General features: G+C 42.5%; 2 protein-coding genes and 1 pseudogene across 7 annotated transcripts; 1 reads left to right on the forward strand and 2 right to left on the reverse strand.

The window, feature by feature from the left end:
- Positions 1-17002: 17002 nt before the first annotated feature.
- POLG (DNA polymerase gamma, catalytic subunit) lies at positions 17003-34537 on the forward strand. 3 transcript variants are annotated; one of them, XM_082619819.1, is made up of 23 exons: positions 17003-17174; positions 17955-18736; positions 21634-21829; positions 22749-22913; positions 23007-23153; positions 23303-23382; positions 24202-24384; positions 24490-24644; positions 24810-24936; positions 25894-26130; positions 27078-27198; positions 27406-27492; positions 27804-27911; positions 28250-28410; positions 29132-29185; positions 29276-29393; positions 29829-29964; positions 30066-30312; positions 31719-31841; positions 31969-32137; positions 32265-32473; positions 33663-33823; positions 34397-34537. In XM_082619819.1, exons 2-23 carry the CDS (start codon positions 18114-18116, stop codon positions 34453-34455), a joined length of 3666 nt encoding a protein of 1221 aa, XP_082475945.1. In that variant the 5' UTR covers positions 17003-17174; positions 17955-18113; the 3' UTR covers positions 34456-34537. The 3 variants fall into 3 exon arrangements, with proteins under 3 accessions (XP_082475945.1, XP_082475946.1, XP_082475947.1); XM_082619820.1 differs by lacking the exon at positions 33663-33823 and having other exon boundaries at positions 34397-34480; XM_082619821.1 differs by lacking the exons at positions 17003-17174; positions 17955-18736; positions 21634-21829; positions 22749-22913; positions 23303-23382 and having other exon boundaries at positions 23026-23153.
- A 159-nt stretch (positions 34538-34696) lies between these two features.
- Positions 34697-114771, reverse strand: FANCI (FA complementation group I). 3 transcript variants are annotated; one of them, XM_082619817.1, is made up of 38 exons: positions 114689-114771; positions 111819-111921; positions 104139-104211; positions 93413-93543; positions 92812-92968; positions 92675-92732; positions 90959-91000; positions 90282-90405; positions 89526-89611; positions 87816-87942; positions 83817-83909; positions 83036-83172; positions 79568-79748; positions 78068-78155; positions 68759-68889; positions 68227-68297; positions 67049-67163; positions 65394-65516; positions 59792-59860; positions 55832-55933; positions 54733-54903; positions 54536-54657; positions 53846-54010; positions 53061-53240; positions 48529-48695; positions 48117-48193; positions 46587-46703; positions 44372-44423; positions 43413-43540; positions 43245-43313; positions 42966-43059; positions 42500-42684; positions 41370-41423; positions 41228-41287; positions 38177-38248; positions 36136-36231; positions 35786-35884; positions 34697-34820 (listed from the first exon to the last, which is right to left on the reverse strand). In XM_082619817.1, exons 1-38 carry the CDS (start codon positions 114697-114699, stop codon positions 34758-34760), a joined length of 3993 nt encoding a protein of 1330 aa, XP_082475943.1. In that variant the 5' UTR covers positions 114700-114771; the 3' UTR covers positions 34697-34757. The 3 variants fall into 3 exon arrangements, with proteins under 3 accessions (XP_082475943.1, XP_082475942.1, XP_082475944.1); XM_082619816.1 differs by having other exon boundaries at positions 42500-42687; XM_082619818.1 differs by lacking the exon at positions 114689-114771 and adding an exon at positions 114294-114345 and having other exon boundaries at positions 42500-42687.
- On the reverse strand, positions 60388-61462 carry LOC309803285 (YEATS domain-containing protein 4-like; annotated as a pseudogene). Its single transcript has 2 exons — positions 61045-61462; positions 60388-60744 (listed from the first exon to the last, which is right to left on the reverse strand). The product of its transcript is annotated as a YEATS domain-containing protein 4-like (transcript).
- Positions 114772-126831: the final 12060 nt, after the last annotated feature.

The following is a 126831-nucleotide window of genomic DNA, read 5'->3' on the forward strand; positions in this document are numbered from 1 at the left end:
GGGACTTTTGGCAACTGATAACTTTTTTTAATTTTAATTTTTATTTATTTTTATTTTTTTTTGCGGTACGCGGGCCTCTCACTGATGTGGCCTCTCCTGTTGTGGAGCACAGGCTCCGGACACACAGGCTCAGTGGCCATGGCTCACGGGCCCAGCTGCTCCGCGGCATGTGGGATCTTCCCGGACCGGGGCACGAACCCGTGTCCCCTGCATCGGCAGGCAGACTCTCAACCACTGCGCCACCAGAGAAGCTCAACTGATAACTTTTTTGCACCTGAATCTTTTCTATCTGTAAAATGGGGCTAGTGGTGTTCCCTCCTCATGGGGGTTATTGAAAGGATTGAATGGGACAATTGTTAGATAGCGCTGAGGATAATGCTTGAACGTAAGTGATCAGTCCATGTCAGCAGCCAGCTTTTACTATAGCAACGGCCCCACTCTCCTTCGGAGTGTGTTCTGAGATACTAGGGTTACACAAGTCAGAGATTTCAGTAACTTGATCTGCCCAGACAAGAAATGGGCTTCCTGCTTGAGGTAGTGAGCTCCCTGTTGTTGGAGGTATGTAAACAGAGCCAAGAGGATGGGTGAACCAGAGAGGGATGCCCTCAGGCTACAGTTCATCTGGGGATTCAGGAACTGTGTTAAAGCTTGTGTGTTATGTGTCCAGACTGTGAAGACTCCTCCTGATTTTAGCCTTTAGTGGGTTGCTGGTTCCCATCTCCTTGCTTTCATGCCCTGATTTTCTCTCTGCCAAGCCCTTGTGATTTGGCTGCTTCTCCGTCCCTTTTGGTGATTGAAGTCACCCTCCCAGCTAAGGCCAAGGGATGCCAGCCAAGGCCTGAATACCTTCCTCAGGCCTGAAACAAGGAGTTTCAGGTCCCTGCTCTGGCTTCAGAAGGAGCCAGGCAGGCACTCTCTCTCCTTCTCTGCAGGCATCTCTGCCTGTCTTGGTGACTGCAGTCCCCGCACCATGACAGTCCAGTTTTGACAGCTTGTAGAGCAACCTTGTTCAGCTAGGATTGCCTGCTGAGCCGGGGCCACCATGCACAGTTGTGCAGGTTGGGTACTGCGTTACTCCAGGGGGTGCCCTGGTCCTTCCTCCCAGGGTTGTGTATTGCAGGGGGAAGGGAAGCATATCAGAACCTTTAGGTGAGGAGGAATGTCATCCTAAAAAATATATCCATCATTGGATATATTTTTATATATCCAATATATAAAAATAATTTCCTTTTGAGAAAATGAAATCCTGCATTGTTTAGGCAAGACAACCATAGAAAGTAAAGGTGGACTAAATCTTCTTTTCTGATGGGGCCTGTGGAGAAGATCTTGATTCTCAATGGTGTGTGCAGCTGGTGGGGGAAAGCAGGAGATATTTATGTCTGTTAAAAGGCGATCAGAGAAAAACATTGAGAAATCTCGTTGTCCCAAAGAGTGGGCGAGCTCCTGGCTGCCACCTCTGGTGTTCAACAGGGGGTGAATGTACGGTGGAGGGCACTGGACAGGCTGGGGGAGGGCCAAACGGGATAAAAAGGCAGGGGGCCCGGCACCAGCAGGAGGGGTCGGCCAAGGGGTGGCTTCAGGCCCCGCTTAACCTCCAACAGCCTTCTATAGCCACCCCAAAGAATACCAACCATCACGATCCTATCCTGTGTAAAGAAGGGGAAGGAAACAAAGTGGCCCAGCTCTTTGTGCTGTAGAGGTCACCTGAGCATGCGCTCTAAGTACAAGCAGTGGATTCCCTGTCAGGGACCGCGTGCCTCACACCGTTCCAGGCATGGAGTTGGCACTTAGTAAATCAGGGTTCGTTTCCCCTGAGGCCCCCCTCCTTGTAGATGGCTGTCTTCTCCCCTCTGTGTCTTCACATGGTCTTTCCTCTGTGCTGGCTGTGTCCTAATCCCCTCTTCCTATCCGAACACCAGTCAAATTGGATTAGAGCCCACTCTAATGACCTCATTTTTACTTTATTACTTCTTTAAAGACCCTGTCTCCAAATACAGACACATTCTGAGGTACTGGGGGTTAGGACTTTAACCTATGAATTTGTGGGGGACACAGTTTAACCCATAATAGATGAGCTGCATCCCACCCCCATTTCCCATCTTGGCTGGTGAACTCCAGCTTGCTGGGGCCAGTGTGGGTTTGGGACAGAGGGGTCGTCACGATGCAAAGACCCTGCCCATCCATGTCCTAAGGTATGCGGTCCAGGTCCACGGGTCTTACTTGGTCACCAGGCCACTGGACTCTCTTGCTCCCCGCCCCCTTCCGTCCCTGAAGCCTAGTGTGGCTTCCTGAGGGACCCGCTGTAATTCCCTGATCCACACTCACCTGTTCCCACCTCACACATGCTCAGAAATCTGCCATCGGCTCCCTTTAGCCATCAAGTCCCAGATTCACCCTGGAAACTCAGACTATTCCAGACTGATGCTGTCCCCAATTTCTGCCTGGCTGGGCAGAGAGGCTCTGTTCTTTTGCATTTCTCCTGTCCTGTCCCTGCTCTGTGGCCAACCAGGGACAGCAGTGGGCATCATCTCACTCCAAGCTAGAGCAGGTCATAAGACGTATCTCCCCAAAGGCCTATTTTCATCTATTCAAAGCCTTTTTTGTTCTAGATATACGCTGGTTCTAGATCAGGAGAGATTTTGTGGCATATATCAGGGCCATGTTCCCAGCAGCCTGTGCTGGTGGCGTCTGTGGGTGTTTGCATCTCAGCTAAATTGAAACGCAGCGATGCCACCCTTCTGTGCCACAGGGTCACCTCCCGGCCCTGTTGACCAGTTAGTCATCACCTTGGCAGAGCCCACAGATCCACATAAACCATCTGGAGTGAGGAAATCCAAGTGAAGCGAGAAATCAGTGGAAAACAGCCAGTGTCCAGGCAGTCACCATATATTCTTGTGTAAATGATTACCTGCGGGCACAGAAAAATAATCACTCTGTAGTGTCAGGTGAAAGCCACGGGTGTAGGTCCGCTGCATGTAGTGAAAAGTACAAATAGACCAACTTCATGAAGTGCACTCACCAAAGCGTCAGCAATGATTATCTCTGGGTGATGGGCTTGGGGAAGCCCTTTGAATTCTCTTCTTTTTGTTTGTCAGAATTGGGGTGGTGGTGAGGGGCAGCTTGGGTCTAAATGGGATTCATACAGTCTGGGCTGGCCTTGTGGACTACCAGGACTTACAGCCAGAAGGCTATTTTCATGTGACCTTTGGGAACTACAATTCTAGTTCCACAATCCCACCAACCAGGATTCTGATCACCGAGTCTAATGTGTGTAGTGGTTTCCCCACATCAGCACACAATTGTTGGACACCAGCTGGGAGTCCTGCTATTGAACTCAATCTGACACTGTGGAGATAGCATCAGACTCCACAGGTTAAGGGCTCAATCCCACAAGACCACCCTCCACTGCAGATGTCCGTTGCAAGTCCATCTTGTCACCTAGGCTTCTGACCAACTGGAAATAAATCAGAGGTTCCACAACCCCTTCCTTGGGTTTCATTAATTTGCTAGAGTGGCTCACAGAACTCAGGAAACTCATTTACTCACTAGATTACTGGTATATTACAAAGGATATTAAAGGATGTGAATCAACAACCAGATGAAGAGTTACACAGGACTGAGGTCCTGAATAAAGGAGCCTCTGTCCCTGTGAAGTTTGGGGAGTTTGGGGGCTGGCAGGGTAGCATGTGGAAGGGTTATGGGTCACCAGCCTGGAAGCTCCCTGAACCCTCTCCTTTTGGGTTTTTATGGCGGCTTCATGACATAGGCATGATTGATAAATTCATTGACCATTGGTGATTGCTTCCACCTCCAGCCTCTGTCTCCTCCCTGGAAATTGACGGTGAGACTGAAAGTTCCACCCCTCTATTCAGGGCTGCTTCCTCTGGCGACCAGCTCCCCGTCTTTAGAGGATTTCCCCAAGTAGCCTCATAAACATAAAGCCAGTTGTGGTGGAAAGGGGCTTCTGAATGATCAGACACCCATTTCACTTTTATAGCTCTGAAGTGATTTTAGGAACTGAGGAAAGGAGACCAAGTATTATAGCAAAAGATGTTCCCGTTGCTTTTATTGCTCAGGAAATTCCAAGGGCTTTGGGAGCTGTGAGCCAGGAAGCATGGATAAGGACCAAATGTTCATTTCTTATAAATCACAACATCACAGGAATCTTCTGAAAGTTTATAAATTCTGTAATAACAATAATAATAGCTAGCTTTCATGGTCTTTACAAGGGGCCAGGTATTTGCCAAGCAGTTTGCTTTGATTTTGATGCATAGGTACCCCTGGCATCCCTATTTTACAGACGAGGAAACTGAGGCCAAGAGAGGTTGAGTAACTCATCAAAGGTCACACAGTGCCAAGAACCCAGCTTTTAACCACTCACGCTGACCACCCTTCAAAGTTCCCTGTGGTTTTGGGAATGACCGCCCTCCATCTTCCCATCAGAGGAGCCAGGCTCTCAGGGTGCCGTGCTGGGGGCCAGCTGGCATGCATAGAGGCCTCGATGGGTTGACAAACTGTGCGACTTGTCCCTGAACTCATGTGAGATGTCCCCAGAGGCTCTGAGGAGCACCTGGGGCTGAGGGCTGGGGTCCCGGCTGACACCTGTCAGCGAGAATCACTAATGTCAGTAATTCCAGCTGTACCCACAAGGTGGCGCCACCAGGAGAAAGGGATACTGATTTTTTCTGTTGTGTGAAACTTTTAAAAATTACGAAAGTGGGGCTTCCCTGGTGGCGCAGTGGTTGGGAGGCCGCCTGCCGATGCAGGGGACACGGATTCGTGCCCCGGTCCGGGAAGATCCCACGTGCCGCGGAGCGGCTGGGCCCGTGGGCCATGGCCGCTGGGCCTGCGCGTCCGGAGCCTGTGCTCCGCAACGGGAGAGGCCACAGCAGTGAGAGGCCCGCGTACCGCAAAAAAAAAAAAAAAAAAAAAAAAAAATTACGAAACTGACACACGCGTCTCATAACAAGGCAGAGGTGCATAAAGAAAAGACTTCATCATCCCCCCCCCACACCTTGTTCTCCCTCCACCCAGGAAAGTCAGGTTGAACCTCTCCACTCTTTTCTCCAAGTTCCAGCAAACATCAGACACACAGGTGAAGGACTTTTTGTTTGTTTGTTTTAACTTTGCTTTATTTATTTTACTTTTTACAATATGGGATCATCCTATACTCAGTACTGTGCAACCTTCAGTCTTCATTGAACTGAATATCACGCCCTCCCTCTAGATTAGTGAACAGGCGATTCTCATTATTCAGTAGTCAAGCTCTGTAAAGTCCTGCGAAAATAGGGAAGAAGCGAAGGCTGAACCAGTGCTCCTAGGGCAATACGGGGTTGGGTTCCTGCCAGCCTCAGGTCACCGCATTTTTCTCAGTGGATCAACAGGTAGCTGTATAACCTTGTTTGGGGGATGTTTCTACCTAAAGACATTTTATTTAATATATATTGTTGGTTCATTAACGTTGCCCTTAGGGTCAACAGCGCTATAACTCATGCCTGAGCAAAGCTAATTGAATGGCCGTATTTTCTCCTTAAGGCCCATCTTTTCTTTTCTTTCTTTTTTTTTTTTTTTTTTGCGGTATGCGGGCCTCTCACTGTTGTGGCCTCTCCCGTTGCGGAGCACAGGCTCTGGACGCGCAGGCTCAGCGGCCATGGTTCACGGGCCCAGCCGCTCTGCGGCATGTGGGATCCTCCCGGACCGGGGCTCAAACCCGTGTCTCCTGCATCGGCAGGTGGACTCTCAACCACTGCGCCACCAGGGAAGCCCAATTTAATATATGATGTTGGTTCATTAACGTTGCACTTAGGGTCAACAGCACTATAACTCATGCCTGAACAAAGCTAACTGAATGGCCGTATTTTCTCCTTAAGGCCCATCTTATCCTGCTTCCACTTGGGAACACCAGACGGCACTTCATTCACCACTAGGCTTGGGGGTCATTTCAAAGAGCAAAATCACCCACAAAAAGCGTATAGATGTGAAAAAAAAAAAAGTGGCCCTGCATAAACTGCCAAAAGGACACTTGTTTGGCATCTGAGACCTGAAACAAGAAGGCAGAATGCTGCCTTGCTGGACCTCAGCTGGAAACGCCAGCGCTCCACCACTCAAAATTTTCCCGGCTCTGCCCATGTTGGAGAATGACTGTGCAAATCCCAGCGTGTATTGGTTTTGGGGTTACAAATAAATTTTAGAGAATAGGTGAATTCACAAAGACAGAATCCATGAATAATGAGTGTCGACTGTATATTGATTAAGATATATTTTCTAAAATTTCTATGATTAGTCTGTGGGGTGTTTTTGGTGTAGGGGGGTGGTAAACAGAAAAAAATATGAGTTGCTTTAAAAAAAAAAGGCAGGGGTTGGGGGGAGCGGTTGAGCTTCCACCTCCCCTGTTAACTCCATTTGCCGCCCTGTTCCCTCATGCAGAGATAAAGTGGAAGCAGCCTAGCTGGTCCCAGGAGGTGGCCCTTGGCATGGGCTGTGGCCAGGGGATGTGGGAAGCCACAGCTCCCCACAAGGCACACAGAACTCTGACGAGGGCAGGGAGCGGAACAGTGTCCTGAGGCTTCCACACCTGAGGGCTCACCCGATCGTGAGGGAGGCAAAGGAGGCATTTTCTTCCCATTTTACAGATGAGCGGTGGCCGTTCTCAGAGGTCCCCTGCTGAGGCCACATAGTGCTGGACGTGACCTACACTGGCTCAGGCCTCTCACCTTGACACTTCCTGCTGACATCCATGGAGTCAGTGCTGCTTCGGGGCCCCTTAGGGGCCAAGCCCCTGGAAAAGAGTGGATTTTCTCTTCCCTTCCAGGTGGGTCTGGCTAGAGGACCTGGAAGGCCTGTGGCAATGCCAAGTAGAGGTCTATGAAAAAAATGAGTTTGAATCCTGACTCTACCTGTCTAAGCTATGTGACCTCGAGCAAATTATGCTGGATCTCCCTGGGCCTCAGTGTCCTCATCTCTAGAAAGGGAAAGTCATGGCTTTAGAGGGAGCTTGTGAGGTTTATCTGCGGTAACATGCGCTGATTCCCTATTCGGAGAGGCTTTGGTTGTGTGTCCACTTCCCCCAAGCTGGCTGGCCCAGCAACAGGGTAGCTAATGGCAGGATAGGGCCAGAGAAAGTGGCCAAATGCCTTTTCTTCATTTGGCCCATCCTCCTGAATGCAGTGTCCCAAGAATGAACCATTCTGCCTGACGTGGAGGGGAATGGTCTATGTCACATCCAGGCCAGACCCCGGCTCACTCCAGGGCACAGGGACCCCAGATGCCAAAGCCACCAGGAACCCCAGAGACCAGCCTGTCTAGCCCCTTTATTTTACAAAGGGGAAGGCCAGTCACTTAGGATTCTTCTGGCTACAAGCACCAAGCACCAGAAACCTGATTCAAACCAGTTTTGGCAGACAAAGGGGGAATTTTTTGGCTCACACAGCCAAACTGCAGAAAGGGAAGGGATGACAGGAATCTGATGTCACTGGGGTCTCATCCGGCTCTCCTCTCCTCTCCCCGCGGGTCAGACCAGCTTTCTACACACCACAGGTGCATGGCTGCAGCAGATTTGAGACCTGACCCTCTCTTCTAGCTACCGTTTAAAAAAATCCCAGGCAAAGAGCCTGATGGGCCACCTTTGGCTCACCTGCCACCTTTAGATCTGTCCCTGTGGCCAAGGTGGTGCCTGCACCTCTTTACAGACCACCTGTGGGAGGCAGGGTGTGTGCACGGGCTGGGTGGGGAGCAGTAACACCGAGGGTCCTGCCCGAGGAACCGTAGTGATTTGACTGTCCCCTGCGGTCAAGGTGAATGTGTGTTAAACATGGAAGTAGATAATGTATGGAGGGAGAAAAATGAGTTCTTTTTCTTTGTAAAGTTTAGTGTAATGTATGATTTTTGACCAATAACAAGTCCACCATTCCAAATTCAAAAGCTACCGCAGGACTGAAGTGAAAAGTTTCCCCGTGTCCCCGACCCCTGGAGGTGGTCATCGATGGTGTCAGTTTCTTGCATTCTGGAGAGGGCAAAGAGCCTTTGGAGCTCCCCTCAGGACTTCCAGGGTGGAGGGGAGTCACGGAGAGGACCAAGAGCCAGTGTTTACTGCTCCCATCTGGTCCTCGGGGCGTGCCTGCCTCTCGGTGGGCCCGTCCTCCCCTGCCCTTCTGTCCTCCCAAGCTGAGCCCCGGGAGAGGCGCGGGTGACCCTGGGGCTGGAGTGTGTCAGCAGCTTCCACGATGCCCTCGCCTTCCCACCCTGCCCCGCTGGGGCTTGGCTTCCAATCTGGAGGACTGGCCTCATCGTGGCCTCCCCCACCCCCAGGTCTCCTCCTAGCCTATCAGACCCAGGACTGGCAGGAGGCTAGGGCACCTGGACTGGGTGGTCAGAGTCTGCTCTCTGCCAGGCGTGGGTTGCTGAAGGAACCAGACACACACCAACCCACTCTGGTTTGGAGGTGCCGAATCAGAACAGCCAAATCCCACCCACCTCGATAGCTGAGGGGTGTGGAGCCCCATGCCGGTGGGTCAGAGCAGCCACCTTTGCTCTCTGACCCTTGCAGTGGGGGCACAGTTATCCCCTGGGGTCCTGCCTCTCGGAGCCAGTCACACTTCAGTGGCCTTTGCTTCCAGCTGGGAGTCACTGAGTCTCCCTGCAAACCCAAGGAGGGGCAGCTGATCCCTGTCTTCTCTTGCTGTGGATTCCTGGGGTTACACACCTTGCCCAGGGCCCTCACACTGGGCATCCCCCTTGTCTGGAGCCAGCAGGCTTCCTCAGCAAGGTCCCCAGGGTTCCTCTGTTTGCCTGGTCCAGGCCTGCCCTCCTACCAGCTTGTGTCCTCTGCTTTCCAAGATGCTGCCGGTCCCTGAGTTGAGGTGCCTCAGGCCCCAGGCCCAGGCATTCAGCCGCTCTTCCCTGTGGCCTCTCCCTTCCTGTGAGTAGGGGTCAGGGAGTGCTGGTGGTTTGCTGGCAGTTTTTAAGGGTAGCCCGGAAGTCCCTCTCCTAGATCCCCATTCTTGGGAACCCACAGAAATTGGCGGAGAGCTTGGCCAGAAACATGGATGGAGCACTTGTCCTCTGAACATGAGCCAGGCCCAGGGTAATGAAGAAACAACCCCTGCCCTCAGTGGTGGGAGCCAGTGTGCATTTCCCAGATGCCCTTGCAGCTATGGTTCTGGGTGTGATATATATTCTGCCTGTGAGATACACTCATGAGAGATTTGAGAGGCCAAAGAGAGGCAGGGGCCGTCTTCTTGTGGCCCTGGCACAGACCAGCTCTGGCGGACAAGACTGTTGTCGCAGCCCAACTCGGTGTGCCACTCTCTAGTCACTGAATTTGCATTGTGGTGGCAGCAATGGTGGTAGCCGTGGCAACAGTGGCCTCCTGTCCTCTAGAATCTGGCTCCAGACCCCAGCTCCAGTGGCGTGACCTTGAAGCAAGTCACGTTCTAACACCCACTATGCCAGCCTTTCCAGCCATCTTTATTCTTGCTGGTGAAGTTCTGTACCACATCTCATTTTGCTTGAAATAACCAGAGTGTTTCCTAGTTCCTACTCTGAATGATATGGGTATGAAGGTGAGAAGGAATTTGTTCTCACTGGGGAGAGTCATTGGTTCGTGCAACATATATGGATTGGGCACCTCCTTCCTGCAGGCTCTGTGCTGGGTGCTGGGGATACAAGAGAAACCAGACACGGCTCTCAGCGAGCTCACAGCTGGGTAGGTGTGTGGGCGAGGGCGGGGGGAAAGCTAAGTGAGGGCGGGGGGAAAGCTAAGCCACCATGGCCATGTGATCCACACCACAGGGTCCGCTGGGAGCCCAGAGGAGGGTCCTGGCATCAGTCAGGTTCAGTTTCAGGAAACAGACCTTTCCAGATATTTTAATACAAAAGGCACTTAGTACAGGGAATTAGGTGCTTACTGATTTTTGGAAGGGCTGGGGGGTAGGCTCTCAGCTGGGCCTCCAGAATGACTTCCAGAACTGGGCCTCTAGCAAAGCGACCATCCTGCCACAATGACAGCCATGCCTTCAACTTTGCATCAGTGTGGCACTCCAACGTCATGGGGAGAGCTGCCTGAGCTTCCCAGGCTGGGATGGCCTTCCAGGCTCATCACCATGTGCGTGCAGCAGTAGCTCTGGTGACCTTGGGCATCTTGTGTTCTCAGATGAGAATGTTCATGGCCCCTTCACGCTTCCTGAAAGAGGATGCAATCAGGTCATGCTTGGTCACTGTCTGGTTTGGATCACCCCCATGGGCTAAGCGGCACCTCATCGACGTTTAGTCTCTTTCAGACCTGGTTGGTCCACAGCTACCTTGACTCAGGTACCTGCCTGAGTCCAGCCAGTTGTGGCCAGGGGAGCACAGCTGGTTTGTTGGGGAGTGGGGCCTTGGGCATGGCAGGCCTTTGTGAGCCTCCTGGCAGGAACCCCCCATGGCCACTGACCCCACCAGATGCCAACCTGAGCTGCTTCCCAGCTTTATGCTCTGACGGTAATGATTATGTGATTGAAACTAACCTCTGCCACCTGAAAGTGTTTCTGGAACAAAGCAGGGAGGGACTAAATAAATAAATAACCAGACCAATCTAAACTGAATGGCACATTACAATTACCAGACATTACAATTTCCCCTGAAGGACAGCAGACAGAATCTTGTCTCGAAACCCTGACAATTAAATGCCAAGGCAAGATGACCATTTTCTTCCAGAAGCAGGATACCTGAGATGTTCCCCTACATGTAAACACCTGATCTCAGAGAGTCTTGCTCTCATTTATCCCCCAATGAATGAATGACTTAAACCTTTTTTTGTACCTGGGATGGGATGAGGTCTGTCCCCTTTTAACAGGAGAGCAAGACAATCTCTACAAAAGTTCTAGGTGCTTAGACTTTAGCCCAACTTAAGGAAATGTCTCTGCAAGAGAGAAATATGCATTTCTTTTAATCCCACAGCCTATATTTTGAGCTTAAAATCTCTAGTGACAAACAAATGGCAAGAAACCCATTTACCATCTCTGGCGGGTGTGCGGAGTAGTCACTGCAGGTCAAGGCTCCGTGGGTGCTGCTGTGCTCATCCCACAGGGGGCACTGCTCGCCAAGCCGGGCCTGGCCGGGATCTAATAGATTAGGACATGGGATTCGCAATTTTGCAGCTGGCAAAACAGGCCACAGGGGCCTGGCCAGGGCTTGGAGCCTGTGGATATTTCAATCATTCAGGAACTGAAGGTTCTGCCCTTCTCTGGAAGGACACACTGCACTGATGCCATGGCCCCCAGGATGGATCCTTGTGAGGACTATTTTTTTTTTCAGTGATTTGTAGAAATGTCACTTCCAGAAGTTGGCCTCTGTTTAGTATGTGAAGTATGTACAAGTATGCAAATGTATATCAGAGAAGGCAGTTCAGTTGCCTTTCTTGTGGCATGCACGTGTGGATTGAGATGCTTGGGGCTGATAAACATCAACATTTAAAAAATGAAATTGTCTTATTGACCGAGAACCTCATCTTTATCTTAAACTAAGATACGTTAACTGAGTGTCTCCTTACTACATAGTGTTCATGATGTTTCATTCTTCTGAGGGAGGAACTTATTTTCAGGTGTGGATTTTTGTAAACTGGCTGAATTTCTTGCTGGTGTCTGTTATTTTTAAATTTTATATGTTGAATTATACATTCAGTGTATATTTAATATATAAATTAGGTATTCTATAGCTGTATATATTAAAATTATATTTATGATGTGATAGTTTTCAATTTATGGTAGAAATAAATCAAGTTTTCTTTTTAAATACTTCTCTGTATCAGAGATATCTCCAGTATCATAAATTGTTGTGGAGAATCTTGTGTATGGCCTGGTCTTATCTTGGTGAAATTTACTTTGGTGAAATTTAGCTAAAGAGATAAAAAAGCAAAGCTCGATCATTTATTCAGCAAATATTTAATGAGTACTTAATCCGTGAGAGTTCTTTCCATCGCAAGCAACAGGAAATCAACCCAAATGAGCTAAAGCAAAAAGGGGCTCTTGGCACTGGAAATTTCAACATTGATGGGCTATTTGATGGTAAGGAAATACTGTTCACTTTTTGGTGGAATGCCTGCTTGGCTTGGCTTCATTAATAAGCCCAGTCCCTGGCTGTGGGGACTGAGTCAGCTCCTCAGCCCTGGCCAGGAGTCAGGAAGGGACTATTGGTGTTGGCCGGGGGTTGGGTGGGCTGGAGGGAGACAATAAACGTCCACCTCTATGTGCCAGGCTCCATGCTAGGGACACACAAATGGACGGGGCACGGTCTCTTCTGGTCAGGAAGCTTCTCATCCACAAAACCAATGATTTGCATTTCCATTAATTCCCTTTTCCCCCTTAAACTACACAGGTTTGACATCAACAATTACCCCTCTGAAATATGAAGCACATTTTGAAAATAGTCCACACCTCTCATCCCCAGTTTTACACACATGCCAACTTGATCCCACAGGTGGTAGATGGAGACCTGGCACGGCAGGAGCTGACCCCAAACGAGCCCTCCCCTTCCCATGTGTTTTTGCTAGAAACAGCTCAGAAGAGATGGTCGCCTTCTGCTTTCTGAAGGCCGGTAGCGCAGGTCTGGTTATTTCAGGGACAACGCCCTGGAGGTGCTCATGGCGCTGGCACAGCTTTTATGGAGGTGCTGACATAAGAATAATCACACCTGACATTTTGTGAGCGATTACTCTGGGCCGGGCACTGTTCTCAATGCTTTACACATAGAGCTCATTTGACCCTTGCAGCAACTCCATGGTGCTGGTGCTATAACTGTCCCCATTTTACAGATAAGGAGACTTATGAACCGCATGGTAAATAATATTTGGTTAAAAGACCCCTCCCCCCTTCTTCATCCTGTTCCTCTTGTTCAACTCCCTTGGGGGTCCCACTGGTCAAGCACGAAGGAGGAAGACTCATGAAAAATAATAATAAACTCACATGTTGTACACACTGCTATATTTAAAATGGATAACCAACAAGGACCTACTGTACAGCACAGGGAACTCTGCTCAATATTATGTAACAACGTAAATGGGAAAAGAATTGGAAAAAGAATAGATAAATGTATATGCATAAGTGAATCACTTTGCTGTACACCTGAAACTATCACAACATTGCTGGTCAACTATAGTCCAATATAAAAGAAAAAGTTAAAAAGAAAGACCTGTATCACTCAGATACAAATATAAAGTGTTAAAAAAAATAATAAAAATAAACTCATGTTGCCTTCTGACAAATATTGGGGCAGCTATTAGCATGACCTGGGATCTTACGCCAGTCACTCTGGTGTGAGCCGGTAGCAAACCCAGGATCAGGGTTGGCTTTCTGTCTTCTCAGACTCCCTTTCTCACATGGGGTGTTTAGTGGGCTCGCAGAAATGCCTGGTGGGTTTCGAATCATACAGTGCTTGGGTCCTATTCCAGGCCCTGCGCTCACTGTGTAATTTTTGGATAAGTGAGTCAACCTCATACTTGTTACCGGAGACTTTTTCTTTTTTCCTCTGTAAAATGGAATAAATAATAGTACCTACGTACCAATAGTACCAAAGGGGTTATTGAGAGGATTAAAGCAGATGGTACCCTAAAATGTTTAGCCTGTTTCATTTGGCAGTGGTAGCTTTTGATAGAGGTAGAACAGTGATATTTTCTCTCTGAGGCAGAAACTGCTGAAGCTGGGCTTGGCAAACACAACAGAAAACGGTCACCAGGAAGTAAGCTCACTAGAGGGACCCTGGAGGAGCAGGCCGTGACCGAAGAGTCCCTTAGTCAGCAGCAGTGATGCAGAGTCTGCACCAGCCTGCATCTCCAGCAGCAGCCCATGTCTGGCACGTAACCTTGGAGCTGGGGTCCTCAGCTTTCAGGGTGAGCGGGTGTTTACTGTGTAACGCAGTTATTGAAATCCTTGCCCCTAGAGCACGTCTCCCTGGGTTCAAATCTTGGGGAAGCTCTACCACTTACCTGCTGTAGGGCTTTAAGTACCCTACTCTACCTCTCTGTGCCTCAGTTTCCTCATCAGTAAAAGGGGATAATAATAGTACCTCTATCCTAGGGGTCAATGCGAGGATTAATTAATTAGATGCCAGAACCTGACATCTAATAAGTGCTGGTTGTTATTACCAAGCTCCAGCCAGGGCCTGGGGCGGAGCATCCAGTGAGACACCAGGTCAGTCTTCCTGGGAATTTACAACGGCAGAGGGGAGAGTTTAAAAAAACCAGCTTTTGTTACAACTGAGGTACATGCTTTCCACAAAAGTACAGTGTTTCAATTTGGACAGGGGGTTCCTAATAAATTTGTCTCTTGCTATGTGGGAGGAGAGGTCCAGGGAATTGTAGGGAAATGTGCGTGGCTTCTCAGGTATTACTAGTAAAAATAGACTTTTCTAGAAGGACACACTCTCACAGGAGCTCCCAGAAAAGACGGGAGGGAAGGTTGGGGAGCTGGGCTCAGAACACTGGAAACAGTGCAGCTGGGCAGGAAGCGCTCATGCCTCCGGGTACCCTCCCTCAGCAGGAATCAGTGTCAATCAGTTTTATCCTTGCGGAAGATTCTAATTCCAGGGCCAGGGTATCAGACTGGCCTGAAGTACCTTCTGGGAGGGGCAGGCATCCTTCTGGAGATTTCCTGACACTGAACCTATGGGGAGGGCTGTTCTCTTAATGGATATCAGGCAGGTCCAGCAACACCATCCCCGGAAGTGACATTCAGTTAGGGCAAGAGAGCTTAGCTTTTTTGTATCATAGACACCTTCTAAGAATAATGTTTTTTAAATGCATAAAACACATAGGGTTACAAAGGAAAACAAAGATAATGAAATATTAGAAAAAACAAATAGATGATATAATATGTAATTTTTTGGTTAACTCAATGAAAAGGAGATCAGGGCAGTGGCCTACCACACTGTTATTCTGAAGTACAGATGAGTGTATATTAGCCATAAAAAGGAATGAAATTGGGTCATTTGTAGAGACATGGAGGAACCTAGAGACTGTCATACAAAGTGAAGTAAGTCAGAAAGAGAAAAACAAATACTGTATATTAATGCATATATGTGGAATCTAGAAAAATGGTACAGATGAACCTGTCTGCAAGGCAGAAATAGAGACACAGATGTAGAGAACAAACGTATGGACACCAAGGGGAGAAATGGGGGGGGGGTGGGATGAATTGGGAGATTGGGATTGACATATATATACACTAACATGTATAAAATAGATAACTAATGAGAATCTGTATAGCACAGGGAACTCTACTTAGTGCTTTGTAGTGACCTAAATGGGAAGGAAATCCAAAAAAGAGGGGATACTTATCGCTGTACAGTAGAAACTAACACGATATTGTAAAACAACTATACCCCAATTAAAAAAAAGGAAGAAATGAAGTACAGATGAGTGTAAACAATATTTTGAAAAATCTGCAGCAACTGTAATGTGTCATGGACATATCTGTGATTGCTACTGGGGACAAAGCCCCAGGTGCTGCTGATACTACTGTGGCTGGTAGCCTAACCTCATAATGGAAGGAAATGCTAAATTGCAGTAGGAGATTAGAAGAAATAATGAAAATGTTTTCCCCATTTAGGGAGTCCCTGATTTAAGCTGAGAACCTCTTCTCTCGGCATTTTGTTAAATATCAGTGGTATAAGGTTACGTGAAAAAGCCCAGATTTTAAGACGCTGAATTTTCATTTGCTTGTATTTTTTGCCAAAAGAAAGAAACAATAATACATTTGTGTGTATATTAAGTACATCTAGAACAATGTATAAGCAATATTTCATACTTAAAAATAAAGAAAAGGGAAATGTATGGAAGGATCTAGGTTCAATGCCAGTGCAACCTTCACAAGCCTTGATCTGGGCTTCTCTCCGCCTCTCTGGGCGGGATCAGTCCGCTGGACAGGCGGAGGAGTGTGTTTCCCTGGGTATCCCCAAACCACGCCCCTGAAAAATACCGAGGTCGGTTTCTCAAGTCAGTTCACGGTGTCCTGGCACACGCACGGCCTGGGAGGTGGGCGCCCACTTTTTGTGAGGCCTGAGTTTTGTCCCTAGTCAGCTGTGTGTCCTCAGGTCTGTCTCAAATCTCTCTGAGCCTCCCTTTCCTGGGTCTCCAGGATCCAACTCCCAGGCTCTCGTTATCCACGTGGGCCTCCTTCTGCGGCGCTTTGCAGTTTATCGGAGGTACCTGGAGCCACAGGAGGTGGATGCAGAGACAGGATCCCGCAAAGACTAGAAAGCAACCTCTGGTAGCTCCTCAGGCGCGGGGGAACCGGACGCACCGGGGCGAGGGCTTACTCTATCGGGCGGCAGATTCGGGTTCAACGAAAGGCAGTATTTTTACCCATCAGAACTGCCCAGGATGAAGAGGGAGGGGGTTCCCTTCAAACGTGAATCTCTGTTATTCCCACTTATCAGTTGATTTAAAATCGGGGTTTCGGCGTAGGATGCCCCCCCCCCCCCACTCTACCAGCGTCGGGGTATGAGCCCGGAAGGTACATTTTAGAAAAGTACCACCACTCCCGCCCCCAGGGGAAGTAAGGGAGCAATATCAGTTGGACATACTGGGTGTCGAGTGTGGGGGAAGTTACTTCGGCATATCTTGGTGTTCTCAGACTTCCACGTGGGGTGGTAATCGGCGACAGCGTTTCGTAGTGTTCCAGTATTTAATTCCCAAGAATGAATTAAGCCAAAAATTGTAAGTAACCCCTATCGACCGCGGCAGGACTCGAACCTGCAATCTTCTGATCCGAAGTCAGACGCCTTATCCATTAGGCCACGCGGCCGCCTGACACATTGGGCTCTTTGGACAATCTAAAAAGTATTATTACCGCCCACCGGCTTGCCCAGGACGAATCCACCTGCTTCTTGAGCAGGGGAGGTTGGACCTTGGTTCCCAGAGTTCCACAGGGAAGGCCCACCCGGAAGTCCTTCCTCCCCACCCCGCGGGCGGACCGGTCCACTTTTGGCTCTCCTATTGGTCGCGCTGGGAGTCTCCCTCTTGCCTCTCGGGTAGCCGCGGGAGTGAGTGGGGCGCAGACGGGAAGTTGCGGCTGCCAGCGAGGCGGACTGCTCCGGTGCAGGCCACACGCCACCCCGAGGCTGCATAGGCCGCGCGGAGGGAGACGCCGCGTCGCCGGCCTGGGGTCGGGAGCCGCAGACCAGGAAGCACCGGGCGGACTGAGGTTTCCGGCGGGTTCGGCGTTGGGGGGAGGCCGAGTCCCTTGAGCGGCGGCGCGGCCCCTCCCTCTCCAGTCAGGGAGCGAGGCCCTGAGCTGGGCGGAGGCTGGTCCCAGGGCGCACCGCGGCGCGGCCGCCGGGCTCAGGCTAGCGGTCGGGCGTGCCGGCGGCCGGGAGCGCGGGGGCCGCTGCCGACGCCCCCTGCAGGGCGCCCTGGGCCTGCTGGGCCCGGGCTCAGGCGTGTGTGGGGGCCCCGCGGGACGGCGGCCCACCTGGCGGGTTCGAATCCGGGCGCTGTCTCCTAAAGGCGCTAGGCCCTCGGGCTGCGGCGGTCGCGATAACGGCAGCCACCATTTGCCGAGGACTTGAAGAGGGCCGGGCTGCGCGGCGTGTTCGCCCTGTGTCACCCAAACAGCAGCCCTGTATGACAGGTAGAATCCGTAACCCCATTTTACAGAGTAGGAAATTGGGGCCTAAGGAGCTTACCCAAGGTCACACGTCTCGTAAGAGCCAGAGCCGGCATTCAAAGCCGCGTCCTCCTATCCAGAGTCTGCCCTCTTAACCACGGCCGTCACCTTCCCTGATGAACTTACGTGAACCTCAGTTTTCCTCAGGAAGGGTATTGCTATTTCCCAAGGTTGTTTGATGATTCACTGAGAAAATGTACCTAAAGGCGCCTGGCACACTGCCTGGGCCGCAGAAAATGCTCAAGGAATGATGGCTCTTAATAATCACACATGTTACGTGTGTCATTAGTAACACTGTATATCATCTGTCTCCTTTAGGATTTGTGGTGGAAGGCAGGCATGGTCAGAACCATTTCACTGACAGGAAAACAGAGACAGGACGTGTCTCTCTCCACGTCTCTCAGCCAGTAGAAGCTGCCAAGCTGGAGCCCAAAGCCAGGTGTGCTGACTCCCAGCGGGGGGCTCCCTGCACCAACCATGAGCCGCCTGCTCTGGAGGAAGGTGGCCGGCGCCACCGTCGGGCCAGGGCCGGTTCCAGCTCCGGGGCGTTGGGTCTCCAGCTCCGCCTCCGGCCCCGTCCCCAGCGACGGGCAGCCGCAGCCTCCGCCGCCGCCGCCGCCGGTGCCGTCCTCGGAGGGCGGGCAGCTGCGGCACAACCCATTGCACATCCAGATGCTCTCGAGAGGGCTTCACGAGCAAATCTTCGGGCACGGCGGGGAGATGCCCGGCGAGGCCGCGGTGCGCCGCAGCGTCGAGCACCTGCAGAAGCACGGGCTCTGGGGGCAGCCGGCCGCGCCCTTGCCCGACGTGGAGCTGCGCCTGCCGCCCCTCTACGGGGGCAGCCTGGACCAGCACTTCCGCCTCCTGGCCCAGAAGCAGAGCCTGCCCTACCTGGAGGCGGCCAACTTGTTATTGCAGGCCCAGCTGGCCCCCCGGCCCCCGAGCTGGGCCTGGGCGGAGGGCTGGACCCGGTACGGCCCCGCGGGGGAGGCCGAACCCGTGGCCATCCCCGAGGAGCGGGCCCTGGTGTTCGACGTGGAGGTCTGCTTGGCAGAGGGAACTTGCCCCACATTGGCGGTGGCCATATCCCCCTCGGCCTGGTGAGTACGGACGGGCAGGGGTCAGGGGACTTGAGCACACGTGGGGGGCCCAGCTTAATAGTTTGGTGAGCTCCCACTATGTGTTTGGTGGGTGGATTTCCAGGGACTGTGGTCTCAGTGGTGAACTAAAACAAGCCTTGACCCCAGCTTTTACAGACCTTACTTTCTGGTAGGAAGGTATGGGTAGTAAACAACACCCAAGCAAATGTCACGTGGTGATAGGGGCTGTGCAGAGAATCACGTGTGTTGAACTTGAGACTGACTGGGAGACCACTTGAGATCACCTTGATTTGGTGCCTTCCCCCTTGCCCTAGTAGCTTCCTGAGAAGTTAGTCCAAGACATTTGAACAGTGTTTCCATCTGGGGATGCTATTGGTAATTTTGGGCAGGAGAAACCTCCCTTTTGCGGGAATGTCCCAGGCGGTATAGCACACTCAGCATCCCCAGCTGCTCCCTTAAATGCAGACCAAATCCCGCCCCCCCCCCCCCCCCCGCCGCCCCGACCCATCTCAGTGTTTCCAAATATCCACTCCCCTCAGGTAACCCCACCCCGCCTCATGACCACCCCCAGCTGAGAAACTGCTTCCTTCCCCCAGCCTTCCAAGCAGGCTTGCAGGCATTTTTGTCCCCAAAAGGTATATTCAATCTCTCTTTTCTTTTTAAATAACTTTCTAAGTGCTACCCAAGTTTCTTTTTCAAACAATGATGGCAGTACTGTTTCTCCCCTTTTTTATTCTTCATTCCAGGATTAAAATACTATTTACAACCTTAATGCTTTCAGGCATGGCCAGCAAAAAAAGTTGGCAGTTTCTTTATTCCTATTGGAAGCTACATCTTTGTAAAGAAAGCTGCGAAATGTTAAATATGCAGTTGAAAATGGTGAAAGCATGGCTAAATAGATAAGGTAGGCATTAACGGCTGAAAAGAGCAAAACTAGATGATTCCTCAGTGATGTAGTTCCAGTTAAGATGAGAATCTCAGTGCTTACTGTGTAACTTGATGGTCAAAATAGAGGGAATACTGTCCATCATTTGAGAAAGTAAAGTAGACTGTGGTGGCTGAAAGAAAATTAGGAAACCAGTGATAAGAAGGACTTGTTTTTTGATCTTTTGGTCATTCTTGGCCAATTTCCCTGAAGTCCCCCTTTTCTTTCCTCCTTCCTCTCCTAATTTTTCATCTCTTTCTCTCCCTGTCCTTCCCATCCTCCTCTCATTCTCATTCCATTCTTGCCGGTGCTACTGGGGGCACTGTGCAGTTTGACTGGCGGCAGAAGTCATTGCTGAGGACTGGGCTCATGCTGGGGCCTTCCTTCTGGGAGCCTGACTATGGTGGGGGGCGGGAGGTGCCAGACGGGGCCCTGACAGCAGTCCACTTTTAACCTGGGCACATCCCTGCCGTGTGGCTGTGTAACATCAGCTTCCTGAGCAGCCCCGCCGTTTCCAGTGGGAGGGAAGAGCCTTAAACGGCCCAGAGGGCAGCTTCCCGAAGGCTGCTGGTAAGGGCTTTGGTCGTCAGGCCAGAGGGACATTACACAGGCTGTCAACACCGATCTAAGATTCACAGGAAAAGTGTAGTGTTAAGGGCATTGGTCCTGACTCATCTTAAATTTGCCAGAGGTGTTTGCATTTTGGCGTTCTTTTTTTATCACAAATAAATTTAACAAGATGGTTCTCATGTACAGCTGCAGACCCGGATCTTGACACCAGTCTGGCTTTTTATTGCAACTAAAGTCCCCGTCATCACCACAGCCTCAAATATTTGACATCCTTCAGCCTTTTCTTCTGTGTTGTGTTTGAGGGCTTTGACATGTTGAATTGAAAGGGGAGGAGGTTTCAACTTGAGCGTTTTGCCATCATTTGGAGTGTGAGTTAGATTTGACCAGGTTTAACACTAGGAACCTCTTTTTGCTGGTAACCCCTTCCCCCAAAGAAACTAGTTTTATGTTTGTTGTATCTGTTGCGGCAGATAACCCCTCCTCGCCACTGTAAGGGAAACAGGCAGCTTGTTCGCAGCTGTGGTGGCCACACGTGGCCTCGTCACTCACTTTGATGCTGAGTGGCCTTGACCCTTTGGCGTAATCTGTGGTTCACAAAAGGCTTTTGCTCAGCGGCCATTTCCCCACACTTAGTCTTGTGAATCTTGAGCAAACTCCAGCCTTTTCCTGAAACAGTGTCCGGCCCCCAGCAGGCAGCACTCATCCCCTGCCCCTCCCACCCCAACCCTAGCACGTATTTCCTAGCACATGTGCATACATTTCCTCCATTCTGACACTTTCCCTGGTCTCTCACTGAGGGTGGTTGCTCAGAGACACAGCACCTTCTACAAGGTGCGTGATTCGCTCTTTGTCCTTCAGAATCTTTCCAGCCGTCAGATGATTCATCCTGTACACGTGTGCAGCATTTGTCTTTTTTTTTTTTTTTGCCACTTTCAATTAAAAAGAAATTCCACTTTGGGTTTTATTATAATTGTCTCTCTTCTTCACTAGCACTTTGAACATTAGCCGTTTTGTGCTTATAGAGGTGAGGGGTTGATAACGGTCATTAAGACACCTCAGAGCCAAGCACAGACTTGGTGAGCCCTGGGCATAACAGACACCTTGATGGCCCAGGCTGAATGCCCATCCGGGACCCCCGGGACTGTGGCACTTAGCTCCCTTTCTCTCTGTGGAGGTAGAAAAGTAAAGAGGCTTTTGTAATTCCTCCGCACTCCCAACACATACCTGGGCAGCACCCCGCCCGACCTCCGGCTCTGTGAGCACTAGGAGCACCCCGTGGTCTCCCTTGTACCCCTAGCTGCTAGTGTAGGGCCTGGCATGTGGTGGTAGGTGTGCAGTGGGGATTGTGGGGCGGAACTTGAATGCCTCCATGCTGAACCTGCCTGCCTCTCACCTCCCTCAGGTATTCCTGGTGCAGCCGGCGGCTGGTGGAAGAGCGTTACTCTTGGACCAGCCAGCTGTCGCCGGCTGACCTCATTCCCCTGGAGGTCCCTGCCAGTGCCGGCGGCCCCACCCAGCGAGACTGGCAGGAGCAGTTAGTGGTGGGGCACAACGTGTGCTTCGACCGGGCCCACATCAGGGAGCAGTACCTGATCCGGGTATGGTTCATGGGGCCAAATGCAGGCTCTGGCACCGGGTGGGCTAAGAGCCCTGCTCTCAGTGGCTAGGGAAGGCATTTCTTTTCCTGGCCAGTGCCTCCATCGCCTTTGTAGAAGCTACAGGGCCTCCTGTTGACCAGCCCTGCCCGTGGTCCCTGTAACCAGCTGTTCTGTCCCTAGGGTCTGCCTGGCACAGGACCTGAGTTGTCACAGGGTACTAATGGCCCTGATCTCTGTGCAGCATTTTAGAGCTTAGCGTGGGTCTTTGGAGGCTGTGGGCCCCACGGCCTGGGCTCCCATCCTGCCTCGGCCACTGGTGAGCAGCATGAGCCTCTTAACGTCCCTTTACAACTAAGGAAACTGAGCCTCAGTTTCCTTAGCTGTAAAGAGAGGGAGATGGCAGAAGCTACCTCATAGGATTGTTGAGAGGGTTTGAACAGTGCACACATCAAACACTCAGAACCATAGTGTGGCAATTCTTAATTCTGTAAAAAGTGCCCTAGTAGAAAGGCAGGGCAGGTGAGAGTAGCCTTAGCCTCTAGCTGAGTGTGCTGAGGCTCAGACAGCCTTGTTGACTTGCCCAGGGCCACAGAGCTTCTGAGCGGCAGGGCTGTGGGCCGAGCCTGATAGCTTGGAAGGCCTCGTTTTGGCCACTCTGTTGCCAGGGTGCCCCTGGAGCTGCTGCTGGATGCTGGGAAGGCCTGTGTGTTGGGATTCAACCAGGCCTGCGCTTTCAAGGGTGGCTAGGGTTTGAGAAGGCAGGCCCCTCACAGGTGGAGGGACAAGCGTGAGCAAGCATGAAGACACTCTTTAGCGCTGGGAGGCTGTGGGCTGGGAGGGGAGGCTGAGGTGGGGCTGGTGGGCTGAAGTACCGAAGCAGGGGTAGGCTGGCCCCTCAGCTGCAGCCTCTCCTCCTCAGGGCTCCCGCATGCGCTTCCTGGACACCATGAGCATGCACATGGCCATCTCAGGGCTAAGCAGCTTCCAGCGCAGTCTGTGGATGGCAGCCAAGCAGGGCAAGCACAAGGCCCGGCACCCCACACGGCGAGGCCAGAAATCCCAGAGCAAAGCTAACGGCCCAGCGGTGAGAGCACACTGGGTGGGGGGGCCCCTCCCAGGCCGGCCTGTCTGGCTTGAGACCGAGCTGATCTGCTGTGTCCCTTGCTCTGGCCTCCAGATCTCATCCTGGGACTGGCTGGACATCAGCAGTGTCAATAATCTGGCAGACGTGCACAGCCTCTACGTGGGGGGGCCTCGCTTAGAGAAGGAGCCCCGCGAGCTGTTTGTCAAGGGTAGCATGAAGGACATCCGTGAGAACTTCCAGGTATGGTGGTGGAGAGGGGCTCTGGGGACATGGGCTGTGGCAGACCCCTAGTGACCCTGGGGAGTGTAGCTGCCAGACCTGAGCCTGAGAGGCCCGGTGGTGGTAGTGGGATGGCTGCCCACCCAGCGCCTTCCTGTCGCCTGTGCCAGGACCTGATGCAGTACTGTGCCCAGGACGTGTGGGCCACCTATGAGGTTTTCCAGCAGCAGCTACCGCTCTTCTTGGAGAGGTGAGGGAGAGCCCCTCTGGGAACCCATGGGGGTCAGTGGGTTCCTGGCACCCGGGCCCACCGTAACCAGGTGGTGCTGGGCCTTTCTCAGGCTGGGGGCCTTAGCCTTTCTGGGCTGAGAGCATGGAGCCACTCTGTCCAGTGGTGGCCACCTGGGCCTTGGACTCTGGGGTTTCTACAGAGGCCCTGGAGGGGGGCGCTGAGGCTGTGCTTGTTTCATGTGTGTGGTCCTGGTTTGCTAAGCACCATCTCTGAACCCAGATCCTGAGCCAAGGACTTCACATCCGTCTTGGTTATGTTTGCTAGTGAGTCAGTTTTATGATGTGGTCAGAGTCATAAGCGTCAGCCAGACCTGGTTCTAATCTTGATTATCCTATCCAACTCATTTGACCTTGGGCAAGTTCCTGGGTTTCCCTGAGCCTCAGTGCTCTTATCTGTGAAACGTACACAAATATACTTGACTACAGTTGTGAGGTTCTTGTATGATCTTTCGTGTGTGTGGGGCTGTAGCACAGTGCCTGGCACTTAGTCATCACTCAGCAAACGACAGCCATTTTCATGTTTGTGATCTGTCATTCCCCCCATTACCCCTGCGGATGGGATGATATTATTCCCATTTTATAGATGAAGGAACTTAGGCTCAGAGAGATGAAGTGACTTACCCAGGGTCTCATGGCTGGGAGACGGTAGAGCTGGGGTTTAAACCCCTGTCTCTCTGACGTGGGTGGTTGGGTTGAGGATCGCCAGGCTGGCCCAGGGATTGGGCCAAAGCCTTGCCTCCTGTGGTCATTTATGGCAGCCCTGGTGTTTGTCCTCAAGGTGTCCCCACCCGGTGACTCTGGCTGGCATGTTGGAGATGGGTGTCTCCTACCTGCCTGTCAACCAGAACTGGGAGCGTTACTTGGCGGAGGCACAGAGCACCTATGAGGAGCTCCAGTGGGAGATGAAGAAGTCGCTGATGGACCTGGCCAACGATGCCTGCCAGCTGCTCTCAGGAGAGAGGTAGCCAGGCCTTGGGCGGGCTGGATCCCCCTGCAGGGGATGGGCAGGTGGGAGGGCTGGCCTTCGGCTTGGCCTTAGCCCTCCCCTGGTGGACTGGCTGTGCAGGTACAAAGAAGATCCCTGGCTCTGGGACCTAGAGTGGGACCTACAGGAATTTAAGCAGAAGAAGGCAAAGAAGGTGAAGACGAAGGAGCCGGCCGCAGCCAGCAAGTTGCCTGTCGAGGGGCCCAAGGCTCCTGGGGATCCCAGGGATCAGGAAGGTGGGGAACATGGGCGGGAGGTGGGGCAGGGATGGACCCTGGGAAGGTCCTGGGACCGAGGGGTTCCTTGGAAGGGGTTGCTCCGGCCTTGCGGAGATGAGTAGGCTGGGCAGGTCTTTGTGAGACACTTCTCTGGTCCTGATTGTCCTCCCCGACCCTGTGCAGACCCTGGCCCCCCCAGTGAGGAGGAGGAGTTTCAGCGAGATGTCATGGCCCGCGCCTTCTTGGAGCAGCTGAGGGGGACCACAGAGCTCCTGCCCAAGCGGCCCCAGCACCTTCCTGGGCACCCAGGGTGAGCCCTGTCTCCCTAACATGTCCAGCGGCCATCCTTACCCCTCCCTCCACCCTGGGACACCCCTATTCTGGGCCCCAGCACGGGGTGGTGTGCATATGGGCCCTTACTAACCTGCTGCCATTTGTTCCTGCCATCTTCCAGTCCTGCTCACTAGTTTGCTCTGACCCCTGGGTCACTGGACTAAAGCAGTACAAGTGCACTAAGCACCTGCTGTGTGCTGGGCCTCACAGTAGCCTCTGAGAGTACAAATAGGAACATAACTCCTTCTTTCTAGTAGCTTCTCCCTGGGAGGAGCCAGTTGTGCAGACCAGCCAGCGCAGCTGGAGTTTATATCCATGATGAGACAGAAGAGTCATCAGTGTTGAGGCAGTGCCTGACTCTGCTTGGGGAAATCAAGGAAGGCTTCCTAGAGGAGGTGACCCTTCATTCACACCCCATGGAGTGGCAGAGATGAGAAAATAGGGGCAGCCAGGGTGAACAGCAGAGTGCCAACTTTACATTTGCCTGAGATGAGGCCGCCGTAAATTTTGTGCCCTGAGTGCCTCACTTGCCTCACCTTTGCGTTGGCTCCGGTGAACAGCACGTGAGGGATGGAGCTCTGAAGGCCCTGGTGTGCCTCTAGAGCAGCGGTGGGAGGGCAGATCTACTTGCTCCTCTGGGCAGTTTCCCTGCGTGAAATGGAGCTGGGGAAGGAGTCCAGCCCTAGGCTATGCATGTGGGTCCTGGCTTCTGAGTAGTACAGGGGGGCTGACATAGGTTCTTTCCTTCTGGGATATTCGAATTATTCTAGGGGACTCCGTGGGGGTCCTGGCTGTATCCCAGAGGGAAGGGATGGTGACTGTAGGCTGAGGTCACCAGAAAGCCTTGGGGTCTTGGAGAGTGGGTGGGGCCCTTGCCGTCACACACTGTCCTCCCCCGACTACCATGACACTGCTCTCTTCTGACGGGGCATAGGTGGTATCGGAAGCTTTGTCCCCGGCTAGATGACCCTGCGTGGACCCCAGGCCCCAGTCTCCTCAGTCTCCAGATGCGGGTCACACCTAAACTCATGGCGCTGACCTGGGACGGCTTTCCTCTGCACTACTCGGAGCGGCATGGCTGGGGATACCTGGTGCCCGGGCGGCGGGACAACCTGGCTAAGGTGCTGCCAGGCAGCAGCCTAACGTCGGCTGGGGTGGCCTGCCCCTACATGTAAGGCTCTGGCTCAGGGAGGAAGGGGCTGGAGGCTAGGCACCCCTTCCCCTTGCTGGAGAGACCAAACCCAGCTCAGGCTAGTGGAAAGAGCTCGGGTCTGAGAGTCTGGGTTCTAGTTCTTTGTTTGGTGGCTGCCTTTTCTGTCTGGGCCTCAGAGCCCTGTGGGGCTGAGGGCGTGGTGCTTGGAGTGGGTGGGACTGAGGCCCTGCTCCTGGGCCCGGCAGCCCAGCTGCCCTCACATGAGGAGTGTGCAGAGGGAGGGCCGTTGGAAGTGACGGGGGGGATGAGCTTTGTCCCCCTTTTTTGAGTATAATTTATTGAGCACTGATTATATTCTGTGTTAATAAACATTTTACAGTGCTTCCCTCGTTTGTTCTCCAGGCAGTCCTGTGGTTATCTTCATTTTAGAGTTGGCAAAACAAAGGCCTAGGGAAGTCAGGTTCTTGTCTGAGCTCACAAACCCTTGAGCTTTTGACAGGCAGGTGTTAGGGAGAAGCCATAGCACTTGAAGTGCCCCAGAATTGAGAGTCCTGGCTCTGCGGGGCAGCCTGAACCACCCGTGGGGCCTTAGGACAGAGAGGCAGGGATCAGCCTGCTCCCTTGGAGCTGAAGGATGGATGAGCGGGCAGGAGCCAGCCTGGGGCAGGGCCTGGCCCTGACTTCCCACTGCTGAGCTCCCAGACCTTTTCCCGGGGAGGTGGCGGCTCTGGGGAGAAGCGCTTAGATTTGAGTCAGCCCAGGCCTCGAAACCCAGCCTGCCACCATTGTGCTGTCGTTTTCAATTTGTCACTCCCTGTCTGTGAACCAGGGGAAGTGCTGTCCACTTCTGCCTCAGAGCTGATTCTGAGGCTAAACGGAGGGAATCGCGGAAGGCCCCCAGCGAGCTGCCTGGCCCGGAGGGGGCACCCGGTAACCAGAGGCTGCTGCTGCTGTTCTCTGCGCAGAGCCATCGAATCCCTGTATAGGAAGCACTGTCTTGAACAGGGGAAGCAGCAGCTGGAGCCGCAGGAGGCAGACCTGGCTGAGGATTTCCTGCTCACCGACAGCAGTGCCATGTGGCAGACGGTGAGGGTGGGCTCTGAGCCTGAGCTCTGGGGAGGGGGCTCTGTTCCCTCAAGGAAGGGGTGGCCTTTTGGGTGGGGGCGGGGTGCCGGATGCGCTCAGTTGCCCACCTCAGGCTGTCCTGGGCTGTCTGCATGTCGCAGGGAGGGGTGGTGGATTTGGGCCAAGCCAGCCCCCTGCTTCACTTTCTTGGTACCTGGGCCCATCCAGGTAGAAGAAATGGGCTGCTTAGAAGTGGAGGCCGAGGCCAGGATGGAGAACTTGCGAGTGGCAGTTCCAGGTCAACCCCCAGCTCTGGTGAGCTGGGCACCTGCTCAGGGGTTGTCTGGGTGGGTGTTGGGTGGCAGGGCCCTCCTCTTGTGCTCAAGTAGCTCTTTCCCCCCCAGAGAATTCTCAGGGTCTTGGGGAGCTGGGAGATGGCTGCCCTGCCTTTGGGTGGCCCCGTACTTGTTGGAGGCCAAGGAGGAAGCCTGAGACCTCATAGCCATCCTGTCATTTCCCAGCTTACCTGCTCGCCATTTCAGGCCCTTTTCCCACCCCCTACCCCATGGCCCTCGCTGAATGCAGGTGCTGGAGCAGGGCCTGATCTAGGTGTGTGGCCCCCACAGACTGCTGCTGGTAGCCCAAAAGCCAGCCAGCCAGCTTATCACCATGGCAACGGACCCTACAATGATGTGGATATCCCCGGCTGCTGGTTCTTCAAGCTGCCTCACAAGGTGTGTGTCCTGGTTCATGCCTGTTCTGTGGTGTCCTCGCTGTGCTCAGGGCACACAGTAGGCCTCCAGAGTGACTCAAACAGGGAGACTCCCTTTTTGCAGGAATGCTGGTAGTAGTGGCGCAGAGTATGATCTCAGACAAGTGTTGTCATTTCTCTTGAGGCTTTGTCTTCCTTCTGCCAGTTGGATGGTGAGGGGCATGGTGGTGGAATTAAATGACACAGGGCATGTCAGGTGTCTATGCCACATCTGGTACATGATAGGATCTTTTGGGCATCAGTTCCCCAGCTAGGGGTCTGCCATGTGCCTCCAGCCCCTGCTTCCTTTGCTCTCTTCAGGATGGTAACAGCTGCAATGTGGGCAGCCCCTTTGCCAAAGACTTCCTGCCCAAGATGGAGGACGGCACCCTGCAGGCTGGCCCAGGAGGTGCCAGTGGGCCCCGTGCCTTGGAAATCAACAAAATGATTTCTTTTTGGAGGAATGCCCATAAACGTATCAGGTGGGTCACCGTGGGAGGGCAGAGACATGCTTTCTGTCCGTGCCTCTGGCCGGGTTACTGCAGTCTTGGGATCCCTTCCCCTGCCTTCCAGCCAGGGGACCCTGACAGCCTGTGCTGCAGTGGAGGGACAGCCTGGCCTAGAGGCCTGGCTGCTTGTGGTCCTGGTGTCACGGGACCGTGGGCAAGGCTCGTTCCCTCTCCAGCTTCAGTTTCCCTGTTACGTAAAAAGAGTGGTACTGTAGGACCTTGGTGGCCCCTCCCAGCTCTGCGGCCCCTTCCATGGAGGGCTAGTAGCCTGTAAGCTCTGTTGGGGGCTGGGAGTGGGTCCTGTAGGCTGGGAATGGCAAATGGATCGAAGGCTAGTTCTGAGGGGTTTGTGGCTGCCAGCGGCACACTCTTGTGAGAAGGGTGCTGTGATGGGTTGGTAAACTCTGCCCTGAGCCTGGAAAAGGCAGTGGTGGCAGGGCTGGTGCTGGGTGCCTCATAGATACTCCAGGATGGGGGCCGAAGCTGCCTCAGGTGCCTAGCCAGTTCCCGGTGGCTTATGCTCCTAGACGGTAGATGCTAGGCCCACCCTGAGTCAAGTCAGTGGGAAGAGGGTTGAGGCTGGGCAAGGAGTGGGCACAGCGGCCCCCAAAGCTGGGCAAATGAGGGCCGTGTTGTGATGGGGGATGGAGTGTGCTCCCTGTGGCTGTGCTGAGCAATCCGTCTGTCCCTGCAGCTCCCAGATGGTGGTGTGGCTGCCCAGGTCAGCTCTGCCCCGTGCTGTGACCAGGTATGTCCTGGCAAGTGGTTGTGGGAACGGGAAAATGGGGGCGGGTCCTAGGACCCAAGCAAGCTGCTGAGCCTCATGTCCTCCCCCCAGGCACCCACACTATGATGAGGAAGGCCGTTATGGGGCCATCCTTCCCCAGGTCGTAACCGCTGGCACCATCACTCGACGGGCTGTAGAGCCCACGTGGCTCACTGCCAGCAACGCCCGGGTATGTGTCCTCTGCATCTCTGGTCCTGCCCTTCCTCTCCTGTGTGTCTAGAAGCTGGGGTTGCAGAGGGACTTTGCTGAGGAGCATGAAAAGGAACCTAAGATCTGGGTCAGGCAGGACTCAAGTTCAAATTTAGCTTCACAACTCATCCAGCTTTTCAGCAGATATGTTCTGGGCACCTGCTCCTGGCCACACATTGACAAGGCATGCTAGGCACAGCTAGTGTGGAGTCTAGATGGGGCCGGGTATAGAGCCAGGCACCGAGCAGGGATTCTTTACCTGGAACTGTGGAGTTCGGGGCACTGCTGGCTGGCATTCCTTAAAACCATCTCCTCAGGGAGGGCTCCAGCATTCTCAGTCTAGTCAGGCTCCAGGGATGGGTGGGAGGAGTCTACTGGGGTATCTAGGTCGGGTCTGACCTCACTCTTCCTGCAGCCTGACCGAGTAGGCAGTGAGTTGAAGGCCATGGTGCAGGCCCCGCCCGGCTACGTCCTCGTGGGTGCTGATGTGGACTCACAGGAGCTGTGGATTGCAGCTGTGCTTGGAGACGCCCACTTTGCCGGCATGCATGGTGAGCAGGAGCCGGGGCTGGAGCAAAGCGGTGGCAGCCTGATGCCTCGCCGGGAGGAGTATTTCTGAAGCCTGTTTTCTCACTCCTGCCTCGCCCCCCAGGCTGCACAGCCTTTGGGTGGATGACACTGCAGGGCAGGAAGAGCAGGGGCACCGATCTACACAGTAAGACAGCTGCCACAGTGGGCATCAGCCGTGAGCATGCCAAGGTCTTCAACTATGGCCGCATCTATGGGGCCGGGCAGCCCTTCGCTGAGCGCCTGCTAATGCAGTTCAACCACCGGCTCACGCGGCAGGAGGCAGCTGAGAAGGCCCGACAGATGTATGCGGTCACCAAGGGCCTCCGCAGGTGAGGGTGCCTCTCCCATCCACAGCCACGTTACCCCAGGGCCTCAGGCTTGCTTTACTACCTTTACCACCCCCTTCTTTTCTACCTCTTCCCATTACGTGAGTCTTCACCTGGCCCCTCTTCCTCCAGACCCCCATGACCTAGTTCTAGGGTGGTTTGTTCTTGGGTTGTGACATCTGCTTGCTTAATGGTCAGTTTTCCTCATAGAGTTAAAGCTGTGCTTTTGTTATGCTGTCAGAGCTCTGGTCATGCAGAGTAAACAGTAACGTGGGGTTGCAAACTCACGTGCCTCCAGGGAGTGAGAGCAAGTGCAGCAGGCGGTTTAGTAGAAGACAGCTGATGGGAGGGCCTGTGGAAAACCAGAGACTTTAAACTGATTTTGACAGAGGAGAAGGCCTTCCCAGGTTTCCAGTTTGCTTCCGCCCATAGTACCTATTGTTTGCTCAGGGCCTCGGCAGCCTCCGAGGAGGGTTCCTGAATCGAGTGTGAGGGAGGATTGGTGCCTTTATGACTTGCATGGGTATAATATATGGTGTCCACGTTTAATTAGCTGACCTTCTCATGGAAAGACTAAAAGTTAAGTAAGTGGTAACAGTTCAGTAGTAACTGCACAAAGGCAGAAAAGGGGAGCCGAGTATTGTCCAGGAAGGTGAGAGGAGGACATGGGGTTGGGGGTGGCACGCACCGTGGGCGGCGTGTGCTGGCGGAGGCAAGGCAGTGACGACAGAAGAGGTTGGGCCTTAGTTGTGGAAACCTTTGCTGGCCTCACAGAGGAGTCTGGACTGAGGGGTGGTGGGGAAACCCTGGTGCACCTTTGAGAAGGTGAGTGGCGTGGCTCTGGAGCCATCTGGAGACGAGCCTGGTAATGTCTGAAGTTGCACTGAAGCTGGGAGTCTGGGGCAGTGGGGACTGAGAAGGGTCAGTCGGGCCTGGCTGTAGGTTCTGTCTTCTGTCCTCTCCCTTTCAGGGAGTAGCCTGTTCTATCCCCGCTACGTGCACCCCCCCCCCCCAATGTAGGGTGATAGCTCTTGCTGCCTCCTGGACTGCTACATGCCACCTGTTGGTCATGGGGCAGTGCAGTGTCTAAGGCATTAGGACAGTAATAACAGTAGTGGTTCTCGTGTTGGAGTCTGTCCTTTATTGGGCTACCCTCATGCAGTCCCCAAAATCCTGGGTTCCTGTCTAGGCTCTACCTCTTCCTGGCTGTGTGATCCCACAAAGTCACTTAGTATCTCTAAGCCTTTTTCCCCTCTGAAGTGGAGCTTGTAGGGGAAAGGCACGACCCCAGGGTGGTTGTGGAAGTGGAGTGAGGGGATTGAACACTCCTAGCCCAGGGTTTGGCATAGAAGAGGCGTTCCCATGGGAATGACAATTGTGACACTGCACCCCCCCCCCCCCCCGGCCAGGTATCGGCTGTCAGATGAGGGTGAGTGGCTGCTGAGGGAGTTGGACCTCCCTGTGGACAGGACCGAGGATGGCTGGGTTTCCCTGCAGGATCTACGCAAGATCCAGAGAGAAGCTTCTAGGAAGTGAGAACTGTCTGTGTGTTAAGGATGGAGGGCGGCTCTGGGCTGGCCTGGGGAAAGCTGGGATGCTTTTTTAGCTCTAAGATGCTAAAAGACAAAGCTTGCCCTCTCTTTGTTCCTCGCCCCCCAGATCACAGTGGAAGAAGTGGGAGGTGGTTGCTGAACGAGCCTGGATGGGGGGCACAGAGTCAGAAATGTTCAATAAGCTGGAGAGCATTGCGATGTCTGACACACCACGTACCCCGGTGCTGGGCTGCCGCATCACCCGAGCCCTGGAGCCCTCTGCTGTCCAGGGGGAGGTATCCTACTACCCTTGGAACGTGGGGAGAGGGTCGCAGGGAGGGCAGGGCTCCTGTACTACCTCCTACTCTAGTGAACTGGTATGTGGTTTAACCCTTCTCGCCTGTGCCTACCTTCCCTCCCCAGTTTATGACCAGCCGTGTGAACTGGGTGGTGCAGAGCTCCGCTGTGGACTACTTACACCTCATGCTTGTGGCCATGAAGTGGCTGTTTGAGGAGTTTGCCATTGATGGGCGCTTCTGCATCAGCATCCACGATGAGGTTCGCTACCTGGTGCGGGAGGAGGACCGCTACCGCGCTGCCCTTGCCCTGCAGATCACCAACCTCTTGACCAGGTAGGCAAGGCCCGTGGCCTCTCTGGCCTGACCATCTACCAGATATGTGGGGCTTGGACCGGGCTGAGCATGATCTGAATTTTCATCCCCCCAGAAATAAGTGTTCCCACTTTTATCTCTGATTCTTAAAACTTCTAGCAGTCTTAAAAAAGACTGGCCTCAACCTTGAGAAAAAATTTTTGGGGGATTGAAAGTGTCATATACCAAGACTAGATCACTGAGGTGGTGAGGAGGTAGAAGCCAGGGCAGTTGTTTCAAAGACTAGTTCTCAAATTGTGCTCCCCTCAGAACACACCTTTCTGTTTTGAAAATCAAGTGACAGAGGCTTTTCTCAACCCGTAGAAAACTGAGATATTTTCTTCCATTCGTAAATGTTAATTCTTTTTTTTTTTTTTTTTTCCGTACGCGGGCCTCTCACTGTTGTGGCCTCTCCCGTTGCGGAGCACAGGCTCCGGATGCGCAGGCTCAGCGGCCATGGCTCACGGGCCCAGCCGCTCCGCGGCATATGGGATCCTCCCAGACCGGGGCACGAACCCGTATCCCCTGCATCGGCAGGCGGACTCTCAACCACTGCGCCACCAGGGAGACCCCGTAAATGTTAATTCTTAAGTGTCAGAAGTTTGTTATTCTGAATACTGACAGAAAACATTGTTAATGGGGAAACTCAAATGTGATTTTAAAAACATATTTTTTCATATATTGAGTTGTATTTTTTTGTAGTAAAATTCCTAGTTTATATGGTTACATTAAATGTTACAGTTTCATGTTGATCTGCCCCAGAACCAGTTTGGGAACCATGATCTATCCTGATTAATGGGTAAATAATGAATGTTTACAATACTCAACACTGTCTCCGCTGCCCTCTTAATCATCTCCTGGGGGGTTATGTTTAACAAAGCTAAAATGAAAGTCCTCGTATATTCAAATTCTGGCCCAATAATTGAAATTTTGACATCAATAAAGTGTACCAAACTGGAAAAAAAAAAGGTGTGTTTTGAGTCCGTAATTGCACGTGAGTGTCTCAGCGGGAGGTGTTCGGCTGCTGGATAGGGGGCAGTGCTGGCCCTTCAGCTTTCTTTGCTAAGTGAACAGAGCTGGCTGGGGGGAGGCTTTGCTGTCAGATACCAGGTCATCTCTCCTGGATTCGCAGCAGGGACATGACTGTGAGAGGAGGTCGGGTCTCTTTCAGGTGCATGTTTGCCTACAAGCTGGGTCTGAATGACTTGCCCCAGTCAGTCGCCTTTTTCAGTACAGTCGATATCGACCAGTGCCTCAGGAAGGAAGTGACCATGGATTGTAAAACCCCTTCCAACCCAACTGGGATGGAAAGGAGATACGGGATTCCCGAGGGTGAGCACAACACCTTTGTTCCTCGTTACTCATAGGATGTGAGGCAGACTAGAAAGTGGTCTTGGACAACACGAAGCTTGAGGCACCAGAGGATAAGAAGTCTACTTCTTGTGCTGTGTTCTGGGCTATTTCAGTTTATAATGTGCCCTGGCTCCAAAGTGAGCATGACGCTCAAATCACAAAGGCATGTGTTTCTAGAAAGCTGTTCATAGTAAATGAAGGAATGTTTGAAACTCTGGGTTCTTCCATCTGTTCCCTTCCCTCTTCAACCACAACGGAAATGTTTGAAGATTTACTGTATAAAGTCAAAGTACATTCTTAAGTGAAAAAACTGTGCTTTGAGTGCCAAACAAGTAAATCAGAAAGCTTATTTTCTATGTGTCTAAGATAAACTTACTTTATACAAAAAAGAAAACAGATCCCCCCGAAATGTAACATTACCATTCCTGGCAATTACTCTGAACCCTTCGGTACTTTTTGACCTTAACATTAATTAAGCTCCTTTTCTCACTTCAGACCTGTGAGTTAACAATTCTTGAGGAAGCATCCTAACCAATTTGCACTATTTTTCAGGTGAAGCACTGGATATTTACCAGATAATTGAACTCACCAAAGGCTCCCTGGAAAAATGAAGCCAGCCTGGACCATAGCTCTGCCTGGAGGCTCTGTATTTGCTCCCGTGGAGCTTCATCGGGGCAGTGCAGGCTCCTAAACTCAGGCTTTCAGCTGTGCTTTTTGCAAAAGGGCTTGCCTAAGGCCAGCCATTTTTCAGTAGCAGGACCTGCCAAGAATGATTGCCTCTAACTGACGGTGCAATTGAGTTCAGAACCAAGATGCCAACACTGGTGCAGGCTGTAGGACAAGGGGGCATTGTTGCTTGTTGGGTAAAAAGAAAGCAGAAGCCCCAAAGTTCACATTAACTCAGGCATTTCATTTATTTTTTCCTTTTCTTCTTGGCTGGTTCTTTGTTCTGTCCCTCATGCTCTGATGCAGTGCCCTAGGGGAGAGAAGTAACGCTCTAAATGTGATAAGCCTGCTCGGAGGCAGTGGAAATAAAAACAAAGATCCTTTATCTTCTCATCAAAGCCTGTGTTAGTCATGCTTTCTCCCCTTTCCCAATCCTGGGAGGTAATTATGTTGGAGATGGGGAGAGTTCTACAGTAGAGTAAGGTGGTGCTAACTTTTTTTTGGGGGGCTTTTGTTATACCTGGGAACATGCGTGGGACAAGATGACAGAGAAGGGGCATCAAGATGCTACATAACTCCCCTGAACTCAAATGCCTAGTAGGCAGAGGGAGTGGACGGGGCCAGGTGAATTATGGCTTGGAGTGTGATAAACTGAAGAATGTAAGTTAAAAATTTTTGAGAAGCTAGAAATCCAGGGTGTTTTATGTAAACTCCCAGTTTATGTTAGACAAACCTGAGGTGATAGAAATTTTAGGCACTAGAGGTAAGGAAACATTGAGTTCTACTTCAGAGATGCTATAGGGCTCACGGTGTGCTGCTGTAACTGGTTTGTTCCTATCCCTTTAGTCTTTATCAGAGGGCAAAAGGAGGATAAGAAACTGGCATGACTACCTGAGCTGATCATAGAGTGGCCCTCCTTCAAATGAGGGCATGATAAAAGAGGAAGTAAACTGCTTTCTGAGCCACAGTGCTTGGGCTCGTGATTTTCCAATGGTTCAAAATAACACAGGGGAAGACCCATAGGAAGCCCTTGTTTTCATCACCCCCTTTCTGGAAATGTCTACCCAAAATGTACACAAGCCTGGGCAACTGGGTATGGTTCTAAGTTTACAACCCCTCTCTTGAGGAGCCTGTTTCATCTTTGACCACCTTTTGGCCCGTTCTCTGTGGTTGTTGCCCCTCCACTAACCTGTGGCTGCCCCCAGACAGGCTGCTAACCCCAGTTAGGAAGGGTGGCTAGGGCTTGCTGCACTTTAGTCAGAAGCAGGCACTGACCTCTTCATCTTCATCCTCTTGAAGAACCATGTCCAGGATGTTCCCTTTGATCTTGAAGTCTCGTGAGGTGCTGAGCTTTATATGCTGCATCAGGTTCACCTGTGACAGGATTGTAAACATGGGCACGTTTTCCTACTGATAGGTCCTGCCCAGGACAGCCTAAACCATCTCTGACAAACCCATCAGTTCCTCTAGGAAGGCACACACCCACTTGAATCCATGAATGTTTGGATTCAGGCCATCAGATCAGAAACAACTGTAGACTTTTCCCCCACTGCAGTTGTGTTGCTTCAGTTTGCCAGGTCCCTTCACAGGGTAAATGGAATTGGTAGAAAACAGAGTATGTTTACCTTGGACCTCTTGGAAAGGTGGATGAGAAATTTTTCATACTGTTCAATGGCAAAGATGAGATTAGGGATTGGCTTGGTTTCCCGAAGAGCTCTGGCCTACGGGGCAAAGAAGAGAAGACCTAAGTTTTGGGTTCAACGTGTTTGGTTTTTTTTTTTTTTACATAAATTTATTTACTTTTGGCTGCATTGGGTCTTTGTTGCTGTGTGCAGGCTTTGTCTAGTTGTGGCAAGCGGGGGCTACTCTTCGTTGCGGTGTGGGGCTTCTCATTGTAGAGGCTTCTCTTGTAGAGCATGGGCTCTAGGCGTGCAGGCTTCAGGAGCTGTAGCACACAGGCTTCAGTAGTTGTGGCTCACGGGCTCTAAAGCACAGGCTCAGTAATAGTGGCGCACGGGCTTAGTTGCTCCGCGGCATGTGGATCTTCCCGGACCAGGGCTTGAACCCGTGTCCCCTGCGTTGGCAGGTGGATTCTTAACCACTGCGCCACCAGGGAAGTCCCTTCAAGGGTTCTTGAAGTCCTCTGAAGCTGTCTGTAGCAGAACTGCTCATGGCTTTGGGAGAAAGCTAGTCAGTCTTCCAATCAAATGCAGTTTTACTTATATACCAGTAATTAAGGTTTTTTTAACAGTTCACTCTCAGCAAAGGACGTAAATGCTAATGGAGATTGCAATGAATCCTCCTATTTATAATTACTAAATATCTGTTATCTGGAAACTGGCTGAGGGATGGACTATTTGTAGATATTTGGTTGCCTGACTTGATATTCTTGTAACAATGAGCCCACTCTACACTACCTCTATTTCCTCTCTCTAGTCTACATATGAGTTTTCATTGCTGGTATTAATATATCTCTTTCCCCTCAACTTGAATTGTAACTTGCAGATCCTTCCATATGTTTCTTATATATACAGACATGTTTCTATATTTTTTTTTTAAAACTACAAATGAGGACATTGTTCTCGTCTTTTTTTTCTTTTTAACATTATCTTGGGAGAGAATCCTGTATCTGAACATTTAGATTTGTATTTTTTTCATGTCTGCATAGTATTCTACAGTATAAATGTACTATAAACCCATTTAGCCAGTCCTTTATTAGTGGGTATCTTAGTTTTCCCAATATTTCACTTTTACTTTACAACATTGCTAGGACTATTCTATACATAGGCCTTTACAATTTCTATATCCTAAAAATGGAATTGTTGTAGTAAAGAGTGTGTGTGTGTGAATGTATAGGTCTAAAATTGAGCAGTTATTGCCACACTGCCCCTGTGAGAGAGTACTGAATTCTCACCTTTGCCAGCAATGCACTAGAGAACCCACTTCCCTGCACCCTCTCCAACTCTTTCACATCCATTAGGGAGCACCTTTTGCACTCACTAACTTTTCCTAAAACCAGTTCCTTCGCAATGGTTATCCTAAGCTATTTCTATTTTTAAAGAAAGAGCTCAAGATTTTCTGGTACTTCCTGAATAAAGTATATGTTTTTTGGTTCAGACCAAAAAGATGTTCCATGTGAACATAAAGTCCATGAGCTGAGAGGGAGCCATACACAAACATTTTCCCCCCAGCTTTACTGAGATATAATTCATATACCATACAATTTACCCATTTACATTGTACAGTTCGGTGTGTTTTCGTGTATTCAGAGTTGTATAACCATCACCATAATCAATTTTAAAATTTTCACCCCCCCCAAAATCCTACACCCATTTTAGCAGGCACCTTCCCAGTTTCTCCAACACCCCCCTTCCCCCCACTCCCCAGTTCTAGGCAACCAATAATCTGTCTTTAGATTTGCCTTTTCTGGACATTTCATATAAATGGACTCATATTATGTAGTCTTTTCCTGACTGGCTTCTTTCACTTAATATTTTCAAGGTTCATCTACATTTTTTTTTTTGGCTGTGCTGCGCGGCATGCGAGATCCCAGTTCCCTGACCAGGGATCAAACCCATGCCCCCTGCAGTGGAAGCTCGGATTCCTAACCACTGGACTGCCAGGGAAGTCCCAGCAACCACATCTTGATCACTGTCAGCAGCTTACCATGGCTGTGGGCCCAGCAGCGGTTTTCTCCTTTTTCTTTTCTCCTGTATGTTTTAGGCTCTTACTCTTGTTCTAAAGAAATAGAAACAAATTCTGTCATTGCTGAAGATTGTTCTGTAGAGCTAGCAGGCTAGTGGTAAATTTCTAGTATGATGATTACAGTGGAGTATGGGGGAACTCTTAGGGGGACCAAGTCTGGGTGAAGAGCAGCAGATGCCGGAAGGTGGGAAGCATTCTGGGACGCTTTATAATCCTCAGATATTTTTCTATTTTTTGTTCGCAGGTTTACCATCTTGCTCTTGGATGCATCTAGCACATGGAAGTGAGGGCAGGACCAACTATTACTATAGCAGGGCAGCCAAGGGACTAGTGAGGCACAAAAGGACTGTCACGGTTAAGTAGGAATAGGTGTTTCCCAACTGGGACATTAGCTAAAAGGGTTGCATAAAGAAGAGGAAGCTGGAGAAGCTGTTCCCGGAGCGATGTATCTTACATGACAAGTGGTTACATGCTCCAGAAGGGTTTAAAGGTCACAGGAACACTTACTTCCCTATGTTGTACATAATTAGAGAATAAAGAGCTCCTGGAAAAAGGAAGAACCAATAAGAACAGGATTCTGATAAGGCAGAAAAGAACTGAGACATGAGTCAGGAGAGACCACCCAAGTGTGAGGTACACAAACAGGAACCTATTACCTGAAGGGAAGTTCTGTGCCCTCCAGGAATGGAACATAACCACGTTCCATGTGACAAGGAAAAGAATTAAAAACAGAGACCTGCAAATGGAGACAAATTATACTACTGGAGCTATATGAAAGGCAGGAGGCTTGGTCCACACGGCATGTTCTGGAAAATAAGAAAATGTAGGGATCCCAGAGATGCTGGTATGAAGAAACCTGCTTTTGGCCCTGGAAGGCAGTGTACAGGGTGAAGACTTTTTAAGGGAGGGGCAGAGTAGCAGCCATAGATAGAACTCATGTGGACCAAATGGGAAGTGAGCCACTTCCTAAAAGTTGTACCCAACATGGGACCTTGTTGGAACTCCCTAAATCAACCCAATCTACTGCCCATTTCTGCTCATTCAGGTAGGACTAAAATTGTAGCTGGAAGAGAAGCATCTTTTTTTTTTTTTTTTAAGATGTTGGGGGTAGGAGTTTATTTTTGCTGTGTTGGGTCTTCATTTCTGTGCAAGGGCTTTCTCTAGTTGTGGCAAGCGGGGGCCACTCTTCATCGTGGTGCGCGGGCCTCTCACTATCGCGGCCTCTCTTGTGGAGCACAGGCTCCAGACGCGCAGGCTCAGTAACTGTGGCTCACAGGCCTAGTTGTTCCGCGGCATGTGGGATCCTCCCAGACCAGGGCTCGAACCCGTGTCCCTTGCATTAGCAGGCAGATTCTCAACCACCGCGCCACCAGGGAAGCCCAGAAGCATCTTTTAAAGGTATACAGTTCTGAGCAGGATGCTAAGGGTTTTGGAGCATGGCTTTCATTGCTTTCTTCCCATTGAGATCCAAGGCTATGAGAAAAAGAAGGGGGCTATAAGAGAATAAACAGCTCTCTGAAAGATGTGGCAAATGCAATCCAGATTTCTAGATAGAAGCTGGAGTTAGTGGAACCATGGGCTCTTGCCCAAGGTCACTCATTAAGCACATCTCACAAAGAGAAAAATGTTTGCCTGGGGATCAGCTGACTTGTCAAGTAAGGCTTTAAGTCAAATATGAATCGAGAAGGGGAGAAATATCCAGGGAATACATAAACTGGTTTTTGTGTAGTGTAGAAAAAAAGATAGTCTAGAAGGTGCCTGGTGATAAGCAGAAGAGCTTGAGAATGGGGTCAAACACAAAACCCCAAAACCTCCCAACATTTTACATGTCAATGAGTACCAAGTATGATTCTAGAGCAAGTGGTAACCAACTACAACCCAGAGGCCCACTGCTTGTTTTTCAAAATAAAGTTTTATTAAACATAGCCAAGCTCATTCATTTGTGTATTGACTATGGCTGCTTTTATGCTACAACGGCAGAGTTTAGTTGTGACAGTGACTGTATGGTCTGCAAAACCTAAAAGCATAATTACCATCTGGTCTTTTGCAGAAAATGTTTGCTGACCTCTGTTGTAGAGTCAAAGTACTTGGGTTCAAGTCTCAGCTTGGCCTCTTAACTAACTGTTCTTGGTCTTTTTTTTTTTTTTTAATTTAAAAAAAAATTATTTATTCACCTATTTATTTATTTGGCTGTGTTGGGCTGCGTTGGGTCTTTGTTGCTGCATGTGGGCTTTCTCTAGTTGCAGCGAGTGGGGGCTACTTTTCACAGTACGCGGGCTTCTCATTGTGGTGGCTTCTCTTGTGGAGCATGGGCTCTAGGCGTGCGGGCTTCAGTAGTTGTGGAACGCATGCTCAGTAGTTGTGGCTCGCAAGCTCTAGAGCGCAAGCTCAGTAGTTGTGGCACATGGGCTTAGTTGCTCCGCGGCACGTGGGATCTTCCCGGACCAGGGCTCGAACCCATGTCCCCTGTGTTGGCAGGCAGATTCTTAACCACTGCACCACCAGGGAAGTCCTGTTCTTGGTGTTTTTAATACCTAATATTACTATTTGGCAGAACGTTCCACAGAGTTCAGCTTGGGAAACAATGCTGTAAGGCCACGTTCATTTTATTAGAACAGCTAACATTAGAGAACACTTGCCTGGTGTTGTATTAAGCACTTGCCATGCATCACCTCATACATTCTCACTATGCCGCTACTTTACTTACATTCCCAAAGGATGCCCAAAGGCATGGATTTGGAATCACCCAGAAATAAACCAAGTCACTGAGCCCAAGCATGTTTGTTTCTCCCCTGCTCCAAGTGCACACATATCAATCTTTTTTATATAAAGATTTCCTTGCTGTAAAGACTTCAAACCTTGGCTTGTTCTCATATGGGCACCTTTGGCTTACTGTAAGTAGGGAAGAAACTTTATATACGCTTAGCTCAGGTGACCTAGTGGTCCCCTGGGAATATAAGGAGTCCTTTCTTACTTGAAGATGCATTTTGGTACAGACTCTGAATCACTTACCTGTATGTAAGAAATGAAAGAATAGCATAGTGGGGTCAGATGCGTACCTGACAGCTTCACCTGCAGCAAAGGAGAAGGAAATCACTGTTACTGTAGGAATAAGACGCTCTCCCCATTCCTAGGAAAGGCATTCTCAACTCACCAGCTTTGCCATATTTTTCAGAACTCCTCTGGAGTGCTGACACACCTGGAGATACTAACAAAAGATTCCAAGATTTAGCATGCCCTCCTATATAAATGTCCCATGAAACTACAGGTAGTGACTCAGTGAGCAAATGGAGTATGACTTATTGCTCTGACTGGGGAGGGAAAAGAAAATAAGCTACCATATTCATGGAGAATCCTAGACTCAAGGCTTCCTTTTTCCCCTCCTCTAAGCTCCAAAGCTTCCCAGACAGCAGGTAATAAAGGGTTTCTGTTTCTGACTTGTTCCATTTATTGCTTTAAAAATCCTTCAGGCTGGTAGTCCCTGCATCTAGAAAACCAATGACTTTGCTGTTTTTGCTTTAGAAAAAGCCAATAAAGATTAGAGGTTCTCAGTATTTCTACCACAGAAGCTTAGTAGCCATACCTTGTAGCCAGAGCTGCACCTTCTCAGAAATGGCCACACTGCTGTTTGGGTACATGGTGTGAGGTGGTCTACTATCTTTCTTGGGTTGTCTGCGCCTTTCTAAGTATTTAATGTGGGTCGTTGCTAGAATCAGAACTAAATTACCTAGTTCTTATCACTCTCTGAATGTCTGCTGAGAATCAAAATATTTCAAGTACAAAAAGAGTTTCTTGTTAACAGATACTAAGAAGCATTAATTTAAACCCAGGGCAAGTTATGCCTTTTATTTTTTAAAAATAAACTCATTCCCTACCCTAGTACCTGACCTGTGAGGCATTTAACACCCACTTGTTAAAGGAACAAACACCTTGTCAGTGCCCAGACTGGTCTGAAATAGTCTAATTTTTTGTTCAATTGGAATCAGATTAAGTTCTATAGCTATAGTTTAGACTGAGTCTTAGAAGGTGTTTGAAGAGGCATTTACTCTCCATCAGGTGCTACATACTCATATGCTAAAGAAACAAGGGCCTCTAAAAACAGATATAGAATTATGCCTCAACTGTTATTTCCGGGCCTGTGGAGACGGCTGCCACCTACTGATCAAACCATCACTTGCAAAGATGTAGGCAAGAGCTCTCTGTACAGGGGCATTCTGCAGCAGTGGGTAATGTCCTGGCTGGGTGGGACAGAATGATAGTAATGATTGTCTCTCCAATACTCACATATCTGACAAGCGCTGTAAGAATGGTGTACATTTTGCAAAGGTCCTTTAATAAGGTGTCCACACAGCTGCCTGATGGCAGGGCTGTCTGCACCAGCTCGTGGAAAAATGTAAGCAGAGTTCCCAATTGTATGATGATGGCTTTCTCGATGGGATGATTTGGTAGGGTTGCCTGAGAAGAGGCTTCTTCTGAAAGGAAAGGAAACTGGCATATTCAAACCCAACTGGCCTTATTTTCTAGCTCAAGTGAAAGAGATTTAGAAACCAATGAAACATCATTAACTAGGAAGTCTGTAGGGAAAATGAGCATGTATTTAATTCTTCATGCAGAATACATTAATAATCATGCTGTCATAAGGCACACTACCTTCTACTTCCTTCATTACTTTGGAAATCTAGCACAAACAAGCAGAGCTCAGGGCATTTGCTTTTATGCAGTCCTCAAATTCGGATTTTAGTTAACTTACCTGGTATGATTTCTTGGCTCACCTGTCCCTTAAGCTTGGTGATTAGCCAGTCCACTTCTTCTAGGACCTTCTCAGCCTGACTCAGAAGAAGTAACTGTGAAAGAAAAGAATGCCTGGCATGGCTCATTGCACACAGCTGCTGGTGTAATATGATAACCATGGCCACCTGTGGGTGGGTTACAGGCCTCAGGACGCGAGCCACTATAATTCGCTCTTCACAGGGAATAAAATGGAAGGTACGACAAGGTTATTTCCCAAGGGTCGGGGATCAACACTTACACAGACAGTAGGGGCAGCTGTTCTCAAATTCACCATTGCAAAGTGGTTTGTTTTCTCCACTTCTACATCCTGGGGAGGGAAAGAGAGGTGAGATATAATGACAGTAAGGCTGCTCCCCTGGCCTCTATCCCCAACTCAGGGTGTTGTATTAAAGGCTCACTATGGTACCTGGTCTATGTCTCCAAGATGTCCATGGATATCCTGGGACAAGTCACGCAGCAGGGTCACAGGACTCTTACACAAAACATGGAGGCTGAAGAGCAAATTCATCAAGCCCTTGCAAAATGAGGCATCCTCTAGGAGGAGGAAGGAAAGAAAAGGTAAGTTAAAATCCAAGTCAGTCCTTTGGGGGGTGTGGGGTGCCTAACCGGAACATGTAGCTCGTCATGTTTCAGGCGCAATATTCCTGTGCTGCACACACTCCCATCAAGGCAGCTCTCCCACAAAGGTGCGCTTCTATCCACGAGTCAGGGAGATGTTTCCCATTATTAGTCACTATCACTGCATAACTAGCACACAGGTCAAGAAATAGAACACTACCAGCACCCCAGAACCGCCCCCTCCGCCCACCAAGGAAACTGTTATTCTGCCTTGTAACTGTAGTCCAGTTTTGTCTGATTTTGAACTTTGTCTAAATGGAATCGTACAGTAAGTACTCTTTTTTCCGTCTGTTGTCTTTTGTTGAATGTTATGTGTGTGGGAGTCCTCCATGCTGTGCGTCAGTGGAGTTTGTTCATTCTCATTATAGTATTCCACTGTGTGTATACAGCACAATCCCTTGATCCATTCTACTGCTGATGAATGTTTGGGTTCGATTTTGCCTATCAGAATAGTGCTGCTGTGAGAATTCTTCCACCTATTTTTGCTGGGAGTGGAACTGCTGGATCATAAGCATACGTTTAATTTTAGTAGTTAGATATTGCTAAGCAGTTTTCCGGAGTAGTTATACCAACTTACAGCTCCAGCAGCAGCGAATGAGAGGTTCAACTGTGCTATATTCTACCAACGCTTGGTTCTGGTATTGTGTGTGGTTTTTTCATTTTGGCCACTCTGGTGAATTTTCTAAATGTTGTTTGGTGGTGATGATTTTATATAAAGCCTAAAAGGAAACATGTCAGGAAACTTACCCCAGCTGTTTTCCTTGCAAATCTTAGTTGTCCAGGATAACATCTGCACAAACTAGAGATCATACAGATATTACAGAAACATGCCAAAAGACAGACCTAGGTGTTGTCAGACTAAAAGAGCCCTAGACCTTTCCAAGTCTAAGCAAATCACCTGCTAAAACACGTGCCTGGATCTAAAGTGGTAATCTACTAAAAATAGCATAAAAATAAGTCCAAAGTTATGAGAAGACTTATTGATACTTTTCTCAAATATAGCATATGGCTCAATTCTCAATGCCCTCATTAAGGGCCAAAGGTCCTGGGGTCTGGGCTCTTACCCTTTGAGCTTCCTCTGCCCCTACCACCACGGTCTAGGGCTAAAGTACCCTCTTTCCTCTTCCCATGCCCCACACTCTCTGCATTTGAGACATCTTTAAGGACAGTAAGCTAACAGAGGTACAGGAGAGTAAGATCCTGGCCATAGTGATAGTTGAATTAGCTATTAGGAGCCAAGAGGCCACAGGAGGTTAAAAGGGAAGAGGGATTAAAAAAAAAAGAAGAAGAAGAAAGAAAAAGAAAAGAGGCAGAAAAACAGATCGGGGAAGCTTAAGGTCTTGGTATAGTAGGTCCTATGTTGCCAGATACACACTCAACTTTCTGCTTCAGCAGTTGTTTGGGATAGGCTTTCAGCCACAAAGGCACTGAAATGCAGTGATACTTAAGAGTAAAACGATGATTAAGAATCTAGTTTTTGATCTGTTGGGGAAAAAGATTAATTTAGAGGCTAACTGAAAGTTCTCTGCGAACTGATATAAAAAGAGTTTCCAAGATACAGTGATTACTGTAGAATACTGATTTCCAGAATACAGTATTAAATGCAACAAATAAATAAAGCAGGATGCTGAACAAGTTTTTGTGTGAAGAGGGTAGGGTCAGGAATAAGAATCTATATTCATATTGCTGTATAGGAATAAAAAACTCTTTACATAAGAAACTAAAAGAAGATATTTACTTATCGGGGGAGAAGAAGAACTGAACAGATGGAGGACATGGATAGAAGGGAGACCATTTCCTGTAAATCTTTTTATAATTTCTGTTTTTCAAATCACAGAACTTTATTACCCATTCAAAATTATTAAAAAATTTTAAACAGACTACCTGAAGTTATGAGGGGGTACGTGATGAAAATTAAATTTTAAAAATTTCCTGTTTATATTAGCCTTTCCAAATCTATTTATTTTCCCTCAGATGTCACCATGTTCCAATTCTCTGTCTGTGTTTCTTTCCTAATCCTGGGCTCCTTGCAGCAAAAGTAGCAATATGAAAGAATGAAGCTGAAAGTAAAGTGCAGATGCGTTGTTTTGACCTAGGATGACATAAGTAACAAAAGGGATTTTCTTTGGGCTACCTGGAACTAGGATAACAGGAAAATCAAGTCTGCTTTTCAGTGCTCAAACACCATAACACACAGGGCTATGGTCTGGCTAGCTCTTCCTAAAGCAAGGCCTTACACAAGGAGGCTTGCATCTCAGCACTCCAACTCGTCTCCTCACAGATCAGGAAGGAGGTGTGGTAGAACCACACAGCCCTAGGCTCTCAAGGACTCTCTTTATCATCCTCTAGGGAAATCACTCCTGAATGGAACAGACCCACAAAATGTGGCACTTCTCTTATTCTATATGTGTGAATGCTTTTGTGGGTACATACATTCTTCGTGTATGTGTGCAGACCCATACACATATACCTAAAACCTATCTGGGCAGAACTGATTCTGTTTTAGGACTATGATCACGCTTTCTGACTTATCACCTTTTGTTGAATCTCCCCCAAACTCAGTACCAGCTAACCTTGATGACAAAGTTAACTGCTGAATGTCAGCTACCTTCTTGATAATTAACATACTTTCATTTTAGAAAAGAAGAGAAAACACCAAGAGTGGGGAAAAACCCACATTAAGAAGGCTGAACTCCACAGATAAACAAGATTTTTTTTCTGTAGCGCTTACTGTTTACCCTTGACAGTGGCCAAAAAAACAAAAGCAGTAATTATAACACGGTAGAAACACTATGTAGCGAAAGGTACATCTTATAGATCTTTTATTAATTCAGAAGCATAACTGAATATATTATTTTAAATAAGCCAGATTTCAAGCAGACATTTAGACATATACTTTAGGACGCAATACTCCTTGCCTTCTGAGGGATGCTAAGTGGGAGTGAATGAGTGGTACTCATACCTGAGTGGAGGAGGGCTCCAGTAGCTTGGACAAGTCGGAGAGAACAGTGACGAGGAGGAGGGCTTCTTTGCTGTTAAAGTCTTCTTCTTGGCTGCTAAGTATATTCAACAAGGACCTCTGAGAAAGGAAAAGTATACACAGAAACATTAGCAGACATGTTACTAGCAGGGAGAAGAGACATCTACCCAGAGATTCCTAAGGCTGGGACAGAAAGGATTCATAAACAACAAAATCCAAGAGGATAAAAGCTGAAAATAAACCTGGATTGAATAGGTGGTTTCCTACCCTGTTTCTGATTGTAAGTCTAAGTGTTCTCTTGAGAACTATGGACTCCTTCTCCAACCCCCTGCCAAATGTACATCAGGAATGAATTGTGCACCCAGTTTTTTTTTCTCTTTGTTCTGGCCGCGCCACACAGCTTGCGGGACCTTAGTTCTTTGACCAGGAATTGAACCCAGGCCCATGGCAGTGAAAGCACTGAGTCCTATCCATTGTACCGCCAAGGGAATTCCTGTGCACCCAGTTTTGGGTGGTTCGCAACTCCCTGAAGCCCATCCACTGACCTCAGGGCTAGACCACGCCCCAGTGCTGGTATTCCCTATACACCTTCCCTGTTTTCCTTTTCTCTGTTTCTCTCTCACCACCTGAAACACTGTATTTTGTCTGTTAGTCTCTTCCCACTACAATGTAAGCTCTGTGAGGGTAGGGTTTTGTCTCTTTTATCCCTTGCTATATCTTCAGCACCTGGAACAGTCTCTGGCATATAATAGGAACTTTAAAATTATGTATTAAAAGAAATCCTCTGTGATAAAAGATCCTGATATTGTGACAACCAGTGGTTAGAAACTAATAGGAGGGACTTCCCTGGTGGCGCAGTGGTTAGGAGTCCGCCTGCCAATGCAGGGGACACGGGTTCGAGCCCTGGTCCAGGAAGATCCCACATGCTGCGGAGTAGCTAGGCCCATGAGCCACAACTACTGAGCCTGCTCTAGAGCCTGCGAGCCACAACTACTGAAGCCCACGCACCTAGAGCCCACACTCCGCAGCAAAGAGAAGCCACCACAATGAGAGGCCCCGTGCACCATGACGAAGAGTAGCCCCCTCGCTCCGCAACTAGAGAGAGCCCATGGGCAGCAAAGAAGACCCAACGCAGCCATAAATTAATTAATTAATTAAAAAAAAGAAACTAATAGGCTTCACTGTCCAGTCTTTATGCAATCTGACAGACAAAGCCAAATTACATTTGCATGCATTAACGGGCTCCTGGCTACTTCTTTGTATCAGCTCAAACAGTGATTCTTAGAGGCACTGACTCCTGCAGGTTGGGGTGGCTTAAATACACATCCTTCCTAGAACCCTTTTAAATGCATTCTCTCTCATTCTAAGAGCTTTGTCTTGTTGCTTGAATGATGACCCAGAAGAAATTCCTGTTCTACTTGCTCACTGTCTGCCCATTCTCACCAGCTGGCCCTGCTAACAGTCCCTTTCCAAGGACCCTCACAAAGTACTGCAGTTTCCCAGGCTTCTCACCTGAAACTGCCGGATCTGGAATGCTGCTCTTTGAGTGACACTGACTTCCACCTCTTCTTCCTCCTTATCTGTGGCATCTAGGAAAGGAAAAGAACTCTATCTTCTTTGAAATGGGCTTGGGCTTTTTTTTGCCTTTTCATACTAAAATTTTAGGAAGCCAAAAAAGTCTAGAGGCAGATTTAATTATATTCCTAACATTCTGCAATTTCTTAATACTATATCCCATTTTCCAGTCACTGTTTGTGGATAAATGTAATCCAGTAAGTGTCAATTCTGAATCCACTAGATGTCACTCCTTAGCAACATTAGGACTTCTCAGGTGTCCTCTGCTAGGTTAACAACTAGAATCAAGAGGTTTGGTTAAGAAAGACAAACTCAGATAGAGCCAATTTATCAAAACTGAAATGCCCACCCAGAGCCCTCAGAAACTGATGAATCTTGGGCTGGTAGAACTGTTGCACGGCACTGAATATTTTCTGCAAACCCTCCAAGCACAGCAGCGAGATGCTCTTTCCTTTCTCTTTCTTTCCTGACTCTTCCACTGAAGTAGGAATTGAAGTGTATCTCCAAAGCAAGACCCTGGGGAAAAGTGATTTTATTTTCAAAGTCAGGTTCACTAAGGTACAATTTACATACAGTATAATTCCCATCCTATAGATGTATAGTTCTATGAATTTTGACTAACTTACACAGTTGTGTACTCAGCCCCACAATCAAGATATTTCCATTACCCCAAAAGTTCCCATGTGCTCCTTTGTAATCAATTATTTCTCCTCAATTTTGCAAGCAACCACTGGTCTGTTTCCTGTCCCAGTGGTTTTACTATTTACAAACTATCATATAAAAATGGTATCATTCATTATGCAGCCTTCAGAATCTGGCTTTGCTAACAGCATATGCTTTTGAGATTCACCTATGTTGCTGCATGTATTGGTAGTCTGTCCCATTTTATTGCTGAGTAGTACTGCCCACAGCTTGTCCATTCACCAATTTATCCATCATCTATTGACAGACTTCTTGGTTGTTTCCAGATTTTGCTGTTACAGATACAGCTGCCGTATACAAACCTTTATATATCAACATCTACTTTCGTTTCTTTTGGGTAAATACCTAAGAGTGGGGTGGGAATATCATATGGTAGGTGTGTACTTAACTTTTTAAGAAACCGCCACTATTTTATAAAGTGGCTGCACCATTTACATTTCTGTCAACAGTGTATAAGAGTTCAAATTCTTCCACATCCGTGATAACACTCTAGTATGGTCAATCTAAACTTTTAGGCATTCTAATAGGTGTTTACTGATATCTCATTGTGATTTTAATTTGCATTTACCTAGTGTTTAATTATGTTGAACATACTTTTGGGTTCTTATTTGCCGTCTATACATCTTCTCTGGTAAAGTGTCTGTTCAAGTATTTTACCCATTTTGCAATTTGTTTTCTTAACAAGTTTAAGAGTTCTTTATATACTCTGGTCACCAGTCCATCATCAGACATGTGTTTTGCAAATATTTTCTCCTCATCTGTGGCTTGTCTTTTCATTTCCTTAAGAGTGTTTTTCAAAGAACAGTTAAATTTTTTAAAAATATCAACTGTGCTTCTGGTATTTCATCTAAGAAATTTTTACCTAAAACAAGGCTGCAAAGCCTTTTCTGTCTTCTTCTAGATGTTTTACAATATTTGGTTTTACATTTATGTCTCTGATCCATTTCAAGTCAACTTTTTGTAGATAACATGAGGAATGGATAAAAGATTCATTTTTTCACATATTCATGTCCAACTGTTCCAAAACTACTTGTTGAAAAGACTTTTCTTTCTCCATTGCATTACCTTTGCACCTTTGTCAAAAGTCAAGACCATACTTGTGTGGATCAATTCTGAACCATCTATTTCTGTTCCACTGATTCTAGCAATACCACACTACCTTAAACACAGCAACTTTATAGTAAGACTTGAAATCACATAGTGGGAGTCCTCTAACTTTGTTGTTTTATTTCTCATTTGTTTTAGTTACTTTAGGTCCTTTACTTTTCCACATAAGTTTTAGAATAATCTTGTCAACTCCTACAATAAAGCTTGATAGGATTTTGATTGGTATTGTGTTGAATCTATGGATTAATTTGGGAAGAATTCACACCTTGACACACTGAATCTTCCAATCCCTGGACACTATGTCTTTCCATTTACTTGGGACTTCTCTCATTAATGTTTTATAGTTTTCATCACATCAATCTTGCATGTTTGTGAGATTTATCACTAAGTAGTTTTCATTTTGTGACACTACAGTAAATGGTACTGTTTTTAAAATTTCGATTTCCAGTTGTTCACCACTAGTATGTACATAAAAATACAGTTTTCGAAAAAGCTGACCTTGAATCCTGCAACCTTATTAAACTTACTTAACAGATCTAGTGGCTTTTAAAAAAATTCTTTGGAAATTTTTATGTAGACAATTATGTCTATAAAGACAGTGTTATTCTTTCCTTTTCAATCTGATGTCTTTTCTTTCTTTTTCCTGTCTTACTGCACTGTCTAGGACCTCCAGTATGATTTTGAATAGTAGTGGTGAAAGCACATGGGGGAAAGCACTGAGTCTTTCTTCATTTAAGTATGCCGTTAACTATAGGGTTTTTGTGGATATCCTTTATTAGACTGAGAAAATTCTCTTGCATTCCTGGTTTGCCAAGAGATTTTTTTTTTTAGATGTTGGGGGTAGGAGTTTATTAATTAATTTATTTATTTTTGCTGTGTTGGGTCTTCGTTTCTGTGTGAGGGCTTTCTCTAGTTGTGGCAAGCAGGGGCCACTCTTCATTGCGGTGCACGGGCCTCTCACTATCGCGGCCTCTCTTGCTGCGAAGCACAGGCTCCAGACGCGCTGGCTCAGTAGTTGTGGCTCACAGGCCTAGTTGCTCTGCGGCATGTGGGATCCTCCCAGACCAGGGCTCGAACCCGTGTCCCCTGCATTAGCAGGCAGATTCTCAACCACTGTGCCACCAGGGAAGCCCTTGCCAAGAGATTTTATCATGGTTTATGTTGAATTCTGATTGCCTGCATCTACTGGGATGAACATATGTTTTTTTCTTTAGTCTGTTGACATGGTGAATTACACTGATTTACAAATTTTGAGCCAACGTTGCATCCTGGGAAAAATTCCACTTAAATGATAAGTTATTCTTCTTATAAACTGTTGGGATGAATTTGCTAATTTTTTTACATCTATATTCATGAGAGAATTTGGTCTGTACTTTTCTTATTAATGTCTTTGGCTGGATTTGGTATCAGGGTAATTTACACTAGCCTTATAAAACGAGTTGGGACATGTTCCCTCCTCCATTTTCTGGAAGAGTCTGTTAAATTGGTATTATTTCCTAAAATGTTTGGTAGAATTCAACAGTGGAGACATGTAGGTCTGGAGTTTTTGTTGAGGGAAAATTCTGAATCACAAATGCAATTTCTCTAATAGAGATAGGATTACTCAGGTTACCTATCTTTTCTTGAGTGAGCTTTACAAAAATTTGTGCGTTTAAATTATGAAGTTTATTGGCATAAAGCTAACATTGTTATGAATTTTTAATATGTGTAGAATCAGTAGTGATGTCTCCTCTTCCTCATATACCCGATATTTGTAATTTGTGTCCTCTCTTTTCCTGGTCAGTTTGGCTAAAGTTTATTGAATTTATTGATCTCAACTAGATTTTTGTCTCATTTTCTCTATTGTTTTTGCTGTTTTTCCTTTCTTTTTTAAAAAATATTTATTTGGCTGCATTGGGTCTTAGTTATGGCACGCGGGATCTTTGTTGCAGCATGTGGAATCTTTCATTGTGGTACATGGGCTTCTCTCTAGTTGTGGCACGTGGGCTCAGTAGTTACGGCACAGGCTTAGTTGTCCTGAGCCATGTGGGATCTTAGTTCCCCAATCAGGGATCAAACCTGTGTCCCCTGCACTGGAAGGCGGATTCTTAACCACTGAAGGCGGATTCTTAACCACCCCTGCATTGGAAGGCGGATTCTTAACCACTGAAACAGTCCCCTATTTTTATTTTCAATGATTCTACTTTTGTCTTTATTATTTCCTTCCTTTTTGCTCACTTTCATTTTAACCTGCTCTTCTATTTTCTTAATGTAAAAGCCTACATTAGAGATTTCAGACTTCTTTCTAATATAAACACTGATTGTTCTAAATTTCTACCTGGACACTGCTTTAGCTGGACCATACAAAATTTGACATGCTCAAATGTTCATTTTCATTCTATTAAGATATTTTAAATTTTCTGACTTTACTATGGGTTATTTAGAAATGCATTTAATTTCCAAATATACGGGGATTATCCACCTATTTTTGTTACTGCTTTCTTGTTTAATTGTTGTGGTCAGAGAACATGCTGATTTCTATTTTAAAAATATGTTAGTTTGTTTTATGGCCCCAAATATGGTCCATCTTGATGAATGTACCATATGCACATGAAAGGAATGTGTATTTTGAAACTTATTTAATGTTCTATAAATGTCAATTAAATCAAGCTGGATGATAGTGTTGTTCAAGTCTTCCACGTCCTCCCTGATTTTCTATCTATTTCTACTGATTACCAAAAGAGGTAGATTATTATTTGTGTATTTCTCCTTCAGTTCTATCCCATTTTTGCTTCAAGTATTTTGAAGCTCTGTTGTTAGGTACATATACATTTAAAATTGTTATGTCTACTTGATAAATTATTTAGTCATTATGTAATATCCCTCTTTATTCCTGGTAATAGAATAATGTTTTATATGTGACTAACAATCCACACCAAAACATGACTAGGAAAAAAAACCCAATATAGTGACTGCACTTTCACCTTTACGGCAATGCCCAACCTCAAACGCACCTTCATCCCCACCCCCAATTTCTTCTCTTGGAGACTCCACAGCATGTGGAAATGGTTTCTAAGGGTGAGTGGGGCTTACCGAGTTATGTCACAGAGGTTCTGAAAGACCTTCTCTGGGTTTTTGCCATCAGGGCCACTCACATGCCCCATTTCCTTTAGCTGCTGTACCTTCTGCAGAGCCACACTCACTGCATAGCGCATAAACTCATTGCTGGACCTTAGAACAGACAGGCTCTCTTCATGACTTTGGGTACTGTCCCTAGAGAGAGAAAAAGAGAAAGATTCCTCTACAGCTACTGGGACCTGGAATTAGCTTTTCTAGGGACTGTTCAGGATAATAGTACCCAGCAAGCTCTAAATGACAGACTATAGGCAGCCCATGCCAGAGTCACTGCCATGGCTGTCCTACAAATATCATTCTCAGTGTTACCTCACTTTCTCCCCCTCCCCCATTCCTTTAACTCCGATGAAATTTAAATGTCAGTCTTAGTTTTCTTTAGTGGTTTTTTGTTGTTGTTGTTCCTTTTTTTTTAAAATTCAGGTTTTTCTTTCTTCTTTTTTATCTGTTAGCATGTTTGAGCTACTTAGGTTGATTTTCTTAGAACACATTGTTGGAATTCATCCTATTTTTTCATTCACTAGTCCATTGTTTCTGATTTTTCCTTTAATAATTCAAAGTATCTCTTTAATGCTTAGGTAGGATTGTTCTGCCTTCATTTCAAGAAAATTACAAACGTCCTACCTTACTGCTTACTGTATATGTGCTAAGAACTATGAATCCAAGCTAGGTAATATCAGTGAGCCTGGGTAGGTATTTTTATCTTCACCACACTGCTGTCTTTAAGCACTCTGTTAGAACCTTACCTGAAAAGAGCGGTGAGAAGATCAGACACAAATTTCATGGACAAAAAACTGTCATTTGTTTTGTTGGCCATTTTAGTTTTGCCTTTACCAGCTTTTTCATTAAGGATGTCAGAGAGTTCCTTGTAACACATAAATAAGCTCAGAACCTCCTCAAACTTATTCTTACTGTGTAAAAAAGAAAAAGAGACCACCAAGGACAAGCATCAGAATATTGTGGTTTATTTTCACATACAGTAATAAAGAAATCACAATGCTTCTTTAGATGTCATATTTTAGACCCAACATTAAAAATGAATGGATCTTCATTAACATAGTACTCCCAGGTCATACCAATCTGGGTTATTTCTTTCCTTCCCTTATTTATACCAGTCTCTGCAGAGAATGAAAGTTCAATACTACCACCAATCAAAATTTCTCTGTCAAAATCAGGATTTCTTATGTTCAGGGTCTAGGGAATTTTGAATACATTAAAGCCTGCTGGAGGGACAAAATTCACCAGCCTCTTTGGCATATGCTTTGGTGTTCCCTGGTAGAAAGAACATAGTTTGGTCTTAGGCTACATGCCCATTAATAGATAGTGTATGGTCTGTGGTCTGTTCATACCTAGCATATTGTTAGTGTTAAAAAAAAAAAAAAAACGCACACACACACATAAAATGAACTACAAGTAGAGTCACAGCAATACCTTACCTGAAATTACTTACGGAGAAATTATATTCTATTAGAACCTCACAAACTCCCATAACAAGACAAGCGCAGATATTGTTTTTGATGCCAATACCAGTGCTCTGAGAAAAATCTGCTGATTTGTCCTAAAAGACAGAAGATAAAATTAATAAGCTACTAAAAACCTCCATTATTCAACACAGCTGAGACTTAGCAATTACCAGTTCAAAGTCCTCTAGTTCACTCTTAATCATTCTACTAGTAATAGACTCCAACATATCATCTAAGTCTTGGTAGAATCCCTCTTCTTCCTCCTCTTCTTTCTGCTGTAGGGGCATCACTCTACTCTTATACCAGGCCAAACAGTGTTGAATATAACATAGCAGACAATCCTGCAGAAGAAAATAATAATTGAATATTCTTGTTAAAGGATAACCTATGAAGCTGTTGATAATCAACAAATAATCCTTATCTATAAGGCTAAAGTAAGTTATTCATTAGCATCACAAGTTAAGTCAATATGGATTAACAAAACCGGAAAAAAAAATTGAACTAACAGAGGCATTGTTTTCTGGCCTTTTCCCAAAGGCACTGGCTTCATAAGTAGCTGACACCTAAGAATGCAACATCAGATGTGCTGCCTCTGATCTGGTACAAACACCATGGAGCCAGGTTGTGAAATTAAATCCTCTCTAGCTCCTTTGAGTCCCAGAGGCTATTCTAAAGATAGGGGTTTATGTTGAGGGAATCTTTGGGAGACCAATCTTTAGCATCTCTGATCCAGGCTGAGGACATCTCAGTTATAAGTCACTCGGGATGAGAGAGTTTCAGTTTTTATCTTTTCTTCTCTTTCTGAGGCTAGACAACGAGAATAGAAAACCAACCTGTCCTAGTTCCTCTGAAGGTTCGACAGAATGCCAATTCTAGCTCAGCCTAAATCATATACCCCAGACTAATGAAGCAGGTCCCCTGGGTTCATCTGCTTCTGGGTGACCTCCTTCTCTCCATTCTAAAGTATATTTATTTAGTATATGTAATCAAAGAGCCATAAACGGGAGATAAAATGCTCCTTGGGAGAAACAATGGATGCCTTGATTTAGTAAAGTGCTGACATGCAGATATCTTACCAAGAAAACCAAGGTGAAGATGGGTCAGAAAAGATAAGCAGTAAGAGTTAAGAGTAAAAATTCATTGGGAGTACCAGGAAGAGCGCTTCACAGGGGAAGGTATCTGTTTCTGAAGATCAACCATATCAACAGGGCTGACAGTTTTACTTAAGAGTAAAAATAATGGCTCTGGGAGGAGGGAAAAAAGTCTCACCAGTGGTTCCTGTAGAGAGATCTGATCTCCTTGGGTCAGAATACAAGCTTCTAATTTCAGAGGTGGCAGCATATCAGGTTCCGGCTCATAGAATGGTTTTAACTGTGTATGGTAAGGAAAAAGATACCATGGCTCATGAATGTTTTTCACTTTTTTAGCGGGTCAAGCTAATGGCACCTTTAACGCTTTCTAAGACATTATTTCCCAACTGTCCAAAGAACACTGCAGCAAAATTTATATTGCTTTGGCTCAACCATATCCTTTGCCCTTGCTTTAGGCACTGTACTAACTGAGATCTTCTTTCCTATTTCCACTTCATAACCTCTCCTATAAAACATCATACTCTCTCACACCAATTCCTAAATTTGTATAGGCAATCAGGATTTTCAGTATAGCTTGAGGGTTAAGAATATAGGCTCTAGAGTCAGACTGGCTGAGTCTAAAATCCCAGTACCACCACTTATTAATTCAATAAAGGTATCCATGCCTTGGTTCCTCATCTGTGAAATGAGGATATTATTAATATAAATGTATAAATTTGTATAAGGATTAAACATGCTAACACACGTAAGGAGCTTCAAATACTACTTGGCACATAACAGAGCTCAAAAAACTGTTAGTTTACCGCAAAAAAAAAAAACAAAAAAAAACCTGTTAGTTAACTCAGCCATAAAAAAGAATGAAATAATGCCATTTACAGCAACAAAGATGGACCCAGAGATTATCATACTAAGTAAGTCAGACTGAGAAAGACAAATATTATATGATATCACTTACATGTGGAATCTAAAATATGATACAAATGAACTTACTTACAAAACAAATAGACTCACAGACACAGAAAACAAACTTATGGCTACCAAAGGGAAAAGAGGGGGTATAAATTACGACTTTGGGATTAGCAAATACCAACTACTGTACATAAGATAAACAACAAGATCCTACTGTATAGCACAGGGAACTATACTGAACATCCTGTAATAAATCATAATGGAAAAGAATATGAAAAAGAATATATATATAACTGAATCACTTTGCTGTACACCAGAAACTAATACAACATTGTAAAATCAACTATACTTCCATTAAAAAAAAAGTTATCATTTTTCTCTTTTTTAACTTTTGGAGTCTGTAGAATTTTACAGGTCCACATACTAACCTAAGTTGGGAAGCACTGGTCTATGCCTTCAGTCATAATTTGCGATGTTAAATGTGCAAATGTAGATGGACTGATCATTACAGGTTGATAGATACAATATAACAGGATACAAATTTTATATAGGATCAGGTCCAAGGCCCACTGAAAGGCTTTTGATGAATACGATAGGACCTTCCAATAATTTCTCCACATCTGAGACCTTACTTTCAAATGGAGCTTCTTTAGCAGAATTATCACAAAGCAATGGCATAAAAAGGAGGGAGAGGGAGAGAAAGAGCAGTTCCATTTATAGCAAAATGGTGGACTAGGGTTTAGAGAAATCCTCATGGTAAAGAACAGTAAATAATATTGCATTAAAAATTTTATATAGACATATTTATTAAATAGATAGCTAAGAGGAAAGGAAAAGGAAAGTAAAAAGGAATCATGAAATTAAAGACAAAGCCTAGGGTCCTCATGGGGTGGAGGGTGGATCAGAAACCTTCACATAAAGCTCGAATTCTCAGAAGGAGATATTCTTAGTGGATAAACCTAAAAAATAAATCCACCACATGGAGGAAGATGGTAGAGCGATATGTATCTGTCTAACTGACCCCTGACTTTAGGTGAAAGGGGAAAAATGTCTCTCCTGGGACTTTCTAACCACAAGCTATTCTCCAAACGTAGATGGGGTAGAATTCACACTACCTGTGTAGTCCGAAAAATCAAAAGCCAAAAACCTAGCTGAAAGTTTAAAGAAAGATAACATATAAGTTTGAAAAAAGTTAAGGGAAAAAATGGAAAAAAGGAAATAGAGACAATTTCAAATTTTACATAAACTAGAAAAAGAGGGAACATCCCTAAATCATTTTATTAAGCTCATACTAAACCAAGGAAGTTCAGTATGAGAAATGAAGATTACAGGCCATTCCCTCTTACAAACATATATGTGAAAGTCCTAAATGAATACCAAACCCAGTAGTGTATAAAAAGGTAATATATCATCATCAATTTGATTTCATCCCAGGAATGCAATTTTTTTTTTTTCTTTTGGCCGTGCCACACAGCAGGCAGGATCTTAGCTCCCTGATGACCAGGGATGGAATCCACGCCCCCTGCAGTTGGAAGTGCGGAGTCTTAACCACTGGACCACCAGGGAAGTCCCCCCGCCATGTTGCTTTAAAAGATTAAATAATATAATTCATCACAGTAATAGGTTAAAGGAGTAAAATCATAACGGTCATCTCAATAGATACAAAAATGTATTTGATAAAATTCTACATTCAAGAGTAAAACAACAGATCTGAAATGGCAGAGGAGAAAGTAAACTTGAAGATAGATTATGAGCAAATATCAAATCTGAAGAAAATAGTGTAAAAATATTGAGGAAAAATGAGCCAAGTCTCAGAGATATGTAGAATAATATCAGGCATTCCAACATACATACCAATGAAGTCGCAGAAGGAAAGGAGAGAAAAAGGGGATAGAAAAAAATATTTGATGAAATAATCAGTGGACATTTCTCAAATTTGGTGACAAGCATCAACTTACAGATCCAAAAAGCTTAATCAACTCCAAATAGGAGAATAACATGCTTGGACTCTTGAGCTACACGATCTGAGTTCAAATCCCAGCTCTGCCACTGATTAACTGTGTGACCTTGGGCAAATTAAATTACTTAACCTCTCAGACCCTTAAAATATACATCTGTAAAATGGAGACAACAGTTCTTCTTTCACAGGGTTTTGTGAGGACTAAATGAGATCATCCACCATATAGCGCGTCATAAATTTCTTGGCCTTCTGTAAGTGCTAAACATTAGGTACTGTTGTCATTACTATTAGTACATAATAGTATCTTGAACTCTCTCAATATATAAAAAGATTCATGTAATGAAATATTATTTAGCCATAAAAAGGAACGAAGCACTGATACATGCTACAACATGGATGACCCCTGAAAACATCAGGTTAAGTGAAAGAAGTCAGTCACAAAAGACCACACACTGTATGATTCCATTTACAGGAAATGTCCAGAATAGGCAAATCTATAGGGACAGAAGATAAGTGATTGCTTAGGGGTAGGAGGTTGGGGGAAGCATGGGAGAATTAGAGGGTGGTAGCTAAATGGTGTAGGGTTCTTTTTTCCTGAGGTGATAAAATGTTCTCAAATTGATTATGGTGATGGTTGCACAACTCTGCAAATATATGAGTTATATTTTTTTAAATGGGTGAATTGCATGGTATGTGAATTATATCACCACAAAACTGTTATTAAACTGTTATTAAACAAACATTCAAATAAATGCTTAATGAATAAACGTTGAGTAAAAGGTCTTATTTACAGCAGATATTCTCCAGTTGAATTCTTCTCATCTTGATAATCCTCTGAAATAGTTCATAATTTAAAGCTTTTTTTAAAACTGAGAAATACAGAAAATAACCTAATAGACACTCATTAATATGTCACTCAGATTGAACAAATGTCAATATTGTGCTATATTTTCTCCAAATCTCTTTTTCTTCTTTCAGAAATAAACATAACAAATAAAGCTGCTGATGGCCTCTGTATAAATGGTTCTTCAGAACGTCCTTCTAACTTAGGATGTAGACTGTTAACTGAGAGGGATAACTGTCAGATAATGGCAATAAGTGGTGATTAAAATAAAACAACATGAAATAGCATCACATACCTCAGGCATGGTCACAATGTACCACTGCACTAGTTGGGAACTATTTCATGTTTTGAAAATTATGAAGAATGTCAATCGCCTCTTAATGCCTTAGTATCTGTTCCCTTATATCCATAAAAATACATTTTACCTGTGAGAGCAGAGTTTCCATGATTGAATTAGCCAGCTGAGAATTTCTTCGAAGGACATCATATAACCCCTAAAAGGAATCAAACAGAGGACAAATAAGCTCTTTGATGAATAAATGAACAACAATATCCTAACAGATTTAGGTCTATGATCCATTAAAAGGTAATTTTTTCCCCCCAGCATCTGTAAACTACATTTATTGTGTGCTTACTGGGCACATCAGATACAAAAGAGTTGGGATGGGGGCAGGTAAGAACTTAAGAAATTAAATATACACATTAATTTTACCATGAATTTAACTACTAGGGAAGTACAAAACTTGTACAAGTTATACTTTATAATGAAATTTTGATGTCTGTCAAAAGGATAAGTTATACATACAATGCAGTAAAAATGTTTTAAAATTGTGCTTAGTATCACAGAACTACCCTGAAATGGGTTGATAAAATGCCTATACAGCATTATACAGATATATTTCACATTAAAGATTGCTTGTAAAGTACAAATACTTTGACCCCATTGCTGAGAAATTTATGGCTGACAACTATATGTGCAGTTCCTCTAAGAAACATCGCAGTATTTGTAGTCCATCTCTCCTTTAAACTCCACCTTATTTTTAGTTTCACTTACTGAGTTTTCAGAACTGTTTATATTTCTTTTGTCTGATCATCTTCTTTGAGTTTCCTGATTTCATTTTTTAAACAATTTATAGTTTCACGACTTGCTTTTAATCTCTCTTTAAGCTCTGCAATTTCAAAGTTTGTTTTTTTTCCCACAGCTTCTAATTTTTCTCTGGTTTTCACTTCAAGTTCTGCAAATTCCGTTTCATGCTTATAGGCTCCTAAGGTAAGCTGACGAGATGTTGTTAATAATTATAGCATCACTGCTGTTGGGTCTTGAAATATCATTTCATCATAGAACTCTGAAACCACTGTCTTTTTTCCCAGCATTGCACTGGTGTCTGATTGAAATAGTTTTGTTTTTTTTAAATTAATTAATTTTTGGCTGTGTTGGGTCTTCGTTGCTGTGCACAGGCTTTCTCTAGTTGCGGCGAGCGCGGGCTACTCTTCGTTGCGGTGTGCGGGCTTCTCACTGTCATGGCTTCTGTTGTTGTGGAGCACAGGCTCTACACGTGCAGGCTCAGTAGTTGTGGCTCACGGGCTTAGTTGCTCCGCGGCACGTGGGATCTTCCCAGACCAGGGCTCGAACCCATGTCCTCTGCATTGGCAGGCAGATTCTTAACCACTGCGCCACCAGGGAAGCCCCTGAAATAGCTTTAATAAATGATACAGGGTTACAGGTCTTCCATTAGGATCAATGAAAAATATTTTGATGATTATTTCGAATTCACCCCAACCTGTTTCAGTAATTTCATATGGAGGCTTAGTAACAACTCTTAAAGGATTGCCATAGTTTTCATATAATTTAAATTGGATTTTCTTCACATACGCTGACATATCCCCATTTCTGTATGGTTTTACATATACTGTCCACTGATGGGTGTGCCCATCCTCTTCTCTCTTCTTTCCAAAATATGGAGGAACATTACCATAAACTATTGGTTTAACAACAGTAACCCCCTTCACTCTCCCGCCGGAGTCAGGCTCAAATTCGGCCATGCTCTTGAACATACTGTCCTACGGAAGAAGCCGCCGCTGCCAGGGAAAGAGACTGGGACTGGCGGACTTGCCGCTCCGCTCCTCCCGCGCGGGCCCAAGGAGGAGGGTTTCTGGCCGAAGGAAGAAGAGTCAGCAGTGCTCAGGGTGCTGAGGAATCGCCAACGCCTCACGGCAGAGGGCATCGCGGAACCCCATTCAGCCCCACGCAGGAGGAAAGAAGGACGGGAAGGGTGGCGGCTACAAGGTAATTTTTAAAATTTGGAGGTAGATAAGATTGAGATTTTTTTTTTGAATATGGATGACTGTGCAGAAAAGAGTTATTAACACAGTGGTCTGAGATTGCTATCCTTAGAAAGGTCTGCTTCCAAGGTTGGCCCTTGGCTGGTGGCTGGGAATTTGGCTGGTAAACAGTTTTTTCCTATACTGATATAAAACTCCCTAAACAATGAGAAGCTTACTGTGCCTAAACTGTTTGTACAAACAATATAGTTTATGCTGAAAACCTGATTTCCTTCTGGGAGTTAGGAATTTTGGTATGTGCTAATAAGTAAGGGTGCCTATGTGACCAGCTGCCAATAAAAAACCTTGGGTGCTCTCTAATAAGCTTCCCTAGTAGAATATGCTTTGCATATGTTATCACAACTTATTTGAATATGCTTTGCATACGTTATCACAACTCATTTGCTGGAAGAATTAAGTGCATCCTGTGCAATCTCACTTGGAGAGGACTCTTAGAAGCTTGCACCTGGTCCTCCTGTGGACTTCAGCCTATGTGCCTCTCGCCTCTGCTGTTTTTTGCTTTGTATCCTTTAACTGTAAATCTCAGCCATGAGAACAAATTTACGCTCAGTTTTATCAGTCCTTCTAAAGAAATCTTTAAACACAGAGGTGGTTTTGGGGACCCCCAATACAACAAACAATTGTTCCAGCACCATTTATTGAAAAGACCATCCTCTCTCCAATGAATTACCTTGGGATTTCCGTCAAAACTCCACTGACCAGGGACTTCGCTGGTGGTGCAGTGGTTAAGAATCCGCCTGCCAATGCAGGGGACACAGGTTCGAGCCCTGGTCCGGGAAGATCCCACGTCACGGAGCAACTAAGCCCGTGTGCCACAACTACTGAAGCCCGCCTAGAGCCCGTGCTCCGCAACAAGAGAAGCCACCGCACCGCAACGAAGAGTAGCCCCCACTCACTGTAACTAGAGAAAGCCTGCGCGCAGCAACGAAGACCCAACGCAGCCAAAATATTAATTAATTAATTTTAAAAACTCAACTGACCTTTATACTTGTTCAATTGTTTTGTTCATTTTAGGTGGTTTACACTCCACATTAATTTTATTATTATTATATACATTTTAAAATGTATTTATTTATTTTTGGCTGAATTGGGTCTTCGTTGCTGTGTGCAGGCTTTCTCTAGTTGCAGAGAGCGGGGGCTACTCTTCGTTGCGGTGCGCGGGCTTCTCATTGCGGTGGCTTCTCTTGTTGCGGAGCACGTACTCTAGAGCACAGCCTCAGTAGTTGTGGCGCACGGGCTTAGTTGCTCCGCGGCATGTGGGATCTTCCCGGAACAGGGCTCGAACCTGTGTCCCCTGCATTGGCAGGAGGATTCTTAACCATTGCACCACCAGGGAAGCCCCACATAAATTTTACAATTAACTTCTTAATTTCTACAAAAAAAGCCTGGGATTTCATTGAATCTACAGATATTTCTGAGACTTAAAAACATTAACATTAAGCATTCTCATCTGTGAACACTGCATATCTCTCCATTTATTTAATTCTTTAATGTCTCTCAGCTATTTTGAGGTCTTCAAGTGTACATATCTTGTGCATATTTTGTTGAATCTATCCTTAAGTATTTTTTAATCTACTATAAATATTGCTTTCTTTCAATTTCAAACTGTTCATTGCTAGAAAATAGAACTATAATTGATTTTTGCATGGTTATTGATCTTGTATTCTACAACCTTAGTAAACTCATTTTTTGCAGACTTTTTGGTATTGTCTATGTACACTAAGTGAACAACACAGCTTTACTTCATCCTTTCAAATCTGTGTGTCTCTATTTCTTTTTCTTGCCTTGCTGCATTGGATCAGACCTTCACTTTAATGCAGAATAAAAGTTTTGAGGACAAATATCCTTGTTCCTGATGGAAGGGGAAACGCATTAAGTCTCTCACTATTTATATTAGATGTAGGATTCATAGACACCCTTTATCAGGTTGAGGAATTCCCCTCTAATCTTATTTGCTAAGAGCGTCTGAGAGTTTTACCACAAATGAATGTTGAACAAAGATATTTTTAATTATTAAAAAAAATTCAGTGCTTGCCAGAGTATGCCAGTAGACTTTAAAATGTTCTAATCTTTAACCCAGCAATGTGGTCAAATATTCAGGTACAACAACATTCATGGTGAAAAACTGGAAACAACAGAAATGCCCCAAAACAGTTAAATAAAATACTGTATACATAAAGAACACTTTTTAGCATTAAAAATTATGTGTCAAAGAACATTTAATGAAATGGGAAAATACTTAAACATAATACTAAGAGATAAAAGCTAGCTAAATCTTATGATTCCTATTTTGTATAAATATACATATATGAGTGCTGGGATTAGTAATAATATTTTAAAAAATATTTTCCTGGGGCTTCCCTGGTGGCGCAGTGGTTGAGAGTCCGCCTGCCGATGCAGGGGACATGGGTTCGTGCCCCGGTCTGGGAAGATCCCACATGCCGCGGAGCGGCTGGGCCCGTGAGCCATGGCCGCTGAGCCTGCGCGTCCGGAGGCTGTGCTCCGCAACGGGAAAGGCCACAACAGTGAGAGGCCCGCGTACCGAAAAAAAATATATATATATATTTTTTTTTCCCTGTATTTTCTATATTTTCTACAATAAACCTGAAAAATCTGATGTCTGGTACAGTGCCTGGCAACCACTGTAGCTCAATAAATGTTATTTTTAAAAGGGCAAATAAAAGTATTACAATAGCTGTTCTCTGAAATGACTTCCACTTAATCTACTTGCTAGATTATCGAATGCTCTCCATCCTATGAAATATGTATGCTGAAGTACACAGCATACTAAATGCTAGCAATCGTAGTGCAATCCCTCATGACTGCAAACTTCTGTTCCCACTGGCTGAATTATATCCTAATCACAAGTCAGTAGTAATATTTGTTCCACTCAGTTTTTGCTAATTGTACCATCACTGTTAATTATGTGATCTAATCAGACATTCTGTAAACTGTTGGAAACCAGGTGCAAAATGAAAAAGAAGTTGTTTCTGGGAATTCCCTGGCTGTCCAGTGGTTGGGACTCTGCACTTTCACTGCCGAGGGCACAGACTCAATCCCTGGTCGGGGAACTAAGATCCCACAAGCCATGTGGCATGGCCAAAAACAACAGCAACAAAAAAATGAGAAGTTGTTTTCATAAAAACTAAGTTGAATATTTTGGAAAGACTTAATAAAAGTAAATCTCTAAAACCAATTTCTGATGAATTAGGGGTAAGACAATTATAAAAACTTAGGGGAAAAACTAAACATATCTAGAAGATTTCTATACTAAGACTGTATCTGAAGTGTCTTAAAGTTTTTATCCTACTTTACGTAAGCAAAGACTTGAAATTATAGGCAATACATTAAAGTTATGGTTCGCTTGAGAGACAGGAAGTTCCAAATGGCAGACTCATACTCAAAACCAAAAGAACTTGGCCTTAAAACAAAATACTGGTAAATTAACAGTACATTTAAATATTTCAAATTAAAATAAAACATTTAAGGTGTTTTAACTATTCTTTATGATTCCTCACCTTAAACGACTTTTTGGCTAAGCATCACTAACTACTGGTCCTAACTGCATTAAATACGAGCGTATCTACTGTACTTTGATAATCAGAAAAAAAATTATTAAAGTTAAAAGGATTATTAGTGGAGTTGGGGAGGGAAGTACTACATCTCTTCACTCTGCTGATTTACCTCATAAAGCATGAGTCGAACATCAGCCTGCTGGCCTAAGCATCTCCTCAAACTATCCATGATCTCAAGGCAAAAGGTTTCATTGGCGACAGAATTGTAACGGCTATGGACATCCACATGGACCTGAAAAGAAGAGAGGCCAGTTCATGACTATCTTACCAGAGTAAGTCATTTCTATTAAGGGGGTAAAATGAGCTGATGTACTTGGTCAAAGAACCTTACATTTAGCTTTCCCCATATGCCAAAACCCAGGACTGAGGCAGACATTATAATCATTATTAGGCCATGATAAGTTATCACTCTTATTCTAGTTTGGACTAAGAGAATTTTCAAGCACTTAAAAAAATTAACTATTCCTTATTCCTTAAGATTTTCCTTGCAATGTCACCTGCTTAGGAAGGCACACAGATTATTTCATGCCTCTAGAATTCAGTAGTCATAATAAACTTGATTTTACATAAAAGGTCTAAAAGACTTCCTTAAATGTCTTCAATAGCTAGAAGAATTGAGCTCTTTTTGGTTCCGTGAACCCCTGAGAGGTTTAGAGGTAGGTAGTTGTTTTGTTTAGATATGGACTTGACAAAGAATAACACTGCTTGTTTGATTCACATAATAAATTCAGCCATTATAGACCAAGAACTCCTAATCCTTACTTCAGGCATCTTAGTGAAGAAGTTAATACTGACTGAGGTCAAATCCCAGTTCTACCCATCACTGGCCATATCACCTTGGGCAAGTTATTTAACCTCTCTCAGTCTCAGTTTTCTTACCCTTAAATTGGGGATAATAACAATACATAAATCATACCCAGTGTTCCTAATATTTAATCTATGCCATATGTTATAAACAAAAGTTTTGTATAGTTATACCAGAGCAATAAAGGATTCTTAATGAAACTAGTAAACAGATACGTCTCTTACTTACAAATCGTATATTACTGAATTTAAATGACAAAGAATTTTATTGCTGCAAAACCTTGATTATCAAATTACTGTAAAATGTTTTGTTTTCTCAGGTTACCAGTTTTAACAGATGGACAAAGTAAATAAACTATTAAAATTGGGGTCAATAACAGTATTTAGCCTCAGAGAATTGCCGTGAAGATTAAACGAGAAAATAAATGTAAAGCACTTAGCACAGAGTCTAGCACAGTGCTGTCCAGTAGAAACACAATACAAATCACATATGCAAGCCACATATATAATATTAAATTTTCTAGTAGCCAAATCAAAAAAGTAAAAAGAAACTGGTGAAATTAATTTTAATATTTTATTTAACCCAACACAGCCAAAATATTATCTCAACACATAATCAAAATAAAAAATTATTAATGAGATAGTTTACATTCTTTTATCACACACAGAATCTTCAAAATCCCGTGTGTGTTTTACACACAGAGCAACACTCAATTTGAACTAGCCACATTTCAATCAATATTCAGTTCAACAGCCACGTTGAGGCTAGGGACTACCATATTGAAAAACACATAGCAAATTTTCCATTAAAAAGTGTTGGCTGATATCATCATCATCATCAGACTCTCAGTTTCAGGATCATTTGTACAACCAGAACAGGAGTAAAAGAAAAGAGTCTGCACATCATCAGCTCCTGCATCAGTGCACACACTATAAGCTGCTGTGAAAAAAAATCCTTACCTGGCTAATACCAATAGACTGACTGCACTGAGAAGACGACAAGCTGCCTAAAACTTTAAAGTTCTTCAGGAGCAGCAAAAACCCAGCAACTGCAGATTTTCGGGCATCAAGCTGGCTAGCTCAGGAATAGACAGAGAAGAAGTTACCAAACAGTACTGATTTCACAGGAATAGGCTTCTGGGTCAGAAAAATTCAGTTAGTTCTGTACAGGAAATGAATATGTATGAACAATGAAGCACAGAGCAAAATAAATTGAATTTATATACTCAAAATAAGGCACTGGGGCTTCCCTGGTGGCGCAGTGGTTGAGAGTCCGCCTGCCGATGCAGGGGACATGGGTTTGTGCCCCGGTCTGGAAGATCCCACATGCCGCGGAGCAGCTGGGCCCGTGAGCCATGGCTGCTGAGCCTGCGTGTCCAGAGTCTGTGCTCCGCAACAGGAGAGGCCACAACAGTGAGAGGCCCACGTACCAAAAAAAAAAAAAAAGGCATCAGCTGTTCACGGCAATTAGTAGTACAGGAATTCAGCTGAATTTTGCATTATCTACTTAATCTCATGACACTATCTATACTTTCCTCCATCCCGCTGACAAGTCTATGAAGGAAATGAGAACAAGAGTGCGGAAAGGCTGTACAATGGGTTGATAATTCAAATGTAAGTACTAAATATAGCAAAGGAAATTGTTGATTTTCTTTGAGTTTAAAGGAGCACTTCCTTTCTTCATAGAGTGCAGCGGTTGGTGCCTTATAAACCCTCCATCCAGAAAAATGATACACTCATCTCACTGAGGCTCAATGATTAATTCATGTTATAGGTGCTACAATATACAACCTTGGCCTATCAGACATGCTTTTGGGTAAGGAGTAACAACAAACTGTCAATTCTACAATAGGGATAAATAGCATGTGGCTACTTACTAGTTGCTCCTCTGAATATCCATGAGTATATTATAATATGGCCAATGTGATATTAATTTGGTATCCTATCCTTAAAGTAACAAATGCTTCCCACATATTACCCATCTCATAATATCTTTAGGAGATGGTATTATCATCTCTAGCTTGGGTCAGGAATTTGCATGACTGCTGTGAACAGGCTGTACTAGAGATGACTGCAGAGAGGACTCTAAGTAACATTAGAAAGCATCACTTCCTCAGATCTCATGGGAGGCTACATACCTGGCAAACATAGCTTTCCGAAGGACAAGTATCAAGGAGTCTCTTATTGACAAGCTGACTTTTAGAAGGGGCTGAAAGAGGAAGAATCAGTAGGTAAAAACAGCAATTTGTTTATTAGCCTTAGCACATTTCTACTCAATACCGTTACCATTTGGCTTTTATAAGAAAGTTTGGCTCTGTTTTATAAACAAGTTGCATTGTTTATTACACTTAGTAATAAGGACAATTTTATATTTTGAAATGCTAAATTGAAACTAGTTGTGAATACCTTTAAACCTACTGTCCTCAATTAATAATTTCCTAAGAGCCTTTCAATTACTTCACTAACTTGAAACTGAATCAAAGGAGAGAGAATTGCACTATGAAGAGGGGGTAAACTTGGAAAATAGACTCTATTTTAATAGAAAGTTTTATGTTCTAGAATCAAGGGAAACAGTATTTCTTACACATACATATGTGTAAGAAATACATCAGACCTCCACTCGGCAGTTCAACCTCAGTTGTGCTAAGCTCCTTAGGAGTCAAGACTTACCTGCACTGCCTTCAGCAGCCCTTGTACGGTTTGAAGGGGCAGAAAGGACAAATAGTCAAAAGTTTCTGTGACTTTAGAAGAACAACTTTGAAGAACTAAGGGTGAATACATGATGATATTTGAAAGCAGGTCTGAAAAACAGAATCTATCATCAGTTGCCTCAAATAACTAAAAACGTTTCAAATAAAAAGAACATAAAATGGAGAAAGAAATGGTAAAAAGTTTTTTGTTTCTTTCTCAAATAAGTCAAGTACACTGCAACATAGATTTCTACTGATTCTATGTATTAATACTTTAAGGTCAATGTAACCAGGATACTTGTAAAATTTCTTCTGGTGATAGTATAAGACTACAAAAATTAAACTGTCTAAAAGAAAGGAAGAAACCCATTATACTGCCTGAATAAGTAGCACACATTGTCTTCATATTTCCAACCTGAAATAAATCAATAAATATTTATGAATTTCTATTATGTGCAAGCATAATAATATGGTCCTATAAGGAATATTCAAAAGCACAAAACCTGGTCTCTCTTCCTTCAATAATGTTAATTTAGCTGGAAGTCAAGAAAAAAATATTTTAAAAGAATGAAAGAATAGAATGATACCAAAAATCTAATAATTCCAAACATTGTTTATTGTCTAGCAAATGGTAAAGAGAGAGTTTAAAAAGGAGCGCAAAGGAAGAGATCATTATGAGATGGTGTGCTTTAGGAGAGCAAAGAGAAGAAGGAATTTAAGCTGGATTCTAAAAGATGGGTAACATTTAGATGCACAAAGAACTGGAAAGAACTATTATATTTAAAGGGAAAAGTAAGAGTAAAATTACAGGAAAGGCAGGTGTAAGACATATTCAGAGGATGGTGGGGAAATCTGTGGAGATAGGGTGAAGCATTCAGAAAAGTAAATAATGGAAGTTAATGCTGGAAAGGTAGGTTGGATCAAATTGTCAAGGACTTTTTTTGGCCATGGCACGTGGCTTCTGGGATCTTAGTTCTGCAATCAGGGATCAAACCCAGGCCCATGGAAGTGAAAGCACTGAGTGCTAACCACTGGACCGCCAGGGAATTCCATCAAGGACTTTAAATACCAGGATAAAGAGCTGGTAATTTATGAAATAAGGTATTGGTGAGTTTTGAATGACAGTGGTATTTTAGGAATACTGATCTGGCAGCAATTTGCAGGGAGAATCGCTGCAGAGAAAAAAGCAAGCAGGGAAACCAGTTAGGAAGCTGTGGTAGTAGTCTAAATGCAAGGTTATAAGACTGGGAATTAGGCAATGGCTGTATGTGTGTGGGGAGGGTATAAAAAAGAAGAAAGAGGTAACAGTATGAGGGAAAGAATGAAAGAACATAGGTACCAAGTATATTTGAGAAGATTAAAAGGAATTCTAGCCTCTGAGACTCAGAGCCGTGTTTCAGATAACAGAAATAGGGACAACGGAAAGAGGAATTTGTTTGAAGGCAACAGTATTGCATTTGAAGTAAAAGGAAAAAAAATACTAAATGGAAATATCCAGCAGGAATGAAGTCATTGAAGCACTGAACTAAGGAAAGAGGAGAGTCTTGACATAAAGATTTGGGAGCCATGCCCACAAAAGACCCCACCAAAATAACTGAAATCATGAGAAGGGGTATGATATCTGCAAGTAAGAGAATGTATAAAAAGAGGGACAGACACTGCCCACCAGGATGGAGTAAGAGTAACCAGATTTATCTTCCCACTTTAAATATCTACAACAAAATAAGCCAAATTACATGAATCAACCATTTTCAGACACCAGACAAGAAGCAGTACAGACAATGATCCCTGAGAGAAGGGAAATAAATGAGGAGAGGCTTATAATAATTGCCCCATCTTACTGCCTGGAGAGTTTCTAGGCAGTAAGTAGCACAGAGAGGGGAAACTCAGAATCCAGCGGTCTTCCGGAGTTAGAGAGACAGAGTTGACAATTCAGGAGAGTTTAGGCAGCTAGAATTCACATGGCAGAGTACCAGAAAGGAAAGAGCTGCACGGAAAGAGGCCTGGAGATGTGCAGGTAGCTCCCCTTGTATGTTAGCTGCATGCTAGTCAGTGCATCTGTATGAAAGAACAAACTGAAGTCAGGGAAAAAATCACAGGCAAGCAGTAGGCAAATCCATTCTCAGAGGTCATAAAGGACAGGAAACAGTTTATATTCACAACACCCACAGTGGAGACACCTCATAATATACAAGGAGCATTGCTTTAATTGTAGCACCAAGTTGACCCTAGATTAAAGGCTGTCTCGTCTTACATAGCACAACATAAAAATAATCATAAAAAGGATTAAATGCTTTCCAAGAAACTTAAAGCTCAAAAATATTCGAAGGAAAAAAAAATCCAGCAAATTAACAATGTGAAATTCACAGTGTCTGCCATCCAATCAAAATTATTCATCATGCAGAGAAGCAGGAAAACACAACTCATGACGAAGAGGAAATAAATCAATAAAAACAGATCAGAAATTACACAATGATAGAGTAAGAAGACAAGGACATTAAAAGAACTAAAATATATGTTCAAGAAGGTAAGGGAAGGGAATTCCCTGGTAGTCCAGTGGTTAGGACTTGGTGCTCTCACTGCCAGGGGCCCAGGTTCAATCCCTGGTTGGGGAACTAAGATCCTGCAAGAAGATGTGGCACGGCATGTGGGATCTTCCCGGACCAGGGCACGAACCTGTGTCCCCCGCATCGGCAGGCAGACTCAACCACTGTGCCACCAGGGAAGCCCTAAAAATGAAATTTTTAATGGATGAGATCACTGCAGAAGATTTGGGAATTTGAATTTACAGCAATATAATGAAACACAAAGTAAAAAAGACTAAAGAAAGGATATCCGTGAGCTGTGTTAACAACTTACAGCCACTTAATATATGTGTAACTGGAGTCGCAGAAGACCGTGTGTATGTGTGTGCGTGTGCACGCGTGCACCAGTGAGGAAGAAGACGACAGAAAAATTTTTTTGAAGAGATAATACCTGAAGAATTTTCAAACTTGATGAAAACCATAATCTTACAGATCCAAGCAGCTTAACAAACCTCAACCACAAGAAACATGAAGGAAACAACACTAAAGCACATCATAATTAAATTGCTTAAAACCACTGATAAAGAAGAAATCTAAAAAGAAAAAAGACATTATAAAGAGAAGAAAAAAGAGAATGAAAGCAGACTTTTCACTGGAAATGATGAAAGCCAAAACTCAGTAGAGCAATATCTTTAAAGCACTAAAAGAAAAAAAGTCCATCTAGAATTCTATACCCAATGAAAATGTCTTTTAAGAAGTAACATGAGGGCTTCCCTGGTGGCGCAGTGGTTGAGAGTCCATCTGCCGATGCAGGGGACATGGGTTCACACCCCGGTCTGGGAAGATCCCACATGCCGCGTAGCGGCTGGGCCCGTGAGCCATGGCTGCTGAGCCTGCGCGTCCGAAGCCTGTGCTCCGCAGCGGGAGAGGCCACAACTGTGAGAGGCCTGCGTACCGCAAAAAAAAAGAAAAAAAAAAAAAGAAGTAACATGAAATGAAGACTTTTTCTGATACACAAAAGAATTCATCGTCAGCAGATGAGCAGTATAAGAAAATTAAAGGCAGTCCTTCAGACAGAAAGAAAGTGATACTAGATAGAAATCTGGATTTACACAAAGGAAAAAGCACCAGAAATGGTAAACGCATGGGTAAAAATTAAAAGACTTATTATTTTAAAAAATTCTTAAAAAGATAAATGTTTAAAGCTAAATTAGGGCTTCCCTGGTGGCACAGTTGTTAAGAATCTGCCTGCCAATGCAGGGTACATAGGTTCGAGCCCTGGTCTGGGAAGATCCCACATGCTGTGGAGCAACAAAGCCCATGTACCACAACTACAGAGCCTGTGCTCTAGAGCCTGTGAGCCATAACTACTGAGCCTGTATGCCACAACAACTGAAGACCGCACGCCCTAGAGCCCGTGCTCTGCAACAAGAGAAGCCACCACAATGAGAAGCCTGAGCACCACAACAACGAGTAGCCCCCACCCGCCACAACTAGAGAAAGCCTGTGTGCAGCAGTGAAGACTCAACGCAGCCAAAGATAAAAAAAAATAAAAATAAAAATAAGCTAAATTAATAACAATGTAGATATAATTCAATATACTGACAGAGAAGTAAAATGCATGAGAATGCACAAAAGCTACTGGAGTAGGGGTAAAAAATGGAAGTATACTGTTGTAATGCTCTTATACTATATGTAAAGAGGTATGCTACTATTTGAAGGTAGACTGTAATAAGTTAAAGATGTATATCATAAACCCTAAAGCAACCCAAAAGAAAATAAAACAAGAGATATAACTAATCAAATTAGCAAGATAAAACGGAATCATTAAAAACCAAAAAAAAACCTCAATTCAAGAGAAGGGAGGCGCTTCCCTGGTGGTGCAGTGGTTGACCTGGTGGTGCAGTGGTTGAGAGTCCACCTGCCGATGCAGGGGACACGGGTTCGTGCCCCAGTCTGGGAAGATCCCACATGCTGCGGAGCGGCTGAGCCCGTGGGCCATGGCCACTGGGCCTGCGCATCCGGAGCCTGTGCTCTGCAACGGGAGAGGCCACAGTAGTGAGAGGTCTGCGTACCGCTAAAAAAAAAAAAAAAAAAAAAAAAAAAAAAAAAAAGAGAGAAGGGAGAAGAGAAAAAAGGGAACAAAAAACAGACAGACAAAGTAGAAAACAAATAGCCAGATGATAATCACATTAAATGTAGATGGCCTGCCCTGATTAAAAGTCAGGGATTGTCAAATTGGATTAAAAAGGTAAAACACAATTGTATGTTGTCTATAATAAAACCCAAGTTAACTATAAAGACACAGTAAGTTAAATCTAAAAAGATGGAAAAAATATACCATGTTAACACTGATAAAAAGAAAGCTGCAGAGGTTATATTAATATCAAAGTAGACTTCAGAATAAATAATATTGCCAGGAACAAAAAAGTCATTTCATAATTAATGGATCCATTAACCAAGAGGACATAACAATCCTCAATGTTTATGCCCTACAATAGAGTTTTTAAATTCCTGAAGCAAAAACTGATAGAACTGAAAGGCACAGTCATTTCTATAAATACAAAGTCAGAGATTTCAACACCCCTCTCTTAATAAGTTAACAGAATAAGCAGATACAAAATCAGTAAGGACACAGGAGACTTGAATAATCTGACTTCAGCGATTTACAGAAAACTACCTAATAATAGAATACATATTATTTTCAACAGCATGCAGAACATTTATCAAAATGGACCATATTCTGAGAATAAAACAAGTCTCAATAAATTTTTAAAAATTCACATCATACAAAGTATGTTTTATAACCACAAATTAGAAATCAATAACAGAAAACCTGGAAAATCTACAAATATTTGAAAACTAAACAACACACTTCTGAATAACCCACGGGTTAAAGAACAAATCACAAAAGAAATTAAAAGTATTTGGAACGGAATGAAAATAAAAAACAAAATTTATGGGATGCAGCTAAAGAAACGTTTAGAAGGAAATTTATAGTTTAATGCTTGTATTGGAAAAAAAAGAGAAAGGTCTCAAATGAATGACATAAGCTTTTAATCAAAAGAAGCACAGACTGACCCAAAGTAGCAGTAGAAACAAAACAAAAAAGAGCACATATCAATAAAACTGAAAACAGAAAAACAACAGAGAAACTCAATGAAACCAAAAGCTGGTTCTTGGAGAAAAATCAATAAAATTGATAAACCTCTTGCTAGACTAATCAGGAAAAAGAGAAAAGATGCAAATTACGGCTTCCAGGAGTAAGAAAGGGCAAATCAATATAGATCCTACAGACATTAAATGGAATATTCAGAACAACTTCATGACAATAAATTTGACAACTTAAGATGAAATGGTCAAATTCCTTGAAAGACACAAACTACCAAAGTTCACCCAGAAGATTTAGATAACCTGACTAGCCCTACTTCTATTAAAAGAATGGATTTTGTAGTTAAAACCCTTCACACAAACAAAAGGAAACTTCAATCATCAGGAAGGAAAAAATAGCAATCTCAATATCTAGGTAAATATAACAGACCAGAAGTTGGCACACTTTTTCTGTAAAGGGCCAGACAATAACTACTTTAGGCTTAATGGGTCATGTGAGATATATATATATATATATATATATATATATATATACACCAACTCAACTCCACTGGTAAAGTATAAAAGCAAGACAGACAACAGATAAATGATTGAGCATGTCTGTATTCCAATAATACTATATTTTATGAACTCTGAAGTCTAAAATTTTCATGTATCATGATATATTCTTCTTTTGATGTTTTTCAATCACTTAAAAGAGCAAAATGAACCCAAAGCAAGCAAAAGAAAGGAAATAATAAAAAGCAGAATTTGGCGAAATTGAAAACAAACAAAAAAAACAACAGAAAATTCAAACTAAAATTTCATTCTTTCAAAGATTAGTAAAACTGGCAAGCTTCTAAGCCAGACTGATAAAGAAAAAAAGAAAAAAGACATATCACTGATATCAAGAACGTCTAGATTTGGAGATTATGGATTTCTATGTAGAAAATCCTAAGGAATTGCCAAAAAGCGACTAGAACTAATAAGTGGATTTAGCATGGTTGCAGGATCTAAGGTCAATATTAAAAAAGCAACTATTTCTACACAATAGCAATCAACAATCAGAAACTGAAAATTTAAAAAATACTATATACAACAGTGTCAAAAAAATGAAATAGGGATCAACTGACAAAAGATATGCAAGATCCACGCACTGAAAACTACAAACATTGCTGAAAGAAATTGAAGACCTAAATAAATGGAGAGATACACTGTGTTCGTGGGTTAGAAGACTCAATATTGCTAAGATGCCAATTCTCTCCCCAATTAATCCATACATTTGAGGCAATCTCCATCAGAACTTGAGAAGACCTTTTATAAAAACTGACAAACTGATTAGAATATTTATTTGGAAATGCAAAGGACCTAGAATAGACAAAAGTTAAAAGACTTACACTATTGCTTTTAAGACACATTATGATGCTATAGCAATCAAGACGTAACACACACATAGCTCACTGGAATAGAACAGATTCCTAAAATAGACCCACACATGTATGGTTCGTTGATTTCAATAAAGATGTCGTGGTACCTCATGAAGAAAAGATAATCTTTTCAAAAAATTGTGTTGGAACAACTGGATAGCCTTAAGCAAAAAGATGAACCCTGTTATGTCACACCCTATACAAAATTTAACAAAAATGGATCACAGATCTAAGTATAAGAGCTGAAACTATAAAGCTTCTAGTAGAAAATATAGGAGAAAATCTTAGTGACCTTGGGTTTGGCAAAGATTTTTTTAAATATATGACATAAAAAGCAGGAACTATACAAAGAAATTGATGAACTGGTAACTGATAAATTAAAAATGTTGGTTATTCAAATGACACTATTACAAAAATTAAAAGTCAAACCACAGACCAGGAGAAAATATCTGCAAAACATATATCTGAAAAGGGCCTGTATTTAGAATATATAAATAACTCTTACAACTCAGTAATAAAAAGGGAAACAACTCAATTTTTTAACAATGGACAAAAGACTTCCAGACATTTGACCAAAGAAAATATAGAAATGACAAATAAGCATGGCAAATGTTCAATATATCATTAGGCATTGAGGAAATGCAAACAAAAACACAATCAGATGCTATTACATAGCTATTAGAATGAGCAAAATTAAACAGACTGATCATACCAAGAGTTGGTCACAATGTGGAGCAACTAGAAACACTGCTTACAGGAATGTAAGATGGTACAATGACTGTGGAAAATAGTCTGGCAGTTTCTTAAACTATAAAGCCTACACCTACCATATGGTGTACCCATTCCACTATTACATGTTTCCATACAGAAATGAAAGCATACATCCTCAGAAAGACTTATACATTAATGTTCATAGCAGCTTTATTCGTGATAGCCCAAAACTAGAAACAATCTAAAAACCTGCACACAGGTGAATGGATAAATTGTGGTTATATCCATATCAGGGAATACTACTAACAATAAAAAGGAATCAATTATTGATACATGTGACAACTACAGAAAAATCTCAAAAGAATTATGCTGAGTGAAAAAAGCCAGACCAAAAAGAAAGGAAAAAAAAAAAGGAGTACACACTGTAGGATTCCATTTACATAAAATTTTTTAAATTTATAGTGTCAGAAAGCAGACCAGACTAGAGATGAGAGGTGGGAAGGAAGAGAGGGATGCAGGAACAAATTACAAAGAGGCACCAGGAAACATCTGTGGGTGATAGATATGTTCATCTTGACTGTGGTGATACTTTCTGTTTTGCCAGTGTATACATATGTCAAAAGTTATCAAACTGTTATACTTTAAATATGTGGACATTGTTGTACCTCAATTATACTTCAATAAAGCTGTAAAGAAAGAAAAAAAGTAGAATGAAGTGTCAAGTACAGAGCTTTGGAGAACCCTGATATTTAAGGATAGAAGAAAGAAAAGGAATCACTAAAGAAGAAAGAAAAACTGATCATAGGCAGGATAAGATGCAAATTATTACAGTTATCAATTTCAGGGGAGTTGTAAACAGTGTAGAATGATAGAGAAATTAAGAAAGTTGGTGATTAAGATAAGACCAGTGGATTTAGGCATTAGGATATATGTATTAAAAGAGCAAAACATTCAGAGGTCACCAAAGAGACCAGTACTGAAGTCAGAATGTCAAGGGTTAGGGTTTCCCTGGTGGCGCAGTGGTTGAGAGTCCGCCTGCCGATGCAGGGGACATGGGTTCGTGCCCCAGTCCGGGAGGATCCCACATGCTGCAGAGCGGCTGGGCCCGTGAGCCATGGCCGCTGAGCCTGCGCGTCTGGAGCCTGTGCTCCGCAACGGGAGAGGCCACAACAGTGAGAGGCCCACGTACCGCAAAAACAAAACAAAACAAAACAAAAACGAATGTCAAGGGTTAAGAGAACGGGAGGTCAATGAGTGACAACAGAAGGACAGCACTCACCTGAGAAGTATTCAAACAAAAAAGAGAGAAAGTTGATGCAAGACAGAAGTTTCACTCACTAGTTATACGCTCCTTTCCTTCTTGACAACCATAGACAATATAAATGCATTTATGTTTTACTGGCATCATAATCAAAGATGTCATTAAAGATGTCAATCTACTGTATCATTAAATTTTTTTTTCCAGGACCAAAAGCATTATGACATTTAAATAAAAATGTTCCTGACAACTTTATCCACCCTTCCAAAGTTCAATACCTATGAAATGAGTGATGGGGGAGGATCCTCTGATAACAACCCTGTTGAGGACTTGCTCCAGAATTTCTTGTCTGATCATCTCATGGATCTAAAAAGAACAGAAGAACCAATAAAATATTCCTTGGTGACCTTCAGCTTACAATTGTATCAATGCATGTTAGGCAGATTAAAGAACAGTTTGAATATGGGTAAAACTGGACTGTTTATTTCAAAGACAAATATAATGTGAATCATCTGGAAAGAATCACTCAATTCTACCCTCATTCTGTGCTCAGACAATTCATTAGCAGGGCAAACTTTTATTAGCCTAAAAGAGAGATCATATGAAAGTACTGCTACATATAAGGTCCAGCATCAAACAGGAATAATTCTACCTAGGTATCTATTACATGCCAACATCCATATTCCTGACAGTATGCACAACTTTTATTTTAAAATTTAAAAGCCCAAGAAAATTTCTGAAAACCTAGAAAATCTTCACCAAGCCCTTCCTCAGTTTCTACAAGCAGAGCAATTGCCTAAAAAATGACCTGTTTTAAATTTTTACTTGAATTTTAGTTAAATTTCATACCTGAACTTGATAACTTTGGGGTACAGACTAATTACTTTCAGACCTTGGACTAATAATTTGATTATCAGTAAATTCTATGTTCTATAGATACCTTGACAAAGCCAACATCTGTGTGAAATCAAGTGGAACCTTCTTAGTTTTAAAAAAGATTAATTTAGAAACAAAAACCATTTTCTTTTCTAAGAATGTTTTTAATCAGATTATGGTTAAGGAGAGTCATATGTATCTAATACACAACTCTCAAGGACTATTATATGGCATTCACTTCATAGTTCTGGATCAGAACATCAGATTTACATTTAAATTGGCCTCCAAATAACATTTTCAGCAGATACTTTTGGTGTGTAGATACAGTGAACAACTGAATGTAAAGAAGATGTCTTAGAGAAATCACTAGCAAAGCAAATTTATTTAGTCTCAGATATGATCTTTTTTTTAACTTGAAATGAATTTTTGAAAGCTATTTCAGAAATTAAGATTGAGATGATAGTCATAATATGGTAATGAATTAGAAGAGTGTAAATTCCCCATTTTTGGTTCTTCAAAAACAATGAACCAATAAGCATGATTCTTCAAGCTTGATGTTCTACAGCAACCTAAAAGATTATTTTTTGTATAAGGGAATTTTAAAAACCCAGAAATGATTTACTGCTAGAGGAAATCATGAGGAAGTTAACTTATATTCAAACTTCTAAGAAATGGTCAGGAAGAACAGAAATTAGAATAAATGAGAATCTCATATAAATAATGAGTGAGAAAGTAAGTATTCCATCAAACTGGGTCTATAATGTTTCAATTACTATCCCAATCTCTGTCCTGGGAAACTGCTACATACTCAAATTGCCCTGTCCCCCAAACTCCCAAGTTAATGCCCTATTTATAATATAATTTAACAAAATTAGGGAATGGTTGCTAAACTAGAGTCTCACCTTGAAAGTTTCCAACAGGATATTAGCTCCCAGCTTACATGCATGCTGGTTTGGCATTCTAGAAAGACCTGAACTGGCTTCAATAGTCTTTCCATCAAGAATCTTCTTTGGCCCATAGGAATCCATTAAAATGAAGCCAAGTTCTACCAGGCCTTGAGTAACATGATCCCAACTGTGAACACTGCAAGAAAACAAAGTTTAGTTAAGAAGAAAAACTTAGTAAAATACCTTACCTCTATATTCTCTGCCATGTTACATATTTCCCAAACTTGACCTGGATAACCAACACTCCACATAAATTCTGAATTTCTTAATGAACAGTAATGGGAATGGCAGGCAAGCAATCTCTACTGACAGAACACTGAGAAAATCCAAAAACTACAGAACATTAAAAAACATATGGAAGAAACTGGAATATCTCAATGTACTGACCATTAGAGATTTCTATTCAAGATTTCATGACTAGAAGTTAACTGCTGCTTCTTCTATTCCCCTCATGCCAATAACAACACTTACACTATACATATGCTTACACGTTTGCCTCCTTCTCTAAACTGAGACTCTCTACGATGGAGAGTAACACTGTAGTCATATTTTTACCTACATAGCCTAGCACAAAGGCTGGCATATAGAAGGCACTAAAATAATTACAGTAAGAATATTTATATTCATACTTATATCATATTCATATCTATAGTATGAATTGATGAATGACTGGGTTTCAAAAGCATGAGCTGAAACTACAAATAGCCTTTGTAAAGCAGTAGAATCCTTGGTGATGTTATACCACTTAATGTTACCCACTATAGTGGAAATGTATGTTTATAATAACCTTTATATCATATCTACCTGCTAAACAGCAACAAATTATAATGCAGCATTAAAGAATGAAGGAGATAGTTGTGAACAGATTCTCATAACATTTTGACAGATTTTAATAATAGTCACACTCTGGAGATCTGGGATCAAGATAATAGACTGAGCACATGCTCCATTCTTCCCACCCCAAATACCTACCAATGACAGAAAAGATACTTATACCTATGTGCAAATGTCTGTATGTGGTGTATACGTACAGTCCATGATAATGTGGAAAAATAAGAGGTGTTTTTGACTCTCTAGAAATTATGAAGAATCCTTAAAAAGTGAACATAATATAAGAAGGAAGCCACAGAACACACAGTGTAAAATGAAGGGGTGCCTCCAAAAGCAGATACCAAAGGCAGATATACTGGGAACTAGAAGGAACCTTGGGGCAACTTTTGTGCATGAACAGTTTGGTACACAGCAGCCTTCTCTACCTTTTTCTCCAAGACACCACTGCATCCGCAGTTTATGCCAAAAAATAAGCAACCATGAGGCCTGTCCTTGGATGGGATCTGTGCATAGAGGAGCTTGGGCCTGAGAGGCAGAGCAGCACTCTAAGAGGATGACAACATGCTGGAGGATTAGGGCAATGCCACACCTAGAAGATTAGCCTTTGGTACATCCTACCACTATCCTCAAGCCACAGAGGTAGAATGTGTTAAAAGATACAGCACTCTCAGACAAACTAATGGGGAATATAAAAAACAGTAATAAGGAGATAAGCAATAGCCACCAAATACAAGAAAATAATATCACCATGAAAGAGAAGCACCAAACTCAATGAAGAGAACTAATCGCTACGGGAAAAGGTTAATGGAACAAACAGAAGATTTTAAAAGTCTAATGAATATCCTCAGAGAAGTAAGAAAGAATAGTATAGCATGAAACAAAAAATGAACTGTTATGAAAATAGAACCAATTAGCAATTTTGGAAATAAAAACATGATGGACGGAGTGAAAAACTTAATAAATGGACCTAAGAATAAAATGGGCAGAGCTGAAGAAATAATTATTGAGAAGAGTGAGCTAAGGAATTTTTGTTGAACTTGACACAAAAAGATAAAAATATGAAAAGCGTGAAAGAAAAATTAAGAGATACAGCACACAGATCAAGAAATTCCAACAGTTAATAGGAGACAACAGAAAGAAAAAGGGGAGACAGTACTCAAAGAAAATAGAAGAAGAAAATCATTACAGAGTTTAGGAGACATGACTCCTTACAGTGAGAGGGCACACCAATTACCAAGCAGAAATGAATTAAAAAGGAACTTACATAAACACAAATTGTGTTAAATTTCAGAAGATCAAGGATAAAAATAAAGTCTTAAAAGTTCCCATGAAGAAAAATAACAGATTATCTAAAATAATACAAGAATCAGATAACCATCAGACTTTTCATCAGCAATTCTAGATGCAAAAAGACAATGTAAAACTGATTATAAACTCAGAATTTTAAACCTCGTCCAACTATTATTGTTCAAGTGGAAGAGCAAAACAAAGACATTTTCAGATATGAAAAGTTTACTATCCACAAACCGTATCAGAAAGGATTACTGCAAAAAATATATACTTATGGCATATTTCCAAGTGAAAAGTATGAGGTTCAAAAGATACATGTAGGTCTTCCCTGGTGGCGCAGTGGTTGAGAGTCCACCTGCCGATGCAGGGGACACGGGTTCGTGCCCCGGTCCAGGAAGATCCCACATGCTGCGGAGCAACTAGGTCCGTGAGCCATGGCCGCTGAGCCTGCGCGTCTGGAGCCTGTGCTCCCTAACGTGGGAGGCCACAACAGTGAGAGGCCCGCGTACCGCAAAAAAAAAAAAAAGATAGATGTAAACAAAGAAACCAGTAAAATTATGAAGTCTAAATAAGTATAGTCTGTTAATAATCTTAACAAGAATGAAGTGGAGAAATAGTGTGTGCATAGTGTGTGCTGTGGGCTAAAGTTCCCATCTTGGAGGGAGGAGACTGTTGTAGTCAGTTTGCTACAAAATGTTTATCTGTAACATGAAAGAGCTCACACATGATTGGTAAATAGGGGAGGTAAGTATAACCTGGAAGTTGTATTGGCTCATAGGTGATTTTTTTCCTAGTACATTAATGTTCTGCACCTCTAAGTATCTGCAGGTAAACACAAAGTATGTCAATAGAGCTAAATATAGCAAACCATGGAGACAAACCACAGACAAAGCATGACACAGTAAAGACTTATAACAGCTAACATATATTCTGAAATACAACATTAAACATGAAAGTAACAACTAGGATGGTTACCAGTTTTTTCAACTTGATTTAAAATGGATTTGCCTAAAACTGCTAATTTAATTGTCTAAAACTGCTAATTCAATTCCATCCATCAGTCCCAAACTGCAACAGTTAAAGTAAATAAAACTCGGTTTTCTACTCACCTAAAAAGCCAATGAAGACTCAGGCCAATAGAGTAGTAATAGCATGAAAGGAAATAGCATGAAAGGAGCAAAGGTACCTACTTCAGTTTTGTATCCTTGCTATCAAGGTGGCCAAGAACTCAGCCCTTGGGATTCAAGGATCTTCTGATCTTAACACCAAATACCCTATGAACCTTATGGTTCATGAACTTACCTATTCTTTACCACTTCCAAGATCATGGTTGAAACACAACATCTATGAGGAACTAGATTCTGAAGAAATTTTGAGCCTTGGAGAAGCTGAAGATCCTTAAAGCTTTTTATAACCAAAGACTTTAAAAGGTCAAATACCTAATATAATGAAAGAAATAGGAAAATGAAGAAAAAAATGATAGCCCATACTATAGAATCTTAACCCTGTAATTGTTCCTACTTGCTGCCATACACTCATATCCCTATGACAACTGTTTCACTGATGAGTATGATACAAAAATTATGACTTTCAGTGGGAACTTAAAAGAGCTGAAGACAGGCCTTCCTTGAGAGAAAAAGGGCTAAAAATCAATATTACTCACAACCAGAGAAACACATGAGAAAAAAGGGTAAAGGATTTTATATTTTCATTCTTTCAAATAACAGATTCTCATTAATTTCAAGTTGATCAGGGACAGTTTCTTAGACAGCTACAACATAATACAACTGCAATGAATACCCAGCTAAACTTCCCATTCTTGCTACTTGGACTGTGTGATGTTTCCACTCTTATTCCCATCTCACCACCTGGCTTACCACACAATAGGAAGTGGAGGTATAAACCAAGTATCTGAAGAAGTCTTCAAGCAGCTCACAGAGAACAGTGTGGGCCTACATTCTTATAGGGGAATATGCTGCTGGCAGGGTGGGAGTGGAATTGTTTAGGAAAAGATAATTTAAAAAAACAGGCTATTGTACACTTTATCAACTACAGAAGGAACCAAAAAGTCATTCATAAATACCTGTTCCTCAAATCTTTGTATTCTTGTTACAGAGAGGAAGAGGGCAATGCTGAAAGGACATATATTACTACTGAAATCTCCTTGCTGTCCTGCCTAGAACAGATAAACCAAAAAGGAGTCATAACGTACATCTTAAAAGTATAACATATCCTACTTAAAAACAAGTCCTTAGATGGATCAGAAACCTAAATATAAGAGCTAAAGCTATAAAACTTTTAAAAGGAAACACAGTAGGAAATCTTCAAGACTTTGGATTAAAGATTTCTTAGATACAATAACAAAAACATAATTTATATTAGAAAAAAACTGATAAATTGGATCTCATTAAAAATCAAAACTTTTGTGCTTCAAAAGACACCATTAAGAAAATGAAACAAGCTGCAGACTGAAAAAAATATTTGCTAATTACATACACGATAAAGGACTTGTACCCATGATATACAAAGCATTCTTAAAACTCTTTAAGTCACAATCAAAAAATGGGCAAAAGATCTGAATAGACATTTCATCAAAGATATTAGAACAACTAAATAAGCACATGAAAAGATGTTCGGTTATCATCAGTCACTAAGGAATTGCAAAGTAAAACCTCTATGAGATACTGTTTCACAGCTATTAGAATAGGTATATTAAAAAAAAAAAAGAGACAGTAACAAATGTTGGCCAGGATGTGGATAAACAGGAGCCCTCATACAGTGCTGACGGATATGTAAAATGATGTAGCCACTTTGGAGAACAATTTGGTAGTTTCTTTAAATTATAAACATATGGGACTTCCCCAGTGGTCCAGTGATTAAGACTCCGTGCTTTCACTGCAGGGGGCGCAGGTTCGATCCCTGGTCGGGGAACTATGATCCCACATGCCACACGGCATGGCCAAGAAAAAAAGAAAAACATTATATATAAATATATATATAGACATGAATGTATTACATAACCCAGAAATTCCACTTGTAGGTATCTACCCAAGAGAAATGAAAACATATGTGCACACAAAGACATGCATGTGAATGTTCACAACAGTATTACTCATAATAGCCAAAAAGTAAAAACTCAAATGTCCATCAACTGGTGAAAAGCTAAACAATGGATATGTCTATACAATGGAATACTATTCAACAATAAAAAGGAATGAAATATTTGTTAGTGCTACAACATGGATAAACCTCGAAAATTATGCTAAATGAAAGAAGCCATACACAAAAAATTACATATTGTATAATTCTATTTATAAGAAATCAGGAAAGGTGAATCTATAGAAACAGGCAAGAAGGATCTTACGAGGTGATGAAAATGTTCTAAAACTGAATTATGATGATGGTTGCACAACTGGGTAAACTTATGAAAAATCAATGAATTACACACTTAAGATGCGTGTATTTTTTTTTCTTTTTTTTTTTTTTTGCCTGTGTTGGGTCTTTGTTGCTGTGCGTGGGCTTTCTCTTGTTGCAGTGAGCAGGGGCTACTCCTTGTTGCGGTGTGTGGGCTTCTCATTGTCCTGGCTTCTCTTGTTGTGGAACACGGGATCTAAGTGCGCAGGCTTCAGTAGTTGTGGCACGTGGGCTCAGTAGTTGTGGCGCACAGGCTTAGTTGCTCCATGGCATGTGGGATCTTCCTAGGCCAGGGCTCGAACCCGTGTCCCTTGCATTGGCAGGCAGATTCTTAACCACTGTGCCACCAGGGAAGCCCCAAATGGGTGTATTTTATGTTATGTAAATTGTACCTCAATAAAGTTTAAAAAATAGGCTCTTTGAGCCCTGAAAGAAATGACAAGAAACAAAAGAAAAAAAGGAATACAGCTTCCCTGGTGGAGCAGTGGTTAACAATCCTCCTGCCAATGCAGGGGACACGGGTTTGATCCCTGGCCCAGGAAGATCCCACATGCTGCAGAGCAACTAAGCCCGTGCGCCACAACTACTGAGTCTGCATGCCACAAATACTGAAGCTCACGCGCCTAGAGCCTGTGCTCCGCAACGCGCCTAGAGCCTGTGCTCTGCAGCAAGAGAAGCCACGACAATGGGAAACCCATGCACTGCTATGAAGAGTAGCCCTGGCTCGCCGACTAGAGAAAGCCTGTGCACAGCAATGAAGACCCAACACAGCCAAAAATAAACATAAATAAATTAATTAATTAAAAAAAAAGAAAAAAAAGGAATAAATATAAAATCAAAGATGAATAAAACAAAAACCAACAAACAAATATAAAACAGTCAATAAAGCTGGTTCTTTGAAAAGATCAATAATATAGTCACTGTAAACCTAAATAAAAAGAAGAGTGAACAGATAGAGAGAAGACAAAGGAGCTTTAAAGGCTAGTTCCCACATCATGGTCTTTAAATATCCTTTCCTACAAAAGGGACCCAAGGCTCCTTAGAGAAATCAGGATGGGGTAAGGAAAGTACAAGTGTGTCTTGGATAGCTTATGCCACAGAAGTGCTCAAAGACTAATGGGGCCATGTCAGAAGGACACATAAGCCTTGAGGTAGTCAAGGATCCAATTAGCCAAATATGGGTCACTTTGAGTACTGCATACGAGTAGATTGAATTTTAAAAGGTTCATTGGCTGCATAACAATATCCAAAAAAATGGGGGGGTGGCTCTTTTCACAGAAGAAAACCAGCTAATAATGTAGAAGGAATGACAGAATTAAAAATTTCTAATCTCAATTCTACCATTTTGCAACTCCCAGTATAATTAGTGATTTAGGCCAAGAATCATCAGTAGACGGGAAAACAAAATCCACTGTGTGAAAGGTTGCTGAGGAAAAGAATTTTCGCATGCCTCGAATTATGATCCCATGGATTACTTTCTAATTACAAAGGGAAACATATATCTTTGCAAATGAAGAAAACTGATGGTCATTGTCTTGATCAAATGATTTGGCTAAGACTGCCTGATACTATGAGCCTCTTGACATAATGCAATAGAATAGTGGTTGGCAAACTACAGCCTCTGGGACAAATCTAGCCCATCACCTATTCTTGTACAGCCCATGAGCTAAGACTGATTTTCACTTTTTTAATTGTTGAGGGGAAAAAAAACATCAAAGGAAGCATAATATTCTGTGACACACGAAAATTAAATAAAATTCAAATTGCAGTGCCCATGTAGTTTCATTGGCACACAGTCACAGTCATTCATTTATGTGTTGTTTCTGGCTGCCTTCTTGCTACAACAGTAGGGCTGAGTAGCACTGACAGAGACCGTATCACCTGCAAAGCCTAAAATAGTTACTGTCTGTCCCTTCAGAGAAAGTTTGCTGACCCCAACAAGAGAAAGTATACAACAGCACTTATGACATATTCTTGCCAAAAATGTTTAACTTGAATCTAATCATGAGGAAACAGACAAATCTGACAATGAGAGACACAAGAAAACGGGCTGGATGCTTCAAAAAACTCAATGAAAAGGTATTAATCCTTATTCTTAGGAGACATCTGTGGAAGTATTCAGGCATTGAAGTGTCATGATTTCTTCTTTTAAATGGTTCAGAAAAAAATCTATACTTGTGAGAAAGTGAGACAAGGTAAATGTAGCAAAATACTTAAAAAGAGTTCAAAACATTTCTAATTTTTATCTTACTACTTCACAAATATTTAATGATGAATGACTTAGCTTCACAAAACCCCACAATATATTACTAGAAATAGGCAATTTCCCCAATTCACAAATATGGAAACAGAGGTCAAGACTGAAGCTCATAGAATAATGGAGTTAAGGTTAAATTTTGAGTTTCCTGCTGAACAGTCTTCACCTTTTTTTTTTTAAACACTAACACACTTAAGGTATGGTTTTAAAATGGAACTCGCTTAAGAATGTAGTGATATCATACATCTTCCACTTTCAAAGTAAAAAAAAAAGAGATCCTCTAGACCCAGGGTAGTTCTACAATATTGCTATGTATTTGTTTCCTGTCATTAACGGGCATAAAAGAGGCTTGAGTTCAAACATCCCTTTTTCATAAAGAGATCCTGGATCTCCTTAAGAGTGTGGGGCTACCTTTAAGAGTTTCAGTAGTTCTCTGCCTAGTTCACAGTCCAACTTGATGGCAAACACAATGTGTAGAATAATGGTGCCTTCCACGTGACGAAGTTCACCTGATGGTACAGTAATAAAATCCAACAGCCTAAAAGATTCAACAGAACGGTATGAGCTATAGTTTGGGAAAGAGACAACAGTGCATATGCTCATATGAACAAACAGAAAAACTCAAGCTGAACTGATATGATCCCTGGAGGCAGGCACAAAGTACTAAATCTACTGTCTCATTCTCTGCTCCTTTTTACAAAACTTCTTGAAAGAACGAACCGTCTATAGTCATTATTTCCACTTCTTTACCTCTTCCCAGTTCAATTCAATTCAATTAGGCTTCTGTCCCCTCCCTAACCTCCCTTCCAATGCTATTTGTAGCCCTTGCAAGAATAATCAAATGACCTCTACACTGTCAAAACCAATAAACAAGTTTCATCTTAATTAAGCCTCAGCAGATTTGACACAGTTGACCCCTTCTTTTTTGAAACATTTTCTTCTCTTAGCTTCTGGGGCATTGTCACTGGCCTCTTTATTTGTGCTGGCTCATCCTCCCTTTAAATGGTGAATGCCTCTGAGCTCAATCTTGGGTTTCTTTCTCTTCTCTTCACGATTTCCCTAGGTGACCCTATCCAGTCTGAAGGCTTTAGTCCTTTCCAATCTCTATCTCCTGTCCTGACCTCCCCCTAAAACCCCAGACTGCCTGCTCAACACCTCCATATGGGATACTAATATACATCTCAAACTTACATGGTCAAAACTGAGCTTATTTCCCCCTAAACCTGCTTTTTGTCAGTCTTTCCTAACTCAGTATATAAGACCACGTTCTAATCAATTGCTCAAGCCAAATAACTAAAAGTTATTCCAGATTAGAAGCAGTAGGCTGAAACAGGATTAAAAGCAAAAATTCTTCAGCCAAACTGCTTGAATTCAAATCCCAGGTCCACCAATTTATGGCTACATAACCCTTGGAAATTCCTTAATTTCTGTGTGCCTTGGTTTCTACATGCATAAAACAGAGGCAAAAGAGAGTTGCTGTAAGGTTTAAAGTGCTTAGAACAGCACTTGGCACAGAGCAAGCACTCTGTATCTGTTTCAAAAAAAATCTTCTTTTTCAGTCACATCATGCTGAGTCCTGCCTTTGCACTAACTGTTCCACTAACTGAGAATGTGCTTTTTCCTGATCTATATATCGTGGCTCTTATCATTTAGGCTTCAGGTAAAATAGCACCTTCTCAGAGAAGTTTTCCCTGACCACTCAACCTAAAGTAGCTATGCTGTCACTATCATCATCCATTTGAAATATATGCATAACACTTTTCACTCTAATATTTTTGTTATTTATTCATTTTCTTTTCTCTTCTCGTTGAAATATCTCCATGAGAGCAGGAACCTTGTCTGACTGGTTCATCACTGTAGTCCTAGGGCCAAATAGTTTCTGGCACAAAGTAAACACTTAAATAGCTTTTAAGCTTGCAACTTACAGAACAATTATTGCTGTTTTCCTGGAAAGATTAAAATGAAAGAGTTGAAGAGACTGCATTATTCTTTTAATTTTATTACTGAGCAGCTAAGGGGACTAGGGAAATCCTGTGCTGAGGTGAAGGTATGGACTGAACAGTTAGATAACAATGAGATGAACTTGGAGAAATGATTTTATTTCTATACTGTATTACTCACTCGTCACCACTCTGTTCCTCATTGTGCTGCTTATCTAGCTTGTTGAAGAAAGCTATGATTCCTTCCAAAACCCTCTTCCGGCTTCCCTGAAAAAAATACAAAATAAGTAAGGTCTCACCATAAAGGGCAAGTTGAACTTAAAGTTCTTTTCAGCTTGGGGCCTCCCTGGTGGCGCAGTGGTTGAGAGTCCGCCTGCCGATGCAGGGGATACGGGTTCGTGCCCCGGTCTGGGAGGATCCCATATGCCGCGGAGCGGCTGGGCCCGTGAGCCATGGCCGCTGAGCCTGCGCATCCGGAGCCTGTGCTCCGCAACGGGAGAGGCCACAGCAGTGAGAGGCCCGCATACCACAAAAAAAAAAAAAAAAAAAAAAAAAAGTTCTTTTCAGCTTGAAGGATTTTCAAGTATGAATTTAAATAGATAAATTATAACCTAGAGTCACACTAAGAATTTACAGAACACTTTCACGTTGAAATTGAGTTTGAAATACATCTTAATATCAGATTTTAAGGGGCCTATAGTCCACCCTTTCTGAGATCTTTATCCCTTTTACTACCACACACACACAAAATGTGGTACTACAAGAGATAATGTATGTTTACTTTGGCTGAGGACATGACCTTTTTACTAGATCAAATCATCACACATGAAATAAAAGCATCTATGCCCTAGCATATAAAACAAGAGTATGAATAAGCTGAATGGTACCAACTGGTCATTTCACCAGAGTTAAAAAAAAGCAAAATTTTCATTTATACCTTTGAGGAGAGAACCAGAAGCTGATAGACCAAGGGTGGTACTTCTTGAAGATTCAATTCAGAGAACATCGTCAACACTTTTCCCACCACAATTTCCACCTCTTCTGCAGTCAGAGGGACATCCCTGTGGATCAAAGATTCTAAAGATCAGGGCTTCCCTGGTGGCGCAGTGGTTGAGGGTCTGCCTGCCGGTGGGGGGGCCGCGGGTTCGTGCCCCGGTCCGGGAGGGTCCCACGTGCAGCGGAGCGGCTGGGCCCGTGAGCCGTGGCCGCTGGGCCTGTGCGTCCGGAGCCTGTGCTCTGCAGCGGGAGAGGCCACAGCAGTGAGAGGCCCGTGTACCGCAAAAAAAAAAAAAAAAAAAGATTCTGAAGATCAGAGCCTAATTTGGGAGATATTAGAATACTATAACTACCTCTTTTGATTTTTCTCTAATGCAGAACCTTAAAGGGGACCAATAACCTTACCTAAGCAAAGTTATCTTGGAAAAAAAATCATAAAGTTATACTTTAAATAAGAAATCAAAGCAAAAAAGAGTGGGGGGAAATTCTGTAAAAGAAAACAGAGGTACCGATACTCTTATTTAGGGAACAGTGGTATCTGAGCTTGCTACATTTCAGTTTCTAGTAGGTAAGTTCTCACAGCAGGATATAAAAAGAAAAGGGAATGATGATGCTTACTTGAACATGGAGGTGAGTTGGATTACATACTGATGATCCCATCTGATTAAAGAAATTGACACAGAAAGTTTATGTCATTTAAACTTATTTACATATTACTTTGTAAAATTAGTAAGGAGGAAAAAATTAGGGCCATTTCAAGTTTGATTTGGTACCACTGGGAAACAAGATCAAAGAAATGACATTTAAAACAATGAAATAACAGCTTTTAACCTATCAGACTAGCAAAATCAAACTCTGATGATATTCAGTGCTGGTGAGATTTTGGGAAACAAGTACTTCACATACCGTTTTAGGGGATGTACACTGATATAATCCTTCTGGGAAGACAAGTTGGCAATACTACTCATCAACTTTAAAAATGCACATAACCAAAGACCCACCCAACTTACTGTTAGAAATATATCCTATGTACATGCTTATAAAAGGTCACCTAGACATACAGGATGTTAATTCCAACACTTTTTATAATAGCAAAAACCCAAATAGCCAAATATTATTTATCGGCAAAAACCAAATAATTTAACAATTGGACACTAGCCAAATATTATAACAGAATACTATGGAACTATTAAAAAGAATGATGTAAAGTGGTATATGCTGACATGAACAGATGTGTTAAATGAAAAATGAAAGGTATATTACAATGTAGTGAATAAACTCTTTTGTGTAATTAAAAACAAACAAATAAATGGATAAATATACATGTGCTGATTCATGCCTAAAATTATTTCTGTAAGGGACTTCCCTGGTGGCACAGAGGTTAGGAAACCGCCCGCCAATGCAGGGGACACGGGTTCGAGCCCTGGTCCGGGAAGATCTCACATGCTGCAGAGCAACTAAGCCCGTGCACCACAACTCCTGAGCCTGTGCTCTAGAGCCCGCGAGCCACAACTACTGAAGCCTGTGTGCCTAGAGCCCTTGCTCCGCAACAAGAGAAGCCACCGCAATGAGAAGCCCACACACCGCAACAAAGAGTAGCCCCTGCTTACCGCAACTAGAGAAAGCCCACGCACAGCAACAAAGACCCAATGTAGCCAAAAATAATTAATTAAAAAAATATATATATATATCTTAAGGATTTCTTACTATAAATATACACACACACAGATATATATATATATATAAAGAATTTTTCATCTTTGATGTATGTCTTTATATACTTCATTTTTAATGGGTATAAGTTACATGGAATGGCTCTACCTTAACTTATTGATACATAGCTTATATACCATAACTTACATATCTCTATTATTGTATGCTTAAGTTGGTCACAAATTTCTGTGTTGAAATGTTCATGTATGAAAATTTTCTTATATGTTGCAATTTATCCTTAGAGTAGATTCTCATATCTCTAGTTTAAAGATACAAACATCACTTATACATCTCACTCCCTCAAAAAAATATAAAAGATAGTGGTAGGGTGACTTCCAGCCTTAAGGACCTTGGGACTCCAAATACTGCTATAGGGATAAACTGCTGTGTTAAGATGGAGAGTCAAGTAAGTAGAAACTATATGTATAGTCTTAGAACAGAGAATAGAGTAAATAATCTCTCTCAAAAATTCATCACAGACTAAATGGTTTTATAGTGGTAGACCATAAACCAAAATGGACTAAAAACTTGAGAGGTATAAATTCCTAAAATAAATGATAATTCTTTTTTTGGTCACTTGTAGTCCTGAGAAAGTTCTACGTATTAATAAGAAAGACTCACCTGCCAGAACAGAGGGTGTTAATCAACTGCTTCTTACATTCTTCCCCACTTAGTTCACCTAGAAATGCAAAATACACGGAGGAATAAATTTAATTCAGTGAAGAGAGTAAAAGCCACTAAGATTGGAAGAAAATTACCTTTTCCATAAGCTAGATTTTCCTTCTTGGTAGCAAGGGCAGTGAAAATGATGGGTAATAGCTCCAAAGATTTTCCATTCGTTAGGTTGCCCTCTTTGACAGCATCAACAAACTCACTGGCTAATTCAACCAATAATGCTCCTGGAAAATTGTGAACCTAAAAGTTCATGGGATTAAAAAAAATGTTAAGCAGAAATCTAAATGTTTGATATCTCTTTCTAAGAAATACTCTTTTGCTGAATTAACAGAACTGGCATTGAAACCCAGAACTGGTCCTTTAAGTGATTCAGGGAATCATTCTGCTCTGGTATAAACTTATAATTGTAAAGGATTTCATAGATCAGGATCTTCCACCAGCTCCCTGATGTTTTCAAATACGCCAACTCTTCAAAGAGATACATGTCCATGATACCAGAAATGTAACGTAAACATCTAAATGGTTTATGGCTCATCCATCAACTATTTTGTTTTATAACAGTAGTTCTCATTCATAAATAGGAGCTATGGTAGGTTGGGAACACTTAAGTTTTCCCTCCCTCCACAAATTACAAACCCCCCAAAATCCACCCAAAACCAAAAAAGTTTTTGTTTTCCATCTCACCTCCAGCATTAGTAATCCTATGATTTCAGATGCTACTTCTTTCTGCAAATCCCCTGATTCCAACAATTGGACACAACAACTGTATATCTTAAGTCTCCTAAGAGCTCCAGCTTCCTCAGAACAGGGGAAACCTTATTGTTTTAAACAGGTGGTACAGAAACAAAGAAAGAAAAAAGGGAGAATTCTTACAAGGTTGAAGGGTAAACAGGAAAAACAAACAGCTTTGTAGTTGAATATAGAAACAGAATTATCAAACTACTTATTACTATGGTGTTTAGAACAGCAATATTTAGGAGCTTTGAAAAAGTATTTAATTTAGACAAAAAACTGAAACATTACCTTTTCTACTTCCACCCATGTCATTAATTTTAAAAATAATTTTATAGTGCAGAAGAAGGAACACCTTCTAATATACTTTAGAGCTTTTCTGGGATCCAGTAACCCAAATTAAGTGCCTTTAACATACTTCACTTCAAAACATCATCACTGATTGATGTCAGTAGGAATGTAGAGTAATAAAGACCTTGGAAAATGCTCTCCTCCATAAAAGCAACTAGAACACTAACAAAAATAGTGAAAACCAACTTGTTCAGAATTCTGGAAATTAACCAGACTTGCAACAATCCAGGGAGAGTTTATTTAAGATAAACAGCTGAATCTAAGTGAGAATAGCAAGCTCTGTTGTGTTTCAACATGCCCTCATTCCACCTCCTAACCCCTACCCCCACCAGTCCAGCAGTCTTTAAAACCAACAGTTCACACTCATGGTACAAGCCATCAGTCTAGCAGCCTCTGGAGGGGACAGAATATGATTGGAGCTCCACCAAAGCCCAATTCTCAGGTAACTGTCATTATTTGACCTGTCTGGCTATTCCCTAGAAATTTTCACTCGCAAGACCTGTCTTAACTTGGCCTGACTTAGAACGCGCCCAGTGCAATCTTTTACCAGGGGCATTTGTCTAAACCAGTTGCAAGTGATTACTTTTTCAGCTGCCTGGAGAGCAATAACAGTTGGGCATGCAACAAGCTGACCAAAGAACTTAAAATATAAGTCTGGAGAAAGGTGCATAGGGGACTTTGAAACATTCTGACATATTCCTGGGAACCTAGGAGGCCATGAAAATATTTAGGGTTGTGCATATGGAAAGGGCTGTGTGTATGGCCAGGCAACACCCAAGAGGACCCTAATCTCTCACCTCTGGATGATCCTGAGGCTCTGCACAAGCAGAAGGGCTAAGGAGGACTTATAAGCTACCTGAGAACTGAAGGTGTGCACCTGACATGCACAGGGTCCCTCAGCAAAGGCTGGGAAACTCACTGGTTCCAGGCATTTTAAAGGAAATCTTTGCCAAATCATTAGCTGACCACAAAGCTAACCAAACAGAGACTTCAGTAGCCACACAGAACAGTGCCCATACACAACAAACAATACATATTTTACAAAATTAGTTCAGAAGAATAACTATTAAAAAAAAAAGCAACAACAGATCTGGGGGAGGGGGGTGGTATCTGATTTCCAGAATTCCCACAAAATATCATTTAAAATGTCCAGTTTTCAGCAACAAAAAATAAAAAACATACAGGGAAACAAGAGTATGGTCCATACACAGGAAAAAAAGGAATCAATAGAAACCGTCCCTGAGAGCGCCCAGATATTAGATTTACTAGACAAAGACTGAAATCAGCTATTCTAAATATGTTCAAAGAACTAAAGGAGGGCTTCCCAGGTGGCGCAGTGGTTGAGAGTCTGCCTGCTGATGCAGGGGACACGGGTTCGTGCCCTGGTCTGGGAAGATCCCACATGCCGTGGAGCGGCTGGGCCCGTGAACCATGGCCGCTGAGCCTGCGCGTCCGGAGCCTGTGCTCCACAACGGGAGAGGCCACAACAGTGAGAGGCCCGCGTACCACAAAAAAAAAAAAAAAAAAGAACAAAAGGAAACCATGTCTAAAGAACTAAAGGAAAATATAAAAATGATGTCTCACCAAATAGAGAATATCAATAAAGAGATAGAAATTATAAAAAAGAACCAAATAAAAATTCTGGAATTAAAAAGTACAATAATTGAACTGAAGAACCCACTAGAGAGGCTCAACAGGAGATCTGATCTGGTAGAAGAATCAGAGAACTTGAAGATAGAGCAATTGAGATTATCCAGTCTCAGGGACAGAAGGAAAAAGAAGAAAAATGATCAGAGCTTCAGAGACCTGTGGGATCCCGTCACGAATACCAACATAGACATAATGAAAGTCCCAGAAGGAAAGGAAAGAGAGAAAGGAGAAAAAAGAAGTAATGGCCAAAAACTTCCCAATTTTAATGAGAACACTAATCTACACATTCAGTGAATTCCCTGGCAGTCCAGAGGTTAGGATTCTGTGCCTTCACTGCCGAGGGCCCAGGTTCAATCCCTGGTCGATATCACACAAGCTACACAGTGCAGCCAAAAAAACAAAGCAAACAAACAAACAAAACCCACATTCAAGAAGCTCAAAGAACTCCAAACAGGATAAACCCAAGAGATCCACATTTAGACACACCATCGCAAACTATCAAAATCAAAGATGCCTCATCATAAAAAAAACCATATGTGAAAAACCCACACTTAACATCATACTCAATAAGGGAAGATTGAAAACTTTTCCGTAAGATAGGAAAAATACAAGGATGCCCACTTTTGCCACTTCTATTCAACATAATACTGGAAGTTCTAGATAGAGCAATTATTGCATTTAGTGCCGCTGAACTGTACATAAATAAGTTAAATAAAAAAGTTAAAGACAAGAAGAAAATATTGAAAGCAACAAGAGAGAAGCAACTCATCTGGTAAAAGGAGTACTCAATACGATTAACAGCTGATTTCTCATTTAAAAAAATCATTGAAGGGCAGAAGGAAATGGGATAACATAGTCAAAGTACTGAAAGAACTCAACAGCCAGAAAAACTATCCCTCCAAAACTGTCAACCAAGAACTCTATAGCCAGAAAAACTATCCCTCCAAAATGGAGAAATTAAGACATTCCCAGATAAACAAAAGAGAATTTGCTGCCAGAAGACCTGCCCTAATGCTAAAGGGAGTCTTTCAGGCTGGAATGAAAGGACACCAGACAGTAAATTGAATCCACATGAAATAGAGAACATCAGTAAAGGTAACTACATAGGAAAATATGAAAGACAGTATAAATGTACTTTGTAATTATTTTTTCTATCTGATTTATAAGACACCTGCATAAAACAACAATTATAAATCTGCATTGGTGGGAATAAATGTGTAAAGATGTAATTTATAGGACAATAATAGCACAAAGGAGGAAGGGGGAGAATAAAGCTATAGGTAGAGCAAAGTTTTATAACTATTAAATCTAAGCTGGTATTAATCTAAACTAGATTGTTATAAATTAACTCATTATTGCCCAGGGGAATTTTTGCAGAAACTAATGCCTGTGGCCAGCGATTTTTATTTTGGCCAGCCAAAAAATTAATTGTTATTTCACTAACACCTTGTGGGTTATTACATTCAATACTTAGATCTGACACACCTGTAAAGTCTTCTAATTTTTGTAAAATGTTGTCTTCAAGCCACTCTTCTGTAGAAGCAAAGGAGCACTATCCTGCACCATGAATTTCATTTTCACTTTCTGTATCAGACTCAATCACTAAGGTTTTTTGTCTTTTTGTTGGTCTAATATTCACATCGTCTGAATCAGAATTATATTCTGAAGAACTATCATCTTCTGAGACACTAGTATATATGTCACTTGGACAATCAGACAAAGTATCTGCATAAAATTCACCAAAAACTTTTTCACTCAAAATTTCATGATGTGTCATTTTTGAAAATTTTACATTTATAATATACACAAGATTGAAGCAAAAACCAAACGGAACAAAATGTGAATGATAATGACAATCATAGGTTGTATAATGAACCCTTGATCAATTTCAAGCTCTAACAACTTCTCATGGTGATGTTAATTGTAGCACTCTCTAAAAATGTATTGATATGTCTCTGGTCAATAATGTGTTAAGATGTCAGTTCTAATTGCCAAGGCAAGCACTAAGAAGGTAACTGAAAAAAATAGTGAAAAAGATTACAAAGGAATTAAAATGGTACACTAGAAAACACCTACTTAACATATAACACGTAAGGTAGTAACAGAGGAACAAAAAGACACGACGTAAAGAAAACAAACAGCAAAATGGCGGATATCAATCCTACTCTTTCAGCAATTATGGCAAATGTAAAGGGATTAGATACTCCAATCAAAAGGCAAAGATTGGGACTTCTCTGGTGGAGCAGTGGTTAAGAATCTGCTTGCCAGTGCAGGGAACATGGGTTCAATCCCTGGTCCGGGAAGATCCCACACGCTGCAGAGCAACTAAGCCCGCAAGCCACAACTACTGAAGCCCGTGCGCCTAAGGCCCATGCTCCACAACAAGAGAAGCCACCACAATGAGAAACCTGCACAAAACGAGGAGTAGCCCCTGCTCACTGCAATTAGAGAAAGCCTGTGCACAGCAACAAAGACTCAATGCAGCCAAAAATAAATAAAATAAATAGATTTATTTAAAAAAGGGCAAAAATTGGAGATTTTTAAAAATCCAATTATGTGCTGTCAATCAGAGACACAATTTAGATTCAAAGATACAAATTGTTTAGAAAAGATATACCATGAAAACAGTAACCAAAGAGGGCTGAAGTAGCTCTAAAAATAACAGAAAAAAGTAGACTTCAAGACAAAAATTACTATTAAAGACAAAAAAGGGCATTTTATAATGATAAAAGAATCAAGGCATAACAATTATAAACATATAAGCACCTAACAAAAGAGTTCCAAAATACACAAAGCAAAAACTAACAGAACTGAAGGGTGAAATAGACAATTCAACAATAGGTAGAGACTTCAACACGCCACTTCCAATAATCAATAGAACAACAATTAGAAGATCAACAAGGAAATAGACTTGAAAACACCAGATCTAACAAACATCTATATAGAACACTACACACAACAACAGAAGGCACATTCTTCACAAGTACACATGGAGCATTCTCCAGGATAAACCACACATTAGGCCATAAAAAAATTCTCAATAAATTTAAAAGGATTATAATCATATCATTTATGTTCTGTGACCACAGTAGAATGAAACTAGAAATCAATAACAGAAGGAAATCTGGAAAATTCACAAATATGTGGAAATTAACATAATCTTAAATACCAATGGGTCAAAGAAGAAAGCACAGAGAAATTAGAAAAATACCTTGAGATGAATGAAAACAAAAACACAACATTCCAAAAGCTATTGGATACAGCTAAAGTAGTGCTTAGAACGAAATCTATAGTTGTAAATACCTATATTAAAAAAGAAGAAAGATCTCAAATCAATAACCCAATCTTCCACCATAAGAAATTATAAAAAGAGGAGACTAAACTCAAAGCAAGTGAAAAGAATATAAAAGTAAAATCAGACATAAATGAAACAGAGAATAGAAGAATAGAGAAAAATCAAGAAAACCAAAGCTTATTCTTTGAAAAGATCAACAAAATTGAAAACTCTTCAGACTGACCAAGAAAAAAAGGGAGAAGAATCAAATTACTAAAATCAGGAATGAAAGAGGGGCATTACTACCAATCTTACAGAAATAAGAAGAATAAGGTAATACAATGAATAACTGTATACCAATAAATTACAAAACTTATATGAAACAGATAAATTGTTATAAAGACACAAAGTATCAAAACTGACTAAAAAAGATAATAGAAAAACCACAACAGACCTATAAATAAAGAGACTGAATTAGCAATCAAAACTCTTCTACAAAGAAAAGCCCAGAACCAGATGGCTTCCCTGGTGAATTCACGAAACGTATAAAGAATTAACTGCAACCCTTCACAAACTCTTCCAAAAAAAAGAAGAGGAGGAAACATTTCCCAACTCATTCTACAAGGCCACTATTATCTTCATACCTAAACCAGACAAAGACATCCTAAGAAAACTATGAACAGTATCCCTTGTGACTACAGACGCAAAAATCCTCAACAAAATACTAGCAAACTGAATCCAGCAACATTTTAAAAAGGATTATACTCTATAACCAAATTGGATTTAACCCAAGAATACAAGGGTGGTTCAATGTATGAAAATCAATGTAATATACCATAGAAATAGAGTAAAAGATAAAAACCACATGATCACCTCAGTAGACACAGAAAAAGCATTTGAAAATTCCAATATCCTTTCATGATTAAAAACATTCAACAAACTAAGAATAGAAGGGAACTTCCTTAACCTGATAAAGGGCATCCATGAAAAACCCACAGCTAACATCACACTCAATAATAAAAAATTGAAAGATTTCCCTGAGATCAGGAACAAGAGAAGGATGTTTACTCTCACCAATTCTATTCTACTGGAGGTTCCAACTGGGGTAATTAGGTAAGAAAAATAACAAAAGGCATCTAGATTGAAATAGAAATAAAGCTGTATCTATTCACAGATGACATAATCTTGTTTATAAGGAATCCACAAAGAAGAAACTACTAGAGCTAATAAACAAGTACAGGAAGGTAACAAGATATGAGATCAATATACAAAAGTCTATTGCATTTCTATACACTAGCAATGAACACTGAGAACATTAAATTAAGAAAACAATCCCATTTACAATCACACCAAAAAGAATAAAATACTCAGGAATAAATTAATAAAAGTAGTGTAAGACTTGTACTCTGAAAAGTACAAAATACTGTTGAAAGAAATGAAAGAGGACCTAAGTAAATGGAAAGATATTCCATGTTCATTAATGGAAGACATATTAAGATAGCAATACTTTTCAAATTCATATATAGATTCAACAAAATCACTACCAAAACCCCAGCTTCCATTTTTGCAGAAATTGACAAGCTAATCTTGTCATATGGAAACTCAAGGAACCCAGAATATCCAAACTAATCTGGAAAAAAAAAAAAAGTTAGAGGACTCACACTTCCCAATTTTAAAGCTTACTACAAAGCTATTCTAATCAGGACAGTATGGTACTGACATAAGGAGAGACACAAAGATCAAGGGAATACAACTGTGAGTCCAAAAACAAACCGTCACATTTATGGGCAATTGATTTTCAATAAGGGTGCTACTGAAAATAGGGAAAGATGAAGCTGGACTCCTACCTCACACCATATACAAAAATTAACTCAAAATGGATCAAAAATCTAAATTAAAAAGCTAAAGCTATAAAACTCTGAAAAGAAAACAGAGGTATAAATCTTTGTGACTCTGGATTAAGCAATGACTTCTTAGATATAAAACTAAAAGCGCAAGCTACAAAAAAATTAAGTAGGCATCAAAATTTAAAATTTTGTGCATCAAAGGATACCATCAAAAAAGTGCAAAGACAACCAGAATGGGAGAAAAATTTTGTGAATCATATATCTAATAAAGGGACTTGTATCCAGAATATTTAAAGAAATATTAGAACTCAGTAATAAAAAGACAACCCTATTTTTAAAAGGTCAAAGGATTTGAATAGACATTTCTTCAAAGAAGATATACAAATGGCCAGTAAGTACAAGAAAAGATATGCAACATCATTAGCCAAGAAAAGATATGCAACATCATTAGCCATCAGGGAAATGAAAATCAAACCCACAGTGAGATACCACTTCACACTCACTAGAATGGCTAGAATGAAAAAGACAATAACAAGTGTTGACAGAGGATGTGGGAAATGGGCATCCTTATTTCAGTACTGGTGGGAATGTAAAATGATGTAGCAGCTTTGGAAAACAGTTTGGAAAACAGTTAAGCATGGAGTTACCATATGATCCAGCAATTCTACTCTTATTTACTAAAGAGAAATGAAAATGAAATGAAAATATGTCTACACAAAAACTTGTAGCAGTATTCATAATTGCTAAAAAGTGTAGACAACCTAATTGTCCACCAACTCATGAATGGACAAGTATGATATATTCATATGGAATATTATTCACCAATAAAAAGGAATGAAATACTGATACAGGCTACAACATGGATGAATCTTAGTAACCTTATGGTAAGTGAAAGCCAGTCACAAAGGACCACATATTGTATGATTCCACTTATATGAAATATCCAGAATAGGCAAACCTATAGACAGAAAGTAGATGAGTGGTTTCTTAGGGCTGGCATGGATCAGAAGTTTAGGGAAGCAACAGCTAAGGTATGTAAAGTTTCTTTTAGGGGTAATAAAAATACTTGAAAACTGTGGTGATAGGTGTGCAACTCTGTGAATATACTAAAAGCCACTGAAATGCATTATTTTAAGTGGTGAATTGTACGATGTCAATTATATCTCAACAAAAAATGTACACTTTAAAAGGGTGAATTTTTTAGTATGTGGATATCTCAATTTTCTAAAATGTCATCATTAGCTAACTATTGGTTTACACCATTGATTTAACAGGATTAAAATGGTTATGAGGTAGTGTCCATATATACTTGGTAATTCATGCTACTTTTAAACTAGGATTTCCAAATCTAAGTTTTTAAATAAGGTAAAAATAATGTTATTTACAGAAGTGGGAGCCATGATAATCTGTTCCAGGTATGTCTACCCAAGAAAGAAATTACTCTTATTTCTTCCACTTATTCTTATTACTGTCACTTAGCATGTATAGACAGCTGCTTTTGATCTTTCATTATTTCCTTTTCTCTAATATTTCTACAAAACAGTCATTTAGCAAGTTTCCAATTTTTAACCAATTAAAAAAAATTTTACCTCCTACAGAAATGGAAATAAAAACAAAAATAAACAAACGGGGCCTAATGAAATGTAAAAGCTTTTGCACAGCAAAGGAAACCATAAACAAGACCAAAAGACAACCCTCAGAATGGGAGAAAATATTTGCAAATGAAGCAACTGACAAAGGATTAATCTCCAAAATTTATAAGCAGCTCCTGCAGCTCAATAACAAAAAGACAAACAACCCAATCCAAAAATGGGCAGAAGACCTAAATAGATATTTCTCCAAAGAAGATATAGAGATTGCCAACAAACACATGAAAGAATGCTCAACATCATTAATCATTAGAGAAATGCAAATCAAAACTACAATGATATATCACCTCACACTGGTCAGAATGGCCATCATCAAAAAATCTACAAACAATAAATGCTGGAGAGAGTGTGGAGAAAAGGGAACCCTCCTGCACTGTTGGTGGGAATGTAAATTGATATAGCCACTATGGAGAACAGTATGGAGGTTCCTTAAAAAACTACAAATAGAACTACCATATGACCCAGCAATCCCACTACTGGGCATATACCCTGAGAAAACCATAATTCAAAGAGAGACATGTGCCAAAATGTTCATTGCAGCTCTATTTACAATAGCCAGGAGATGGAAGCAACCTAAGTGTCCATCATCGGATGAATGGATAAAGAAGATGTGGCACATATATACAATGGAATATTACTCAGCCATAAAAAGAAATGAAATTGAGCTATTTGTAGTGAGGTGGATGGACCCAGAGTCTGTCATACAGAGTGAAGTAAGTCAGAAAGAGAAAGACAAATACCGTATGCTAACACATATATATGGAATCTAAGGGAAAAAAAAGTCATGAAGAACCTAGGGGTAACACGGGAATAAAGACACAGACCTACTTGAGAATGGACTTGAGGATATGGGGAGGGGGAAGGGTAAGCTGTGACAAAGTGAGAGAGTGGCATGGACATATATACACTACCAAACGTAAAATAGATAGCTAGTGGGAAGCAGCCGTATAGCACAGGGAGATCAGCTCGGTGCTTTGTGACCGCCTGGAGGAGTGGGATAGGGAGGGTGGGAGGGAGGGAGACGCAAGAGGGAAGAGATATGGGAACATATGTATATGTATAACTGATTCACTTTGTTATAAAGCAGAAACTAACACACCATTGTAAAGCAATTATACTCCAATAAAGATGTAAAAAAAATTTTTTTTTCATGCATAGGAAGATGTGTTTTTGAACCGTTGCAAGGAGAGACACAATTTACTTGAGGGGGTAAGAAAAATAAACCAAGTTAAAATAACCTGCTAAGAGTGTAAAGCGACTTTTAATTTTTGCTTGTAGAATTTTATTCTACTATAATTTATAAAACAACTATGAGTCACAACCAGCAACAATGTAGTACCAGCCCTTGTTCAAGATATGGAATAAAAATATGCCCCACTGGGAATTAAGAATCTCTACATAAGTCACCTAAGATACTCCATTTCATTAAAACTCAGAGCACACTAGCCTCTTTTGTTAAGCACAGATTAACTATTAAACATTGCTGCTCTCTTCTCCACAATTTTTTTTTTTTTGGCTGCACCGCAGGGCATGCGGAACTTCCCCGACCAGAGATAGAATCCGTGCCCCCTGCAGTGGAAGCACGGAGTCTTAACCACTGGACCACCAGGGAAGTCCTCTTCTCCACAATTTTAAAAGCACAAATAAATCAAAGCGGATTTCATGACGTGCATCCTTTACAGGCTCCAAAACCAGCAATACAATCTCAGGTAGCCACTTCAACCCCCTTTAGCAAAATTATTTTTAAGTCCACAAGACAGGAGACTGCAGCTTTAGTTGATTCTGTAAAATCCCCAAAACAGAAAAGTCTCAGTGGGGCTTCAAACAGTAAGAAAAGTAGCAATATGTGCCCAAAGTAAACAAATATACCAATGAATCCAGAGAGATAGAAGTGGCATTATTATTACCTTTGAAGATGGCTCTCAGGAGTGCTCCAGCAGCTTTTCCTTTCACTGACTGATTCTGAAGGAGATTAGCCAGCTGCAAAGAAAAGAAAAAGCTACAAGTTCTTGGCAACAATTTCCCTACCTGAATGACCTAAACTTCCGGTATGAAAAACACACATCTGTCAAGTTCATATCCTTCAGAGACTCCAGGAATCACAAATAACATATTTATTTACATATAGCAGGGTAGATCTTAACATGATGTTGGGCTGTCAAGACTGAAATTTATTCATACATTCATTCTACAAACGTTTATTAAGTATTTAATCAGCACTAGGTATCAAGCTATGTTCTTGGGGATATAAATTCATTCAGCAAATACTCTTTTAACATGTTCTTCTTCCTAGGCATTAGGGATACAAGGATGAACATGATAATCTCAGTTTACAGTACAGCAGGAGGGAAAAGGACAATAAAAAAAAAATCAGAAAAAAATTTGTAAAAGAAACAAAAGACTGAGACAATAATTGAGGAAAGGGAAGGAACTTTAGCTAGAGTAGTCAGGGAGAAAGCTTCTCTGAGGTAGGTGACATTTCTATAGAGACTTGGAGGATGAGAAAGAGCTAGTTATGCAAAGGGAGGAAAGAAGAACATTTCAGATAAAGGTATTGTTATGTGCAAAGGCCCTGAGGGAGCAAGAGTTTGGCATATTGGATGGCCTGAAAAAAAAAAAAAAAGACCAATTTGGCTGAAGAGTAGTAAGAAAAGAGTGGCACAAGACGAATTTGGAGAGATGGGCAAGAACCAGATAATAAGAATCTTGCAGGCCATGATAGGAAGCTTAGATTTTCTCTAAGTACAATAGAAGTAACTAACGAGAAAAGAGGAGAGTGATATGATAGATGTTTTTTTAAAAAAAAAAATCAGTCTTATTCCTTTTGCAGAAAATAGGTTGTAGGAGGGTTTAAGAGTGAAATAGGGACATCTGTTAGGAGATTGTTATCAGTGATCAAATGAGAGATGATAGTGGCCTACAGCAAGGTAATAGCAGGGGAGATGTCCTGAGTTGAACTGTGTCCCCCTCCAAAATTCATGTTTAAGCTCTAACCCCCAGCATCTCAGAATGTGATCTTATTTGGAAATAGCGTCATTGTAGGTGTAATTAGTTAAGCTGAGGTCATATGGGTAGGCACTAATCCAGTATGACTAATGTCCTTAGAAAAAGGGGAAATTTGGACAGAGACACATACACAGCAAGAATGCCATGTGAAAGTGAAGGCAGAGACCATGGGACACAAGGCAAGGAATGCTAAAGATTGTCAGCAAACCACCAGCAGCTAGGCAAGATGCATGGAACAGATGATCACAGCCCTCAGCAGGAACCAACAATGCCAACACCGTGATCCTGGACTTCTAGTTCCTAGAACTTTAAAAATAACTGTCTATTGTTTAAGGTACTCAGTTTGTAGTACTTTGTAAGATGAAGAAAAGTACAGATGGCCCCGAACTTATAACAGTTCAACTTATGATTTTTCAACTTTACAATGGGGCAAAAGTGATAGGCATTCAGTAGATACTGTCTTTCGAATTTTTATCTTTTCCTGGGCTAGCAATCAGCTGTGGGATCACAAGGATAAACAACCGATACACCATTCTGTACCCATGCAACCATTCTGTTTTTCACTTTCAGTACAGTATTCAATAAATTACATGAGATATTCGACACTTTATTGTAAAATGGGCTTTGTGTTAGATGATTTTGCCCAACTGTAGGCTAATGTAAGCATTCTTGGCACGTTTAAGGTAAGGCTAGGCTAAACTAGGATGTTTGGTAGGTTAGGTGTATTAAATGCATTTCCGACTTAGAATATTTTCAACTTAAAATGGGTTTATTGGGATGTAACCCCATCAAAATTTGGGGAAGATCCGTAGACTGAAGATATATTTGAGAGCTTGATCAGTAGGACTTTGCTATGGTCTGAATGTTTATGTCCCCCCCAAATTCACGTGTTAGAATCCTAATACCCAGTGTTATGGTACCTGGAGGTGGGACCTTTGGGAGGTGATTAGGTATGAGGGTGGAACTCCCATGAATGGGATTAGTGCTCTTATAAGAGATCCCACAGAGCCCCCAGGCTGCTTCTACCATATGAGGGTATAATGTGAAGTCTGCAACCCAGAAGAGGGCCCTCACTTGACCACACTGGCACCATCATCTAGGACTTCCAGTCTCCAGAACTATGAGAAATAAATATTTGTTGTTATAAGTCACCCAGTCTACCGTATTTTGTTATAGCAGCCTAAATGGACTAAGACAGAGTTCCTCATGCTTTAGACGTGAAATGGGTGTGGTGATGAAGGAAAAGAAGAAATCAAGGAGGACTCAAATTTCTGGCTTAAGCAACTAACTGGGTAGATGGTGGCACCATTTACAGACATGGTGAAAATTTCGGATTAAGCAAGCATCTAAATCATCCAGAGGGCTTGTTGAAACAGATTGTTAAGACAGAGAACTCCACCTGCAGTTTTTGATTCAGCAGATCTGATGTGGTGCTCAGAACTGTTACTCTTAAGATATCCAAGTGGAGATGTCAAATCGATAACTGAATATGCCAAAATGGAGCTCAGTGAGAACATGTAAGATCATCCAGGGAGAAAATGTAAAGAGACACCAACATTCAGCGATAAAAAAGCAGCAGCCAGCAAAAACAACGGAGAAGGTGAGGTTGTAATATCCAAAGGACTGTCACAGAGGCCAAAACTAATAGAACAGTGAATTCTATCTCTTCTACACGTGCCTGGTCTTTCCAACTGGAGTCCATCTCTACCTTCTTAAATACCTAATAAGGAAGTACCTGATTGCTCTGCCTGGAACCTCCGACAGCCTTTGACATAACCATTAAAGCAGTGGTTCTCAACCAGGGGTGGTCTGCACCCTACCCCCGGCAGGGTACACAGGGCAATGTCTGGAGACATTTTTAGTTGTCATAACTGGAAGGGTGCTGTCACCTAATGGATACAGGCCAGGGATGCTGTTAAACATCCTACAACGCACAGGACGACATCCCTCAACAAAGAATTATCCAGTCCAAAATACACACAGTGGCAAGACTGAGAAACCCCGACTCTTCTCAAAAAAATTCAGTTTCAACAGAAGGCAATGTGGCATAGGAGAAAAAAATGGGACCCAGAATCAGATGAGCTGGGTATGTATGAATCCTCGCTTTGCCATTTATTAGCTTTATAACCTCAAGTTACTTAATATCTGTTATGGGTGTCTATTCCCTAGCTCAAAGGACTGTTATGAGGATTAAATTAGATGACAGGTAGAGGACCTCGCGCAGGGCCTAGCACACAACAGGCACTGAACAAAATTTAGTTCTCTTCCACTCCCTCTGTCCTCTACTTCCCCTACTTACATGATCTCTGGTCTTACTTTTTTGACCTTATTCAGTTATGCTTTATACTGCATTTTAAAATGCAGAAGTAAACCAAGTAAGATTAAGTATCCTTTTTATTTTGGAAGGCTTAAAATATTTTCTTTTAATTGACAGACTGGAACTACCAAGTTAATGGCACAGTCCAAATACAGATTTTTAAAAAAACAGAACATTCCTCATTTTGTGCTGATGTTTCCTCATGACTAGATTGAGTTTAGGCATTCTTGGCCAGAACACAGGTGATACTGTGTCCTTCTTGGAGTATCACAGATGGAGGCATGTGCTATGCATCTGTCCCTCACCGGTAATATGAGTCTGATCACCCAAATATGTTACCTGATTTTCCCACCCTGTAATTACTTCTTTCCCCTCCCTTTGCAACCAGTATGCAGTTCGTAGGAAGAAACTTTAAGACCATGCAGGCATCTTGCTCCTCATCTAATTTTCCCCTCGTATAATGAAAAAACCCAGCAGCAACCTCTGGTATCAGGTTCTCAAAGTCAGTGTCACCAGGAATGACACTCACATCAGGAGCTCAATGATATGACACACAGTGAAAAGGGCATGGCACCATTTCTGTGGTCCTTCTGCCAAGGATGCATGTCCTGAGTCTAATCATGAGACACATCAGACATTCAGCAAAGTAACGGATCAGTACTCTTCAGGGTTATCAAGATCATAAGAGACAAAGAAAGACTAAGGAATGGTTGCAGATTGCAGAAAATCAGGGAAAAATAACAATTAAGTGCAGTGTAGGATCCTGAGTGGGATTCTGGAACATAAAAAAGGGACATCAGTGAAAAAACTACCAGGTACAGTTCAAATAGGGTCTTTAGTTTCACTAACGGCACTGTACCAATGTTAATTTCCTGGTTCTTAAATTTTTACTAAAGTTATTATGTAAGATACTAACATTTGGGAGAGGGATAGATGGAAACTCTATTATTTTTAAAACTTTTCCGTAAGTCTAAAATCAATTCAAAATAAAGAGTTAAAAAATTCTTCCTGGATTTAGCATCCACTGATGCTTCCTGCCTGATCCAATCTTTATCATGATGGTTGCCAAATGATGATTTTTTAACTCTGTGGTAAGCAAGACCCCTTCTCATCATTTATTATCAATATGGACTCACAAATTTCTGTACTTTTCAGTGGTTTATAATTCATAACTGAACTTGATTATTTCAATGTTCAAATTTGACCAACGGAAGCCCCTTCAAGCTATCTTTATCAGGTTTGGGGTATCAATGTTATACTTTATAAAAAGCATTTGGAAGTTTTCCTTATATATGCACATTTTTCCTTATGTATTATATACGCTCTAAAACAATTCAGTGGCATCGGGACTATCTCTTACCTCTGATCTCTAAAGATTTGGTAGATGTTTCCTATGAAACTTCTGGGCCTGGTATTTTTGTGTCAAGTAATTGCTTGATAACTTTTTCTTTTATAGAAATTGATCTGGTTAAGCTTTCCATCTCAAATTGGGTCAATTTAGTTAAACTGTATGTTCCTAAGAAATTAACCATTGCATCTACATTTTCAAATTTATTTGTAGTAGATATATACAAAGTCTCTTAGTATTTTTTGAGATTTTTCTCTATATGAATAGTTATTTCCCCCTTGTCATTTCTTATTTAGTATATCTGTGCTTACTCCATTGTTTTCTTGATTAGCTAATAGTTTTGTCTATTTTCTCAAAGAACCAGGATTTTTATGTATTAATTTGACCTACTGTTCTCCACTTTATTAACTTCTACTTTTATTCTAGCAGTCCCTTTTAGATTCCTCTATTCTCTCTAAATCTTTGAATGTAAATTTTCCCACTGCTGGATATGTCAGTCTTCCTTGTCATGGACTTGCTTATGTGTTTTATAATTTTTTACTCTTAAGCACATCTTCTATGGACATTTTTATCAAATGGACTGAATGCATATATTGCTGGAATGCTTACCAAATTTATAGAGGATATAAAATGATGATTAATACAATGGTCAACAGAATCAGGATACAACAAGAAGATTTTGATGGAGTGAAATCAAATTAATCTAAAAAGATAAGTAACAGATTTAAAGTAAAAATTTTAATGTGGGTTCTAAGAACTAACTATAGAAGTTCAGAGATGAAGGAAATTTAGCCTATATGCAAAAATGACTTGGGGTTTTTAGTTGCTTTTAAGAGCAATTAGACAATAATATGATATTGCTGCAAAAAAGTTGACTCTGCATTGATGGAAGAATTAGGGAAATATTAGTGCCCCTCTACTCTAGTGGTAGAACACATGTGGAGCCCTGTGTTCAGTTTGAGGTACAAAACTTTTAAAGGTAATGTTAACAAAACAGAAATGTTCAGAGGACTGTGTTCATGTTGGCGAAGAAACTTAAAACAGGAAAAGCTGAAGGACCTTTTCTAATATTTATTCAGCGTCTACTGGATGCCTATTGAGGGTCTATTAGATGTTAGATGCATACAGTATCTCATTTCATCCTCACAAAAACCAAGATAGGAATTCTTTTTGTGATAAGCATGAATCAGAGAAGTAATTCATAGCATCTATCATGGGTTTTGTTCTAGTTCTTTTTACTTATTTTATAGTGTAACATTAAAGCCTCCTCAAATTCCTTTTGGAAGCAGGTAAAATATAAACTCTAAGTAAATAAATAAATAGAAAGCAGGTTTCAACCAAATTTTAAATTGTCTATAGGATGAATCAACTCTCAACTCATGCAAAGGCTGTCTTAAAAAAGTGCCACAAAAAGCAATTTCTGGATAATTTCAAAGAAAAAAAATCAGAGCACATCCCTGTATCAATTCCCAGTTAGCATAAGATAACAAAGATTAAGATTCACCTAGCTTCAATGACCACAAAAACTAGCACATAAAAAGTTCCTTAAAAACATAACACTCGGGGCTTCCCTGGTGGCGCAGTGGTTAAGAATCCGCCTGCCTCGGGTTTGATCCCTGGTCCGGGAAGATCCCACATGCTGTGGAGCAACTAAGTCCATGCGCCACAACTACTAAGCCTGTGCTCTAGAGCCTGTGAGCCACAGCTACCAAGCCCGTGCGCCTAAAGCCCGTGCTCCGCAACAAGAGAAGCCACCGCAATGCGAAGCCCATGCACCGCAACAAAGAGTAGCCCCCCAGGGCTTCCCTGGTGGCGCAGTGGTTGAGAGTCCGCCTGCTGATGCAGGGGACACAGGTTCGTGCCCGGGTCCAGGAAGATCCCACGTGCCACGGAGCAGCTAGGCCCCTGAGCCATGGCCGCTGGGCCTGCGTATCCGGAGCCTGTGCTCTGCAACAGGAGAGGCCACAAGAGTGAGAGGCCCGCGTACCTCAAACAAAACAAAACAAAAGAGTAGCCCCCGCTCACCACAGCTAAAGAAAGCCCACGCACAGCAACGAAGACCCAATGCAGCCAAAAATAAACAGATATAACATTAAAGAAATTAAAAATAATAATAATACTCAAAGTCTTAATTTGTCTATACATATATACTAATGTTTAAGGTTAATTTTAAGGAGGGATTATTTTCCATGTAGGGATCTGAATAAGCTGAGATCATTTATAATGGAATAAGGAGAAGTATATCAGGAGAGAAAGATTAGAAAGCCTAAGATAGAAGGTAATTATTGTCCATTTTATAATCATATACTTACTTATAGTGAAGACACAATGTAAATTGGTTGGTTTTCGCTTTTACGAATAATTTCAAAATATCTTACTACTTATGAACTTATCTTCTTTAGGGAAAAACATAAATGAAGCATCAACAGGCAAATCTAATGTCTCACATCAATAACTACAGTCTGGATATTGCTTTCAAATAGGATTGTTCTAAGAACTAAAAAGTGTACTAACTTGCTTATATGGTTGCATAAATGTCATTTAAATATTATACAGTTGTAGGGATTTCCCTGGTGGCCCAGCGGTTAAGACTTCACGCTTCCAATTCAGGGGACATCGGTTCGATCCCTGGTCAGGGAACTAAGATCCCTCATGCTGCACGTTGCAGCAATCAATCAATAAACAAACAAACAAGCAAATACAGCTGTATAAATGTACACAAATGCCCTTAAGTTGACCATATCTCTTCCTCTCTCCCATTTCTTTGTATCTATGAGTTGTTATCAAATAAATCCTTGTCTCCTAAGGAGAGTGGGGGATAGATGAAGTGGCAGAATTAATTTTTCTAACATGTCCCTCGAATTTGTTATCATGCTTGACATTTGCTTTTGGCAGAACATCCTTCCTAATACTCACATCATCTTCTTTCAGGGTTTGAAGAAATTTTTGCAGTCTGTCTGCTGTTTTTTCTGCTGCTAGAGATAAAATTTTCTGGTCCATTGTTGCACATATGAAGGAACTGGAAAGGGAAAATGTCAGAGCTGGATGAAACGTCCAGAAGTAAACAAGTTTGATTTTTTTTCCCTTCTCTACCTGTTAACTGAGTATTTCATACATATTACAGACTACGTACACAGTGGGTACTCAACAGGCTAAGGACTACCAACTAGTATGAGTAGGTGATTCTTACCCAAACCAAAATAATCTTGAGAATTCCCTGGAATTTCCTTATTAGAAAGTTGTAGTCTAATCAAGTGGTTTCCTAATTCCAAGTTACATTTTTATCATTTTTTTAAGCATCTACCCAGTATGCTGCCCAGAACAAAGCTATCATTTAACGGTACAGCAAATATATAATAAGTTATTATTGACACATACACAAGAATGTAACATACAATAAAGTAACACTTGATAAATAAACAGCACTGTAAATGCATTTATACCAATTAAATGGTGTAAAAACAAATGAGAAGTTAACAAGGCTAAGAAATAAATGTGTGCTCAAACATCAAGAAGGCTTCCCAGCAGAAGAAAGCTTAAACTGGAACTTAAAAGATTAAATTTAGACAGTCAAGATAACCACATGGTATACATTATTGGGAAGGAGAGTATCATGAACAAAGGCATTCATAAGAGAATTTGAAAAATTTATTTGGGGAAAATGAGTAGTAGAGGGTTCAAGTAGGGGAGTAGTGAGTAGGAAGGCTAGAAAGGGTGGGACTAAACTGTGCAAGCTCTTAAAAGCCAGGTTAAGGAATTTAGATTTTATTCTGTAAATAATAGATAGCAACAAAAATTTCTGGAGTAAAAGATAATCTGACAAGATTGAAACAGTGTTTGAGGAAACTGAATCTGGCATCAATGTGCAGATTAAAGTAGGGAGGGAGTAAGGAGGAAGAACCGAGGCTAAGAGGCTACTGGGGGCTATTTTAGTGGTAGTGACAAAGGCCTGTCTTAGGGTGGTGACTCTGGGGAGTAGAAAGGAAAGGGTGAAATGGAAGCACATTAGACAGACAGGAGTTAGTGTGTAGCTATGGGAGTATTATGGGAAGGGGGAAATGCACACTGATGGAAAGAAGACCTGCTCCTCCTCCTGCATTTCTTCGTGTTTCCAATCTCCATAAACTGTACCATCATCCACACAGCTGCTGAAACCAAAAACCTGGACAACATTCTTAACCACTTCACCTTCATCCTCCACATCCACTACCAAGTCCTGATGATGTTACCCTCCTAAACATCTCTCAACTCTACTTCTGAGATCCACTACCTCCACATTACTCCAAAGCCAACATCATCTCTCACCTGAGCTACTGCATAGTTTCCTAACTTGTCCCCCACACAGCAGCTAAAATAGTGTTTTTGAAACACAAACCAGATTATGTGACTTATCCTCCCTCAGTCTCCATCCTCAACTTAAAACTCTTCAGTGGCTTTCCATTAGTCTCCTATCAGTCCAAAATCCTGAATTCAGGATAAAAAGGTCTGGTCCATGCTAACTCCCCTTCCTCACTCTATTCTCCAGGCACAATGAACTGTTTTCAGTCCTTCAAACACCCAAGTTCCTCTCGCCACAGACCCTTACACATGATTTTCTGTCTGGAACTTATACAAATACTCCTCCTTTCATCTGCTGCTTGCCAATCTTTTACTGTTAATTCCTACAAATTCTTCAGATCTCAGCTCAATCCACACTTCCTTAGCAGCTCAGGCTAGATTAAACACTCCCCTATTACATCCTTTCAAGGCAACTGTAACCTCTCTCACCATCACCACACTTTTAACATTACATTTGTAATTATTAGCTTAAGAACTACACCTCCCACTCCACTTCAAACTCCAGGAGTGCAGGGGGACCTGTCTGGTTTTGTTTATCACTGAACCTCCAGTACTTAGCACAGTATCTAGCTCATAAAAGGTGCCCAATAAATATATGCTGAACAAATGAATGACTGAATCCCTACAATGGGCAAGACCCTGGGGCCAGCACTTTACACTCATTAATCTGATCCTCACACCAACCCTATGAGGTTTGTGTTATTACTCCCAATTTAGATAAAGATCTTTGGGGATTCAGAGAGATTAAGGAATTTCCCCAAATCCCCAAAGTCAGAAGGCTAGTAAGGGTAGAAGCAGAACTGAAATCCGAGTCTGTCCAGCTCCAGACCCCAAATCCCATGCTTTTACCTGCTACCCTGTTAGGGGCTGGGTGGCAGTAGAGGGTGCAAACAAGGTATAACGACTAAAAGAGACGTCCAGCCCTAAGGGGAAGATGCTGAACTCTTTCTATTTCAATAGGTACATTTGCTAAATTCTTCCTAAAAGCAGAGGTGAGTAACAAATAGGTGGCTGCAGATTCTTTGTCAAGAGGCCCTGAGGTTAGTGACGCACCACAGAAGTGAAACGCCGCGGGTCTTGCGTCGGGGCTCCTCAGAGAGCAAAAAGTAAACACAAATAGAGAAACTATAAAATGAAGCAGCTGGTGATGTGCGCTGTGACCGAGCTACAAAGGCGAAACAGGTTTAGAGAAATTTCTCAGACGTAGGAGCTAAACGCTGATGGAGAGAAAGAATTTAACAAGAGGGCCGAGAGTGTAGCACGCCCGGGGAGCAGGGAGAGCCAACCGACGCGGAGGGAGACGGCGGGGCATATCGACCCTTCCAGGCCAAGGAAAACGCCAGAACGTCACGATGGAAGTGGGGTCCTCCTGTCCTCCCAGACCCGCTACCTCCCCGGGGCTGAGTCCCACCGCCCCTGCAACGCGCGAAGCCCCTCCGGACGGTCACCTCAGCCTCATACCCTCCACAAGCTTCCAAAAAGTCCGCTCAACCCAACTTCACCGCACTTCCGTTACCGGGAGCAACACCTCCCGCCTCTCGCGGCTCACTTCCGCCGCCCGGGAGCACGCGCATGGGGCGTACCATTAAGGCAGAAGGGAGGGGGGAACTCCTGGGACGATCCCATTCATTGTGGGGGGGGCAGCCTTAGAACTCCAATTCGGGACCGCAGAGTGAGCCAGGGCAGTGTGGCCTGGGTGTGACCACCACGGTGCCTTGACCAGTTAAGGCCTTCTTGTGTACTATTGGGGAAAGGGTCAGTGAGAGAGGGGATGAATCTAGTGATGGCTGTAGAGGTCTTTGCATTGGAAGTGCCTGGAAGGCGGAGGAAGGTGTGCCAGTGGAGGTGTCAGTAACTCCTGTAAAGCAAAAAAGTGTTGCCTGTCATTCCATTTCTATAGGGATCAAGTCTGTAGCAACTGCAGTCGTTGGCCTCAGTGTGCCTGAGGGGAGCTCAGGATGGAGAAAAACAGGAAACATTTTGTGCTTTGGATGTAAGGATCCTTGGATAGTTGAGATGCATATCTAAGGAAAAGTTTCAATGAACCCAGATTCTTGCATCTTCCCATACATAGGAAAGCACTTAAGTCATTAACTTGAAATATCTGTTTTTTGTGATCAGTAATCTTGATCTTTGATTACATGGATCTCCCCCCCACAAAAAAACCCCGAAAACTCATATATATCCTGCCTCCTCCCTTAACTCTTCAGAGCAGGTCCTCAAAGCTATCTCAGAGACTGTCTCCTGGGCTATAGTCCTCAGTAAGATACCTGAATAAAACTTAACTCACAAATTTTAGGTTATGCATTTTTCTTTCAGTCGACAGCCCTAAAATGTAAGCCTCATGTGGCCAGGGGGCTTATTGCATACAAAATCTCAGCATTTAACACAAAGCCTGGCAAAGCAGTAAATGCTCAGTAAATATTTGTTAAATGAACAACTGATAGTAGAGCAAAGAGCAATGGAGGGGAGGTTCAAGAACCTGTACTATGTTGAACAGGCAGCTTGTGCAAAGGGCCTGACAGCAACAAGCAATCCAGCGTCTGGCTGGTTAGGGAGGTGCAGGTGCTTCGGGTGGGGGCGGGAAAGCAGGGGCTTATTAATCTTTTTCATATCAGGAGCAAGTGGGGAACAGCTGAAGTGGAAGGGCGTGATTGTATTCACTTTGTAAAACAATATTTCTGGCAGGTGAGTGCTGCAGAGGTTATTTAAAAGAGATGATGGGGATTTCCCTGGTGGTGCAATGGTTAAGAATCCGCCTGACAATGCAGGGGACACGGGTTCGATCCCTGGTGCAGAAAGATCCCACATGCTGCGGAGCAACTAAACTCATGCGCCACAGCTACTGAGCCTGCGCTCTAGAGCCTGCAAGCTACAACTACTGAAGTCCGTGTGCCCTAGAGCCCCATGCCACAACTATTGAGCCCGTGTGCTGTAACTACTGAAGCCTGCGCACCTAGAGCCTGTGCTCCACAATAAGAGAAGCCACCACAACAAAGAGTAGCCCCTGCTCGCTGCAACTAGAGAAAGCCCATGCACAGCAACGAAGACCCAATGCAGCCAAAAACAAACAAACAAACAAACAAAAAGGATGATGGAGGTGAGGAGAATTGAAGGCAAGACCCCTTAGGAGGCTCTAAGTTGTCCTGGACATAGGTGGTGGTGGCCCAACCTTGGGGAGAGGTGGGAGAGGTTTGAGGAATATTCAGGCTGAGTGACTGGGATGGAGGTGCACCCTGGTGATACTGCCAGTTGACTGACACACAGGGAAGGATGAAAGTTTGAGTTGATGATGAAGCCTTCAGATTTGGACTTGCCAAATGTGAGACCATGGGATGGCATGTGAAGGAATGCTAAGATCAGGGGGCATTCAGTCTGGAGCCTGTCTCCCAGTTCCCAGGGGTAGGATGGATCTACTTGTCCAGTTCTGGAAGAAACATAGCTGCTGGAAGAGAATGATGCCTCTCAGCTGCCTAGGTCTGCTACTTGTTTATGACACTTCTTTTTTAAAAAAATTATTTATTTATTTATTTTGGGTTTTGCTGCAATCTTCGTTGCTGCACACAGGCCCCTCCAGCTGCAGCAAGTGGAGGCCACTCCTCACCACAGCGTGCAGGCCTCTCACTGCGGTGTCCTCCCCCGTTGCAGAGCATGGACTCTAGGCACGCGGGCCTCAGCAGCTGTGGCACGCAGGCTCAGTAGTTGTGGCTCACAGGCTCTAGAGCACAGACTCAGTAGTTGTGGCACATGGGCCCAGCTGCTCCACGGCATGAGGGATCCTCCCGGACCAGGGCTCGAACCCACGTTCCCTGCACTGGCAGGCAGACTCCCAACCACTGTGCCACCAGGGAAGCCTATGACACTTCTTAAGTACTTTTTACTTCTACCACATTTCTGGCCCAATATTAAGCTGTGATATTTGGCTAAAACACAGCAGCGGGGTTGGAAGGTTATTCCTGAGAGGAATCCTTTGGCTTGCCAAGGAATCAGATGACTTTACCTCATCTTCTCCCCACAAAACCACCCTTCCAGGCTGCTGCTGGGAAGGGACTGGGCCAGGCAGCCATGAATTTGTGTGTCTGTGTAGCTCAAACGGGCTCATTTGCCTTTTTGAACTTCCATTTTTGCATCCCAGGTGCACTTATTGCATTGCCTGTGTGAGCATCTACCCACTGGCATTGACAATTGCAGCAGGGGGTCTTGCCTCCCCTTGTTGCACGAATGTATCATCTGTATTTTCCATTAGTGCTAATGGATGTTACATATGCAAAGGAAGAGAACAGACTTAGATTCATAACAATGTTTTTCACCCTGGTTTAGGCTTCCTTACTAAGCAGCAAATCTTACCAATCTGCTTCAACCGACTAGACTCCATACATTGGTCGGCTAGTGATACACTGATTCTAGAAAACACAGCCAGTTAAAAACATGTTTACAACACTGGAACCAAATGTTCTTCAGACCTTGTCAGTAGCTCATGTTTGGGTAATAATATAGCTACAGGTATTTGCAGGAGTCCAGAGAAAAGTACAAATGGAGGCCCCCTATCATTCCCCACTCCATCCTGCAGTGTGAGGGGCTTCATATGCCTGCATGTGGACACCCAGCCTGAAAATCCACACCATGTCTCTCCTCTAAAGCTGCCCTTGGCTACCCTTGACTACCTTTGTGCCCAGGGCTGTGCACACAAGCAGGTACACTCTGGGGAGGGTGGACTTAGGAAGGAGCCTGTATAGGCCGAGGAACTGAGCTTGGGGATGTTTGGGAAGGTACCCCGAGCATGGTCTAAAGGAGGGCACGTGGGCTTCAGTGCGTACACACTCCAAGTTTCTTGGACTCCTCATCATCTAGGAAGGGAGCTATTGAGGCACCCACCCAGTCCAAGCACTCCAGTTGCCTGGGTTTAAGGGCGGCATTGCTTGAGAGAATAATCAAGGTAGCATGTATGAGGAGCCTAGTGTTTAGAAGCACTTAATAGTATAGTTCTGGTGATCTGTGTTGATGTTACTATTGCAAAAAGATTACAAGTCACTGAAGTTTCAGATGTTTAGTATTTTTTACCAATAAAGTATTTTTTGAATTAAAAAAAATAGTGGCAGTTCCCTCCGGCAATCCCACTTTAGAGTGTGTATACAAAAGAATTGAAATCAGGATCTTAATCAGATATCTGTACACCCATATTCAGGGAAGCATTATTCATAATAGTGAAAAGGTGGAGACAACCCAAACATCCATGGGCAGACGAACGGATAAACAGAATGTGGTGTATCCATACAGTGAATACTATTCAGCCTTAAAAAGGAATGAAATCCCATCACATGCTACAACATAGATGATACCAAAGGACATTATGTTAAGTGAAATAAGCCAGTCACAAAAAGACAAATACTGTATGATTCCACTCACATGAGGTATCTAAAGGATTCAAACTCCAAGAAACAAAAAGTAGAGTGGTGGTTGCCAGGGGCTGGGGAGAAGGTGAATTGGGGGGTTCTTGTTTAATAGGTATAGAGTTTCAGTTTTGTAAGATGAAAAAGTTCTGGATATCTGTTTCTCAACAATGTGAATGTACTTAATGCTACTGAAGTGTATACTTAGAAATGGTTAAGATTAAAAAAAGATACTACTACCTGGGCAGGTCACAGGATTGTTAAGAGGAACCATCTGACTCCATCCTGAAGAAATTCCGATTTAGTAGGGTTTAAGGTAGAGGTTTAACAGCTCACCATTTGTAATCCCAGGGTCTGGAAAAGTGGCACACAGTGGGTGCTTCAGATATTTGTTAAATGGGTGCAAAATTATGAACACATCCTTAGAAAAATAGGTTTTTAAATTATTTCAATGAAATGTTAAATTTCAAAATGAAAATTTTGACTTAAAACTACATTATTGCTTTTGAAGCTTCCTGTGAATCGGCAATCATTTGAAGATTAATAGTTCAAAACAACAAAAGCAACAACAAACAAACAAACAAACAAAAAGTTTAGTTCCATTACCCTGCTCCATCTCTTGTTTCTCAGAGGCCTGCCTGGAAGACAGAAAGAGGACTTGGGAAAGGGGAAGCAGGGTGGAAAATAATCCTTAAAAACTGGCCACTTGGGGACTTCACTGGTGGTGCAGTGGTTAAGAATCCACCTGCCAATGCAGGGGACACGGGTTCGATCCCTTGTCAGCAAAGATCCCACATGTCGTGGAGCAACTAAGCCCTTGTGCCACAACTACTGAGCCTGCAGACCACAACTACTGAGCCCACGTGCCACAACTACTGAGCCCATGCACCACAACTACTGAAGCCTGTGCGCCTAGAGCCCATGCTCCGCAATGAGAAGCCTCCTCAATGTGAAGTACGCACTCTGCAACAAAGAGTAGCCCCTGCTCACCGCAACTAGAGAAAGCCCATGCACAGCAACGAAGACCCAAAGCAGCCAAAACCCCCCCCCAAAAAAACTGGTCCCTTAAAACTGGTGATATTTGATTCAGGTTTATGGACTATCTAATTGTATTATAACAATGTTCATTTCCTGATTTGGATATTTGTACTGTGGTTAATTAAGAGAATGTTTTGTTCTTAGGAAATACATCCTGAAGTATTTAGGAGAAGAGGGGCATCATGTCTGCAACTTACTCTAAAATGGTTTAGAAAAAATATATAGTATGTATATACTGACAGAGAATGATAAAGCAAATGTGATCAAATGATTACTTCTAGGTGAAGGGCATATGGGAAGTTTTTGTACTATTTTTGTGACCTGTAATTCTGAAATTATGACAAAATAAAAAAGTTTTTTGAAAAAATCAGGCCAGTTGTGAACCTAGTGATCTGCTCTGGCTTGTAAATAATCAGCAAACTTTGAGTAGCCATCTCTGCCCCTTTGATGACGACAGGTAGATGCCTGTTCTTCATCTTCCACTTCATGTGACCCTCTTCTGTTGTCACCCTAGATGGCTGCAAAACTGAGGTGGATCCTCCATCCTACATGAGGCCTCTTGGTGCTTCTCTTCCCATCTCCATGACTTTCACATCTATGTCACCTCAGCCACTTACTCTTCTGGACACAGCCTGAGCAGAATCACTACTCAGACAGCAGCTTCCTCTTTGTCCAGTTCCAATGCTCAATTATTCCCACTTACCTATTCTCTAATTTTTGCTGTCCCTCACTCCTCCTTCATCTTGAATTCAACTTGCCCCCTTGTCTGTCCTTCCATCCCACCCATCTGGCAAATCCTAACCCTGTATGAGGCCAGCCATATTCCTTTGTTGTGGCTATATCTGGATTGCTTGGGTTGTGCTGGAGGTTTCACGTGACTGTGTTCATGGCGACCCTAAAAGTCATTGTAGAAAACTCTAAAGATAGAGTTACCATATCATCCAGCAATCCCACTCCTGGGCATACATCTGAACAAAACTATACTTCAAAAAGATACATGGGAGGTGCATTCAAGATGGTGGAGGAGTAAGATGTGGTGTCACCTTCCTCCCTACAAATATATCAAAACTACATCAACATGTGGAACAACTCCCACAGAATACCTACTGAACACTGGCAAAAGACCTCAGACTTACTAAAAGACGCCCTCAGGCGACCTACATGCAGAGGCGGGGCCAAATCCAAAGCTGAACCCCAGGAGCTGTGCGAACAAAGAAGAGGAAGGGAAATTTCTCCATGGAGCCTCAGGAGCAGCGGATTAAATCTCCACAATCAACTTGATGTACCCTGCATCTGTGGAATACCTGAATAGACAATGAATCATCCCAAAATTGAGGCGGTGGACTTTGGGAACAACTGTAAACTTGGGGTTTGCTTTCTGCATCTAATTTATTTCTGGTTTTATGTTTATCTTAGTTTAGTATTTAGAGTTTATTATCATTGGTAGATTTGTTTATTGATTTGGTTGCTCTCTTCCTTTTTTAATTTTATATACATAGATTTTTCCTTTTTCTCTTTTTGTGAGTGTGTATGTGTATGCTTCTTTGTGTGATTTTGTCTGTATAGCTTTGCTTTTGCCATTTGTCCTAGGGTTCTGACTGTCCATTTTTTTTGTTTGTTTTTTGTTTTTATTATAGTTTCTAGCACTTGTTGTCATTGGTGGATTTGTTTTTTGGTTTGGTTGGTCTCCTCTTTCTTTCTCTCTTTTTTTAATTATTTTTTATTTTTAATAATTTTTTTCTATCTTAATAACTTTTTATTTTATTTATTTATTTTTCTTTCTTTCTTTCTTTCTTTCTTTCTTTCTTTCTTTCTTTCTTTCTTTCTTTTTCTCCCTTTTCTTCTGAGCCATGTGGCTGACACAGTCTTGGTGCTCTGTCTGGCTGTCAGGCCTGAGCCTCTGAGGTGGGAGAACCGAGTTCAGGACATTGGTCCACCAGAGACCTCCCAGCCCCACATAATATCAAATGGCGAAAGCTCTTTTAGGGATCTCCATCTCAATGCTAAGACCCAGCTCCACTCAACGACCAGCAAGCTACAGTGCTGGACACCCTATGCCAAACAACTAGCAAGACAGGAACACAAACCCACCCATTAGCAGAGAGGCTGCTTAAAATCATAATAAGTTCACAGACACGCCAAAACACACCACTGGCCGTGGTCCTGTCCAGCAAAAAGACAAGATCCAGCCTCATCCACCAGAACACAGGCACCAGGCCCCTCCACCAGGAAGCCTACAAAACCCACTGAACCAACCTTACCCACTGGGGGCAGACACCAAAAACAACAAGACCTATGAACCTGCAGCCTGCGAAATGGAGACCCCAAACACAGTAAGTTAGGCAAAATGAGAAGACAAATACACAGCAGATGAAGGAGCAAGGTAAAAACACAGTAAGTTAGGCAAAATGAGAAGACAAATACACAGCAGATGAAGGAGCAAGGTAAAAACCCACCAGACCAAACAAATGAAGAGGAAATAGGCAGTCTAACTGAAAAAGAATTCAGAGCAATGATAGTAAAGATGATCCAAAATCTTGGAAATAGAATGGAGAAAATACAAGAAACGTTTAACAAGGACCTAGAAAAACTAAAGAGCAAACAAACAATGATCAACAACACAATAAATGAAATTAAAAATTCTCTAGAAGGAATCAATAGCAGAATGACTGAGGCAGAAGAACAGATAAGTGACTTGGAAGATAAAATAGTGGAAATAACTACCACAGAGCAGAAAAAGAAAAAAGAATGAAAAGAATTGAGGACAATCTCAGAGACCTCTGGGACAACATTAAACACACCAACATTTGAATTATAGGGGTCCCAGAAGAAGAAGAGAAAAAAACAAAAGGGACTGAGAAAATATTTGAAGAGACTATAGTTGAAAACTTCCCTAATATGGGTAAGGAAATAGTCAATCAAGTTCAGGAAGCGCAGAGAGTCCCATACAGGATAAATCTAAGGAGAAACATGCCAAGACACATATTAATCAAACTATCAAAAATTAAATACAAAGAAAAAATATTAAAAGCAGCAAGGGAAAAGCAACAAATAGCATACAAGGGAATCCCCACAAAGTTAACAGCTGATCTTTCAGTAGAAACTCTGCAAGCCAGAAGAGAGTGGAGGGCATATTTAAAGTGATGAAGGGGAAAAACCTACAACCAAGATTACTCTACCCAGCAAGGATCTCATTCAGATTTGACAGAGAAATTAAAATCTTTACAGAGAAGCAAAAGCTAAGAGAATTCAGCACCACCAAACCCAGCTCTACAACAAATGCTAAAGGAACTTCTCTAGGCAGGAAACACAAGAGAAGGAAAAGGCTTACAATAACAAACCCAAAACAATTAAGAAAATGGTCACAGGAACATACATATTGATAACTACCTTAAATGTAAATGGATTAAATGCTCCCACCAAAAGACATAGACTGGCTGAATGGATACAAAAACAAGACCCATACATATACTGTCTACAGGAGACCCACTTCAGACCTAGGGACACACACAGACTGAAAGTGAGGGGATGGAAAAAGATATTCCATGCAAATGGAAATAGCTGGAGTAGCAATTCTCATATCAGACAAAATAGACTTTTAAAAAAAGGCTATTACAAGAGACAAAGAAGAACACTACATAATGATCAAGGGATCAATCCAAGAAGAAGATATAACAATTGTAAATATTTATGCACCCAACATAGGAGCACCTCAATACATAAGGCAAATGCTAAGAGCCATAAAAGGGGAAATTGACAGTAACACAATCATAGTAGGGGACTTTAACACCCCATTTTCACCAATGGACAGATCATCCAAAATGAAAATAAATAAGGAAACACAAGCTTTAAATGATACATTAAACAAGATGGACTTAATCGATATTTATGGGACATTCCAAAAGCAGCAGATTACACTTTCTTCTCAAATGCTCATGGAACATTCTCCAGGATAGATCATATCTTGGGTCACAAATCAAGCCTTGGTAAATTTAAGAAGTGTGAAATTGTATCAAGTATCTTTTCCGACCACAACGCTATGAGACTAATATCAATTACAGGAAAAAAATCTGTAAAAAATATAAACACATGGAGGCTAAACAATACACTACTAAATAACCAAGAGATCAATGAAGAAATCAAAGAGGAAATCAAAAAATACCTAGAAACAAATGACAACGAAACATGACGACCCAAAACCTATGGGACGCAGCAAAAGCAGTTCTAAGAGGGAAGTTTATAGCAATACAATCCTGCCTCAAGAAACAAGAAACAAGAAACATCTCAAATAAACAACCTAACCTTACACCAAAAGCAATTAGAGAAAGAAGAACAAAAAAAACCCCAAAGTTAGCAGAAGGAAAGAAATCATAAAGATCAGATCAGAAATAAATGAAGGAAATGATAGCAAAGATCAATAAAACTAAAAGCTGGTTCTTTGAAAAGATAAACAAAATTGATAAACCGTTAGCCAGACTCATCAAGAAAAAAAGGGAGAAGACTCAAATCAAGAGCATTAGAAATGAAAAGGGAGAAGTAACGACTGACACTGCAGAAATACAAAAGATCATGAGAGATTACTACAAGCAACTCTATGCCAATAAAGTGGACAACCTGGAAGAAATGGACAAATTCTTAGAAAAGCACAACCTTCTGAGACTGAACCAGGAAGAAACAGAAAATATAAACAGACCAATCACAAGCACTGAAATTGAAACTGTGATTAAAAATCTTCCAACAAACAAAAGCCCAGGACGAGATGGCTTCACAGGCAAATTCTATCAAACATTTAGAGAAGAACTAACACCTATCCTTCTCAAACTCTTCCAAAATATAGCAGAGGGAGGAACACTCCCAAACTCATTCTACGAGGCCACCATCACCCTGATACCAAAACCAGACAAAGATGCCACAGAAAAAGAAAACTACAGGCCAATGTCACTGATGAACATAGATGCAAAAATCCTCAACAAAATACTAGCAAACAGAATCCGACAGCACACTAAAAGGATCATACAACATGATCAAGTGAGGTTTATCCTAGGAATGCAAGGATTCTTCAGTATACACAAATCAATCAATGTGATACACCATATTAACAAATTGAAGGAGAAAAACCATATGATCATCTCAGTAGATGCAGAAAAAGCTTTTGACAAAATTCAACACCCATTTATGACAAAAACTCTCCAGAAAGCAGGCACAGAGGGAACTTACCTCAACATAATAAAAGCCATATATGACAAACCCACAGTTAACATCGTTCTCAATGGTGAAAAACTGAAACCATTTCCACTAAGGTGAGCAACAAGACAAGGTTACCCACTCTCACCACTATTATTCAACATAGTTTTGAAAGTTTCAGCCACAGCAATCAGAGAAGAAAAAGAAATAGAAGGAATCCAAATTGGAAAAGAAGAAGTAAAACTGTCACTGTTTGCAGATGACATGATACTATACACAGAAAATCCTAAAGATTCTACCAGAAAACTACTAGAGCTAACCAATGAATTTGGTACAGTAGCAGGATACAAAATAATGCACAGAAATCTTTTGCATTCCTATAGACTAAGGATGAAAAATCTGAAAGAGAAATTAAGGAAACAATCCCATTTACCATTGCAACAAAAAGAATAAAACACCTAGGAATAAACCTACCTAAGGAGACAAAAGACCTGTATGCAGAAAACTGTAAGACACTGATGAAAGAAATTAAAGATGATACAAATAGATGGAGAGATATACCATGTTCTTGGATTGGAAAAATCAACATGTGAAAATGACTATACTACATAAAGCAATCTACAGATTCAATGAAATCCCTATCAAGCTACTAATGGCATTTTTTCACAGAACTAGAGCAAAAAATTTCACAATTTGTATGGAAACACAAAAGACCCTGAAAAGCCAAAGCAATCTTGAGAAAGAAAAACAGAGCTGGAGGAATCAGGCTCCCTGACTTCAGACTATACTACAAAGCTACAGTAATCAAGACAGTATGGTACTAGCACAAAAACAGAAATATAGATCAATGGAACAGGATAGAAAGCCCAGAGATAAACCCACACACATATGGTCACCTTATCTTTGATAAAGGAGGCAAGAATATACAATGGAGAAAAGACAGCCTCTTCAATAATTGGTGCTGGGAAAACTGGACAGCTACATGTAAAAGAACGAAATTAGAACATTTCTTAACACCATACACAAAAATAAACTCAAAATGGATTAAAGACCTAAATGTAAGGCCATACACTATAAAACTCTTAGAGGAAAATATAGGCAGAACACTCCATGACATAAATCACAGCAAGATCCTTTTTGAGCCACCTCCTAGAGAAATGGAAATAAAAACAAAAATAAACAAATGGGACCTAATGAAACTTAAAAGCTTTTGCACAGCAAAGGAAGCCATAAACAAGACAAAAAGGCAACCCTCAGAATGGGAGAAAATATTTGTAAATGAAGCAACTGACAAAGGATTAATCTCCAAAATATACAAGCAGCTCCTGCAGCTCAATATCAAAAAAACAAACAACCCAATCCAAAAATGGGCAGAAGACCTAAATAGACATTTCTCCAAAGAAGATATACAGATAGCCAACAAACACATGAAAGGATGCTCAACATCACTAATCATTAGAGAAATGCAAATCAAAACTACAATGAGGAATCACCTGACACTGGTCAGAATGGCCATCATCAAAAAATCTACAAACAATAAATGCTGGAGAGGGTGTGGAGAAAAGGGAACCCTCTTGCACTGTTGGTGGGAATGTAAATTGATACAACCACTATGGAGAACAGTATGGAAGTTCCTCAAAAAACTAAAAATAGAACTACCATATGACCCAGCAATCCCACTACTGGGCATATACCCTGAGAAAACCATAATTCAAAAAGAGTCATGTACCAAAATGTTCACTGCAGCTCTATTTACAATAGCCAGGACATGGAAGCAACCTAAGTGTCCATTGACAGAGGAATGGATAAAGAAGATGTGGCACATGTATACAATGAAATATTACTCAGCCATAAAAAGAAATGAAACTGAGTTATTTGTAGTGAGGTGGTTGGACCTAGAGACTGTCATACAGAGTGAAGTAAGTCAGAAAGAGAAAAACAAATACCGTATGCTAACACATATATATGGAATCTAAAAA

Source organism: Mesoplodon mirus, assembly GCF_964341445.2.
Source record: "Mesoplodon mirus genome assembly, chromosome: 4".
Classification (NCBI taxonomy): Eukaryota; Metazoa; Chordata; class Mammalia; order Artiodactyla; family Ziphiidae; genus Mesoplodon; species Mesoplodon mirus.

Coding starts and splice junctions, on each gene's coding strand:
- FANCI (XM_082619816.1), bottom strand. Junction 54,904..55,831: donor TCTCTCTACAGGAACCACTG/GTGAGACTTTTT, acceptor TTTCTTCTGCAG/GATTGTCTGCTATGTTATAT. Junction 44,424..46,586: donor TGGAGCCCTCCTCCACTCAG/GTATGAGTACCA, acceptor TATGATCTCTAG/TTTGTGCAGATGTTATCCTG.
- POLG (XM_082619819.1), top strand. CDS start 18,114: ATGAGCCGCCTGCTCTGGAGGAAGGTGGCCGGCGCCACCGTCGGGCCA. Junction 21,830..22,748: donor GGGAGCAGTACCTGATCCGG/GTATGGTTCATG, acceptor TCTCCTCCTCAG/GGCTCCCGCATGCGCTTCCT. Junction 29,394..29,828: donor TCACTGCCAGCAACGCCCGG/GTATGTGTCCTC, acceptor CTCTTCCTGCAG/CCTGACCGAGTAGGCAGTGA.